General features: G+C 35.6%; 4 protein-coding genes across 7 annotated transcripts; 2 read left to right on the top strand and 2 right to left on the bottom strand.

Annotated features, from left to right (window-relative positions):
* The first annotated feature begins 8,201 nt into the window (after positions 1-8,201).
* LOC129270903 (F-box/WD repeat-containing protein 9-like) lies at positions 8,202-21,166 on the top strand. Of its 4 annotated transcripts, none has more exons than XR_010295162.1 (11): positions 8,202-8,370; positions 10,184-10,285; positions 11,444-12,059; positions 12,695-12,840; positions 13,258-13,386; positions 14,466-14,578; positions 15,516-15,607; positions 15,745-15,896; positions 16,406-16,643; positions 16,914-17,021; positions 20,096-21,166. XR_010295162.1 is itself a non-coding variant. In XM_054908237.2 (9 exons), the coding sequence occupies exons 2-9, from the start codon at positions 10,283-10,285 to the stop codon at positions 16,781-16,783; spliced, it is 1,629 nt and encodes a 542-aa protein (XP_054764212.2). In that variant the 5' UTR covers positions 8,253-8,370; positions 10,184-10,282; the 3' UTR covers positions 16,784-21,166. The 4 variants fall into 4 exon arrangements, 2 of the variants coding, with proteins under 2 accessions (XP_054764212.2, XP_063962955.1); XR_010295163.1 differs by having other exon boundaries at positions 8,367-8,631; XM_054908237.2 differs by having other exon boundaries at positions 8,253-8,370; positions 16,406-21,166.
* A 78-nt stretch (positions 21,167-21,244) lies between these two features.
* On the bottom strand, positions 21,245-49,642 carry LOC135156020 (post-GPI attachment to proteins factor 6-like). Its single transcript, XM_064106884.1, has 13 exons — positions 49,358-49,642; positions 46,481-46,649; positions 42,284-42,491; positions 39,930-40,063; positions 38,512-38,807; positions 35,895-36,385; positions 35,099-35,295; positions 34,680-34,831; positions 32,543-32,715; positions 30,346-30,499; positions 29,426-29,526; positions 28,382-28,589; positions 21,245-25,224 (listed from the first exon to the last, which is right to left on the bottom strand). The coding sequence occupies exons 1-13, from the start codon at positions 49,479-49,481 to the stop codon at positions 25,124-25,126; spliced, it is 2,508 nt and encodes an 835-aa protein (XP_063962954.1). The 5' UTR covers positions 49,482-49,642; the 3' UTR covers positions 21,245-25,123.
* Positions 49,643-58,555: 8,913 nt separating this feature from the next.
* Positions 58,556-65,569, top strand: LOC135156019 (SOSS complex subunit C-like). The gene is made up of 5 exons (XM_064106883.1): positions 58,556-58,733; positions 62,110-62,194; positions 62,752-62,785; positions 63,921-63,980; positions 64,299-65,569. Exons 1-5 carry the CDS (start codon positions 58,703-58,705, stop codon positions 64,398-64,400), a joined length of 312 nt encoding a protein of 103 aa, XP_063962953.1. The 5' UTR covers positions 58,556-58,702; the 3' UTR covers positions 64,401-65,569.
* A 6,466-nt stretch (positions 65,570-72,035) lies between these two features.
* LOC129270898 (serine/threonine-protein kinase stk11-like) lies at positions 72,036-104,232 on the bottom strand. Its single transcript, XM_064106882.1, has 9 exons — positions 104,153-104,232; positions 101,476-101,565; positions 97,259-97,391; positions 93,118-93,254; positions 80,943-81,070; positions 80,242-80,299; positions 79,383-79,579; positions 73,737-78,760; positions 72,036-72,973 (listed from the first exon to the last, which is right to left on the bottom strand). Coding segments are annotated over exons 1-8 (870 nt in total). The 5' UTR covers positions 104,155-104,232; the 3' UTR covers positions 72,036-72,973; positions 73,737-78,635.
* Between the last annotated feature and the right edge of the window lie 2,526 nt (positions 104,233-106,758).

Below are 106,758 nucleotides of genomic sequence, written 5' to 3'. Positions count from 1 at the left end.
GCAAAAACGCCAGTGTTGATTTAATACCAGCCCGGTATCTAAATCGGTCCACACCAATGCGAACGTAAGCACAGACTGGAAATGTTTTATTAAGGCCTTAATAGGGGGCAATCACCTTAAGTATATAGTCATGAAAAAAGCAGATGTCACTTCATAAAACAATAATAACTTGAAGTGCGAGGAGATAATTTGGTGCATAATCTTTATGGACTTAAAATACAACAGGACTATATATCTCATTAGTCAGACAATGCGAGCACCAGGAATGATGCAACCCCAACCTGCCCCCAATCCCACCCATCCCCACCCCAAGCACATTCTGACACCATAAATTAAAAAAAATTCTTCGGCGACATAATTTGTAAATATAACTTAGAACATTTTTGTGTTTTTTGCCAACTGCAAACTTGTAGACAAGTCTACAAGTTGTAGACTTGTCTTCATGAATTTGCCAACTGCAGAGTTACCAGTTTTTTAGTGTTGTGTTCTGTTCTTTTCAGATCTGAAACGGGGCAGTACTTGTACATCACTTTGCTGACTGGTAGAGCGCACTGGCGTAAATCCGTGTTGATGGGTGGGGGGGGGGGATGACTGAAATATTTTGGCATTTTTTTTGCAATCATGTTTTTAGATATGCAAGGAATTGCCATTGATATGTCCACAGTGGCGTACCGTGATCACGGCATGGGGGGGGGGCACCAGCAAAAATTTTGAATCACTGAGTGAGTGCGCTATAGTGAGCGCGCTCAGTTACCAGTTATACTGCCCTAATAGAGACATTTTAAGGACGATGTCATTAAACTGATATGTATCTCACTGATCAAATAATGCGAGCGCGAAGCGCGAGCTGAAATTTTTTTCATATTCTCTCCTAAAAAGGGACATTATAATCAAATTTGTGTAATCATGATAGGTACCTGTCTCGCTAAACAATGCGAGCGCGAAGCGCGAGCTGAAAATTTAGATAATTCAGACCGGAAGTGGGGCATTCTAAGGTTTTTTTTTTAAGAAATAACTAGGACCATACGTATTTCATTAACCAAATGATGCGAGCGCGAAGCGCGAGCTGAAAATTTTTGATATTCAGATCAGAAGGGACATTTTAAGGACTGATTTTAGGAATTTATGAAAAGTAGACATATCTCACCAATCCACTAATGCGAACGTAATCACGGACAGGAAATGTTTCATATATACGAAGACCTTTACATGGGGCAATCACTTTTTTAGTCGTGAAAAAGAAGCATATGTCACTACATAAAACAATGATAACTCAAGTGCTAGGAAATACATTTGGTTTATATTGACTTGAAAACGGGATGTTTTAGTACAACAGGATTATATATCACGTTAAACAGACAATGCGAGCACCAGGAACAATGAAGACTTAGGCCCTGGGCAAATTATGTTTCATAAAGTTATGATAAATATGTTTCTTATGTAATGTAACATAACATAATTATAATATAATATAACATTATAATGAATAATATTTTCTTCTTTCCCAGTACGTTTCTCTTCCTTTCTCCCTCTTTTCTCCTTTCCCCTTTCCCCGTTTTTTTTTTTTGGTCAGCCGATGGGGGGGGGGTGTGCCCCCCATGCCCCCCGTAGTTACGCCACTGTATGTCCATATGGCAAATACCCCTCCAATATTATTATCTTTTTTACCCCATGATGGTTTAATGGTTTTATTAGAGATTACATTCAAAAATTTTTGACATTCCATCTTAATCCCTTCCCAAAGACCCCAACATTGATGAATTGGAAGAAATGGGGGTTTCTCTTCAATGTTATAATAAGGAAATAAGTATTTCGTTTGGAAATGGTGAACTGGCTCTTTATTTGCATTTTATGATTCAATAATATTGTTTTATTTGTTAAGCGGTATTTTAGGAAGAATTTTCACCAATAAAACAATTATCTCTTGTGATTTTTTTTTCATTACTTTCTTAAAAAGTGGGGGGGGGGGATGTTTGTACAGGCCATCCCCCCCTCCTCGAAAAGTGGGGGGATATATCCCCCCATCCCCCCCCCCCCCCGGATTTACGCCAGTGGTAGAGCGTATAGTGTTCTGCCACTTTAACAGGCCCACTTTATAATTTGCCAACTATACTTTGGCTTTGATTATTCAACTTAAACCTTGGAAATTCATCCCAACCCATATTTATTTACCTAGTCTTGCCTCTAATTTTACAAAACTAATGTGTTTGTTAAATCGTCAATAATTGTGGTATAATTTGCAAACTCACAAGCTTGTTTATATTGGGGGAGGACCGGGGGCTTACTTTGTGTGTTATTATAGCTCCAAATAATTTGTCCTTTGTATTTTGCTGACTAGTAGGGCTCTAAGCCTGGCTACATGGACTTGGATTTGCCAACTGGTTGTCTTTACTCTAAAAGTCGTAACCTTCTTCGAAGTTAGTACCCCTATTTTTCTTTCCTTTTTTTCTTTCTTTCTTTCTTTCTTTCTTTCTTTCTTTCTTTCTTGCTTTCTTTCTTTCTTTCTTTCTTTCTTTCTTTCTTGCTTTCTTTCTTTCTTTCTTTCTTTCTTTCTTTCTTTCGTTCTTTCGTTCTTTCTTTCTTTCTTTCTTTCTTTCTTTCTTTCTTTCTTTCTTTCTTTCTTTCTTTCTTTCTTTCTTTCTTTCTTTCTTTCTTTCTTTCTTTCTTTCTTTCTTTCTTTCTTTCTTTCTTTCTTTCTTTCTTTCTTTCTTTCTTTCTTTCTTTCGTTCTTTCGTTCGTTCTTTCTTTCTTTCTTTCTTTCTTTCTTTCTTTCTTTCTTTCTTTCTTTCTTTCTTTCTTTCTTTCTTTCTTTCTTTCTTTCTTTCTTTCTTTCTTTCTTTCTTTCTTTCTTTCTTTCTTTCTTTCTTTCGTTTCTTTCTTTCTTTCTTTCTTTCTTTCTTTCTTTCTTTCTTTCTTTCTTTCTTTCTTTCTTTCTTTCTCTCCCCCTCTCTCCTTCTTTCTTTTTTCTCTTCCTTTCTTTCCCTCTTTCTTTTTCTCCCCTATCCTCCATTTTGCCAACTGGTACATGATTTTGCCGACTGCCATGAATGTTGGGGGGGTGTCACACCCCCCCCCCCCCCATCAGCGGCGTAACAGGGGTCGGTGGCCAGGGGGGGCAAGAGCCAAAAATTTCCCGGTCATATCATGGAACAGGCAATGGCGTCATAAGGCAAAACATTTGAGGGGGCGATATGGCGTATCGCTCAAATATATATATATAAGCGAGCGAAGCGAGCGAGCAAATCTTTTTGACATTTTTATTGCAAAAATCCAATTTTGTGATAGATTTTGACATAATGTTAAAAACATGATATCATATTTCACCCTCCTCTCTTTCCTTTTTTCTCTCTTTTTTTGTACGCCACGGTGAACAGGATTTGTGTTATGATTGTCAGCATCAGGGCGAAGCTCTATATGCTCGAGGGGGCCGAGTATGGCGCTTTTGGCAAGAAGTAGCTTAATATAGGTCCCGAGCGAGCGAAGCGAGCGAGATAAAAAAAAAAAAACCTTTTCATGAGAATCTAACATGAAGATAGATTTTAACGTGATATTCAGAAAAATATAATACACTTTCCTTTCTTTCCTCTTTTTTTTGTTTGGTTGTAAAACTTTTGGGGGCCATGGTCCAACTCATCCATATAACAGTGCTTTATGGGTGGGGTCCAGGGCAGAGCCCCAGAAAAAAAAATGGCCTGTTAAAATGAAATTCTAATTATGTGATAGATTTTTACATCATTATAGCAAATATCATGTCATATATTTTTTTTCATTCATCTCATTTCGCTGCCTCCTTTATTTTCTTTTATTTCCCCTTGGCTGTGGAACCACCCCCTGGTACGCCAGTGCTTCAACGTAAAGCTTAATGCAGGTCCATATAGGGGCCCGTTATAGAACCCATAAAAGGTTACAGATGAAGAGCCTCCACTGCACGGGGTCTTGACTCTAGGACAGAGCCTTTGGAGATTTAGCAAGTTTATGATAGACTTTCGTACATTATGCTATATACCATCCATTTTTCTTCCCGCTCGTTATAGTGTATAGTGTACGTTATTTTTTCCCTATTCTTTATTTTCCAATTTAGATTTGGCTAATTCCATTCTGCCTTTTTTTCCCGCTTTTGTTTGCCTTTTTGTCATCTTTAATTTATTTTCCTGTCTTACTAATCATGCTAATGTATTATATCGGGGCGAATTGTTCTTTCTCACTTGTTCTTTTTCCTTCCTTTTCCCGTTATCTTTCCGTTTTCCCTTTTTTTATGTTTTTCTTATTTTTCTTTTCCCTTTTCCTTTTCCTTTCCCCTTCCCTTTCCTTCCCCTTTCCCTTTTTCTCTTTTCTTTCCTTTCCCTTTCCCTTTCTTCCTCCCTTTTTTTTCTTTTTCCCGTTTTTTTTTTATTTTCCCGGTGAGCTCCGCCAGGGGGGGCAGCTTGCCCCCCCCCCTGCCCCCCCGCCTGTTACGCCACTGCCCCCCATACCCCCCCCCCCCCCTCTAGCTATGGCCCTGCATACAGGGGGCGTTATAGAGCCCTTTGAAGGTTACAGATGAAGCTGAGTGGGGTCTGAGGCAAAGCCCCAAGTAGCTTTGGAGATTTAGCCAATTTAAGTTATGATTGCGACCGTTATTGCATAAAATTTAGCAAGCATAATTACATCACAATTTTGCATACATGCAGTCCACGGTCCACCTTTCTTCATTTTCAATCCTCGGCAGCCCGGTCGTGTTATTAAGTTCCCCTTTAAGTTCTTCTTTCTTTTTATTTCTTGTCCCTTATAGCTTTTGGCTCATTCCATTCTATCTCCTTTTCCCGCTTTTGTTTGCAATTTTGTCATCTTTTAATTCATTTCCCTTTCTTAATCATGCTAAATAGTAGAGCTATTTCGGAATGGTTTAATTCTTTCTCACATATTCTTCTTTCGTTCCTTTTTCCTCTTTCCTTCCGTTTTCAATTTTTAATGTTTTTTCCTCAGTTATCATTTCACTATTTAATTATATTTCCCTTTCCTTTTTCATCCTTTCCTCTTTTCTATCGCTCGCTCTTGTTATTCTGCCTATATTTTCCTCCTTATCCTTCATCTCTTGTGTATTCATATATTTAATCTAATCCTTATTGTACACGATCTGGTACTTTTTTTGCATAATTTGTATGTCTCATCCTTTTTCTCATATTGATTCTTGGACTTTGTATTTTTTTTTTTAGTTCTGTGATTCTTGTAATTGACGTTAATGTCATATTGAACACATTTTGTCTTGTGATAATTTTGTTTATCTTATGTTATGTACCATATTTGTTGCTTTATTGTATCATGGTTTTGTTGTTATATTCCACACTATATGCTTATCCTCGGTATCGATCTTTTTATTATATTGTACAAGCTTTTTGTAATTCGGCTATGTACTGCGATGCAAGTTTTTATCTAAAAAAAACATTTTGAATTATATCCCTTTCCCTTTCTTTCTCCCTCCCATTTTTCTTTTCCCGTTGAAATCGGCCAGGGGGGCAGCCTGCCCCCCCCCCCCCCGCCTGTTACGCCACTGTGCCCCCCTTCCCACCAGATTTTATTTGCTCTTTTCCTCTTTGGGGGAGGCACTGGCGTACAAATGGGGGCTTCTGGGGCCATGGATCCCCCCAACAAGATTAGTTTAAAAATCAAAATTTTGCTCGCTCAATAGAAATGTTGGTCCACTCGCCCGGGTACCCCATGTTCGGCTAATAACGCCGGGGGAGGGGTGGGCACTTTTCAAAATTGGTTCACAATTAGTGGTGCATCACCTTTATGACTTTATCTCTCTATCTACCTGTATCATACTATTTCTATCTTTAGGCCTATCTATCTATCTCTATATCTATCTATATATCTATCTATTTATCTATCTATCTATCTACTTATCATCAATGAAATACTTTAATCATTAATGAAATACTTTAATCATTAATGAAATACTTTAATCATTAATGAAATACTTTAATCATTAATGAAATACTTTAATCATTAATGAAATACTTTAATCATTAATGAAATACTTTTCATTAAGGAGTTTTTATTTCTTTTTGAATTATCTATCTATCTTTCTATCTATCTGCCTGTCTATCTATCTATTTATATATATTTGTTGATTCTTATTTTCGGGGTTAAAATTTATTTATCATTTTTTGAAAGTTCAACCCCTTTGGTAAATCCTGGATCCATGATGAAGATATTAGTGGGGATAGCTCACTCCTTAAATTTCTTACTGGAGGCCTGTTATCACAATCACAATTTGATCCGGAAACCATACACAATCATCCCATATTCCTATTAGTGCCCTTTGTGTAACAAATTAAAGATAACAATAATCCCACCCGCATTGTACCTTATCCAGACGAGTCGCCAGTTTGCATTTTGATGCCGTGGACAAGACAACCTTTAGGGAGCATCTTTTTTTCTTAATCAAATAATATAAGGTTTCATGACAAATTGCTCTATTTGATTAATTTCTTTCCTTCGTTTCTTTTTCCTCTAAGATCAAGTCCACGGGAGGAAAAAAATGTTTCGAACCAATAGAGAAAATAACAGAAACATAACGCTGTATTTCATCAAAATCGGATGTAACATATTCTAGAAACTTATGACATTTTAAAGTTTCGATTAGTTTTCACAAACAGTTGTATAATATCCAACTCAGTAATTTAGAAATGAGACAGTCGATGGTATTTATTTCAGTTTGTTATTTTCAGAATATTTCAATCTTTACAGATTTGATAATAAGCTAGACGGGCTTTTGTCAACCACAAAATGTGAAAACAAGGTTAATTACCGCAGTTCAGTGAAGAATAAAACTTTATTTCACATAAAAATGAGGAGAAAATGAGAATAATTCATATGTCATATAATAATAATGAAATTCAAAGTAGCTAGTGAGTGGTTGATGTCATCTGCCTTTCATTTGCATTTACTGAACAAGAATATAAATGTTTTGTGAAATCAAGCGAAAACTCAAAATGTCATAATTTTTTTTCTTGTCTTAATTATTTACATGATCTCTTTATTGGGGTGGACTTGTTTTTGGTACTTGAGCCAACCCTGGACCCATCATGCACAGTGACTTCAACTCCCCAAACAGGACTATGGACTATAATATATAGGCCCCATAGTTCCTTGAAACAGCTAAACATGATAATCACTTTTAGGAAATCTCACCATATATATATATTAATAAGTCGCGATAGCCTTTGCCAGAATCATATTATTTAGATTATTTTCAAAGGACATATGTCAGCCCCGGGAGTCAGCCGTGTCCCACTCGATCACGCACTATACCTGTTTAATTATACCTTTTGCCAAATATTCTTTGATGGCTCGGAATTTTTGTTTTGTTTTGTTTTGTTTAGTTTGTAGAATAGAAAAGATCCGACTGCCCAATATCTAAATATCAACAGTATTCGAATATATTGAATATATCCATGCATATATGGCCAGCGGCGTGACTACGGAGGGACACCGTGGGGCACGAGCCCCCCCCCCCCCCCCCCTCTGACTGGCGAGGTAAAAGGGAGAGGGGAACCCATATGAAAATATGAGTATTTTATTTTGGCTTCAAATTCGCTAAATTTCATGCCATCTGTATGAATTTTGTATTTCACAAATGAGAAGAAATAAATAAAAACTTAAACTAAAATGAAAACTGAAAACTCTATGTTTTCACGAGCTCTTAATGTACCTACTTACAAATCAATTGCAACTCAGTTTTGGGTCCCCCGAAATCAATCATAATTTAATTGCAAATTTGCACTCAATTTCTGGTCTGTATACTTTATTTGAAACAAGAAGTTAGAAGTGATTTGCTACTGTTAAAATTGATAAATTGATTGTTGGGAGATTCGCAGCTGATTGCAAATATTTTCTTGCAATACCCCATTACTTATATTCATATTTATTTATTTATTCATTCATTCACTCACTCATTTATTTATTTATTTATTTATTATTTATTCATTTATTTATTTAAAAAATATATTCATTAATTCATTTCATTTATTTATCGATTAATCTTTTTTAAAATATTCTTTGCATTCATACATCCATCTATTCATTGATTGATTTATTCATTCATTTTTTTCTCATTATTATTAGTAATTCTTATTCAGTTCATTACTCTTTATTTCTTATCACGGGACCCTGTCGCAGCGCCTTTTATGAGTAGAAAATGTTGACCACGCCCTCATTTCCCAGGGCCTCGATTTTATAAATAGTCGATGAACCAATCTGTGTGTTGCAATGTTTTTTTAAAAGAAATGACTCATCGCGTTCTTTGTTAGCTTATTATTATATCCTATGATTACTGAAACTTCCACGTGGCAGACTAGCCTACTGTGTCATTATGTGGCTACAAAGGTAAGTTTACAGAATAAAGACTTATTCATAATTAAACTGGCATCAAACTTAAGCCTAGGGCAGCGGTTTGCCAATAAAAAAGTGTTTGCACGGACACTCGTCCCTCGAGCCGCCTTCCCTACTGCACCAGCATAATCATGAGTTCCCGCTTACGGCTTAGTTGTGATGTGCGGCTAGGGTAGGTAGGGTACGTAGGCAATGCCAATGGCACTAAGCCACTACTAGATTTGTGCTGTTGACAGGTGGCCAAAAATTCTATAGGTGAGTTGGCCTCAGATTTTCTTTCCATATTTTGAGTGATCAATGTAGTTAAATCGAAATGACCTTATAAGTTATAGTCTTGAGGACTCCATGATGATGTTTTTTTTTTATATTTTGACATAACCGGTATAATTTCTTCATCATGACATGGGAGTCTTGAATCCCTGTCCATTAATATAAGAGACACATGTACACAAAGATGGATTTCCCTGGGATATCCATAGTTAGAGGGTGAAATCGGTTTGTATTGTCGAATTTTATTTATCTATGAACCTTCAGACGCCTAATGCGTATAAAGGGATAAAAATTATTTCACTATAAATGGTAAAAATGAGACGTTTCTTACCAGACCCAATCTCCCGTAGATCCCTCGATCCGTTTGTCAACAAAGCAAAGACAATAGACCTGACCCTTGAACCCCTTTGTGATGACGTACTTCCGACTAGCGATGCCGTTTTGAAGAACAATTTATAGATAAAAATTATTATTTCACAAATACTAAAATTTAATATGTGATTATTATAAATAATCAGTATATAATTATTTATCATCACGTATTAAATTTTATTATTTATAATCACATATTAAATTTTAATATTTGTGAAATAATAATTTTTATCTATAAATTGTTCTACGGGAGATCGGGTCTGGTAAGAAACGTCTCATTTTTACCATTTATAGTGAAATAATTTTTATCCCTTTATACGCATTAGGCGCCTGAATGTTCATAGATAAATAAAATTCGACAATACAAACCGATTTCACCCTCTAACTATGGATTTCCTAGGGAAATCCATCTTTGTGTACATGTGTCTCTTATATTAATGGACGGGGATTCAAGACTCCATGATGAAGAAATACATGTCAAAATATTTTTTAAAAACATCATCATGGAGTCCTCAAGACTAGCCTTATCCTGCAATAAGTCACATCTGTCATCTCTTCTCCTGTGTGTCAGTGACAGTGTGGTCAGTGTGTGTGCGTTCGTATAATGGGAGATGAAAGAAGTCGCCGCCACTGACGAAATGAACGGCAGTGAATGGAGTGGTGACTTAAACCAGGATAATGCCAGTTAAATGTAGTGACATGCCGACATCTTCACATTTTCTGGCAGCCAAGTTGATTATAATCTATCAATGACATTAAGTCATTAGTAAAACGTCTACCCAGTTGTGTGTTTGGACAGGTTGTGCACGTGTGTCCGGACGATCAATTTTAGAAAGATATTTGGAAAAATTTACGAGCGAAGTTTCATTAATTTTTAGTACAAATGTTAGGAAATATAGAGAACAAAATAGAAGATGGTTACAACTATTGAATTCATATTTTTAGTGTAATCCAAAGACAAACAAGAAGGCTTCAAAAATATAAAGCGTCCGGACACCCGACCCCCATCCTACAAATTTGCTTTCAATTGTAATGTCTTTCATAAGATAGCTTACATACCGGTAATTCATTCCCCGAACATCATGAACATGTCATAGCTTGTGATACTAACCAAACTTAAAGTGCTTGTATGTTGTATATGATTAAAATCTCTTCTTTTTTTCAGAGATAACTGTAGCTGAATGAGACGAGTTCTATCTTCCTCAGGTTCTCCTGGTGAGACTTGGTGGTATGACTACAGGGAGGATATAGCAGGATAAAAATCATGGTAATTACAAACTCAAGATCTTTCTGAGACATCTTCTTTCAATACAGGTTTCTCTTAATTCCAGGAGGAATTTGATAGTTTTTTCTTTCACTTGTAGCTCGTTTCTAGCTCGTTTCTATCTCTTGTAGATAGTACAAAAAATAGAACCAACTCAATTGAGATAGATCAGGGTACCATTTCACAAAGACTTGTTAAATAACAAATGCACAATTTCTATAACAAATTCACTATTAGCCAATCAGAGTAAGGATTTCAGTAGCTATAAGTTGTTTTTGCAAATTTGTTATTGTAACAAGTTTTATGAAATGGGTCACAGAAAAGCAGACAGGAAGGGGTGAGTGAAATTTTGAACAAAATCTGAGATTTGAGAAAGTCAATGATTTTTTTAAGTTGTACAAATTGTAAACTTACATTTTTTACAACTAATTTAAAAAATCATTAACTTTCCAAAATCTCAGATTTTACTGTGAAGATTTTCACCCCATAGGTAATGTGCTTCTAAGTGTAGAGAGAACTATTCCATTTGCTCAAATACACAAATATAAAGAATGTCATCTTCTTCAATAGTTTTACTCAGAATATTGGTATTTTTTGTATGAGGGCTTGCGGTATTATAATATTGCTGTTATACTGCTCTGAGGGAAACGATGCCAGGGAAAAATACCTAAATTCATGATGACAAATGGAAGAGTTTCTTTGCCACTTGCTACAGTCTACTCTCATAATTTGAGATAGTCTTTTTTATTTGAATTCAAACAGCATTATTCCTCCTCAGATCTTTCAAATTTTCACCATTCCATTTTTCAGATTTTCTTTTTCCTCTCACACAAATCATTTTACTTGATGGAGGAATGAACTTAAATGCAACAAGAACCACATCCCTAAAAAACCTTTGATACAGTCAGTTATTTCATGACTTATAAATGGGTAAAGGGTCATTGTGATATGTTACCATTTTTGTGTATATTTGCATGGGTATTATGCATTTGAAATGACAGAGCAAATTGGGAAAAGGAAATTTTTTTTTTACAACCTTCATTTGAAAGCCCTTTTTTTAATAGTATTTTCTCAGTCAAATTCTTATGTAAAGTAAATGAAATACATGTATAAAATGATTTGATAATTGTGTTGATTTCTTCTCTTATTTGATCACTGCAGGCTGAGGAAGGGATCCAAGAATCCTTGAGGGATGAGGTAGATGATCTTCAAGTTCACATAGAGACTTTGGCCATACCCGACCAACAATTGGAGGTTGAACAGTCTGCACCAGAAGACTACGCTGCACCTCACATGGGCTTGAGCATCCAGGGAAATGAAAGCACATCTGAAACAACAGAATATGTGAATGATACACGTTCTGAACTTGACACGGTGGAGGAAAGCATTTCAGGAGAACAGGTAGAGGACATTCCAGGACATCATGTAGAGGTCACTCTGCAATGTTCAGATACTGTCCAAGCAACAGATTGTGAAGATACCCTGTCTTTAAGTCATGGTCAAAATGAAACTGAAGGTGAAGATTCCATGGTTGGGACTGACCAGAGCATCAGTTCTGATGGTAGGATATCTTTGGACAGTGAACAAAGAGAACACTGGACTCTTCTCTCTCTCCCCAGGGAGCTACTCCTGAATATCTTTGACTTCCTTGATGCCAGACTTGTCATCAGAGAGGTTGGATTGGTGTGTAAGATGCTTCATGAGATTGTCTCTGATAACCTGGAATGGAAGGTGCGATTCAAGAAGCGCTGGAGAGGCATCTATCCTGTTGTTCCAGGTACACCCATCCCCCCTCCTCTCTCTCTCTCTTTATTTCCCATCATTACTGTCTGATAAACTATGTAAAATGGAATTGACTTGGAATAAACTTTTTCTTCCCTTTGTCAGAGAGTGCAAATGCACACATTGTCAATGAAACTGGGAGATTCTGAATTGTTTATGTCTGCTAAACTCATATTTATTCAATGAGTAATTATCAAGCTTGGATTACCTTTTTTTTGTATTTTGTTCATGAAAGCTATTTTGAACGTAACAGTATTTAGCAATGCATTTTAATAATAAAAAGTGTTTATTTTCATGTCAGTGCTGTTTAATTTGCAAGATGGTCAATCCCTTCAAAGTAAGTCATATTTTCATTATTCATAAAAGGAGGATACAAATTTAAGCAATAGTAAATTTGTCGTAGCTTTTTGTTGTTGAATTTTTTCCCCAAGTATTTTATATCATACTGGCAATTGAAAATGAATAATTCAAACACTTCTTGCCAATTTTAAGAAGAAATAGACTAAATGACTAAACAGACTGAATGTAATCTAATGATGAATTGGAATAATTGAATTGGTATTGGTTGATGAGTTGTGAATTTGTGATTATAATCAGGAACTTTTTATTACCCTTTTCTGTCACTCTCAGTTGAAGACGACGATTTCAACTGGAAGCTTGCTTGCATCGACAGAGAAGAAACCCATCACCGTTGGGCCAAACAAGAAACTAACATGGAACATTTCTCACTCAATATGGCTCATATAGCTGCTATTGACTGTGTACATCTGATGAATGTAAGTAAAATATTAAAGATTCATGATCTATGGGTATGCTATTAGCTAATGCTATACACTTTTTAGGTTAAACAAGACAGTGTGAATATTAAAACTTGATAAAATGTGAATCCTGTTAAAAAGAGGTCATTTGTAAAATACAAGTTCTGCTGTTCATCGACCTGCAAGATATCACTTCTGCGGCAACAAAACCCTTATCTATCACAAAGTAAAAACATGCAGGGTGACAAAGTTGACACAACATGTCATGACGAGGTGATAGCCGTCACAAATTTCATGCAGGGAGGAGGGTCGAATTGACTTCTCACTCACTAGATTGCTCCCACCCCCCCTCCCCGTCGAATTAGGGCTAATTAACTCGAGGAGATAATATTGCAAACTAATACCTCGTGTTAATACTGCTACTTCATTTGCCAGAATGGAGAGTTGTGTGCCACAGGATCTCGAGATCGAACATTTCAGATGTGGGACTTGAGGAAGTTGGATTCCAACGACCCTGAGAAGTCTGTCAAGGATGCCAGGACTAAAGATGTCAAAGCTCACAAGGTAAGAAATCAATTAGAACAGGGGAGTATTTCTTGAAGCAAAATGGTCTGATTTTTACAGACTGAGGCAGTAAGACCCGTGTTTCACATGCCTCCAAAGTTGATTGAGGCTGGCCCGGAGGCGGCTGGGCGTACGTGTAACACCGGCCAGACTGACCATCTCAGTCCACCTCTGGGTATGGTTTAAAGCCAGCGTGAGTGGCTTCAGTCTTCCAATGGGTACCGTATGTGTGAACACCAAGCGGACTTGGGGTGACGTAAATCATTTTCATTCATTTCTAAACTTTCATACCTCAAACTCTAGCAGAAGTTGTACAAAAAATTGTAACTGTCATATGAAACAGGACGTGTCAAATAAATATCTGACAAGTCTTTTCATGAAATGCTCCTCAGAATACTCATCTCATTTGATAATTATTCAAATTTTTGGGCTGTTAATTAAGTTCAGTCTTATCACTGTCATTAGTCTTGGCAGATTTGAAAATCAAGTAACTTTGCCTAAAAAGATGAATCTTTTGAGACCACAGATCTGTTTGACTTTAAGATGTATATTTGGATATTCTGGGGCCGGTCTTACAAAGAGTTGCGATTACTCCAATCATTCGTAACTCTATGGAAATCCATCAGTGTCATAAATTTCTCTACAGGAAATTTGCACAATGTCCTTTGTAAATAAAGAGAAGCACAGTGAATTTTTAAGAAAACAATGAATGCATGAATATACATCATAGCGAGAAAATATTTTGAACAAACATGCATAATAGATGTTGACGTTGCTGGCCGTCCATAGTTGCGATCGATCGGATCAATCGCAACTCTTTGTAAGACAGGGCCCTGGTCGAAATATTCAAATGCCTTGACTGGGCTGCATATTTGACTTATGGAACACCTACTTTGCAAATTTTTGTATCTGTATTATGCAATAGAATTTCATCTTTTCAGTTACAAAAGAATGCATCTTAAATCATTTGATTTACTAAAACCTGTTTGATTGTTTGATAATCAAATGAGATATACTGTAAAAACAAACCATTTTGAATTTAAATTGAATAACCTTTCATGATTTTTGCTTTGCTTTAGGGCTGGGTTTGGGACATCACATCTTTGGATAATCTATTATGCACGGCATCCTGGGATTGCTGGTTGAAATTATGGGATATGAACGATGACATGAAGTGTGTTCATAAATTGAAGTAAGTTCTGATAAAATAATCAATGCACTTATACCCGGTATATTCTTTTGTGTGCAATGGAGGTACGTGTATTCAGTTGTTATATGATAGTAAATGGTACATGGTGTATTTATTTGTGTAAAAATTACTAAAACTATGTTACATTATACTCACATTTGCCATGATAATGCAACATTGCAAAACCCAATCAAATTTATGTATTTTGTATTTACACCAATCATTTCTTTTCATTGCATCAGAGACTTTACAACAAGGCGTGTTTTTATATGAAGTCTTCTGTGTTTGAATTCACATGGTCGTAAAAAGGACATACTTCTTGCTGTTCTTGGTCTCATTTTAATATTTCGTGGGGGGGGGGGGTGTTTCATAAAGCTGTTCGTAAGTTAAGAGCGACTGGTGAACCTTTCTTACACGCTAAACCATCGCCAATGAACATTTTGATGTATACCATTTACCAAAGGAAAGGATCACTAGTCGTTCCTAAAGTCACTCTTAACTTACGAACAGCTTTATGAAACACCCACCTGTGGTCATTGAAATCTCCTGTCTGCAGTTTGTGAACAATTCTTTAAAATCTTAAAGTACATAGAATTTTTACGTACTTTATAAAATAAGTGTGAAAATCACAAAATATTGTTTGAATGAAGTTTTAGATAGTTTCTTACTTTCCTTATTGAAATCCTGTACATTATGGTGGGCCGTTCTTTCTCCCACCATGAAACCCTTTCCAAATAGTTGATCTTATTGTACAATATTACTAATGCTAGTCTAGTGAGCATTTCGATGAAATATCTGAAATATTTGGCATTGTGGTCCATACAGTAAATTGTGTTTAGTGTAAGCACCTGTCACTAATTGATTCATGGTGATATTGATGTGTTGAAGTGGTGATTAAGCCTGCTCTTTTCTTTATTTCAATTTTTTCCATTTATTAAAGGGGGAAATCAGCATTCTTGAGTGTGGTATACGAACATGATATGATCATCGCAGGAGCCTATGACAGAAGCATATATCTTTTTGATCCAAGAGGTAGGTCCAAAATTTCATAATAGAAATTTTAATATTTTAGAGATAGGGAGTCCTGGGAGTGTTTCATAAAGTTAACCTTTAATTACTTGCACTTGCATGTGTATTAAATAGTTTTACTGCTCATCTTTGACTTACAGTGAATGAGAACAGCCTTGTTGACCAGTTGATACATCACAAACGTCCAGTCCTTACCGTCCAAGCTGATGACCATTACATCATCTCTGGCAGTGAAGACAAGTCCATCGCTATCTTTGACCGCCGAGCACACTGTGTTTACAAAAAACTCAATGTGAGTAATAGGCCATTTTGTGTGCTAGAATTATCTGCAAACTCCATTTTAGAAATAAACAAGCACAATCTGACATAGCTTCACACTTGATGGGATATGCATGACAGTTTTCAAGCTACCAGTGAACAAAATTATGATAAAAATAATGCAAATTGTAGAGCTCACATATCCAATCTCCATTGACAGGAGAGTGCTGCTTCTAATGAAATTGATTTCATTTCTCCTTAATATGCTTAATAATTACCAGTGTACCCCTCTTGGTATTTTAAATGCTTTTGAGTAATTTGTAGAGCATCAATTTTCAATAGATTTATATTTGATTCAAATTTGTTTGTTTATTCTATGAACAGATGAATGACGAATGAGAATAATCGGGCATTACAAGAATATGTCACAGATTATTGAGATTTTTAGAAATTGTCACAGATGCTTTATAGCTTATATGCATGTGGAGAATCAGTGAATAAATATATTCTCTAAATAAATTTATTGCTCTATTCTGCAAACAGCTGGAGAGCTTTTGCATGTGCATGTCTTATCAACACGGCCAACTCTGGACCGGTCACCGCGATGGCAACGTCCGCGTCATCGACCCCACCCACGGCAGCTTCGACATCATCCAGACGTACGACGTCGGCCACAAGGGCAAGATCACGGACATCATGTACACCATGGGGGCGCTCTACACCTGCTCGACGGATTCCACCATAAGGATCAGCGACCCTAGCCATAACCCCGAGACCATGTGTAAGTTGACGACGCACACGCGTGATCTGACTGCCATTGATTTACAGTGTGGAGTGTTGGCGAGTGCTGGTAGCGATCTTACAACGGGTATATGGAGGCCGAAGCAGGATTCCGTCGTGGAAGAGTTTGAATCGTATTGAGAGTTCACATCTCTGAGACTGAATTAATTTTTTTTTTTCACAAAGTCAGTCGGCATTAAAATCGTCTTGCAGACTCCCATTAGTATGATACAGTGACATACCTATTGCCAAATCTAATTGATCCCTGTAGGGTAATCTACAGAGAAGTGTCTTTATCTTCTATCTCATGGATACATCATTGGACTGCAGTGTATGGTTAAAGTCATGGCTGCTGTACTACTGCCCTTTTCTATTAAAGGTATTTATAAACTTTTGCCACTTTTTACCCATGTGATAAATGATATCTGTGGAAAGGAATTCAGCAGCAAGGTGTTTCTCAGTGATTACCACCATTGAATTGTGTTTAATGGAGCAAGACCTCCGGATATTGCAGTTAATTCTCCCTAAAAAAAGGCTCAGATTCGCACAAAGTTGAGTTCTGTATGTTCTAGTAAGAGAGCTTGAAGTACAATTTCACTTTTTTTATTCACAATAATTTTGTCACAATGATGTTATCGCTAGTTATGTGCCAGATTGCTTTAAATGTTTTTAGTTAAACTGCAAATACGAGTCTATTGGTTTGGAACTTAGATAATATGCAAATTTAATGTACATGTAATATTTTGAAATTCTGTAATATAATTAGAAAGAGTGAAAAGTAACATTCCTATTTGAAATCCCTGAATGTTATTTAAGAATTTCTTTGAATTCCAATGTAGGTGAAAGGTCAAGCTGGTATTAACCTATCACATACAAAATTTGCACAAAACTGAACCAAATACGTTATTCATTGGTCTGTATTCTGAAATCCAATTTAACTTTGACCATGGACTAACTCTTCTAAATTATGGGAAGCCAAAAGGTCAAATTTTGTTATTGGTATCTTTTACTCTGCTCTTTCAAGATTCTTTGTGGTTGAGATAACTTATTTATTTATCCTTCCCAGACATTCATAAATGATTTGAGGTCGAATGAGCTGATAAATTGAACCACTGCTCTTACAGGCTTATGTCACAAGTGGCTATCCATAGTTAACCACATAGACCAAAGTTTAAATGAAACATGACTTCAGAATGCAGGCCACCATATTCGAAATCCAGCCATTATGTACATTTGTGAATTTCATATTAAAGTAACATGTACATGTATAGATATAATATAAAGTTGTTTTGCATGTACTTTGACATTACTCCGCATCATCCAATACTATATGTCTGATAAATGACATTAAGATGGTTAGATTAAAAATATGCTTTGAAATTAACTAAAAATTTGCTAATGAAGTTAAATACCCAATGGCTGCTCCTGTAACAACCATGTATTTCTTTGTATGTTAGCATTGTGCATGGGTGTCAATCCGCTAGCGCTATTCATGGGGGGGGGGTGGTGCTTTGTATTATTATGTATTATCCCTTATTTAAGATTGTTGTATTGAGAGTGTACACAAGGAGAAAAAGAATAGTTTTACTACGAAAAACGTTTGCCATGAAATAGTTCATTTTCCTTGCTGACGTCACGCAGTCCATTTTTTCCCTAGGGAAAAAGTGAACTACATGTTTTTTTACCCCGCCCCCTACTCGATTCGCGAGCTGTGCAGCGCGATGCGAGCAGAGCGCTGCTCAGCCCAACGGTACTCTCTACTGCATGCCACGGGCAACTTTCGGCGAGCTGCACTAACCAGGTGCGCTCGCTGAACAGACGATCAATACGGCAAGGCTTATTGTTTTCTCAACTTCTCAACGATTGTTCCATCATCGACTCATTAAAAATCGTTTTGCTGTAAAAGTGGGGTATCAACGAAGAATATATATGAGTGGAAGGGATATAAAACAAATATACAATGACCCATTCTCGGAACTGGCTAAAACTATTTGCACTCAGGAACATCACATAGTACTATTCTCCCTCGGGCCGATGGCCCTCGGGAGAATAGTACTATATGATGTTCCTTCGATGCGAATAGTTTTAGCCAGATCCTCGAGTGTCATTGTATATTTGTATAATATTCCCCCCCCCCCCCCCGATGAATAGAACTTTCTGCGGATCGACACCATTGGCATTGTGGTTTTGATAACTGGATTTTTTATTTTAGTTTCAGAGTAATGTGAGCATAAGTATATTAAAGGGTATATGTTATTTAGATTTTCTGTGTATTCATTGGCGTAATATGCAGATTTATTTATTGATGGGAGCTAACAGCGTCCGCCTCATCAATATTCTAAAAAATCGATAGAGCTTGTTGTATGCTTCTGCACACACACATTTACAGGAAAAGTACTTCATGACACAATTAACAGCATATGGAACCATACCAACATTAAAGGAACAACATGCACACGCAAGAGATATGGAACTTTGTGTGCGCTTGACCTTGAAGTACTTTGAAGTGTTTCTGGTGGTCTCAAAATAGCACATTGTTACTCTTTAAGGTTTTTTTTATCGATGATTCACCTGCAAGGTGCATGTTGTCATCCATTCTTTAAGGACAAGTTCACCCCAACAAAAAGTTGATTTGAATAAAAGGAGAAAAATCCAACAAGCATAACACTGAAAATTTCATTAAAATTGGGTGTAAAATAAGAAAGTTATGACATTTTAAAGTTTTGCTTAATTTCACAAAATAGATTGCACATTCTGGTCGGTATGCAAATGAGCAGACTGATGACGTCACCCACTCACTATTTCTTTTGTATTTCATCATATAAAATACTTCAATTTCTTCCTCATTGTCATGTGAAGAAAAGATTTATTCCTCCCTGAACATGTGGATTACCATTGTCTAACATTATTTGGTTCAGTCAAGTTGGTCATTATTGTCAAATTTGTAAAAAATGAAATATTGTATAATTCAAACAATAAAAAACAAAAGAAATAGTGAGTGGAGGGTATCCATATTTGCATTTCACTGAGTTGTACATATAACTGTTTCATGAAAAATAAGCGAAACTGTATTAAATGTCATAACTTTCTTATTTTGCATCTGATTTTGATGAAATTTTCAGTGTTGTGCTTGTTTGATTTTTCTCTATTTATCCAAATAAACATTTTCTGGGGTGGACTTGAAAACTAAATGGTTTATTTTTCAAGTTGCATGTTTGTTTAATGTTTAAAATAAATATTTGTATGGTGTAAGTTGTGAGTAAAATTTGAAAGCATTGAGTTTACTGCAAGCATTAATTTGTCTTTCATAAGTGTAAAATAATGAAAAATGCTATATTGTAGAGAAAGTCTTGCCTTGGTAACTGATGCAATTAAACTTAGGACACATGAAATTGATGTCATATATGATTACAGATTGAATTAGAATGTTCTCATTTCCACTTTCGCCCACAGAAAACAACTGATTTGTACAATTTGTGGTAACTGGCAAAGAAGTTGTGACCTACATCTCCATGAACAACCAATACATATCAGTGTGTACAAAGTATAGTTTTAAACCAGGATTGATGTAATAGTAGATTTTTTTAAATGAAACAGCAGTATTTCATTTTCATTACTTATTGGTTTGAAATGAGTCTGCCATTGTACTGTTTTTATAATTCTGACATATATTCCCCTATGTCCAAAAGTTACAGATCAGTTTGTTGTGTACAGCCTGCTTTGTGCAAATATATTCATGTGTATGTGCTGCATTGATGTGAGTTTATATTAAGAGGCTCTGAGTGACTGTAAAGTTTACATATGTATTATGTATTACATGTACAGTGGTTTGCTGTGCTTTTTGTCGGGGGGCATTTCATCGATATTTTTTGTCTGACAAGTTGTCAGATCTGACAACTTTCCTTGATTTCGATTGGCCGAGAAGCACTTTTACTATGGTCACTGTCAGATAAAAAGGACTTGTTGGATAAAACATGCTTTCATAAAATGCTCATCTATGGTAAAGGAAAACCTTTTAATTTCAGTGTTAATTTAATTAGGTTCATCAATACCATAGAAGAATGAGACACTAGAGAATGTTACGGTATCTATAATTGAAGAATTCAAAATCCTCAGGTTTTTAAACAAAGAAAAAAATAAGTTACCATTTTGTTAAGAAATACATGCATTTTATGAAATCATAGATACTTTTTAGGGGAAGGATGTTTTGAAATTCTAGGCCTTTCCAGAACTTTCCAGGTTTTCAAGGACCTATTAAGACCCAGATAGTGCTAAGTGTTTTGCAATGAGAGAGAAAATCTCTGAAATTAGTTTCCTACATTCGATTTTCCTGCTGCAGTGAAATAATTTGGCCTTTTTTCTTAAAGTTTTACAGAGAACTGATACAGAGATTAAAGGTAATGAATTGTATTTTTGTTTCATGATCCCAGTAACAAGATGATTTTGATTTCAAATTATTTTATTTCAGGGATTTCTGTATTTATCAGTTCATATGAAATAGTAATAAAGTTTTATAAAGTACAATTTGAACTTTGAATGTATCATTTGTTTTAAAATTCTCCCTCAAAAACCCATAAAATGACAATAAAATGACATTTTATTATATGATAAATTGTGTATTCATTTTTATTATTCTTGAGGCAGCTACACATATAATTGCTCATTTAATACCAAGGATCATTTGTAAATAATAATCAAATTCAATACCATATATATAAACAAAAATACTTTTGTTCATTTTACTCTTTGCATTTTATAAAACAATATATACAGACATTACATTTCATGTGATTGTTAGACGACATAACAGTATACAAATAGCGAATAGGTATACATGTGTTATGGTACAGGATTTGGTAAAAGAAAGATACTCTATCTTTCACAAAATGTGAATTGTTGTACCATTGCACGAACAAGAATATTTGCTGTTTGTGTTGTTCTTCTCATCGGAAGTTGGCAAAAATTACAAACACTAATCAATCTTTTTTAAGCTTATCTATGAAACCGAGAACTAATTTACATGATAATTGTCAATTCTCTCTTTTTTTCTCTTCATTGAACTTAGTACTTCACACACAGAGGTTTTACCTCTAAAGGGAAAAGAGAGAGACGTCTTGAGCGGGAAAAGGAGAGGAAGAGAGAACAGATTGGGAACAGAAAGAAAGTGAAGAAAGAAAACCAACGATACTGATGTAACAAATGCCAATAAAGGATATATATAGCAGAATCACTTATTTCATCTTTTTATATACAATAATGATATTAATTATTGAGAAGATCTCTGTGAAATTGAATGAATTGAATATTCAACTCAATCAATGATTTTAATAGTGAGCATCTTGACCAGAATGCAGCCATAGTAATCCTGGGGTGGGGGGTTTCACAAAGATTAAGTGTGACTTAAAGTTGCACTTAAATTCCCAGTTGCGTGCAGTATACAATGCACCACCGCATTAGTCAAATTACGCTAAGAGGACGCACAATACAGAGTACTTATCAATAACATTGCGTGTTACACATCCTGTATGCGTCAACAATTAATCATGACCCTAAGTCACACTTACATCTTTGTGACCCCCCCCCCCCATGAGCGTTTTTAATAGCATATTGGTCCAAATGGTCAAGGCGTTCAAGAGCACCTTATGGTTTACTTTATATCAATAGCATGAAATAAAACAAAAACAGCATTTTACCCTTTTACATTGCATACAAATAATTTCTTTAACAGCTAAATTCTAGACTAGGGAAAGCAACAAAAAGATTTCCTTTCATGATATGGTAATTTTCTGAAAAATAAGATCACCATCAAATAAATTCATTCAAAATATACAATGATCTTGCAAGAAATTGCTATGGAATTTCTATTTAGCAGTTGTATATATCATGACATGATGAAGTATAAAGTAGCAGCATATATAATCTCCATTTTGACAAAAATATATACCAGTTTATAATTATTCTATTGCACAACTACAGTGTATGAGAAAGTCCTATTGAATAAGACTCTTGAAAAATGACTTGGAAAAAGAATCTAACAAACGCACACCTAAATAACTCATCGAATATAATCTTCAATTAAAATTGATTAGAAAAGATCCACTTGCTTGGCCCTGTTGCATAAAAGTAACCATTAATTAACATTAAAAGTTACCATCTAATGGTGACTACCATGGTAACGCTGATCAACAGCCAATCAAAATCAAAGATTCCATGCAAGTTACCACTGGATGGCAAAGTTACCATAATGGTAACTTTTATGCAATGGGCCCTGGTAAACAAAATCTTAAAATTTTGATGTGTAACAATCAAAACATGAACTAAGATGGTGACTTCAAACTGAAATATAGCCCTACACATGATAAATTATGAAAATGTAGTCCTCAAAAATGAAATATTTTCATGAATAGCCTCAAGTTGGATACACGGATATATCGTTACAGCGCTTAATTTGCCATTGTGCCATCTAAAAATGGTTATATATCATTTTCCAATTATAATCTTGTTGGTGTCACTAGAATATTTGTATCATCAGCTATTAAAATGACTGACATACCTCGAGAATATCATTGCCTCCAAAAGCCTACTTTTACTTGTACGAGTAAATTCTCATCAAGTAAACTATTTCTTACTTACATATATTTGAAATAGCTCATGTACGTCTTTTCTCAGTACAACATTTACATTCTGACAAAAATTATCAATTGATTCATTCTCTTGGCAAAATAAAGAAATGGCCATATGGCAGTAAACATTTTTTTTTTACATTGCTATTTCATTTTCCTCCAGAAACATCTCTATCCCCTTCTGTTACAAACTCCATAGCATTTTATATATTAATTCAGTTAAATTCTGAAAATGTGCAGAAGAGAACTACTATATAAAAGATGAAATCATAATGGCCCATTTGCTTTTGATTTTTGGTATAATTTGTAAAAAGCAAATTTAACAGTTCAAAGCACTACAGAACTAATTTGCAATTACACAGTAACACAGATACAGCTGATACATGTAAGTAGGCTACATAAGCACAAGATCAAGGTTTTAAGACAGGCGTGAATATTCTTAACTGAATGATAAATGCCATGTAAGTTAAGACAAAAAGAAACAAATATGTCTGAACATTTAGGAAGGAGAGATTCCAATCCAGGAATGAAATATCCTGTAAAGAATTGAAAAGAAACATACGGGTATTTAAAAGAAAAATCTTTTAATCAAATGGGTCTATTTAAACTCCATGGCCCGTATTCTGAAGTTGGGTATAATTCAAACTCTGGTTTAAAGTTGTGGTTTAACTATGGAGAGCCAATAGTGGCATAAACATCTTACAGTAGAATTTCAATGTATCAGCTCATTTTTCTTTAAAATCATTCTGAACTGTTTCAGAAGGATAATTAAGACAGTTTTCTTCACCATTCACAAATTAAAGAGCAAAGTAAACACAAAAAACATACAATGTATGTAAAATTTTGACATTATTGGCTTTCCATAATTTTAGCACAGAGTTAGACCATGGTCTAAGTTAAACCTGACTTCAGAATACGGGCCCATATCACACTGTACAGAGTAGAATCAACCAAAGAGCAATGTTGATTATATGCCAAGCCAAGCATATAGAAAGACAACAAAATGATCAAAATGCAGGAAACAGAAAAGAGTGAATCTATGAAATGTACTTTTGAATTATAATGGATTAGTAAAACTGTTAACCAAAGCAAATTATACAAGCTAATCATTGAGGGGGGGGGGGATACTAAATATGCTATGTTCTCTTAAAAGTGGATCAAAGCAGTAGAAAATTTCTATATTTTTACTACATGTCACACATTTTAATGAAAAGGGGCCAAGGTACAAGTATACAGCAACTCAAATAGACAATGCAAATATCGTGCAGTTCTGATCGAGGCCTGGGTTTTAGGGAAATGGACTGTTACATTATTGCATATTTCAGCGAAGAGCAACAGGGCCTAACTACAAATTCCATCATGAGTATATAGGGTAGAAGGGGCGTCATGGTCTAGTGGTTATGACTCTCGTCTTTCAATCTGAGGGACGTGGGTTTGAGTTCAAGACATGGCGTGTTTTCCTTCAGCAAGAAGTTACCCACATTGTGCTGCACTCAACCCAGGTGAGGTGAATGGGTACCTGGTGGGAATTTATTCCTTGAAACACAGTGTGCCTAACTGCTACTCTGCTAAAGCCAAGGTAATTATGCTGCATTGCTGCAGAGCGCTTAGAGATTTCTGATAAAGTAAGTGATAAGCACTATTTACATGTAAGCAAGTATAATTATTATTATTTGAGTATAATAGGCAAAGCCAATGCAACTTGAGTCTATGGTACTTTTTGTTTTTAGCGCCTCTAAATATCCATTATTATTATTATTATTAAACAAACAAAAAAACAAGCAACCAAAATAGCATTTATACAAAATGTATACCATGGCTTTGTGCAATGATCCATGCTTAACTTTGCAAACACCATTCAGTACATGTTGACACCAAGGTCATCTTCATCAGGAGTGGTTGTGTTATTGTCTAAGACCATTATCAGTCTCTCACTTTCTGATTCTCTGGGCTTAGAGGCTGAATTATAAACAAAGAAATATAGAAAATGGTGGCAGTCATAGGGCTGTACTCTGAAGTTGGGTTTAAAAATAAATACCAGTTGTGGTAACGATCTCAAAATGAGTTCAAACAGAATCCAGCGAAATTACCACAAAAGTGTTTGTACAGGTATGTATAAATAAAAAATATCTGCCAAATAGCTCTGAAAGAGAATGTGTAATTGCTGAGAAATGAGCAAAATAAGCACAGAATTCCATCAAATGTCCAGTATTTTTTTCGAGGAAATATTAATACACTGTCCCACATATGCTTTTCTGTGTAAGTGATCCTCAGAATTGTCGATTTTGAGCTAAGATTTCACGATTCTACAAAGATAAGTTTACATTAATGAACCAGATTTAGATGATATTTTGACAATCAACCTTGATTTAAAAGACTTTCTCATGAAATGATTGTTTGCTGCAGCTACTGTCTTTTGCCTTTAATTCACATTCTTGTCTAAAGCTGTGGTTTAAGTATGGATAGCCATCAGTGACATACATGTAACTCTTACAATACTGTAGGGGTTCAATGAATCAGCTCATTTGACTCTCAATTGCTCTTAAAGGTCAAGACTACCCCAGAAAAATGTTGATTTGAATCAATAGAGAAAAATCAAACAAGAATGACGTTGACATTTTCATAAAAATCGGATGTAAAATAAGAAAGTTATGACATTTTAAAGTTTCGCTTATTTTCACAAAACAGTTATATGCACAAAACTCCGCAACACGCAAATGAGAGAGTCGGTGATGTCCTCCACTCACTATTTCTTTTGTTTTTTATTATTTGAATTATACAATATTTCCATTTTTACCGATTTGACAATAAGGACCAGTTTTACTGAATCATAAAATGTTAGAACAATTGTAATTCCCCATGTTCATGGAGGAAAAACACTTATTTCACCTTCCAATGAGGAGAAAATTAAGATATTTCATATAATATAATACAAAAGAAATAGTGAGTGAGTGACGTCATCAGTCCCCTCATTTGCATACCGACCAGGATGTGCATATATAACTGTTTTGTGAAATTTAGCAAAACTTTAAAATGTCATAACTTTACTATTTTACATCCGATTTTGATGAAATTTTCAGTGTTATGCTTCTTGGATTTTTCTCTATTTGTTCAAATCAACTTTTTGTTGGGGTGGACTTGTCCTTTAACTGTCTGTGAAGGATAAATAAGATAGTTGTCTTCACCGTTGAAAAATCAGGATAAGAGCAGAGTAAACATAAGAAGCATACGATGTAAACAAAATTTTAATATGTTTGGCTTCCGATAATTTTGGCACAGAGTTAGACCATGGTCTATTCAAGTTAAACCTGACTTCAGAATACGGGCTATAGAGTCTGACAAAACTATTTCTTACTATGTTACGTTTCTATGATTTTAAGTAATAATTCCTGAAGGAATGAATGAAAATCAGACTGATTCAATGAAACAATCTATTAAATATGACATTGTATCACATTAAGTAATAATGAATAAGAGTAGCAATCATAAATTAGAATTTAAACATGACTTGTGACCTGTTCGCCAGTTTTACATCAGATAACCTAAATCTTTGTAGATTAAGATTCTTGATAGCATGCATCTGAATGCAATATTCATAATTTGTCAAAATAACAGTCGAAGAGTGGGACAAGAGTTACATAGAATTCACTCCTCATGCTTCAAAATATGAAAAATGTGGGGTATTTGAATTTGATTGTCGCAAAAATGGGATATCAATTCAATTGTACATATAATTGTCTGAAACATGCAATCAGCTCTATGAAACACCACCTTAAACAATAATAATAATAAAAATAGAGAATAGTTTTCAAGCGGATAATATTACCAGAGTAGTTCTCTAGCACTTTACAGTAAATGTACCAAAAATAAATATATCAAATCAAGCAAATATACATGTACAACAAAATAGGTAATTATAAAGACAGTGAAATAAATCATCCTGACCTACATATTTATGTACTTGATGAATAACCTATAGAAATTACAAAATATAGAGTAGCACATAATTGATCAAATAAAGAATCACACACTAGTCCACATTACTGCTGTAGCAAATAAATCAGTACTTAAGAGCATTATCTAGACTTGAATCAAGAATACATCTTTTATTCATAAGGCAATTATTGTCCCATTATTATTAATATAATCTTATGTACAATGCTTTATATACAGTATAATGACAAAGAAGGGACCATTATTTCCATGGCCCAGTTTCACAGGACTTTGTAATCAATAACAAATGAGAGAAATATGTGTTCAGGAACATACCAATGTTAACAATTTTTTTATGAAAAAGGGCCCATATGTTTTTACTTCAATGGATAAAGTTTCAATCTAAGTTTTCGACAGGATGACTTTTCTACAATGCTACTAGTTGATCAAAGTTGAGGTTAACTTACTAACTGATCCTAAGGATTAATCACATCGATTGTCAATTCCATTATTATAGGAAATGGGCATCAGTTTGAATTCAAAAGGTTTTTTGAAAAGTTCATTACAAGAAAACTAAATATGTTTAACAAATTCATCATATCATTCAAATAGGAGATTCATTTTTTCCAATTCAGAATTTAATCCAAGGTCTCCTCATATCACTGAAATTGTTCAAGGAGCTTAGGATAATGTAATTAAAAGATTATTTGAAACATTTGCCTACCCATAAACTCTTCAAATGAAAAGAAAATCGTATTTCAAAACCAAGAAATGTATCAAATTTCATTCATATCTCAGAATTCATAAACAAACATTTTTTTTTCAGTCTGAGGCTTACAAATAAATGATTTTCTATTAGAGTACATATACTGAATTTGTAATTTTGGCAAGTATACAAAGTCAAGCAGATCTTTGAAGGCTCAAAACGCAATAAGAAGATCATCAGAAAGTCATCACAAGGTCATCAGAAAGTTATCACAAGGTCATCAGAAAGTCATAAGTTCAGCAGAAAGTCATCAGAGATCATGAGGGAGTGAGTCATTTTAAATCAGAAAAAGTGCTTGAAAAATATAGAGAGAGAGAGAGAGAGCACCTTAATAGCCTGGATCATTACTTATAACTAGTTCTGAATTGAGAGCATTGATATCAACAAGTTCTGCCATAGGTTGGTAATCGTTCTTACATGGTTTCTCTCTTGGCGGAAGCAATAGCAGCGACCCCAGTCCCATGCATATATGCCAGGTGCTATGAACAATGTAGTAGTTGCTCTCAGTCTCGAGGGTCGCGTTGATGGTCAGCCCAAGAATGGCTAGCAGGGTCCCAGGGATGATGAAGAAGAGCCACCGTCTCCAGCTGGGGTACAGCTTCCGGCGCTTGTACATTCTTACACCCTGGGGAAAGAACATAAGGAGGTGCATTGTTGGGTGGTGATTATGCACTTAGGTATTGATTAACCAACTTTGTGCAGTTGAATCATACTATATGTCATATCATCAACAATGTGTACACGGTCAAAAGGATACAAATTACAAAATGTAACTCATCAGCAAACTAAAAGATCACAGACAATAAGCAAAATAGCAGAAAGGTTCATATATCTTCAGATATGGATTCCAAGTACATCCCAAGGTCCTCATCCAAAGAACTGCGATTTTTTTGCACAAAGAATTGTGTTTGACGAAACTCATGGGAAGCGATGTAGACTAGTCTTTAGAATGCAAGAGTCTTACATGGGAAGCTTACATGTACTTTTTTATAAATGATTCAATGGAAAACCTCTTAAAGCAGATACGAACCAATAGCGCCATCTCGGCCAGTTTCCTGACCCATAATGCTAGTGTAGTCTAGTAATATAGACCCACTTGAATGATAACATGCTAATTAACTACTTAATACATTTATACCGTAATGATTATGTTTACAGGTAGCAAAACAATTACTTTTCCTCTAAAAAAAATCTAGTTTCTCTATACAAATACAATTATAGGTCAATTTATTCTCTGTAGTATTAGCAGATATCTGAAAACGTATATTTTAAGACTATGTATTTATAACACACAGTCAATGAGAGACCACACACAATTCACTCCCCCTTTAAAAAGGGAACAGACTTTACATGACACACCCCCCCCCCCATCAAATAAATATGAGCACAAAGTAAAAAAGTTAAATTTGACCCCCCCACCCCCCGCCCAGGAGATGACTTGTAGTGAGAGTGAGTACTTACCCAAGATATAGCAAGTATGAGGACACCAGATCCTAATGGTATTGCTATCGACCATAGACTAAACCTATCCCACTGAGCAAAGAATGCTAAAACATATACTCCTATATAAGAAAGATAAAGAAAACAAATCTAAGTGAGTGATATAAATATCAATAACAATTCATTATCATTGGTGCACACCTCCCAATCCATTTAACTGGAAAATAGGAATTATACTATCATTCCTATTTTCCAGTTAAATGGAGTGGGAGGTATGATGAGAGTGCTAAAAAATAAGAACATTTTTCAAAGGCTTGTGCAGTAAAGTTTTCAAGAAACACAGGAAAACGATATCAAAAGAAGTATTCATTGGTGCAGTAAATTTATCATGAAAAATAAAAAAATAGTAGGTCTGAGTCATTGCGTTTATTTTGAAAAAAATGTTTAAACACTATTGATAAACTAGCATTTACGGTTAACCGGCGGGGGTAAAAAAAAAAAAACTTCACTAAAAGTTGCTAAAATTTCATATTTTGCATCTTTAAATCAATGAAATGGCCATCTATTTTCCATATTTCCTTGAAATTGATTTGATTTAGTTGGAAACTATCAAGAAAATAAAGAATATTCACCTCTTTCGCTACTCTGAAAGATCGTTTTATGATGCTACACTCTGTCAATATTGTAGTCCCACATGCAGACTTTTATGGTATTGCAACATAAAAAACGATCAACAGTCGTTTTTTATCCTTTTACACCCGGTCAACACCATGAAAGTCTATATGTGGGGCTACAATATTTTCTCCTTTCTCCTTTTTTTTAATCAGGATATTTCAACAACATAGTGAATATTCTAAATACCCTCTTTTATTATCATTATTTCTAAAAGAGGTTGGAGAGAATATTGTCAAGGAACTGAATAAGACTGAGCAGAAACCTACCTAGAATATGTAGAGTAGCTTTGAATGAATGCGGTGGCCTTGCCATAGCGATCAGTATAAGAAGTATAGACATAAAGGAAGTAAAGAAATCACAGAATTGCAAGGTGTCGTAATCTGTGATGCAAACTGGACTCGAGTCACAGGCATGGTACATCTGAAAAAAATATGAAGAACAAGAAAATTGTAAATAAAGAGGCTTTAATAGGAGGTAATAATAATTTGTGAACAAATTTTTCTACCCGGCAAGCAGTAGATGACAGGTTTGAATCCCACTGGTTCCAATTTTTTCTGACTTATGATTTTCATTAAAGATCGAGCATGCGATCTTAAACACATATAAAATTTGTTCACAAAAGAAAATTTTGTTGAAAAGTGAAAACAAATAGATGCCACTTGTATAAAGCAGGGAAACAAGTAAATCGATATAACTCAAGGAAGACCCAGTTGCTGGAACTGGGGCCCATTTCAGACAAGTTGCGATCATATGCAACTTAATGAAATCAAGCGCAACTTGATTTTCAACAAATAAAACACACATTTTAGTGACTTGCGATTGATTCTCGAGTTGTGTTACACATAACCCTCTCTGCAATGCGCCAGTCAATAAAGACGACTTTACTTTATATAGTACAAGTTACCATGGTAACATGACAAAGTGGCCATTGCTGATGGGGGTGTTGCAAGAAAATGTTTGCAATGAATTGTAAATGTTAGATTAAACTTTACAAATGATAAAGCAATTTTAACCAAAGCAAATAAATTCATATTTGTTGACGCAAAAAGCAGACCATCAATATATCACAAATTTGCAATGAAATGAATGACTTTAAATTGATTTTGGGACCTAAAATTGACTTGCGATCAATTGCAAGTTACATGCAACATGAACTTAGTGGGTTTTCTACTTTATATATAAGTTCTTGTATTACATTCAAGAACTTTAATACAAAACCATCTTTAAAAGATACGCTAGTGGGGTTTTGTTTTGAGATACTGTGGGATAGTGAGTCACATAAGTTCTGGGAAACAATTTTCCTTAACAGACAGGACAATACGTATATTAAAGGAGAATGAAACCCTTGAAACTAGCTGAATCCATATCAAAGAGAAAAATAAAAGAAACATATTGTTGAAAGTTTGAGGAAGATTGAATGAATAATAAGAAAGTTATGAGCATTTGAATATTGAGATCACTAGTGCCATGTAGATCCTCCCATCGGCAATGCGACCAAGATCTGTGATATCACACACGTACAACTCCCTCATTACTTTAGTACTTATTTCACTTATATTCTCACTTTTATAGAGTCTATCACAATGTTAGGTGTTTTCTTTATGAGATGACAAGTACAGAGGTTTCACAACATTATATCATTGATGAATCGTTTGTCATATGATTAGAATGAGCAAAAAGAGATGTTTTGGGGTATATTTTCAGTGTCCGAATGGGAGAGTTGTACGTGTGTGACATCACAGATCTTGGTCGCATTGCCAATGGGAGGATCTCCATAGCATTAGTGATCTCGACATTCAAATGCTCATAACTCTTTTATTGCTAGTCCTATTTTACTCAAAGTTTTGTTGATCTTATTCTTTGATTTTTCTGCTTTCACAAAAGCTAACTTGCTCCAAGAGTTTCATTCTCCTTTAAGTTCAATTCAATTCAATGATATCGTTTTGTAGCTGTTGTTTTCTTTCCCTCTCTCTTTATGGTATTTATGTAGCTCTTTTTTTAAACACAGCTACAACACAGAACATATTGTCCATTTAGATTTCTTTATTGTGTTTAGTACATGAAACAGCTACAAAGCGGCTACAAAACAGCAAATCTTGTTCATTTTGCCCAGCTTTTAATGATAATCTGCCTTTGTATAAAGCGCTTCAGACAAACATTGTATTAGAATTTTATTTTTACACCAGACATTGTAATGAATCAGTCATTCCTGCACCAAACAAATGAACATCCTCCACTCCCTGGGGAGTATTCCAGCCAGTCACAAATAAGGAGCACACAATGCTGGACAGGCTACAATGACTTTCACATCCTACCGGGTACCCATTTAGCACCTTGGTGGAGAGTGACACATGTGGATTGATGCCTTGCCAAAGGGCGCCAGGCTTCGAACACACAGCCCTCTGATTAGAAGCCGAGAGTCGGAACCGCTACACCGAGAAGCTTTCCCCCTGTGATACTTACTGTTGAGAAGAAGCATGTAGCAAGGAATGAAACAGCAACAGGGAAGTGATGCCTGTACAGACAGAGGATGGCATCAAAGAGGAACACTATGTTGCTAAGGGTTACAAAGAGGACTTGGATCAGGAAGTTTGAGGAGGATCCAATATCCTCTGTACAAGCCCATCCTGTATAACCTGTGATTGGACAGAAAAGGCGAGAATATGAAGGAATAATGATAATGAATATTACTTATAATACACAAAATCCTCTGTTTAAGAGTTCAAAGGAGTTCAAGGAATAAAAATTGATAATAATAATAATAATCTTGAAGGTGAAGGAAATAATGATAATGTATGATGGTGGTAATGCGAGGGGAGAGGGGTGGGGGCACTCAACTATATACTATACTCACCCCACATAGATGTGACCAAAATTTTACCTAAATCTTTATTTTTCACTTGTCAAAATTATACCATATTCACATATTTTCACAAGGTATCTGTGAACATTTTACCTCCTAAACAAGTGTAAACTATATTAAACATGCCCATGCCCAGGAATTTTAGGTCAATATTTTAGCCTAATATGCACGGCCGTACTGATAAATTTTTTTAAGGGGGAGGTGGGCAGGATGTCTAAAAATATTTTTTAAAACTCGAAAGCAAGGGAACAAAGGGACCAAGCTTGTCACTGGGGCAATTTTGCACTTTCCAAAGTGAAATTAAAGGAATTTTTTGCACACTTTTCCAGTAAGACAAATATGTAAGTTTTCAAAAATTCTTATTGCCCCCGCCCCCCCCCCCCCTGCTGCATATGGCCATGCTAATACTGAATGTTGTATGTGGAATAATATGCCTGTAAATAGAAGTGAATGCACTCCACACAGTACAATTTTTGTTGATATTTGCCTCTTTTTATCAGAAAAGACACTGTTAGCGTATCAAATGCATATATAGTGCGTCCCAGAAAAAAGGAAACCGGAAATTCCCACATCTTTTTCTTCAAAGACAAACTAATTATGATATTCCATTTATATCATCATACAATACAATTATTCCTCTACATTTTGATACCTAATATGTGACAAACACTTCATGCATTAATGAGCAAGATGAGTTTGACATTTTAATGTCAAAATCAGGTTGCGCAGAAAAATTGGACAAGATTGGTTCGTGATTCGACGACCGTGCTTATTTGACGATTGACTCATTGGCATTTCTTTGTATTCTTTGTGATGTTTCTCTCACTGATCTCTGAAATGGCTGAAAACATGTGAGTTTCTGCGCAAATCGTTTCTGATAGGCCTCAATATTTATTGTTTGCAACCTGCCATGAGTGAATGATTTGCTGAGCTGTAGGTCTCAAATCAAAGATGAGATTCCACTCTTGCCATAAGTATCAAATTTATAGTAAAAACATATTTAATAATTTTGAAATTTATCTCTGAAAACGGGGTTTCCTTTTTTGTGGGACGCACTGTATATTAACAAATCAAAGGTAACCCTTTTACACATTTTAAATATTTAAATCATGAAGCAGTGAAAGAGCTTTGGCAGAAATGAAGATGGTAATGATGATGGTGGTGGTATTGGTTTAAGTAATAATGAATCAAATGCAGATTATTATAACAATGATGAAACATGATAACAACACTGAATGTTTTCATTTGGTTTGTCGTTGTTATGCTGTTGTATAAAGAATCATACTCCTACTTCCACTCCCCCCTCTCTCTCTCTTTCTCCTCCTCCTTGCCCCCCCCCCCATTCACCACCTCCTCCTCTCTATCCTCATACTTCTCTTCTTCTCTTGCCTCCTCCTCTTCTACTTCTCCTCTTTCTCCTCCTCCTCTTCTCCTCTCATTCTACTTCTCTTTCTCCTCCTGCGCCTCTTCTCCTCTCCTTCTCTCTCCTCCATCTCTTCCTCCTCTCCCCTCTCTCCTACTTCTCCTCTTTCTCCTCCTCTTGATCTCTCCTCTTCCTTCTCCTCTTCCTGTTTCCCTCTCTCCTCCCCCTGTGTCTCCTTCCCTTCTTCCTTCACCTCACCATCACTACCACCATCATCACTGTAACATCCCATCTAGTTTAGACAATATTTAATCATGACATCACATGCCTAATTTCTCATTGCATCAAACTATTCATGAAAATGAGGAGCTTACCATCAGAACAATCACAGGCATAGAACTCGATCCCATCTTGGAGATGAAGTTTACAGCGACCATGATGTCCACAGTTAGCAACGCAAGCCGTCATCAAGACCCTCATCTCAATACTCAAGTTGGCATGGCAAGGAACTGGCACTTCTGATAAACTAAAGACAAAACAATTTTACACATTGGCCTGTACTCTGTAGTCCTAAAATAGGGGAAGTTGAAAAGTTCAAAGTTATGTTTACATAAAATGTGTTTATGTTTACAATGTTATTTCCCCATACTTCAAGTGGGAAAAAACTATTTTAGTTATTTATCCCGGACTGCACTAAACAAATTAAGCATCAAACATGCCAAAAAATTAAACACTGAGATTGGTATCACAATTGGCTATCCATACTAGTTAAACCGAAACAAAAGAATGTTACCTTTCCATCTGTGTACATGTTGCATACTGAGCAGCATACCATGTACCAGCCGATGGGAACGGATAGTAGAACGACGCAACGGAATTGGCATCGAGGTCGTCTGACATCGTCATGTGCTCATCACAGCCAAGGGATGTTCCATTCCAGAATGGGGGTGCATCTCTCTTCAAGCATATTGTGGATGTGACATTTTGGGCCTACGTCAATGAGAATTAAGGACAATGTGATTTTACAAATCCAACCAAGTATTTTCATCTAGGTTTGTAAATTAATCAAGATGGCTAAAAGATGCATTGACCTTTTTCCTATTTATTGGCATTGATGCCTTCAGACATTGATGTTTAATCAACGCAAATGGGTGCTCCATTCTAGAATGGGGGTGCATTTTACTTCAAACATAGTGTTGATGTGATATTTTGGACAATATGATTTCAATAATTCATTTTTTTTTAATGACAAGCTTAACTTCACTTTCTTTGAGGGTCCTACAGCTATCATAATTAACAATAAACTACTAAGGCAAACTAATCTATGGTAAAGGTATGAACATTGGCATTTTCCTATTCATCAACTATTTGATAGAGCTCTTCAAATACACACCATTTCACAATATATGATAGGTTTGAGATGTAGCCTCTCTAACTTTATATATTCATATGCTGCTTAAACACACTGGTTGTAAACACTGCAAAATTAAAAATAATTTTATAAACCTTGCTCTACTGACTACATGTTTGAGACAGAGAAAATTATATTTTTAGACAAATTTGATAGAACTTTAAAAAAAGGAACTCACAATAGAAGGCATATCAATGATATGGGAATAAAGCAAGACAGATCCACCGATATCATCAACGTCAAGTTTGAAGGAAGCAACAAAGGGACTCCCAAGACTTGGATAGTAGAGCATGTCGGTAAGATTAGTCTGGGTACTGAAGAACTCCTTAGTTACACTTCCATTGTAGTAATTTACAGACAGAGGATCAACCGCAGGACAAAGGGTGGTGTCACCCGGTACAGGAGTGGTCAAAGGCACAGTGGTTGTCGGTATCGCAGTAGGGGTAGGTGAAGCGGTTGTGGCGTTGCCAAGGATTTCAGTCTGAAGGGTGCTTTGAAGGGCATTGGTTTGAAGAACATTGTCAAGGTCAACGATGGTTGTAGTTTCAAGGATTGAGCTGAAGTTGACAGGATTCGCGAGAAGGGATGAAGAGAATTCTGCACTTGCCTCTGAAGAAGCGGGAGGCGGTGGCTCAACTGCTCTTGACCCTGATAACTGGTCTTGACAAACTATCATTAATGTGTGAGGGAAAAAATACATTAAATTATTGTTGAAATAAAGACATTAACTTCAAGTCCATCATTAAACATCATAACGAATTTAGCGCTTACTGCGGAGAAACAATTGTGGTTATGAAAAGCGCAGATCCTGTTTCTAGACATACCTTCCACGTCCATTTGTCAACGGCAACGACTAAAGAACTGAGTGTTTTCAATGCCTAGTGCATAGGTATGGAGGCATCATAAGCAAACCAATCTGACTGTCCATTGTTTTGTTCCTCTAAGGCAAAATCACAAAAATTCACCAGGGACCAGTTTCATAAAAATTGTTTTAATAACAAATTTGCAATAAGAGTTAAAAGCTACTGAAATCCTTCAATCTCATTGGCTGATGGTAAATTTGTTATAGAAATTGGTCATTTGTTATTATAACAAGTCTTTATAAAACGCAACACAGATTTCATGGAAGGAATGTCAGGCAATTTCACACATATCTTTTATTACCACATGAGAGCAGTTTTGACAGGATTTATTTGCTTGAACCACTACAGGGGCCCATTTCATAGCAAGTTGCTATGATAGCAACTTGCTATGATAGCAGCTTTTGCTTGCTATGCTAGCAACTTTGCATTTCATAAAAGCACATTCGCTGGAAAGTCAGCTTGACTTTCCAGCTATTTATTTGAATAGTCATGTACGAGGCTGATTAGGGGGAAATCCCCTTTCTCTCCAGTTTTTTGTTTTCAATTCAAGTCATAAGTTTAGGTAGAAAGCACTGGCGGATCCAGGGGGGGGGGCACAGCCGGCCCGTGGCCCCCCCCCCCTCCACCTTTGAGAAGCAAAATTAGAAGAAAAAAATTGAAAGAGAATATTATTATTTTTTTTTTGCTTATTAATTTTTTCAGGAGCGAAATTATAATTTAGCAGCATAAGACTAGCAGTTGAAGCTGAGTGATGGCTCTATGGCGATAGTTTGCAATTCTAGAAGAGAGTAAGAAGAAAATATAAATTTGTCACAGGATGGCATAGCATTGTTTCTCCATTGTGTAAGTTTTCAGAGAATTGATTTAATTTAGCCCTATGCCAGGGAAAAAATTATTTAAAAAAGGGGGAAAATTTATTATTATTGCCGGTCGAAATTTCACCTTCAACAAATTTTCTACCGTACAGGTTTAATCCCAGTCCCACACTTGACTATTTGTGTCGGTAATGCAAGGTTGTATCAACAACAAGGCAGGCGGCGGCCCACTGCTGGTACTTGCTTCAGGGTGATCATACAGCACTGCACCAGCAGTGGGCCGCCGCCTGCCTTGTTGTTGATACAACCTTGCATTACCGACACAAATAGTCAAGTGTGGGACTGGGATTAAACTTGTACGGTAGAAAATTTGTTGAAGGTGAAATTTCGACCGGCAATAATAATAAATTTTCCCCCTTTTTAAAATAATTTTTTCCCTGGCATAGGGCTAAATGAAATCAATTCTCTGAAAACTTACACAATGTAGAAACAATGCTATGCCATCCTGTGACAAATATATATTTTCTTCTTACTCTCTTCTAGAATTGCAAACTATCGCCATAGAGCCATCACTCTGCTTCAACTGCTAGTCTTATGCTGCAGACCCTGTTTGCAGCTGCTAAATAATAATTTCGCTCCCGAAAAAATTAATAAGCAAAAAAATAATAATATTCTCTTTCAATTTTTCTTCTTCTAATTTTGCTTCTCAAAGGGGGGGGGGGGCACGGGCCGGCTGTGCCCCCCCCCCCCCTGGATCCGCCAGTGCTTTCTACCAAAACTTATGACTTGAATTGAAAACAAAAAACTGGAGAGAAAGGGGATTTCCCCCTAATCAGCCTCGTACATGACTATTCAAATAAATAGCTGGAAAGTCAAGCTGACTTTCCAGCGAATGTGCTTTTATGAAATGCAAAGTTGCTAGCATAGCAAGTAAAAGATGCTATTCTACCAGAGTTGCTATGATAGCAACTTGCTATGATAGCAACTTGCTATGATAGCAACTCTTTATGAAATGGGCCCCTGATCTATCTCTTTAAAACACTCAAAACAAAATAATAACATTGCCCAAGAATGGAAGGAATTCCACAGAAGTAAAAACAAAGATTTGTTGACCTACTTGTGGCATTGACAGTGATGTCGATAATCACTTTAAGGTGCGTGTCGTCCGAAAATTTGGTGACGTTGAGGTAGTACCATGTATCCCTCAGGGCGGGAGAGACATCGAGAGAACATCCGGTGAACACACCAGGGTCATGCAGGCACAGCGTGGATGGAGACTCATGGTCCGGAAGCCTGTCCGACTGGACAAACATCTCAACCGGACAGTGCTCTTTGAGAGTCTTGTTGGACGACCACGCCGAACATGAGTCGATGTTGAAGGATACGGCTGCCATGTTGGATTCTACAAAGAACCTTGGGGGAAAAATGAATGAAGACATTTGAAATAAATATTTGGGCTGATTTGTTTTTGAATAGCAATCATCAAGAATATCTGACAGACACCACAGAAGTTGCTTAAAGTCTGGTTTCAACCATACATAACTAAGAGATAGGACAGCACTGAGACTGGTCATTGAATGATGGACAGACTGACTTGATACACTGATGAATACAAAAATCAATTTATTTCATTGATCTTTCCTTCAACACTGAAGGTGGGATAGGAACAGAAATATTAAATAAATGCTTGATGTTTCCTTTTCATCCTTTATAGAAGGCGGATAAGTCTGCAGGCACACACCCTTAATTTTTGTTGCATACGGTATTGTATAATATATAACGTGGAGCGTTGTGGCCCAGTGGATTAATCTCCGGACTTTGAAACAGAGGGTCGTGGGTTCAAATCCCAGCCATGGCATAGTTTCCTTCAGCAAGAAATTAATCCACATTGTGCTGCACTCAACCCAGGTGAGGTGAATGGGTACCTGGCAGGAATTTGTTCCTTGAAATGCAGAGTGCGTAAAAGCTGCTTGAGCTACAGCCAGGGTAATAATATCCAAGTCCTTTGGAAGCGCATAGAGACGTTATTCAAAATGTGTTATGCGCGATACAAGAACTGACTATTATTATTATTATTATGTTAAGTGACACAGAGGGATTGCAGCTAGTCTCCACCACAGATATAGGTACCATTTCATAAAGACTTGTTTCAATAACAAATACACAACTTCTATAACAAATGTAATAACAACCAATCAGATTGAAGGATTTCAATAGCTTTAAACTGTTATTGCAGTTTTTTTTTATCATAACCAGCTTGATGAAACTGGCCCCTGATCTAATTTGTTTAAGTGGCAAACTTGAGTCTGTACTTGCAGACTAGTCAACTTCTCTATTTTATGCAGTATTAATGATTGTATATTTTTTCATGCTTTGTGTATTTTTATAATTCTATTTTGATACTGTTATGTTTTATATTGTTTTTTATGTAAAAGTTCTGTACAATTCAGCTCTTGCTGCGAACAGTCTTGAAATAAAATACCATTATTATTATCATGCAATATGTTTCTGGAATAATCTTCAATATAATCTTACTTGTATAAGACATTCTTTGAGCCTTCATCTAGAGTGACTGCCATGCTGCCTGTACTTCCTAGTGTTTCTACGTGGGTCAGCCTCTCATAGATCATCATAGCATTGGCTAGGTAGTGACATGTGTAGGACAAGCCCTGGAGGAAAGGAGATAATGAGAAAAAAGAACTCTGCAAATTAATATCATGGGACGAGACACAGCAGTGTATGGCAAACATCATTATTTATTTGAAATCCATAGAAATTGCTAGGATTCTCAAACAGTTAGGATCACAAAGGCTTATGTTGAAATTTAAAAAAAACAAGAGTGTCGCTAAGGCGAGCACGTAATACGCCCGCCTGTAACGCGAAAAATTGAGTTATTGGTCAAGCAAGAAAAGTGGAAGGTGGCGACTTCACCTTTGACTGACTGACCTCAAAATCAATAGAATTTCCTGGGATCCATGCTAGTATCATTCACACCAAATTATATGAGCCTAGGTTAAGTTAAACTGAAGTTATCGCGTTTACAACAAAAAGTTAACTGACGGATGGACAGACATACGGACGGACACCGAGCGTGATACCATAATACGTCCCGTCTAGACGGGCGTATAACAGGTGGAAATGTGTTACATGTAGGCTTCAAAATACCTGATAATTAATTTCACACATTAGGCGGTGCTGCACCAGCCCAAGTTTGCTCAATCTCGAGATTTTAGCCGGATCGGCCCTCTTCTCCCTCTCTGTCTCCACCAACGCAAGAAAAGAGCGATTCGCACTCGAGAGAGTCATCGATGCATTATGGTGTGATGCCTTGAATAAATAATCTTGAGTGTGTCTGCACCTGCGAATTAGCGGGATAATTTGTAAATAGTGCGCTATTTTGCAAATAATCCTATGTTGACTTGGGATTGCAATCTCAAGATTAATCCAGCGAACTATCCCGATAATTGTGTCTCCATTACAAATAATCTCGAGATTGTTCAGTTCGGGATAAGTCGCCGGATCAGAAATAGCGCCCTAATTTGAAAACCCAGCCTGGTGCAGACGGCCCTATTCCCATCCGCATGAACCGGATAAAGTACTTGTAGTTGTGGGCCGACAACAAAACTCTCGCACTCCATTACACAGTGTGCACATCCTTTTTACCTATCATCAAAAGTTGTCAAAATTTGCTTTCACACTTTAAAATCGGAAATATCTCTTTGATCTTGGACAAATAACTACAAAATTTGTTTAATTTTGAAAAATACCAACTAGAGCTTAGTCTTTTTTCCTTGACTGGCCGATGATTTTTTTTTACAATTAAAGAAATGCATAAGAAATTTAGTGTTACAAAAGAACATGTATGAATATCAACCACTTTTGACCAATATTTAGAGATATATTATATTTTATATACATTATCTAGTAAAAAAAAAAAACTTGACACCTCACAAATCCCCATTTTAAGGAAAAAATATGTCATGAACGCATAATTATTATATATGGCTGGAAAGAGTATCTTCTCCCAATTAATTTGATACCATATTTATGTGGTATATCATCATGCTTGGATAATCAGTAGGTTTTCTTTGCAGTGATGTGAATATTGACTTGCACCAAAGAAAGGCATGACTGCAATGAATGAATCCAGATGCCAACGATGTCATAATCCTACATGAGTTAGAAAACATATTTGCAAATCCTTTTTCAATGAAATTCAATTGAGAAATGATACTAAAGTGTTTATTGAACAATCATAATGTAAATTATTGAAAAGGTGTTTTGCAATGGATGTTAATGAAACCGTTGTAGGATTATGACATGGACATCTGGATTAATTCATTGTCATGCCTAGCATGCATAACACATAACACATACCACATAAATATGGTATCAAATTATTTTGGAGAACGTACTCTTCCAGGCCATATATAATTATGTGCCCATGACATAATTTTCCCTTAAATTGGGGATTTGTGAGGTGTTAAGTTTCTTTTTGACTCACACGGTATATATCAAAACTTTAATACGATATATTTCAAAACCTTTAATCAACCAAGTAGAGCTGTGTAAATAAGAGTACCAAGCAAGGTATCTCAATTTCCTTGCGTTATTTCATCGACCCATAACTTTATAACCCTCCTGCGTGGGCGCATTCATTTTGATTCATCTGTTTGTGACTCCTAGTTACTCAAGTACAGAATTGCAGCTGAGTAACTTAAAGTCATAAACAGATAGAACAGAATGACAGAAATTGCATCGGTGACCAGCAGCATCGGGCAATCACTAGTAGACCGGTCGTTTTTTACTCTAGCTCTAGCCCGATCCCTCCTCCCCTCCCACCGGGCTGTGTCTGATGAGAATGTCACAGTGCCACTGGTAAGACATACCTGTTGTTTTATCCTGTCATCCTCTTTCTTTCTGTAGACTGCTATGAACCAGTCTCCCGGACGAACCCTAGAAGATTCCAGGATGAGAGAGGTACTTTCCTTTGGAATTTTGAAAGCGCGAGATTCACCACTGGGAGGTATGGCTGTGTTCTCAGGGAAGCTGGTGTTGTACGGGTTAATGACTGGAAGACTACCGGCTTCTATCACTCTGTTGTTTAAAGAAAGGAAAAATATGAAAATTCAAGAATTGTGATTCATATTATTAGAACTTACTTAAATTGTCTATTCTATAAATCAAACATAAGAACGGACAATCTAAGATCATGATACATTAATAATAATAATAATAGCTCGAGTTTTAAAGCGCTCTTTGCTTGAGGATACAAAGCGCTGCTATTATTACCCCAGCTTTAACTGCGCTGCTCATGTAGGTGCTCAAGCATTCAAGGAATTTCTACCTATTCACCTCATCTGGGATGAGTGCAGCACAATGTGGGTGAATTTGCTGCTGAAGGAAAACACGCCATGGCTTGGAATCGAACCCACGTCCCTCAGATTGACAGACGAGAGTCATAACCACTGGACCACGACACCCTTACATTGTACTGGAAACCTTTCAAAAGAAAGGTGATTAATAAGTAATTTTGAAAACTAAACAAAGTCAAACAATTTCATATCATGACGGATAAGAACGGGAAGAAATGTGGAGTTTTTGCGGGATCAAAATTTTCCACACCTTCATACTGATAATGAATTCAGGTTGGATTAAATGTAAAAAGCCGTATCCTTGTCTTACTTTGTTTTTAACTAGATCTACATGTATGTCTCTACAAATAAAAATTTAATCAATATTATCAAAGCAGACTGTGTGATGTATGTTCACTATCAGGAATTTGAAGGTTTAATAAAATACTTAATGAAAGATTCTTCATGCACCAGACCTTTCTATAACAAGCATCCGATTCATGCAGCAGTTATAAATTAACTTTCCCCCAATGAATTACTTAAGAAAAAGACCTGTTTAGGATTCAAAGTAAACATGGACTTTGTTACATACTGTGCCAGCCATATTGCAAATGCACATTCCATGACTTATGAATTCACATCAAAATAATTACAAAGGCGACTGGTGCAGTACTTGTACATCATATAAAGCTCATGCTTACAATTATTATAAAGGAATATTGGATGGCCTTGAGTGGGATGCGTAGAAATATTGTTCTTCAGCGAGTAACTATATTTCTACGCATCCCACGGAAATTGGTCATCCAATATTACTATTATCATTTAGATACCCACACAAAGCTAATCATAAATTAATAAAGCAAAAAAAAAAGTTTTTACTCAGCATTTTATGTCAATCCTGCAAATCATGAGCATGGCGACTAAGTATTGTCATTTTTTTAAAACAAATCTCTGTAAAGATGCGCTAGCGTATAGTGCTTGCGCATTTTAATTAAGTAAATTGACGCAATCTCGCTCCTTTGCCACACCTCCTGGCAACTAATGCGCAATGCAATTTCATTGTGATGTAACAATAGCTTCATGCGCACAATCATTTATTAACCAATGATAAACTTGTAGGCAGGGCAAAATATTCATTTCATCCAATATGGAAAACATTGGATGGTTTTCATAGGCATGGAAGTTTTAATATTTGTCTCTTTGAAACAACCTCGCAAGACATCAAAAAATATATGCGCCTCTAAAACATCTACATGTAAATAATAATACCTATTAACCTAAAACCACATATAATCCATGATCATTTGTGAACATTCTTTCATTACGGTTTTTTATTTCATCTTGAGTTTATAAATTCTGTTTGACTGACTCCAAGCAGAACAATATCAACTTTGTCTATGAAACCACACATATATATGCACAGATTTTACAAGACTAGTAGTATCAAAATACATCGCTAGAATTAGATCAGGTTACATCATGTAAGCACTATTTTAATCCATGACAGTGGCAGATCAACTATTATTAAAATCCTGAACATTAACTGATTAGTGTGTATGACTCATGCATACACTGTACTACTCATGTGACATGTGATGGTACATGACTGCGCAATGTGCCTAGTGCCATATTGCTTAAAAGGGATTATGGTCTGAAACATTAGTAATATACATGTAGTCTGTAATCATCTAAATCACTTAAAGGAGTCAAAGCTTTAATAACTATCATCTCTCATTGGGTATAAAAATATAAGCCTACAAAAAATGAAATTATACTTATAGAAAAATCCTGATTGAATTATAATATTCTTCATAATTTATTACACAATAAAAAAATATTTAATACAATAATATACAAAGTCCAGGAAATCAAGCCCAACAACTTTGAATAAAAAACCCAGATCTACATGTATAAAGCGTAAACATAATAATTGCATACCCATTATATCACTTTTTACTAAGAGAGAGATGGCCCATGAAGAAACAACATAAACCCTGATGCTTAATATCTACATTCAGTTTCCAACTTTCACTTTTCTATGCACTAACCTACAGTAATAATAGGTTTGTTTGGCAAAGGTAGCCCTTTAAAGGACAAGTCCACCCAAACAAAAAGTGGATTTGAATAAAAAGAGAAAATCCAATAAGCACAACACAGAAAATTTCATCAAAATCGGATGTAAAAAAAGAAAGTTATTACATATTTAAGTTTCGCTTAATTTCATCAAAATAGTTATAGTATCCTGGTCAGTATGCAAATGAGGGAACTGATGACATCACTCACTCACTATTTCTTTTGTATTTTATTTTATGAAATATTTTAATTTTCTCCTCATTGTCCTGTGAAACAAATTTTTATTTTGCCCTTAACATGTGGAATTACCATTGTTTAACATTTTATGTTTCAATAAAGTTGGTCTTTATTGTCAAATCTGTAAAAATGTACATATTGTATAATTCAAACAATAAAAGACAAAAGAAATAGTGAGTGAGGGACATCATCGATTCTCTCATTTGCATGTGACTAAAAATAGCACATATAACTATTTTGTGACAAATAAGCGAAACTTTAAAATGTCATAACTTTCTTATTTTACATCCGATTTTGAAGAAATTTTGAGCATTATGCTTGTCTGATTTTCTCTATTGATTTAAATCAACATTTTTCTGAGGTGGCTTTTAGGGAGGCAGCGTAGCTCAGTCGGTTAGAGCGCATGTTTCGGATAAGATCGTAGATTTCAACGTGAGGGGTCCGAGTCCCGCTCATGCCGAAACGCGTCTAACAAAAAATCTGATGTTATAGCGTTGTGTGTTAGCGTGCCTCACCACTGTATTCAGTGCAGGTGTGAATGCAGTTGGAAAACACTCCGTCCATCGGAAAGGACGCAAATGTTGGTCCCGTGTATAGGAGAGTCACAACCTATGCACGTTAAAACCAATACACTATTCATCAAAGAGTAGGGTTTTCACCCGGTGTATTGCACCTGCCGGCCCCCGGTACTACAATACTGCAAGAATCTTCAGGATTGAAGGAGGCAGTCAGTGTAGGTTGAAGAAGAAGTTGAAGAAGAAGTTAAGAACTTATTTAAGAGCTAATTCGTTGCAATGAGTGATTTATCAAAAATGAGAAATAAAATTATGTCGATCATCAATAGATGGAAAGTTATTGCAAACTAACAATGCAAGTGTTTTATATCATCACTGCCGAGCAGCTGTCTCATTTGGTTTCCATCAAAGCAAAATGTCAGTAATCATCAGGTAAGTAGTGAAAATGTGTGCATTGTTTTCATTCTAAATCTTCTTTCCACACAGTTGTTTTGTATTCTGATATCAAATTTGTTATCTTTGAAATAAATTCCACTCAATTAAACAAGGTTGGAAATAATAAGGGGCTATTTTTCCAGATTGGGGCAATTGCAGAATTTTTGGGGCTAATTCTTTCATTTTATTTCACTCTTAAGGAAAAACAAGCAATAATGCAGTAAATGAAAATATAATGATTCTGCCATAGTTAGAATATTGATTTTCTAAATAATCTTGAATACATCCTATTGTTTGTGACAAATCTTGGGAAGACATAAGAAAGAATGGTGACATGAGAAAGAATGGCCGCCCCAAAGCAATTTGGGGGTATTTCGAACTGTCATGTAGGCGAAATCACTTGTCACCCTCACTTATTTCCTATATAAAGTTTATAAAGAAAGATATTAAATGAAAGATACATTGTACTTACACATTGACATCTAAATCATCACATTCCGGGTGGCTAATTATTTTATTGACATACCACTTAGCATATGTCACAAGCATGGGTAATCGAAATCTGAAGAGGGCGATATTTCCATAATCTTCATATTCTTTAAGGAGCTTCAGATCGTACAACTGTTCCCCACTTGTTAGTTCTGAAAAAGAAAAAGTAATTGTGCACAAGCTATTCATCTCTATAATAAAAAGACTAAAAAATTCTGACTATGAAATGTACAGATTTATCTCATAATTTGCACGCATTTAGAAAATCATCATGAAGTTGATATTCAATCTAACATTTCATGCAATTCATACAAAATCAACTAAAATCATAAATACCAAACGGAAGGCAAGATCCTAGAATCAAAATCACTTGACAGAATAGGTCAAGGGTTTCGCTGGAAATTCTTGAATTGCAATCTCAAAATTCTATAGCGATCGACTAGTGCATGTTAAGCTGAAAAAGAGTCATAAATAAAAAGCGACTTTAATCTGCGCATGATAGTTATGTAAAGCTTTCAAAAACAAGTCAAGCAGACAACTTAAAATGGGCACATACTGTAAGCCCGGGGGGCACTCAGTATATAATGCATTGTGGGTATATGCCGCGGAGGGGACCCCCATTTTTACACTCAAATTTTCGTTCCAAGGCATAGCATTTTTGTCTTGAGAAAAAGAACAAAGAAAGCTGCTCCAAGGCATAGCATTTTTGTCTTGAGAAAAAGAACAAAGAAAGCCGCTCCAAAGCTTCACATATTTTCCGTTACGCCGCTCCGGCCGCATTGATCTGCTACAATGAGCTGCAATTTTGGTGAAAAGCGACCGCAGAGCGCTGTCCGACCATCACTTCTGCGCTGGCGCACCCGGCGCCCGTGCCGCCGGGCTAGCTGTATGCACGTTCCATAGGGATGCATACGCACTCACACGCAGGCGACCCGTTCCAAGGACCCCCGTTTTCACAAACATTTGTAGTTCCGAGGACCCTCCTTTTTACAATAAGCCCGTTCCAAGGCCCCCGTTTTTTGTCTAGCCCCCGGCACATACCTACTACTTTTTTGGTCGAGTACCCCCCCCCCCCCCCGGGCACATAAGATCGGATGGTATTAAATTTTACATAGTTGTTTTTTCGCAAAATGGCGATCTGGGCAATTCCAAGCAAAAGTTGATATTTTCCAAAAATTTATATTGGCTCTATTTCAAATTTTTCTATCAAAACCCATATGAAATTTCATAAATACAAAAGGGGAACATAATTAGCCACAATTTTTTTTTCTTATGCATCTCCTTATAGGAAAATTCAAAACCATATAACAAATTTTATACATGGGACTACATATATTGTTTTTTTACTTTATTTCAATTTAACAAAAAACTATCATTCAATTGTTTTGTAAAATTTTCTTTTGGATAATTTGGAGGTCATCATTTTACATCTTATCAAACAAAAATTTTAAGATATAAGTCAATTTTTACGTTGCCCGTGTGTGGATATTTCTGATGTCACTCTGTGACCGTCACTCCGTAACCAGGTATGGGTTTACGTTGAAGTCGAAATTAATGAAATAATACACTAATTTTTTAATGTAATGCAGCATATTAAAACTAGATCAACATAGAATCCAATCAATAAATCAAAATTGTGATAGTAATTTAATGTTCACAGAGTTTGAGCAATATATTATCTCCTCAAATATGCAAGTCCATTTTGCATCACTTTGTAACCATGTTTATGAATATTCATATCTCATTAATTCAGAGGATCAAAATACAAATGTTATTATTTTGAATTGGATTTCATCAACGCGTAAGTACTGTCAGGTACCATTTCTTTGCAAATAACTATTCAAATATGGGCGATATCTTTGTTTGAATGCAAAAATTTGTTTCTGAATGTCACTCCGTAACCGTGGAACTGCCCATCTCTTGATGCTTGTCGAGAAGTTTGGATTTTCTCAAAAACGGACACAAGAGGAAACAAAATTGGCATGTGTATTTGATTTTGAGACAATTTAGCCCCGCAAAAAGATTAGGTGCCAAGTCGTCCATCATAAAACCTAAAATTTGGGAGTATTGAAAATAAAATAGACAAAGCAATTGAAATCATAGTAGAAATCATTTCAATTAATTTGTATTCAATACAAAAGTCATGAAAACAGCGATCCGATTATTATACAACACAGCACCTAATTTTTCAGCGGGATCGAGTTGTCTCAAGTGCAGAGTTCAGACTCTGGCATCCAAATAACCCACCAAAATTCAGGTCAAGTCAATCTTGACATTCATATGCCATACAATAAACAATACAATGATTGTGGGTATTAACGCGTAAACGGAACGACAAGACCCATCCCCACCCCCTGATCCAGCAACGTTGGCACAAAGGGCAGTGCTGCTTCAGTAAATATAACCCCCATGTGAACAGAGAACAGACTCAGACCTCAGTCTCATCTCAGAAGAAAAAAAGGATTTTCATTTCTAGAAAACAGGCTGAGAAATAAATCAATTCATTGGACAATATCAATTAGGGTCTACAACTTACAAAGTATGTCATTGATTGGTTTCATCTCTCCAAACACTCATATTTTGATCACTAAACACTCACAATCCACCAACGAGGTGAAAACCACTCACACTTTTCCAAGGTTGGTATACTAACTCGCACAACAGATGTGCTGTAATTATTAATTCAATCAATGTGCTATTCAAAAGTGTGCTATTCAAAGGTAAGTATCATGGAAACATGACAACGCTAATTCACTTGCGTGCAAAAATAATCGCAAGCGCCTATGTGCACATAGCTCTTGGTCCACTCTCCCAATATCGTAACCAATAAAGCCACATCATAAACAATATCGCCACTCACCCGAACAATTTGCCAGACTCGGTCCGCTGATTAAAAATACACATGTCAGTGAATATAGAGAAAGGTTTGCCCATCCAAGATACTTTCTGTCCCTTTTTCTGCATTCTCTATTATACAGTTTCATGGTTTTGATGTGATAAATGTGACAGAGTACAAAACAAAAGAGTCGAGACGAGTCCAATGATTACGCACCCCACCGGTATCATATATATGAGTCAGCTGTGCCGCACAGCACAGGCTTGGTGCTACATATTTACCGCGCATCTCGCTAGCTCTCGATTCTGTACGGCATCATATCCGGGTTCGTCTCGTCCTACGTTCATTTTATCTTTTATCTTCTGCATTGAAATAATGACAAATAAGGTTCATTGTTATAATATCTACATGAGTGGATCCAGGATTTACCAAAGGAGTTGCACTTTCACAAACTTTAATTTTAAAAATAACTAAGAAATAATAAGAAGAATACACAAATAGATAGATAGATAGATAGATATAGATAGATAGATAGATGATAGACAGATGCAGACAGACAGACAAACAGACAGACAGACAAACAGACAGACAGACAGACATATAGATAGATAGATAGATAGATAGATAGATATATAGATAGATAGATAGATAGATAGATAGATAGATAGATAATTAGATAGATAGATAGATAGATAGATAGATAGATAGATAGATAGATAGATAGATAGATGATAGACAAACAGACAGACAGACAGACAGACAGATAGATAGATAGATAGATAGATACAGTACTGGATAGATAGATAAATAGATAGATAGATAGATAGATGAAGATGTGCATGCCGCTGATCTTATTAAAACTATATACAAACAAAAGTATGTTCATAGCAGGGGCCGCGGAACCGGGGGGGGGGGGGGCTGGAGCCCCCCCCCCCCCCACTTTTTTCCAAAACCGTGTACAAAAACTTAAAAATGACCATATGATTGTGATTTTTAGCATGGTCAGCCCCCCACTTTTGGCTCAGCCCCCCCACTTTGAAAACCGTTCCGCGGCCCATGCATAGTACGTCTTCGCATACAATAGCCGGGATCAAAATAATTATACGTAGAAGAGAAAGATGAGGAGGGGATTAGAAATAAAAAAGCTTATAAAAAAAACAGAAGAAAACGAGAGAGAGAGGGGGGGGGGAGAGAGGAAGTTTGACGTAATTTTTACCCCACTAAAAAGTATTATGGACATTATACTGGAAATGAGAACACAATCATGTGATGTCACAAAGCCAATTAAGGCTACGATTGTGACGTCATAAAGGAAGTTACGCGCTTCCGATTAAGATGCGTATGCATGCATGCGCATCGTCTCGTACGCGCACGCATTTCCGACTTTTGTAAACAAACACGCAGTGCATGACGGGAATCCGAACCCGCCCTAATTACTCGTATACATATACACAGACACAATTATTCGCCGGGGCCTAGCCATGCCGGTACCCGGTGGAACTCTTGTGGGAAAAACTTAATTTCGCTACCCGGATCCTCCCTGAATTTTGGTGGAGAAGCGGAGCAGAAGGTTTAATATCTTATCCATGCCCATATATAAGTGGCAAACTTGTCAACAGGATTTCTACAAGCTGATGAGATAGAACTTGAGACAGTGTCGAAAACTGCAATATTGAGCTGTAGTTTCGCCCCCGGGCCCGGGGAAGGGGGGGGGCGGGGTACTCACGAAATATGGCAAATGGGGATGTGCCGCTGGAATGGGTCGCTTTTTTGCCGGGAAGAAATCCCTAAACATGGGGTATGGTTTTATGCTGGAAAATCCCTAAACATCTGGCCCATATTTTTGGATACTCACTTGCCTTAAACATGGGTCCATGGCCCCATTTTTTAGATGGCCTTAAACATGGGTCCATAAATTCTCCTCCAATTTTGGGTAATAACTTCTTTTTTTTTTTTGCTTGTCAAATTTTGATAAATCCTTAATAATGGATACCTTTTTAGCCAAAATGACCCGTAAAAATGGGTATGGGTTTTGAATCTTCAACCCCCGTCCAAACCAAATCTAAGTACCCCCCCCCCCCGGGTACTTTCGCCGATAGGACTTGGTCACGGTGATTTCAGGCGCGGTTCTGGGGGAGCCTGGGGACAAAATCGAAGCCTTCCCAAAAATCGCTCAATACCACCCCCCCCCCCCAAAAAAATCGACCACGTATATACAAAGAAAAAAAGTAGATATTGTAATTATGTAGGCCCTATATGCGTACATTACCCAAATTTTCAAATTGTTGTTGTTATAAGAAATGTCTATGTTATGTTATTTTTATAAATGTGAACTGTACTTTAATGTTAATGTTCTTTATCATCAGCTAATGAGGAGAGTCTTCTAACAGAAATTTGATTTCTTTTTAATGCTCCCCAAAAAGCAGGCATTAGCTGGTGTTATTTCCTTTTTTAGTGTGTGTGTTTTCCTTTCAATCTTTCTGATATTGTATTTTGAATATCGTATGACGATTATTTTCAATGTTCTGAAATTTACAATTGTTATGAGCGTAATAAAATACGATAAATAAATACAAATTAATTAATGCAGGATTCCCTTAATGTCGTAAAGTGCTTTAAAATCAAGTTCTACTATTCAAATTCGATAATGTCCTCGCTCGGTCATTTAATGCTCCCTTGCAAAATAACAACTAAATGCAAAATACATTAAGGAAGTCAATGATCTCCTGCATTAGTATTAATAGACTGCCTTGGACTTTTTTTTTTCAAATTAACCTCCCTGTATAGGGCCTACTTGCCATGATATTGAAGTTTCAACTCTAAACCTGTCCGTATTTTGTCAAAAGCGCTCCGAATTATTTTACTTTACAATTTTTTAATGTCAAATTTGATGGTTTTATAGCGGTTTCAGATGTTTTTTCAAACACATTTTTGCATTGGATTAAGTTTTGCTGCATCCCCAATCACTCCCTGCCCTCCGCCCCGTGATATAAGCAACATGTAGAATGATTTGACTCTATTCTCTTCTACTCTATTGCAGCACTGCTCTATTGTGTAGACTTTCGTGTTATACAGGGCAGTGATCACGTGGGTCGTTTTTTTTTTTTACAGCCAATCATGTTTACTCCCATTCAGTAATTTTAAGTGTTGCAGATGTATTTGGAAGTTCATAGGTTGCTCCAAGTGCTAGGTTTCAGTTCAAAACATTTCTCCCTGGTCACCACATTGCCTCATAATATAGTCAAGGGGTGTCATTGACATTAAACCCCATTCTCTGCCACATGTTCTTTTATACATTTTCACGTTCAAAAGTCTCTAACTTTTGAAAATATCGCTCTTAAAAAACAGCTGGTGTCGACATGCAACACAAACCCACTTCCTGGGAAATGAAAAAAGGGGAAAGAAGTTTCCTTCCTCACAAAGAAGGCTCCAAATCAAAGCAGTGGCAAAAATAGTCATTTTCTGACTGGTTGCCAACTCAACACAAGACAGAAGAAGAAGAAGAACCTGAGAACCAGTCCTCCCCCACCCCATATCGTTAAATGCCCCCGGGGGGGCCACTTACATTGACGAGTGGATACCATGCGCGACCCAAAAAACACGTAAAAAGGATGTCTTTTTCACGATAGGGCACGTTACGTACGTAACGTGATAAGGGTGTCAAAAACACAAAAATAATGAAAAAAGGGTATCTATTTCGCTAGGACAATTACGTGTTTAGGGTCGAATTTGCGGGGATGATAAAACAAAATTAAAATGTTTTATAAAGGATGTCCTTTTTGCCCCAACACTTCGTGTTTAGAGTACGTCCAATTTGCGCGAGGTGTAGAAGGTGGGGTCGTATACTAAACCAAACAAGGTAAAGCCGACGACCGAAGTACCCGTAACAATAAAACATTCCTGTACTTGTTTAGGGGTTCATTTCAGGGAATATTTGCCAACAGTATCGTTTTGTTTCCAATACTTGTTAAGGGTAGGGTTTCACACGCCAATACTTGTTAAGGGGTGCATTTTCAGAATATGGAAATTACGTGTTTAGGGTGCTTTTCGAGACCCCTTGGTCGCGCATGGTATCCACTCGTCAATGGAAGTGGCCCCCCCCCCCCGGGTAAATGCCCTCCGATAACACCCATCAAGCCCTGATGCATGATAAAGATAACACATTCTCAAGCATTTTGAAAATGTGATTATTTTCGCTCGGTCGCTAATCGATCTTCATCGCATATGATCAAAAAGATATTTTTATAGGGGGATATCGAGAGAGGGGACTAGCTACTTGGTTAGTATAAGTCTTCCCACAAAAGGCAAATTTCATTATATTGAATAAACCAATGTCAAAAGCCCCCAAATGTCCCACCCCTCCCCCAGAAAATTTTAGTCGAGAACAGCACCTAGCTGGGTAATTTATTTGATCACGATCAAGATTTTATACATCCATGAAATGCCCATCCATTTTCCATATTTCCCTTATTGCTTTATAGGAATAGGATTCCATCTATGTATGGTAACACTTACTGCCAAATGTTATTGCTAAAGACATTCTTTTTTAAATAAAAAAAGTTTCACCATAAAGCCTTTTAATGTATGACATATATGCCCCAAGATGTTAATGTAAGAGAAAATCAAAACTTAAACGAGTTTAAAGTGAAATGAGACGTGTTTCTTTGATAATTTTTTTTAAATAGGCCTAGCTATTGCCCAGAGTTTTTTTTTAATGAAACTGCACACATGGCTCACGCCAAAACTAAGAATTTTTATTTCGCAAATAGGCCTTGAATTACCTTCTTGCATATAATTTTCGAACATCGCTTGCTCACGACGACGGGATTTTCATATAAAACTCAAATCAAATGGATTATGCAAGAAGGTTTCAGTGGCAGATAGCCAATAAAGCAATTGAATTTTAGTCCAAAAAAGTCCAGCAAAGGTTCGCTCAAATTACGGTACGAATTTTCCGTGTGGAAGGTCCGATGATTCTAAAAATGAATTGTAATCATCATTACAATCAGGGGCGGATCCAGCCTCCGCCAATAGGGGGGAGGGCGGAATTTTTTTCAACCATATTTTCCCCGATCGGCAACTCGAAGCTGATTTTTGGTTTCTTTGAAGGGGTAGTCCTAATAGTCACTTCTTAGCTTTATTCTTATAAATCAACGTCAATACATAATATCATAATCCTTATTTATATAATGCGAGCGCGAAGCGCGAGCTGATTTTTTTGGGGAAATCTTATGTATTTTTCCCTAAAATTTGAACATTCTGGGCAATGTTATCCTGAAAAAGATGTGTATGCAACTAAATAATAACTACGAATGCGAAGCGAAGCAGAAATGGACTGATGGAAAAGGTACCTGTTAAAGACTGCATCCAGTTAGCCATGAAGACGTTACACATTTTAAAAATCAAATAATGCGAGCGCAATGCGCGAGCTGAAATTTTTACCCAAAGAATGGAAATTATAAGCACTTTTTGTAACTTAAACAGAATAGGTATATAATTTAACAATTGATGCGAGCGCGAGCGTAAAATTTTGAGATTTACCTACTGAACGAGTCATTCAGTCTCTTCATGATTTGTAAACCATGAAAATGATGAGTAATTGGGGTCTACCTTACATTAATAATGCGAGCGCAAAGCGCGAGCAGAAAATTTATAAATTTTAAAAAATTATAAAATTTACGTTTTAAACTGATCGAAAAGGTACCTGTTAAGGACTGCTTGCACTTAGCTATGAAGTTGTTACATATTTTAACAATCAATAAATGTGAGCGCGAAGCGCGAGCTGAAAAAATTGACATTTCTACATAAAGAATGGAACATTTTTTTAATTATTTTTTTAAAATTGTGAACAGGATAGCTATATAACTAAACAGTTGATGCGAGCGCGAAGACCTATAAATCTTAAAAAGAATGAGTAATGGAGGATCTTCCTACAGTAATAATGCGAACACAGAGTGCGAGCAGAAAATTTTTGATATTGTGATCTGAAACTGGATAATGATTTAAATAGAGAACAAGTTGAGTATCTGAATAAACATGCGCGCGCGTGTTTCATATTTAGACCTAGAATCCAGCCATTCTAAATAAATCTTTTATCATGAAAATCAAAGCGAGCGAGAAGTGCGAGCTTAAACTATTTGATATTCTTATCTGAAAAAAGAATCAATTTCAGCTCTATATTTCAAGCACTTTCAACTCCTCTTGCTAAGCGCGAGATGAAACAAAAAGGACAATTTAAATTAATATCTCATTCATTAATGCCTAATGATGATATTATACCCTGAAAACTGGACATTTCAAGCACTTTTGTAATTATGAAAATGATGCATCAGTTAATATATTTTTAACCATTGATGCGAGCGCAAATTGCGAGCCAAATTTTTTTATAAATTGTCATGAAAAGGGGATTTTAAGTAGTTTGTATAATCAATATTTGAAGAGCTCACTTGCAAAAGGGGTTAGGTCCATTTTTCGTCAAATTTGATTATTTGGTCTCAATGTATAGCTTTTTAGTAGCTTTATAAGATGATACCAAAGAAAAGTTGAAATTCCTATTTAAAAGTGATCAAAAATGGCAAAGAAAAATCACTCTTTTTTCAAAAGGGTTTAGGTCCATTTCAGTTAAGTTGCAAAAGGGATTAGGTCCACACCGATTTTTTTTGGAAAAGAATATTTTAAAAAATATAAATAAAGGTAGATTTCTTTTACACTCAATTTTATGTTGTCATGGTAGGGAATCTTGAAAATTTAGTTTCGCATAAGAATATGCAATATAGGAGAATTAAAAAAAAAATGATTTTCTTGGAGTGGACCTAACCCCTTTTGCAAACAAACTCTTCTGAAGAGCTCATTTGTCAAAAGGGGTTAGGTCCATTGTTCATAAATTTTATTGTTTTCTGTCTCAAAACCTCTAAATTTTTAGTCGCTTTGATGAAAACAAAGAAAATTTGAAATTTACATGAAAACGTGAAAAAAGTGGCAAAGAAAAATCACTTTTTTTAATCAAAATAGATTGGATTCATTTCAGTTTACTTGCAAAAGGGCTTAGGTCCACAATGATAATTTTTAAAAGAATTTATAGGAAAAAAATTGAAGACAGGTAGATTTCTTTTATACCCAATTTTATGTTCACATGATATGGTAGTACATCATGACAATTTATTTTCTCATAAGAATATTGCAGTAAGTGAGAATAAAAAACATGGTTTTTCTCAGAATGGTCCAAAGTGGACCTAAGCCCTTTTGCAACTAAACTCTTCATTTAGACATAGATAACTCGCCAATCAAAATGCGAGCGTGCAGCGCTAGCAGATACGTTTTGACAATTATACCTGTAAATGGATATTTTGACAACTTTATGGAATACACGCCGAAAATAAAAGGTACCTGATAAATCAAAGTAAAAAAATGTTAATATTCAGACCATAAAACTGATCTTTACAGAGCACTTTTTAAAATTAAATTTGTAAATCACATAAAATAATGCCAAAGTTCGATTTCCGAGGTGGAATATATTTTGTATATTGACTTCCAAACTTGATATTTAAACTCCATATTGAACAAAATATGAAAATCACTATATGCAATGCGAGCGCGAAGCGCGAGCAAAAATTTTGACTCTAAAGATTCTTTTTATTTTCCAATGGTGCGCTAGTGCCCTTTGGTAAGGCATTTATCCTCATTACCAGGTCCCTCGGAAAGGACCTTAAGCCGTCGGTCCCCTGGTTGCTTGCTCACATGCATTCGTGCTTTCTTAGCAGTCAGGTAAAAAAACCTCGGTATAAGTCTTCCCCTCATCTCATTTTATTCACTCGTCTTCTTCCTCTTCGTTTTCTCTTCTCTTTTACCTCCTTTTTTTCTTTCTTTTTCTTTCTTTCTTTTTTTTTCTTCATTTATTTGCTCCGCCAATAGGGGGGGGGGGGGCCCTCGGCCCTCCCCCCCCCTGGATCCGCCTATGATGATTCAAGATTCACGTGTGAAAGCCCCTCTGTACGCTCGTGAAAGCAGCGCATAGACACTAGCTTTGTGGCAACGAACGTAGAGGGCAGCAACACACAAGCGTGTTGCTCTAAGGAAGGTCAACTCCGCTCGAATTTTGTGACCACTTTAAAAAATAAGGTGGGGTTTTGGGAAATTTGTCGAGTTGATTTTTTTTCATTTGTTAATTTCAAATATTTTTTAATAAACAATTATTAGATCGGTTATTCTGGGTATAAATATTAAAAATATTACTTTTATTTAAAAAAAAAATATTTAGCTTAAATAATCATGATTTTGACATTTTTCCTCATTTTGGAATATTAAGCCTGTGACGAGGATACCTCATATCTCTTATTTTCTTCTGCTGAATTTCGCTGCACCACTAATAAATGCATAGACAACCACCGTAATAATCGAGGTCATTTTTCTGGCCTGGGTGCGCCGAGTCTAGCTGGGCCAGTCGCGCAGCTAGCTAGTGACATTGATGATGCGCTGGGGCTTCAGGCGACTCGTCATAGATCTAGCAACTTAGACAATGACGTCTAATTTGCCTGGCCTGATTTGAAGTGTAATGGCTTCAGGGCTGATGTTAATCAACGATGATTGTTCAAGGTTAGATTTCAAATTTTAAATGTCATTTGACTTTTAAGTCTATAAATCTTAAATAAAGGCGCTGTATCCCCGAAATCCGGGTCTAAATTTCAACTCTGAGTCCGAGACCATGGCATGGACGGCGAAAAAACAACCCATGCATCGGATGCATTGCATTGGCTGCGCGCTGCGCTGCAGCTGCACTGTGATGATGGGTTCAGCGAAGAGCTCAGAGAAAATAAGGTGGTTATATTCAATCCCGAAATGCTTTGCGAGTGGTCACAAAATCGTCTCGACGCAAATCACCTAATACAGCCGTCTGGTGAAATCGCTGATAACAACAATCACCGATTTGGTAATGATTTTAGTTTCCTGAAACTTATATTTGTAAAGTTTTAAATATCAAAGTATGTTTTTATATGTATGTATATTCCTCAACATATTTTTAAAGTTATCTTTGATATTGTTGTAGTCATATTCTTTCATATTCGTTTTTTGATCGCTACTAATTTGTTGTTGTATTGGATCGGCATTTGATTTCGTTGGCATGAACAATAAAATACGCGCGCAGCTCAGCTGCATGCGCGTATCGAGTTGACCTTCCTTATAGCAACACGCTTGTGTGTTGCTGCCCTCTACGTTCGTTGCTTTGTGGTTTTCTTTCGCATTTTCAAACGTCGCTTCCAATTTCGGCCTAGCCTCGGCCTCGGACCTTGGTCGATGATTTTCTTTGGATATTTTGCTCTCTTTTCAGCATTGTAGCTTATTTGTTTTCTTCAATTGATAACATTCCTCGAAATGTCAGCCCCAGGATCTAGCACAAATCAAGGTAAAATCAGGTTTTCATAGCAAAACTTGAAGTCTTCATATTCTGTGGGTATTAAAACTTGGTGTGTCCCATATACTTATTTTCATGTTAGTGTACTACAGTACGTCAAATAGGTTGCCTGAACTTGAACTTGAAGTCCGTCTTTTTGGAGGAGTTTTTGAACATTTTTCTTTCGTCTCGCCTGTATTGCAGAGCGAGACTACGCTTTTCCAATAGCGATGGTGGCGTCTTCAACATTGAAATCTGAACCAAGCCAAACCCACTCTAGGCGACACCCCAATACTTACCCGTGCTCACTTGTTCACTGCAACCACCCTGCCTGTGGGGAATCTACAGGTTGGACTATGGCATGCCAATGCTGTACAGAGCACACACTTTAAAAAATGATTAAAATATCACTTTTGTAACCAAAATTACTAATTTACGTACAGTTGCAATTTATTTTTCATTAGTAACTTGAGAATGATTTTTATATTCACTAGAGCGCTCAAAAACTTGAATTTTGGGCATATTTTTGTGTACGCCCTCCATTGGTGGAAAATAATATGGCAAGAAAATTTTCATTTTTTATCTCTATTTTTAATTGAGAAATAAATAATTTAAAGAATCAAATTTACTTAAGGGCCAAGTTGTATGACAAATAGGTGTAATGAAAACTGTCAGTGTAAAAAAATCAAGCATTTGTCCCAAAGAAAAAGAGAAAATAAGCCAAACATTGCCATCCTTATTTTGCCACACATGGAGATATAACTGAGAACAAGGTTATATCATAACCTTGTTCATTGAATGAGTGCCCGTGCTAATAAACTGGGCCTCCACTCACGCGCGTTTGGGCCTCCCTAGCTTAGAACTAAGCACTAATATCACCTTAAAAACTAAATCTACAAGGTATGTATAATCTATTTATAACTTTAATAATGTTTAATCGGTACTCACCGGTTCTTTTGTTGCATTTTCAGACCATTTCTCACAATTCTTCGTAAATATTTGCGGCAAATTTTGTCGCCATAGACAGCTTAGCGTCCATCTTTATTGATAAATGGAGCGCCCTTTACGATAGTTGTTAATGCCGCGGATAAATCGTTCGGCATTTTGGCCTGTGTTCAAGGCGTTCTTTCTGTTTTATTTTTTATATTGAAGATTGTGCATTTGTTGAATAGCGCCGTCTACGTCAGGTATGAGATCGAGTGTATAAATACACTCTTCCAAAATAATTATGATTCCGACCTGGCGCTGTTTAACTTCAATCTCTTTCACCTAAATTAGCGATGAATGCTAGCATTATAAAATATATATTATTAACGTCTGACGAAAAGAATAACCAACCGATCAGCTGACGAGAACGCGAATCACGTGATCTTCATATCAGCTTCGATCGCGAGTCAGAAGAGAAGAGCAGCTGCCCAGAAAATCAGGAAAAAGCCGTGAAAATGTAAGTTCCCCTTCATTTCTTTCATTTTTTGTTGTTGCTAACGATGCATTTACACTATAAAATTATAATTCAAATAAGAGAAAGGAATATAGCTTGTACTTGTGATATAATTGCCTAAATATCCTGTTCTCAGAGATTTCTAACCAAAAATACTACTGATGTCGCCTATGAGGTCCATACATGTAATGTTGGACCTCATTGGTACTAGGAGTGAGCCAAACCCTCTGTAACTTTAAAGGAAAAGTCCACCCCACCAAAAAGTTAATTTGAATAAAACTTAAAAGGAGAAAAATCCAACAAGCAAAACACTGAAAATTTCATCAAAATCGGATGTAAAATAAGAAAGTTATGACATTTTAAAGTTTCGCTTAATTTCACAAGAACAGGTACATACACATCCTGGACGGTATGCAAATTGGCAGACTGATGACGTCACCCACTCACTATTTCTTTTGTATTTTATTATATGAAATATGAAAAATTCTAATTTTCTCCCCATTGGCATTGTCATGTGAAACAAAATTTTATTACTCCCTGAACATGTGGAATTACCATTTATTTTAACAGTTTATGGTTAAGTCAAGTTGGTCTTTATTGTCAAATCTGTAAAAATTGAAATATTATATAGTTCAAACAATAAAAAACAAAAGAAATAGTGAGTGATGGACATCATCGACTCTCATTTGCATATCACTGAGTTGTGCGTTTAACTGTTTTGTGAAAAAAAAGCGAAACTTAAAAATGTCAGAACTTTCTTATTTTACATCCGATTTTGATGAAATTTGCAGCGTTATGTTTGTTTTATTTTTCTCTATCGATTCAAATCAACAATTTTCTGGGGTGGACTTGGCCTTTAAGATCGATAACTTTAAAACTTAGAGTCTTAAAATTACAAAAAATCGTTTGAAATCATAGACATAGCACTTAGCAGAAAACATTGCAATAAAGTTGTCAATAGATTACAAACATTTCTCAACTAAAATTAAAAAGCGATACGATATTGGACGAGTTGGCATCAAATTTTTCAGCAGGGCCAAGATGTCTCCAATGCTGAGGCCGAGTTAGGTGGCACCCGTTCATGAAACTTAGACGTGATGGTAATCAAGTATCACTGATTATCTTGCATTAGTTTCAGGTCACTTGGTTAAGGTTAAAGATAAATTAGAGTTAATGAACTCTGACCATGTTTTGGGTATCAAGATTGAAATCTTAACCAAGGTTAAATTTTTGAAATGTCCTCGAACTTGGACATAATAAGAGTCATCAACTATCACTTATAGTGATTATCTTGTACATGTAAGAGTTTCAGGTCTCATGATCAAGGCCAGGTCATGTAGGGTAAATGAACTTTTATAATCTTTCGTAACTAATGTTAAGTTTTTTAAATGTCTTCATTACTTTGAAAATATAAGGACCTATTCATGAACAGTAAATGTATGGGTAATTTATTCAAGTATGAGTTGCAGGTTAGAAGATCAAGGTCAAAGGTCATTTAGGAATTTTAGGGTCAGTAAATTTTGACCATGTTCTGCTATCAATATCAAAATTTAATAAAGGTTTTAGATTTAGAATTTTAAAGATAATCATGAAATTGCTAATCCCTATTTCATATAGCTGTCATGTAATAGTCAGTTATCAGCAAATGGATGAATGCAATTTCAGGTCACTACTTTACTTCACATGACCCGATGATCTCCAAACCAAGCAGAGGAATGAGAATAGAGAGAAAATGTTAAAGGTCATATAATAAACTTACATAATGTATGTCAACATTGAAAAAAAAAAATAACCAGATGATATGATTTAAAATTTCTCAAGATAATTCATAAATTATTACAGTCAGTGTTATGATATCAAACATGTATATAATGGTTAACCGACCTTGTCAAAGATTAGATGAGTACAGATTATATTCCAGTTAAATGTCTATTTTCTTTGCCACAGTTGCACAGCAGAATCATAGAATGGCAATACTTGAAGACTTGCAGGAGAAGAAGAAACGAATGAGTGCCAGGATGCAATCAGGGGGGTAAGTCTTAGGGGCCAAGTTTAAAAGTCCAGAGGGTTGTTCCATAAAGCCATTGACTTCTCCTATGTTTACTTTTAAAAGTATTTGCCCCTCCAGAAAATGCTGCCTCTCTGGCATGGATTTAGAATAGATTTGAACTGATTTGTACTTGCTATGTGATTGCAAAGTCTGGTAATGAATTCCAGTCGTTACGACTTTGCATGGAGATGATGAATTCTGTAGATTGTAAGGTAATTTTAATTATATTATAATCATATCCCAAAGTGTTTCCTGATTTTATTTTGAATATGACTATGATACCAATTGCATCAAGGAAAATAAGTCATGTGATAGATTTAGAAATGCTTATTAATATTTCGGAAGGATCAGATGACTGGGTAATGATTAATTACAATGTAAAGCACTTAGAAACACAAAGTTATTAAATGCTGTATAAATTGTAACTATTATTGTTGTTATTATTTATCTAGAATGATAGTCTATGTTACTTTCATAATATCTGTTACTCGAAAAGTTTTGTAATGAGTAAATTATTAATATTTTTCCACTTATTTCAGAGCTGGAATGCAGTTAAAAGACAATGGAATGGGGGTAAGTACATAAGACTTTGTGATATTAAAAAACAATATGAAAAGTCAAGGTTGAATTCATTTTCTGGTAACATTTAATAATTAATCACATCCATTATTAGGTATCAGCTGAAAGCTTAACGGAAGTTTGCATCAAAAGACCAGAGTTAATAATTTCTTTTAATGGGTGAACTCCTTATACAAATCCACAGGAATCGTGTTTTCTAGGCAAAGTTACTATGACGCCCACAAAATGTATGAAAGTTTACAAGTGTAATAATTTTAGTACAATGTAAGTATTCTAGATTGCACAGAAAGAATTAAAGCTACTGAGTGCCAAGGAATGTCATGAGTTCAAATGTTATCATTAGACCTTGTTGGAATTTGATAGCGTTTTGGTACTTACCCACTTGGTGCAAAGGGTTATATGACAAACAACATCATATAATGCTCTGTATATTTTACACATATCCTCACACGGTAAAGCCGCTATCTCTCTGCTAAGCCTGAAATATCCAAGGCTGAAGTCAAGAATGTCGCTCGAGTTTAATAGCTGGCTCCTCTTATTAAACTTTATTCACATTGTTGCCAAATATGCCAGTAATGCTCATGATAACATTTCTTTAAAACATCTATAAAATAACAACTATACATGATGCCTGGGCCTATATTCTCAAAGTAAGTTTCAATTGTACCATGGTACAAAACCATGGACTGCAGATTTCTTGAATTATCTTGCTTCAATTAGGTGCCTTTAGCCAAAAGTGTGCATATGTGAATTATCAAGTTTTCAAGTAGAGTAATTTCACATGTTTTTCTTCGATCTCACTACAACAGACTAGCGATTGTTATGTTGAGACAAATTTTTGAATATACTCTTTTTTGTAAAAAAATAATTTTTTTTTCCTTCTAAGAATACTTTTTTGTTGTAGAAGGTTGGCAGGTCTGATCTTAGGAGACATAGAGGTAGATAACATATATACCTGTATTTTGCATAATCTGGTATACAAAAAGTTGTCTTGACTTTGGCAAATATTAATAACTTAACGGTATAGTGGAAGGTCTAATTCTACCTGTATTTAGCATTGGAGTGTAGGCCAACTTGCTCTCCTGCCATATTTCTTTAAATTCATTTTTCATTTAAATCTTTATTTCAGTTGATGCGAGACCCCCAAGAAGCTCAGATGTCAGCTAATAAACAGCAACAAGCTTTGCAGGTATATTGAATTGTTTTTACAGAAAAATAGTGGCCTTGGTCATTTCAAAGCAATTTGAAAGAGCTCGAGCTCCATAGGGTTGATTCTGTACATGATTAAGTGCTGAAAAGTTTAGGCAATAACGTCATTGTCATCTTTGAATCATCATTAATTCAGCAATCCTGGAATCTCTTTTATTGTGTTTATGTCAAATCAATGTAAGTATTCCATTTATTTTCATGACCAGACCCATACTCTATCTACATTTTTCCTTGATGAATTGTTTTTGGTTCGTAAAAAAAATTAATAAGTGATCGTTATTTTGTCCTCCCCATGCAGCATGCCCATACAAATTCTTCAGCATATTTCATCACTCAAGACTCGTCGTATGGGAACCTCATCCTTCCAGTTATACCCAGGATAGCTCAGCCTATAGAATGATGCATGCCTACTATAGCATCAAAAGACTTTAAGACATGGACATTCAGAAATACCCAGCTTTGCCAATGGGATATGTTACACATTTGAAGGATCAAGGGAAATATTTCCTGCTTTGGTGCTACATGTATGCCATACGTTAAGATGCGAGAACAATACATCACTCATTAGGGAGGTATATTTCTTCAGAACACCAATTAAATGTCTATTTAATTTCATGTATAATGTGTTATTCACAATGGTTAATGATTTTGTGCTTGTTTTCCTCAAACTTTTTATATAGTCAATTGCATTGAATTAAAACACCTAATATCTAGATGATTAGAACCAACATTTAATTTCTATTTTAAATGTTTTATGATCGCATAAGATTGATGAATTACAAAATGCAAACAAATATGTCACTACAGTCACTATGTTTGCTTGCTTTGCTAAAATAATGGAGACATGAAATAACTACTCCATGGAATATTTGATGTTAGGAAAGCAAGTGTTATTTATTTCTTTTGATACTTGATTTTGATATACATTTCTTAGTAATCAACTTTAGTGAATTCATATTTAAGATGTTTATTTTTTGTTAATTAATGATTTTAATATTGATAATCACTATAAATTGCCCTTTTCTTGAATATAGTATGATACGATAACTCATCAATTGTATTTATTTTAGGATTAATTCATTCTACAGCAAATTATTTGTTTTCTATTAAAACAAGAGAAGATATTCTCATTTGCGAGTGTGACCCAAAGTGATTCTTGCAATTATGTTTTACACACCTTTATAAACATGATTTCCATTACTATACACACATACAAAGAAAAATTATGTAATAAATTTGCATGTACTTGTACTTTTTTGAAATGTTTATGTACATGTACAAACATCCAGTGAAAATTCATGATGATGCCTCTATTATGTTGTACATAGAATTATTAAATATTGTAAAGATATTTTTGTTTAATTGCCAATATCAAATTGGTTTAGCATCGTAGCAGACGAGCAGTGTCTTGATATATTCAAGTAAATCATATCGCATTTGTGTATTGCACTGCTGGGTACATGTATTATTGCAAACACTGCTGTCATATCATCACATTTTGTAAAGTTTTGGAAGAATTTTAATGTAACATTTGTATATTTGTATATAAATGTCCCAATGAAATGGAAATGACTATTTGTTTGGTGTCTTATGATTTGTGGAGTCGATTAATCTTCCAGGAAATGTTTTCCGTATTTCAAGGTTTTGCCTAGATTCTGGAATCAAAATAAATGGCAGTGAATGAATATTACAGAGCTGCCAACCTCAACCTGAACAAGAATATTTCAGTATTTTAAAAGCTGTAAATCAGTATTTTGGTGATGAAATCAGGATTTTGGTGATGAAATCAGGATTTCCAAAGAAATACCAAAGAAAGCACATAAAACTGAAACTTTGGAAATTAGTATTTTGCATGAAACCATCAGTTTTCCTCTCATTTTTCAGTATACTGAAAATCAATATTGTGAGGAAGAGAAGCCAATACAGCATCAACGAGAGAGGGAAATCGATGTGAGAGGAAAATAAAACGAGGGATACGTAAGAAAGAAAAGTGAAACGGATGTAAGAAATATGGACAGAGATTAGAGATGAAAGGGAGATATAGTAGGGGGCGTTTCAGAAGTTATCAGCACTGAATAAATTGTCGGCTCAAGAACTATTTTGCTGAAATCCTTGGTTTTGATTTGGCTAAGAAGCAGTATTCTAGTTTTGAAACCTTGCATATGAAACACATACTTTGTGAAAACAGCAGCAATAATTTGACCATGAAAGGGTATAGCTGGTAACGGACAGCTGAAATCTGTCTGTTTGGAATTTTAAAACATTTTTTTAACATTTTGAGTTTCTCCTTTAAAGACGGCTAGTCATCTCGCACAGTGTGAGGGACCTATGCCCCATAGGCTCAATGTACTATTCCCCCCTCCCCCAAATCAGTGGTTGGTTTTTTATAACATTGTTATAAAATAGAACCAAGGTGGTGTCATATATTTTTGTTGTATTAAAGGGGGGAAAAACAAGAATTAAGGTTTGGGGGCATGATAGGTTTCCTGTACGGAGTGTAAGAATGACTTCAGTCTATGGAAGAGGTGTACTGAAGCAAGACGTAGTCCAGTGGAACAACTGACAGAACGGAGACTGATGCTTTTGGTGTAAGTTGGGAAGGGCTGTGCCAGAGCAAGGTTACAAATAGTGATTGTCACCAACTATTATTAAAAGCTACCAGAAATCTAGGCCTCTGATTGTCTCGGAACAAATTAGTCAGTGAAAATCACTGGTGCTCCATGAAATAGCCCCTTGATTTAACCATGGAATCGCGGGGTCAAATGTATTTTAGGGTATGTTTTTTTCCAAAGCTTCTTTTTTTTAACACTAGCCAAAGTGTTTAGGGTATGTTTTTTCCACAAGCTTTTTCCTCCTTTCTGAAAAGGGTTGAGGTTCTTCCCGATTGTACGCAACGACCCTGCATGGGAACGGGCCTGTGAAACGGGAAAACGGTTATTGTTAGCAAGTAGACAAAACTTGTTTAGGGGTCATATTCTGGCGACAACTTGTTTAGGGGCCAAAATGTGTCAATTAAGCATGTGAAAAACTTGTTTAGGGGGCGTTTGGAAATAATTTGGTCACGCATGTGTACAGCAATACATTTAACTGACCCCCCCCCCCCCCCCCCCCTGGGTAACAACCCTCTTACACAAAATCCTGTAAATGCTTTGTTTTACAATGATCCTCTCTGTATTGGGGATGTATACATATATATTGTGTCTGAACTAAATGAAAGGGTGAGGTTTCATGCTTGTCTGACACTCAATTTTACACAAAATAAAGAACACAGAGTCCACATGAAATTATCAAATCAGCATTCAAAACTGTTATTTCTTTTTAATCATTCATAGCATTTCTGAACACACTTTTTGTAGTTTTTGTTTACAGTTTACACATTCATCAAAATATTTAGATCACACAAAAATAAAGTACAAATCTTCATCACTTTGAAATGTAACAACACTGCTTTTTAACTAACTTTTTAAACTTTAATCATCTTTATATAAATGTGGCTTTGTACAACAATGAAAGATTTTCCTTGCAAGCTTACCAAAAAAGAAGCTTAATTGAGGGCAACTTGTATCGAACAAAAAATATTCATTATTATAGCAAAAACCTATTTGTATCTTACACTTTATATTGCACTACATACCTACATAAATAAACACATCTGGGACTATATATCTTATGGAGACTAGGAAAGTGAAATAAGTTTCTTGCTTTTTAACATTTAGGCTTTATTTCAATGACAGCAAGGAAAGGGGTAGTGGATGATTAAATCTGAAAGTAGGCTGTCAATAGGTTAACATCGTAAACATTCATCAGGAAATAACCGGCAAGTCACATCTGGAAATACAGAGGCAAATAGGGAAGAATAAATACGTTACTGATTCACTTGAACATATGCATGCCATATAGAGGGGAAGTTCAACCTGACAATACATTTTTTTTAAATAAAAAGCAGAAAATTTTGAGAAAATTTTTGGGGAAAATTTAATTTTAAAAAATTTGTCAAAAAATAAGAGTTTTGAATCGTTAAATTGTTGAATCTCTGACGTCACATGCGAGCAACTCTCCCATTATCATGTACAGTAATATAAATACTTGTACTATAAATTGAATTTTTTTAATGGAATATGATAAATAAAAATATTTCTTTTACAGAAGTGGGTACGAAGTAATGTGTCTGGGATATATCCACCAAACAAATAAAATCACTTATAGAACAGGACATGTTTTAAAATATATATCACATGTGATGACGTATGAAAGAGCTGCTGGTCTGAGATGTCACAAAATCATAACTACAAATATTCATTACTCCATCTTTTAGATTTTCATCAAACCTTCACCAAAATTTTTCTCTATAATTTTTTTCTGCTTATATTCAAACCAACTTATTATCAAGGTAAACTTCGACTTTAACAAATTTCATATAAACACCAGTCAATAATGGTAATGATACTGTTCAGGTTGATTTGGGTGATAGGTTGCCTTTTGGTGTCACTCGGAGGTCTACAATCAGCTATACATCAATTAACATACTAATACATATGAGTATGATAATGGGTGCTACATCCTTTTTTTTACACATAATACATAATGATATCGTTCATATGTCTGCTACATGTAACTATTATGGACAGCTATGCTGAAGTTGATGCATAATTTTTGAGAGCCAGTAGGGCTGTATCTCACAGATATGGGTGATATATAAATATTACTTTACGATTACATGTCTTAAATTATCATTCATTATTTTTTATGTTTGAACAGCATGGGAGGGAAAGACACATATCAGGGCCCCGTTGAACAAAGAGTTACGATTGATCCGATCAGTCGCAACTATGGAAAGCCAGCAAAGTCAACATATGAAATGCATGTTTGTTAAAAAAAATTATAGATATGAATGCATATCCATAAATTCATTGATTTCTTGACAATTTGGGGTGTTCTCCTTTGATTACAAAGGACATTTTGCAAATTTCCTCTAGAAAAAATTATGACACTGATGGATTTCCATAGAGTTACGATTGATGTTGTCATTTGTACTTGGTCCATTTCTTTCTACTGTACTACCTACTGTTCCTAATCTTGGTCCAATGCTTCCATGAACCAATATCTGATCAAACGTTCTTCCTGCAAAACACATCTTGTCTAATAACACAAACACTTTGTTCAAATTCTTACACTGACAAGTTGATGTAGGCTGCCTGACTTGGCGACACCAACCCATCAAATCCAAGGTACATGAACATTCAACCATTGCTTAGTTGTATCAAACTTGCAAAGCCTAAAGAGCATAATAGCACTTTGTTTCATTGAAAAACAAATCCCTTTTAAATAAGTCTTTCATAGAATTTCTATCCGATGGTGTGTTCGTCAAAATACAAAAAAAGAAGTGATAATCGTGCAAGGGTTATAACTGTGAATGTTTGTAAGTCTTTATAAAAATGTTCACTTGTATAATTTTAAAGAAATGCTGTTGACACAGCTCTATTAGTTATTTCAGAAATCGTAAAGTGCACCCAGAAATATTCTCTCCTAACAATACATTCTCCTCAACACAATAATGATAAAAGAGCGGAAACATCGTTTCTGGGGAAATTTCACAAAGATTCAAGTGTCTGAAGTCGCACTTAAATTCCCAACTGCGCGCGGTATAAATCGCATCAACGCATTGGTCGGATCATGCTCATGGGATATAACAATAGCGTACTAATCAACAAGATTGCGTGTTAAATATCATGTGCGGTTTGGCATTTACGCATGACTTTGAAGTCAGACTTAACTCTTTGTGAAACTCGCCCAGATCCCTCTTCCCGGCAGTAACCACCCTACTAATGATGCTTCCACAACATGTACACAATCAATAATCCAATATATACACCTCTTGCCATCAAAATATCCTTCAAATATGTACAAAGAAGTCTCTGACCAATTATTCTATTCTTCCACGGAGAGCGGGATGGGGAGGGGGTACTTCATAGTATTTGAAATAGAAAAAATTAAAATCTTCCTTATTCCAGATAAAAAAAGAATAATCTTGCATTTACTATAGAAAGAAACAGTCATTTGAATTATTGAAAAAAAAACATGCAAAGTTGAAAAGATAAATATTTAAGTACAAAGACATACATTAAATTCACTTCTTGTTTTCTTAGATTTTTGGTTTTATCGGACATGCTCTAGCAACAGAAAAAAAAAATGCTCAGAAATCATACCTATAAAATCACAATTTATGCCATTCTAATTTGGTTCAGGTTTGTTAAATATATTTGCACAACATAATACAAAGCATATCAAACTTTGGGACAATCGCATTAAATAGAGAGTTGCTGCCTGTATGTTCTTTCAAAGTACATTTTTTCCCCTAAGGAGATTCTGTCTGATTGTATTCCTTCATAACTCAGTTTCTGTGAATACCTTAGAAAAAACCTTTTGAAAAATCATTGTCATACCTTTTTGTACATGTACCAGTTCATGCTGAAGAATCATGTCCTCATGATAAATTCAGAAAAAATGCTTGACTTTTTAAACATAGCTTTGCATCGTTCGAACCAGGGTGAATATGTGAAAAGATGATCAAAACTGTAAGCACATATTCTCTTCAAAATGTACCGAAGTAATTTTGGCTTCTTTAGATACCTTGCCCAAGGAATCTGCCATTGCACCATTAAAAATAGACAGTTGGTGCCCTTTGCCTTCATTTATAATCAACATGTGACCAGCCGCCACAAAAAATTATTGTTTTTCAGGTGACAGGTCGCAGAGGTTCCAACTTTTTGAATTTTTACCTACATTTGACTCAATTTTGAAAAACAGTTGACTCTGTCAAACATCACGATATAGATGTATTCTTCAGCATAAATCAAAATTTCAATCTCCCTATGTTTCTCAGTCATATAATTTCATAAATAGGTACATTTTTTCTCTTCTTTTGTGTTGTGTATACAAAAATGAAAATAATTTCACTTCGCTTTTAATACGGATACGTCATACCTACATTACAAAATGAAAGATGAAAGTGTCAATTTGGTATTAGACTAGTAATATAAACAGTGTGGGCTTTTCTATGAAAATGATAACAAGATTAAAAACGATGCAAAGTTTTATAAAAATGCAAAATTTTGACATTTTTTTCACCAATTTTAACTCCAAGATGTGTGGCATGAGTAGAATGTGAACTAATATACATATCTATTTTGATATGGTTGTTTAATATAGTTCTTACTGTAAGGCAACAAAATATATGACAACAAACAGCTAGGCTTTCTTAAACTCAAGATTATTTTTTCTCTACTGCGGGGTGACTTACATGTAGATAAATTGTATCAAATGATAACAAAGAATATCCCCATCTGACTTCCTGAGAAAATAATTCAACATTTCATCAATCAGAAAATGAAAATTGTGTACCTTTTCTCAATAAAATGATTAAATAACTAAGAATTTAAGAAATCCCTCTTTGGTCCGATATGAAAGTACAATTCAGGGTAACTTTTAAAGCATTTATTACATTTTGAATATCATCTTACCACAAGATTCAGGGCAAAGAAAGCTGTTAATATCAATAGAATATGTATTTATAAAAACAAAGCATCTATCTACCCTAGTAGTAGTAATCCAGGTTTTAAATTCAGTTCATAATATTTTTTTCCCATGTAGTAGATATAAATGCATGTTATAGGAAATACCAAACATGATTGAATCTACCAAACATCAACCCCAAACGATCAACAGCATATGGCATATTATCGTCCCCTGATATGTCTATAATGATATGTATGTGATTGATACGCTTGTACAAGTACAAGCATTCCGTCCGAAATGAAAGTGGAAGATTACAAATATTGTGCATGTGTATATTGAAAAGAAAGCAACAATAAATAACCCAATTATTTTATCAATTTCCAACGGAATTAAAAAATTCCCATGGGCTTAATACGTCATCACCCCGCTTCATGTCATCATTGGCTTCACATGCTTTCAGAAAAATTGACTGAAATAAATCACTGTCGAGAATATTAAACGAATATACACCGCAAACATGTAAAGTACCTGATTTTATATTCAAAGTGTAGAAAACAGATAGTGTACAAGAAATATTTCAGCATACATCATATCAAAACAAGTCCAATACAACCTCATTCTTCACCAATAGCAATGCACATGATAGTATTATGTCACTACATGTGCTGTGAATGAATTGAGGGCAGACAATACACTGCAATGAATGAGTTGTGACATGCGAAAGCGGGAAAATCATCTCAATCTGAGCTAGAAAAAAAAATCAATTATCAGTGGGAATAACAATCTTTTGATTAATGAGAATGGATTCTACACATAGAATGTCCATATTCCTTGCTATGAATATAACCCTACTAAACATGGCATTTTTCAAACTTTCATCCACTCCCCTATTCTAACAAAATGAGCAATACACTATCCAAGTCATATAAATCAATACATCTGGGGGGATACAATCGCAAGAAATTAGTTATCCGTAAGACATTAAGAAAAGATATTAAACTCTTTACTCCCTCAATTGAAACAATCACACACTTGGAACCATTGGATGGCGATCAATTAACTTTATACAACACACATAAACTTTATATACAAACACTTCTCACTATCGACATTTATACATTCTGTCCTCTCTGTACATTTTTACAAATATCCTCTTTGCAAGACTCCCTCCAAAAAGTGGGAGGGAAATCCCAAACCTTTTTTTTTCTTAATATTCTCTGTACATTTGCACTATAATAACATGTTCTCTTGTTTCCCACTCTTTTTTTTGTTTATAAAACAAAGATTAACGGAGCATATAGTGTTTGCTACATCATATACATCATCATATCCCCAACAGAATGACTTTGCCAGAGCCGATCCTCAGACATAGCGAGCATTCATGTCTTGTGATGCCACTGTTAAGGCAAAAGCGTGATAATGGGCAAAATTGAAAACGAGTCTCTCTTTAACTTAACCCTAAAAAGACTGGGGGGGGGGGCTGATTCAGCCCCCCCCTCGACATTTTTCGCGATAAATCCGCCGCGCAAAATTTTTTGACCGCGTCACTTGCTGACTTTTTACTTTCAAGTCTCGCGCAACTTTTGAGACCAAAATTGTAACCCCTGGGTACGCGGTTCCGAAATTACACAACATTTCGTAAGTGCATGCAGACCCAAAATTACTCAAAAACGTGAATTTGTGTACAAATCCAATGCAAATGGTGTTTTTAGCCAAAATTCATAAATGTATCATTATTTTTACTTTTACTGCTTAAAATCAAATAATTTTATCTTTTTTATGGTCAAAATAAAGTCCCTGACGATTTCCATTGAAAAAACAATAAAAAACAAAAAGTCGAAAAACAAAGAAATACATGAGAAATTTAGAAAACAATAGAATACATAAGAAAATAAATGTGATGTTGAAAATTTTGAAAAATAAATTTGATCAGATGCCTATCTAGAGCATGTGAAACAAAAATTAGCATTTTAGAGGCATTATTTTATTAATTAGAGCAAACTTATGATTTTACGCATAAATTAGCATAATTAATGAGCAATGAGATTTTTCGCAGAATTTGATATTATAGTTTTGTAGATAATGCCATGGGTAACGCGCGTGCCAATTTTCGTTGCGATCGCGTGATCGACGGCCGAGATCATAAGGGGGGGCTGAATCAGCCCCCCCCCCCCCAGTCTTCTCAGGCGTCGAAATAGCCCAGTCTATTTAGGGTTAAAGCAATTACAGTACCCTTTGAATAAACATTTTCAGTGTAAGCATAATCCAAACATTCTATTTCAATCCAAAATTCTTTTTTTTTGCCAAATTTAGTACACAGTTGCAAAGTTATTCATACTTTTACAAAATTGGAATTAATGTATTTGAGGTATCATGAAAATGATCTTCTAAATACAAGAAACTTTGATCTTCCAACAAAAAGAATTAAGTGTGATTTAAAGTTTGCAGGGCCCTCAGTGATAGCAGTTTGTCAACTGAAGAGGCTGTCCTGTTGAAATCAAACTGGAACTTAAATAAAAGATAAAGTATTGCTAAATGGGCAATACACATATGGCATTCAACACAAAATCCCACTGATGACTTTTCGGTGTCATGTCTGACAAATGCAGTGATGTCTTTTATACCACACGCAAGTGGGACCTGAAGTCTGAATTTAGGTCACACTTAACTCTTCGTGAAGCCATTCCTTATTCTCACTTAATTGTTATCCATAGCCTATTTGGGCATTACAAGAATCAATCGCAAATCTATTTGGGGTACCCAAACCAATCATATGTTGTGCAATTAATTACATATTTGCACTCAACCACTGATATTCTTCTGCAACAAGAGTATAAACTGATTTTCTACATCCAAAATAATCTTATCAATTGTAAAATTGCAACAAAAACTTGCAATTTATGCAAATATTTTCTTGCAGAATGCCTCTAATCACAAAACACTTTCCAATACCATTCTGTTCAGACATGTGAACTAAAAAAAAAAGTGAACTGCCAAAACATTATCCGTCTGTCACCACCAGTTCAATCTACTGGGGATATCATGGTGTATATGATTTCTGATTGATCAAACAATATATCACAACATTTATATACAAATAACATAAAACAGAAAATATATAATAGTTCTCTTTGGATAGCTAGTCAAGTTGTTAAATCAATTATTTGGACATATTCCAAATACACACGAGCAAATAGAGAAGTAACAAAACAGGTTAAACATTGTTAAGAAAAATCATTTAAGAAATTGTACAACTATAGTGACCATTATGTAAGAAATGAAAAACCCTATAGATTTTAAGATAATAAAGCTTCACAAGTAGAAGAAAAGAAAATCCAAGTAACTTTAGCTGCTCATTAATGGCACTTTGAGTCAGATAAAACAAAGAACAGTGACTTAATTAATGCATTAATCTATTCATCTTTCAAGAAACAATGTTTGATTTAAAAAAAAAGATTAACAAATAGATGTAAAAGCAATACATGCATACCTGCACACAAAAAAAAATTAATAAAAAATTTACTTAAGTATCAAACACATCCAAGAAGCACGCAGCCTATTCAATATCTTGACCCCCTATCATGACTTCAACAACCAATTCAACAATGGAATTTATTTCGATTTTGGCACATGATGATATATGTACTGTACATGAAAATTTTTACAAACCAAGAGGAATTTCAACAAATCTAGTCCATGCACAAGTCAAGGAGTATAAAAATGAGAGTGGTATCTCTTAAAGGACAACTATTTTTCCTTTTCTTTCCTTTCCCTCTGTACACTTTATTAAAATATTCTAAGTGATTTTCTTATGAAGTCATTGGTTTAAAAAAGGAAAATTTTTATAAGTAGCAACGTACTGAAACAAAATTTTTAATTTTCAAGTACTTGTAACCTCATAAATAAAATTGTTATGAATTCATATTCTATTTTTTTAAGTTTGGTCTTATTTTGCTAGAATAATCAACATTTTCAAACAATTCACATCTGTAACTCGCACAACCAACTTTGTTAGAAAATCAAAGTATATTTTCATCAAATGCTAGTACTTAAGGAATTACATGAACAACCATGCATTAATGAAATGCTTAACATGCTTCTTCTCTATGGTGATACACAAAGAGAATGTACATGAACATACCCTTTCTTAAAATCAGTGATTTCAAGTTTGGTGTTGGGTGTTAACATTAGTGTTGGGTGTTAGTATTGGCCTTAACAGTGCAAACCACACTACTGAACTGAGTTTTTACACCAACTAGGTTTAGTAAATGATACTTATCCTGTAACTGATAACTTTACACTTAATGATATTAATCCAAACACCAGCCTCACTTCAAGTAGGGTGTTGTGACTGGTGTTTGTTTTCCCTATAATCAGCCCTAACACCGGAGTTAAACTTCAAACTTAGAATCACCCACTGTAAAATGAAACTTGATACCTTACAACTTGCATCGGTGTTAATATATTGCATAACTGTTACACTATCCCACCAACCGTCTTGTTTAGAGGGACAATGTAATAATGTATTTTTTTTTACCAGTAATTCATATATACATATAAACAAATGAAACCTTTTGTAGATGAAATTTACACAATATCTTGCAGATGCTTCTAACTTTAATAGACCAAGCAGTGTCAATAATTGCTCGTAACTTTTAGAGTTCTACAAAACGCTTTGGTCCTATCCAAAGTCCATGTGAATATACAGATGGAAATGTATTAATTATTTCTTAATGAGTATAAGTGATTCAGATATGCTTGGTAATTAATACAATTGTGTTAAGATTCCTGTCCTTGAAATACTTCACAACAAATTGATTTCACTTTCTTATTCCTTTCTATGAATGATATTGAGATACTAATGCGATCTGCCTTGAATTTCACTCTCGAATGAGAGTTAATATGTGATTCATGTGACAACAAATTCACTTTGTGCATTTTAATGAAAATGTAAATTTTCTTTTTTAAACAAACTGAGGAAACTGCAAGTGTCTTTGGTTGACTACAATAGAAACTATGTGTAGTACATTTAAATCAAAATAGTATTTCCAAATCTCCATAGTCTACCATGCATTACAAACTATATCTCGTGCAAATTTTGAATTTCATGACAAAAATCTGTCTCAAATAAAGCGCAATGGTGCAGAGTTTCATATGTGAGAAATGGATGAAGAATGGAAAGGAAGTCTATCTAAAACGTGAATGGATGTATTTGTGCGAAAGTAATGTAGTATACCATCTAAAACAACATTGTAACTTTAATTGCATAAGACAAATAACTATAATTCTGCCTATGTGTATGAATATAAAGTGCGTTGACTTCTCTATAAAATGTTGAGGAAAATGACCAAAATGCACTTTAAAAAAAAGATTGTGCTATAGATTATATAACGTGTGATGGCAATCCACGACAGTTCAACGGTGCCCAGTTATCATATTCAAGCATTAGACAGTGATGCTCACCAAAAATGAGTGTTATATCATAAAGCAAAACACGAAAGCGACAATGACTAGACTGACTTACATGTAGATGGGCCAGGATAAAGAAAACCTGGGGCACGCATACAAGCCAACTCTTGGCAAATATTGCAAATGGAGTACATGTGGATGATGAAAACCATGCTGTGACCGGATTATTCAACACCAAGAAAGCTTTATAGATACTACTAGTAAGAAGCATGTATGATCTTCCTCATAATAGCCATTTGTATTCTGCAATAAACAAAATGGACATGGTAAATGTGCAGTACTAGGTGGCCGAGCGTGCTAAAATTACACCTTTCGACCAATGAGGGCAGCGTTCACACTCATTCTCACAAGGCAAATTACTGAAAGGAAGACAGAGAAAAATTACAATGTTACAGTAGAAAAATAATAATCCACATATTTGCAATCCTCTGTATAATTTAACATGTACTATACGTGAACTGTATGGCTTCATATTAATACAAGTGTCATTTCATTACACTAAAGCTAGGAGTTTATATCTAAAGGGATTGGTGGCAGGGAGAGTACTTGCGAACTGTTTTCCGATCATTCTCAATCAATAAAAAAATGGGTTTCCAGCATGTTCACATGTGTGGGCCTTGTCATATGTCTTTAAATGTGATTAAATAGCAATTTTTGCAATTACAGCAAGAGGTTTGCCATGGCGAAGCCAGTGTCTCACACCAGTGGCCCGCAACAAAAAGATTAGCAATGATTGTAGAACATATTTCTATGACTGATTCCATAGACAATGTACAATCAATCGTAAAAATCAAGCGTACGATTAATCGCTATTGTGTTACGGGACCCAGGAGTCTTGTCGCTTGTAATCATTCGGCATCAGATTTGCTTTTCGTTACAATATGTCATGTCCAATATATTAATATCAATATCAGACATGATTATATTTATTATAGAGAGCAAAACACAAAACAGGCTGGCATATTGGCATATCACTGGTACTCGTATTTATCCTCGATATGAATATGGCACACACATGAAATCATTAGCATGTTATCAAACACACTCATGTTTAAACACACTTTGAAATTCTTTCCTCAAAAATGAGAAAGACCTGATTTCTCTCATTTACAAACCCCAATATTGTAGACACATCTTTCTGATGCTCTTGCGTAAAAGTTGTAGAATAAAGATTAATGTAAACATATTTTAGTAAATTCCATGCACCAACATGAATGGTATACTTTACAATTCATGTTTCTTTTTTTTTCTTGATTATGTACATGGGTGAGATGAATGATGTCACAGGGTGTGTTCCCACTCTCCTCTGCAAGCGATCCTCCACTGCTGCAGGATACATTGGCTAATAGTGCTTTAAACAAGACTTTTCATGTAGCTGTTTAGCATACTTTCCAAGTGAACTAGAAGAATTCCTGGTCAGAGTTCTTGATGCATTAACTGGGGGAAAAAGCAACCTCATCATACTTTGCAAACATTAAAAAAAATCCTTTCTCATCAATTAAGCCCGGCATCAGTTGACATAAGAATCCACACTGCCTTGGTCCAACCGACATCACAGCCAGCAAGACACGCTGCCACCCCCATCGCAAGATGGAGCAATCCAGATGCCTGTGTAGAGACACAGCTTACGGAGGGTCGAGGTGGGAACGTTCTATTGTTGTTTACAGGTGGAACTGAGTTTCCTCACCTTGCTGACTTTCTTCTGCTTCTGAGGTTCCTCTGCATCCGGGCTTGGGTCTGAGCTCTCATCGGGTTCTACAACAATCTCAGGGGCATCTAGCAAAAGAGACAACAAGGAGGAATGAATTACACCTTATACCAATCTCTTGGAATAAGAAAGTCACCACAAAAACACCTTACGGGGCAATAAAAAATACATATACTTTTTTTTGCTAAATTCAAGATTAAAGGCCATGCTCTATGAACTCCCCCCTTCCCCTTACCTACTAATACCCACCTAGACAAGTCCTATATCTTCAAAGTACATACTCATCAGAATAGCCCACCATCCTCTGATGGACAAGGGTTGAACAAATCTTCTATATTACCCTGGGGTAATGCTCCATACCCCCCCCCTGCTCCTTACCCACTAATACCCACCTTGACAAGCTTGGGCACTGTACTGTTCTCTGTCTTCATAGTACTCATCTGAATAGCTACCATCCTCCGACGGACAAGGGTTGAACATGTCTTCTATATACGGGACTACAGTCATGCTCCGAACCCCTCCCCCTCCCCTCCTCCTTACCCACTAATACCCACCGTGACAATTGTACTGTTCTGTCTTCATAGAACTCATCTGAATAGCTACCATCCTTCGACAGAAAAGGATTGGACGTCTTCTATATGACCCTAGGGTCATACTCCATACCCCTCCCCCTTACCAACTAATACCCACCTTGACAAGCTTGGGCACTGTACTGTTCTCTGTCTTCATAGTACTCATCTGAATAGCTACCGTCCTCCGACGGACAAGGGTTGAACATGTCTTCTATATACGGGACTACAGTCATGCTCCGTACCTCATCACAGCTATCGGGGAGGAGAGGAAGTTGCGCTGGGTCTCCGATTATATCGTGTTTTTTCCTCACCCATCTGAATAATCACAAACAAAAAATATGATAAAGTCATTAATAGACCTATTAATTTTGGCATCGAAAGAAATACAAAGAAACTGATACAAATACATCCAACACAATGACATACGAAACAGAATATAGAATGTGCACCTACTGGACTGCCAAGGTGAAAAAAGTTAACTGAATAACTGCAGTTAATATTAAAGGAGCATTTGACCAATCGTATTCAACTCTACCCAATGTACTGAATAAACTCCATTGCAAAAGTGACCATAACTACTTCTGAGTAGTTTTGATTAATCTATTATTACAATTCTTTAAAAAATAACTTTCACCAAAGAATCAAATTTTGATAGCAGCTAAGGCTTGGCTTTGTTAACACCCTAACTTTATTCTTCATGTAGTTGAGATTTTTACTTTCAAATTTTACTTTCTGAAGCCCATATTTTTTTTTTACAGAGAACCTTTCCTGGGGCCCGTTGCAGAAAGAGTTGCAATCAATCGCAACTCTAAAAATCATGTGCAACTTGATTTCCAACCAATCAACAGCGCACATATTGGACTTGCGATTGATTTTTTGACTTGCGTTTAAACGCAACTCTTTCTGAAACGGACCCCTGGTGACTTGTTGGTGGTATTGGGATGACTGTTCACAAACTTTAAGAGACAACAACTTACACATGTTCCTTGATTCGATGTACATTCAGCCTGTTGTCTGGATCGATACAAAGCATACCTGCAATTAATCAAGGATATCAGAAATTAGATATTACATGATCTGGCATAGATTCAAATCAGTGTCGCATGCCACATTCCTACCCACGGCGATTCAATTCAATTTCTTTATTTGTTCAATGACAAGAAAATTACCCCCACACACACACACCCTCACAAAAAACAGAGTAAACAAACTTTCTATTAAAGAGCTCTTTTTAAGTTTTAACATAAGTTTATTAATTGCAAAAATAGAAAAAGTTTCTAGACAGGGAGCTACTTTGAAAACAAAATATCGCCAGCTGCAACACTTTAGTAAGAATGGAACGTTTATGATAATTGACCTTTTACTATAAAAGCTTTGGACGGGCTTTGAACCATGGGGTTTATAGCACAATCTGTGAATTACAATATATATATGGATGATGTAGATCAACTGGCGTTAGAGTTCAGGAGTGTATTAACCAAATATTTCTCTAATTAGAATTTCTTCTTTTTTACTCACCTGAGATGTTGTTATATTTAAATCTGACTCTGTTCATAACTCTTTTCATTATATTTGAAAAGATTTCATACCGTATCGAAAATAAATTGTTTGATTTGATATAGAAAAAAGAAATTTATCATTATTTGAAATATTGAAAAGATTGTATCGTCTTTCTTACCTTCTAATAAATTTGTGAGTTGCGGTGGTACATCTTCTGGGATGGTGTATTCCCCCTTCCCGATGTTTTCAAATAATCTATAGATGTTGTCCCCTTCAAAGGGGAATTTACCCGTTACAATGTTATATCTGCAAAGAGGCAAAAGAGAAGATATAAAAACACAGGTTTATTGAAATTTGTTTTAGTGATATTTCATTCTGAGAAGCATGTCTCAAATTAATGCTATAGAAATAAATTAATCAATAATAACACAATCAAATATAAATTAAATTCCACCAAAAAATTACAACAAAAATCCCTAAATAAAATTTGATAAAAACATGCAATTACAGTTGCAGCCAGAAAGCACAACATTACAGACGTTATAGCTGTACAGATGAAATAAATCTATCCCCATTATCTGATATATACATGTAGAAAAAGAAAAAAATTAATATACACCCCTGTAGCCAAATAACAGGTTCCAACTGCATACTTAAAATGAATTATTTATTCAGGATGCAACATCATTTTCTGTTACAAATAATCAACAAGATGGACATGTATAAGGCTTGCATACATGTTATGTATATCCTCATATGTAACATTAATACATGTATCAGGGTTATTCCAATTGGTCTAATGCCAATTCGTCCAATTACCAATTCGTCTACTATCATTTAGTCTACCATCAGTTCGTCCACTATCCACATGGTCTAATTTCCATTCGTCCACTCGCCATTTCGTCTAATAACCAGTTGGTCCAATAGCCATTTAGTTAAAATTCCACTTGGTCTAATTGGACTAAGTGTTGATTAGGCAAAATGAATGAAAATAAAATGGATATTAGACCAAAGGGTTATGAGACAAAATGGCCATAGACGAACTGGTGATTAGACGAAGTGATGATTGGACCAAATTATTGGACCAAGTGGTTGTTAGACGAAATGTTGATAGACGTAATTGCATTAGACTGTAAAATGAAGGTAGACTATGTGATGAGTGGACGAGTTGGCAGTAGACGAATTGGCAATTTACCTAATACCAGAACAACCCTAACACCCTGCAACTCTGGGTACCATAACACAAAGGTAAGCAATTAATCAAACGCTTGATTTTCACAATCAATTGTACATTGTAGTCAATGCAATCAACCGTAGAAACAGGTTGCACGATGATTGCTAAGGTTTGTGTTACCAGGTCTTTAAATGAAGCCAATTCGGCATTCCAATAGAATCACATTAATAGTGCAGGGATGAGTCATACATCATTATGACAGAATGACAGATATTATACTGAAAATCAGAGGGTAGTATACACTGTACTGGGATTCAGATTCTTTCACGTATCTACAGTGTATATGTATGATTCACATTCGAGTGCAAACATAAAATTCAGACTCCACAGTTTGTTGCATCTGGAATTATTTTTACATGTACTGTATGTATGAGAATTTAAAAAAATCTATCGACCGGGTATAGTAATAAAGTGCTCAGAGATGTCATTCCAATGGGGTGTGCACTCTATGAATTTACGATTAATGATGAAGATTATCAGAGAAATAAATTTTTCAGAAAGGTGTTTTAATTTAGAAATTGTACACAGACATGGATCCCGGCTCTGACTTTTACGGGGTGCGAATATGCCCGAAAATTTTGACAAGCCCCAAAAAGTCATCAACCCAAAATGAAGGACATTTCATCTCCCAAGAGCTTTGACAACTACCAAAAAGAAAGGGTCATCGATCATACAGAGGCGCATTGAAGGCATTCTACATGTATGCGGTGCAAAATTAAATTTTCAAATTTAACCCCCCCCCCCCCCGATCCGCACCCTAATATAAAACAAGTGGAATGCCTCTGGCCGTCTCACCTGCATCACGCGATTCAATATAGCAGCAGTGCTGATTTTGAAAACTACTATAACTCGCACAAGATGTTCAGTGATACTTGGTTACTCTTATTTCCACGTTTTATGAACTAGACCAATAAACTTATAGAGATATGATGGCAATTCAACAAATACCCCCAACGTGGCCAAAGTTCTTTGACCTTACATGACCTCTGACCTTGATCATGTGACCTGTAACTCGCACAGGATGTTCAGTGATACTTGATTACTATTATGTCCAAGTTTTATGAACTAGACCAACACACTTTCAAATTTATGGCTGTAATTCAACAAATACCCCAATTTGGCCAAAGTTCATTGACCCTAAATGACCTTTGACCTTGATCATGTGACCTGAAACTTGCACAGGATGTTCAGTAATACTTGATTACTATTATGTCCAAGTTTCATGAATCAGATCCATAAACTTTCAAAGTTATGATGGTAATTCAACAGATACCCCCAATTCGGCCAAAGTTCATTGACCCTAAATGACCTTTGACCTTGGTCATGTGACGTGAAACTCATGCAGGATGTTCAGTGATACTTGATTAACCTTATGTATAAGTTTCATGAACTAGGTCCATATATTTTCTAAGTTATGATGACATTTCAAAAACTTAACCTTAGGTTAAGATTTTGATGTTGATTCCCCCAACATGGTCTAAGTTCATTGACCCTAAATGACCTTTGACCTTGGTCATGTGACATGAAACTCAGGCAGGATGTTCAGTAATACTTGATTAACCTTATGGCCAAGTTTCATGAACTAGGTCCATATACTTTCTAAGTTATGCTGTCATTTCAAAAACTTAACCTCAGGTTAAGATTTGGTGTTGACGCCGCCGCCGCCGTCGGAAAAGCGGCGCCTATAGTCTCACTCTGCTATGCAGGTGAGACAAAAACTAACAAGAAGATTCCCCTAAAAATATGTCTCTAGAAATATATACATGTACAAAGTAGTTAAGATTTCTTAAAGGTCAAGCCCACCCCAGAAAAATGTTGATTTAAATCATAGAGAAAATTCAAACAAGCATATTAAAGGCTGAAAAGTTCATCAAAATCGGAAGCAAAATAAGAAAGTCCTGACATTTTCAAGTTTCGCTTATTTTTCACAAAATAGTTAAATGCACAACTTAGTGACATGCAAATGAGAGAGTCAATGATGTCCATCACTCACTTTTTTTTTCGTTTTTTATTGTTTGAATCATACAATATATCTACTAAACCACAATGATAAGACCACATGTTCAGGGAGGAATAATACTTTTTTGTTTTTTCAGGACAATGAGGTGAAAATAAGAATATTTCATATTTCATATAATAAAATAAAAAAGAAATAGTGAGTGGGTGATGTCATCAGTCCCCTCATTTGCATACCGACCAGGATGTGAATACAACTGTTTTTAAAAATTAAGCGAAACTTACAAATGTCATAACTTTCTTATTTTACATTCGATTTTGATGAAATTTTCAGAGTTATGCTCGTTGGATTTTTTTCTTTTTATTCGAATAAACTTTTTGTTGGTGTGGGCTCGTCCTTTAACATATAATGTAAGTAGTCTTTGATTTTTTTTGTACACTATAGTACCTTCTATTTCACTCGTGTCTCACGGAGCCTTCCCATCATGAATCTGACATTTTTGCCAACAGCTTTTATGACTCTTCAGCGATAACATGCTCAATATGAATAATAGAAAAGTGACCTTTCTAGTTTCTCAGAATGTGCATATTTACATCCAGACAATTATGGCATTCCTTTCATACATGTATTAAGAAAGGAAATGCCAAAAGTTATTACAAATTTATGTATGATCATAATCACATGATAAATGACTGTAACATTTTGTTCCCTTCAGTATCTATTTGCCTTACTTTACATTTCATTGGGTTGATTTGTGCAGTTACATGTAGTTTATCAAAATACTAAATATTTCAATAGTTTACCATACCATACGTTATACTTGATAGAAATAAAAGGCAAGAAAACAATGGATTCCCATATAATATATAAAAAAATTCGAGGAGATAAAGAGAGGCCATAATAAGTTTGAAACCATCAACCAACATTGCATTTGGTCTTTTATTATTCTTTAATTTTTTCAAGGTTCACATTTGAAGAGGTCTGTTCCATTTAACTACCAGTACTCTTTTCTTCTCTACGTATTAAACATACTTTGTATCTGTTAAAGAAAAGGCGCTATAGAAATAATAATGATAATAATAACAGCAGTAGTATTAGTATTATTTTTACTATGTTGTTGCTGTTATAATTATTAGCAGTATTATTACCATTATCAAAGACTGTTGAACAGTGCACGAACTGGTCCCCATTCTTTTTTTATTATTTCATTCAATATTAATCATTAAGAAGTCTTAAAGGAGAACGAAACCCTAGTACTACACGTAAGCTTGTATGAAAACATACAATAAAATAGATCAAAGTATGGAAAGTTTGAGAAAAATTTATCAAATAATAAGAAAGTTGTGAGCATTAGAATGTTGAGGTCACTAGTGATGGTCACGAACGTCCTCCCATTAGCAATGTGACCAACATATGTGATATCATACTTGAACAACTCGCTGATTACTTAATACTCAAAATGTTACTTTTTTTCAAAACTATCCATACATCAGTTGGGGATTTTTTAAAAGGAGGATATAGAGGTTTCATAAAATATATCATGGACTTGGAGTTTGTACTATTATCAAAATGAACAAAAATAGATGTTTTGGGGTTTAATTTCAGTGTAATACCTATGAGGGGGCTCCATAGCATTTAGAGAGATCTCAACATTCAAATGCTACTGCTCGATAAAGTTTACTCAAACTTTCATTGATCTTTTTCTTTGATTTCTCTGCTTTCACACAAGCTGTACTTGCTCCTGAGGTTTCATTCTTCTTTAAAATCAAATTATGCATGCAGGAGGTATGTATACCTGGGCACATTTCTTGGTATTCAACGCTATAACAACAATGATGTGGGACACGCTTTAATGTCATGTGAACATAATAAATGCGCATGCATGATAAAGATGATACATGTAGGCACCTGGGCATAATTCCTTGTATTCAATTTCAACATTATCACCACAACAGCACGGAGATTGATATTGTTGCATCAGGTACATGTAACTTGGGGAGGGGGGAGGTGGGGGTCTTCCAGTAGCTTGATAAAATAGTTTCCAAGGCAACAGTCACCAAATTGATGATGGAAGATGAAGAAGAATAAGAGTGATAGTTGAGGGAGACAGCCTAATCAGATGATAGCTGTGATATCTCCTTGAAATTGAAGCACTGATTTGTACTGAGAAGCAAGGAGTGTGATATTGCCACCTACATTCTCTCTTCCACTACCCTGCATGTGATGAATTTTTGTGAAAAGTATAAGGTGCAGTATGTCCATTTGCGTCATCACCTTTCTGCCTTCATTTCAGACATTCTCAATATAATGTAAATGTACCTTTGATCACTGCAGAGCTAGATGCGATTCCTTGATCAACAATTAACAATTGTTCAACAGTAAAGGAGTTCTTTTTAAGGACCCTTTTTTTAAATTGATAGTAAAAATCAAAGAGAAATTGTGGCTAGCAACTACATGCATTGCATGCACTGAACCCCCTCCATGAAGAGTGTTTCATATAATTTCCCCCACAATGCCTTCCCATCATGCATCAGACCGTCTCATTTTCTCAACAGACAAAAAAAGCTCCTGTACACCTCCTGTTCTAATTGTTCTGCCAGACCGACTAGAAAATTAATTACATCTGATCTTGCTCCACAATAGGTGTATTCAGACCACCTCTATTAACAGAATACTTGTTAAAATACAGGACCTTGTTTGCCAAGAAAAATACTCAATAATTATTTTCCACATTCACACCGACCCAAAGGGGACCCTTTAAGGGTGAGTTCTCCAAGTTACAAGCATGGGCCGTATGGTCTGATTAGCAGGTGAGGTGCGCAATTCAAAATCACTACGGCACTTGCACCCAACTTCTCGCTGGGGTGAGAAAGTTCCCGTAACTTTCTTTCATACTGCCAAAATACCCACCACCTTAGAAAACCCCTGTGAAAGTTCTTGTAATTTTGACAAGTACCTACATGTACTATTTAGGGGCATTTTCTTTTGGGAATATACAAAAGTTTACAAGTATTTTGCTTTCACATTTGCAAAAATACCTGGTGTGTTCTGATCGGGGTAGACATGTAGATTAGGGCAAATTTCCCGATCAGATAATACCTGGTATTTTCGAACTTCTAGGCGGTCTTAACACGCCTAACGAGATGATATTAATCCAGTGTGCACCCGTCCAGAACACCCAATCTTCAACAGTATCAATTTTCACCCTTGTAATAATGCCATTCTCAAGTTTACGTGTTAACATAATTAGATGAGGGGATACACAATGACCTGTAGACTGGAGCATTAAAACAGGTATATGTGCGGGTAGTGAGAAGCACAGATGGTGCCTGGAAAAGGATCTTGTCACTTAATTTCTAGAATCAACCCTGATTGAAGTCATCTACATATATGGCTAAAACAGGACAGACATCTTCATTTCATCAATGGAGAAACCCCCTCGAGTTATGACTCACTCGGAAAATATTCTGGTATTAAGGTTGTCTTCACCAGACAAGCAATCAAGCTGTCATCAAAATATTGCTTTGAAATGTGATATACTGAAATATGATATATTGGAAATTAGATAGAGATCTCCATGTGATATTCATATCAATTTGTGAATGGATAGAGATGACAGAGATGTGAAAGATTATAGAGAAAATATTGAGTTGGTCTGCTGCCCTCAGGGGTGAAGATGTGAACATACCCATTCCATAGAATTACTCATGAATATACAAATTTTTTCTCTCTTTTTTTTAATTTATGGGTGCAAATATTGTAAATATGTTTGTGATTGTATAACTAATAAACTCATGAATATACATGAAGTATAGAGCAAGGAGAAGCCATAGACCTAAAATTGGTTATAGTGTCAATACTTTTTGCATTATGATAACGATCTTGATATTTGTTTTCATGCACTTCTGTGAATGTATGCAGCAATTTCCGTTAAAGATCATGTGCAGTATTTTTTGCATCATGAAATTTAAGCTTTAACAGATCTGACAAGTGGAGAGAGTCTATGAACTGTGTGAAGAATCTGGTCCGGGGGGGGGGGGGGAGGGGCGCTCAATTATTTTTGATGGGGGGTGTGCCTCACGAAACTCTGAAATGGGGGTCTAAGGAACTGACTATTAAGTACGGGGTCTTGGGAACTAAATATATACCGCGGTGTGTGAAAAACAGGGTCTACGGAACGGGATCGCGGCACTGAAGCTATATCGCTGTGCATACGCTAGCCATGCATAAAGCGGCTACTAGTTATATGTAGGGAGTTGCGAAGCCGTATGGGCATCCTCTCGCATGCAGTGCTTGCGCTTGACAAGTTTGGCAGGGCTGGGGAACTGAGATGTCTCGTAACGTTTTTAAGCCACTGAATACAAATTTGAGCAAATTTTCTCTGCTCAAATCTGATATTTTCTAACAAAAACATTGCATTTGTATATTTTGGGTCTGCCCCCCCCCCAAAAAAAAAAAAAAAAATTGCGATCCTGTTTTTCTGCATTCTACAGTCCGTCTTATGAGGGTAACATCAAAATATTTATTTTTAGGCCTAACATCAGGAATTGAAACAAGCAAACTCAGAAAAGCATCAGGATGCCCTACAAGTGTAGTTAGCTTAGCCCCACCAATAGCAATTTGTGGGAGACGTGATTACTCAACTGCACAAAAACAATTTACAGCAGAGGACATCATCGCCTGGACACTCTCCTCTAAGTGTTTTCCTACTAGAGTGTTTTCCTACTAGACACCGTTTCATGGCAGTGGAATTGTTACAGCAGTGCCAGGTATTCTCAAGTCAAATTCAAGTGCACTCGATGTCACATAAACCGTTCACCGGGAATCTGTAAATGAGAACTGAGTTCTAGCAGCACAAGAGATGAAGAAGGCTGCTTTAGCAAGCTGTCATGGACAGCATCCAATCTCTTGATGATAGGCACTGGCATAAGGATGGGGGGGGGGTGGGGCATGGGCCCCAACAATTTTCCAGACTAAGGGGGGGATAAAAAAAGAAAGATTTTTTTTTTAGCTCACTTGCGTGCAACTTTTTAGAAATTTTGACCCATATTTCATGTCTGGCCCCCCATCACAATTTTTGACTCATAATGCTAACTGCCACTAGTCCTCTATCTTTTTTGTACATTAATTAATTAATTAATCATTAAACACTATAAAGGCCAGAAGAATTACAAAAGTTCAAGGGATTCAACCAAGCAATATCCCAACATACATTCATGATGACCAAGGAGAAACAGATATTAAAAGAAATTCAACAGGCTGAAACCACCAACTCCTACTCCTATTAAACCTATCCCAGTCATCAAAAAATGGTACTTGAAAACAAACCTCTCTTTGCGAAATGACAAGCTAGATATTTCTTTTTAGAAATTCTTTATTCTATATCTTTGTTGTTCTCTAATAAGACTTGAAACAGATAAAGGGATCATGTTCTAGACTTAACAGACAAGGTCAGGATAATCCATTTTGACACCGTTCTCATAATGCTTTCTAACATGAGTTTAATACTGGAAACCAGTTCAGGAAGCCAGTTTGGAAGATCACTTTGCTAGCGTTCCCACTTGATCACACCAAAGTGGTTTTCAAAACCACTTCACGTAAAGTGGCCTTGTTGCTGTGGGAATGCTCTCAACGGGGGTGACATGTTTCATGCGAAATTTGAAACCGCAGCGTAGACATTTTACACACAGCGTTCAAAATGTACGAAGATCGCTTCCCAAAGAACGATTGTGTCCTCACTTACGCCAAAACCAGTTTAACAAGGAAAAGCTGTCTTCAAAACTACATCGCGAGGTGGTTTTCCGAACTGGTTTGGAAGATCGCTTCCACGAACGCTTCAACCATTCTCATTACTCTTTCTACTACTAGTAGTTTTCAGTAAAAAAATAGTTTTAGGATGGTAGTGAGAACGGTGTCTTTGTTTTCTTAAGAAGGGCACCATATGCCTATAAACCAAGCTGCCCTCAAAGTGGGACAGTCCCATCCAAAGCTGCTAGCCAGACCGATGCTGATGGCTCTGTCAATTTGTAAACACACATCAAGATCAGTAGCAGATTGGTTCCAAATATAGGCATCATCCAGGGGTGAGCTGGGAAAACACTTGAAGTGTTGGATCAGTGCCAAGTATCTCAATTTACTCACCCAGTCGCCATGGGGAAGCAGTAGTATGTTCAGATCAGGGAAGTGTTCAGATTAAGTCTTTATACATACATAGTATCTTTGAAAGGCTTTATATTATCATCATCCAAAATAGAATATTGCATTCACACTAGCTAATACATGTAGTTCCACATGAAAATGGTATTAAAAGATTTTTAAATGCACTGAAAATGGGTGATTTCAAGTATGGTGTTGACCTTTTGGTGTTGGTGTTAGGTCAAATTTTACACTATTATAACACCAAACGTAAAATGAAGATGTTCCCGAAAAGTCACTCACTAGTTGTTGAGATGTCAATAATGTGAACTGGATCAGTTTAACAAACTCTGAATAAGTTTTGGGGCTAGGGGAAGCAATCCAAATTTCAACACCAACACCAAGTCCAACACCGGACTTGATATCACCCAATATCTCTGCAAAAGCAAATAATATTTATCACGATCCGGGTCAATAGACTTGGACCTTTTTACACAATCCTTACACATTTTCCACTCCCTGGGTAGTATTCAGGTAAAGAGACCATCAAGACATTCACAATTCTGAGCAAGGTATTAATAACATTATCAACATTTGACTCCAGATACTCAGATAGACACATGACTGTGACACCTGGGTAGAGTGGCAAATGTAAAGAGCCGTAGTTGGTTTTGAACCTTGTGTATCATGACTCACAGTATGATTCTTGACCGAAAGTGGAGGGTTTTATAAAGAGTTTGATTTTCATTGACTACATGCATGTGATCTGCTAATAGCCAATCAAATGTGATTATTTTCAATTGCTTATAACAGTTGTTGCTGAAAATTGCTGACAAACCTCTTCATAAAATGATCACCTCTTTTCTGTCTCTACAGCAATATAACAGTCATATAGTTATGTGCAATGAAAACTGATGGTATGAACACAGAATCTGATGTTAGCTCTGACCTGACCATGTGGTGCGGTGTTTATTTCAGCTTCCACAAACACTGGGGTGCTTTCCAATTGATCACGCTCATAATTGCTATTTCTCTCTCCTGCTTTCGTATTTCTTGGTTTGTCCAGTCTGTAAGACCCCGTTCACAATCACTTTCCAAAGCCGGTTCTTACTGAGAAACCTCAGATACACATTTCAGAAGATTGCTCTGTTAGTGTGCATAGTCACACAGATCAACTATTTCAAGCGGGCCCTGCATAACATATGTTATGATTACATGTTGTCCATACATGTACTTCTTCAAAGTCAAGCACCTGACAAGAAGGTCCCATTTTTCAAGTCCTTGGTATGACTAGGCTGAGGATCGAACCCACGTCCTCCCATACATGAGGCAGGCGCTCTACCACTGAGCCACCATGCCCGGTCAAACAGCTGATCTTGTTGCCACAGGTGCAATCAGCACCGCGCCAAGGGTCAGGAGTCACAAAATATGAGTGAGGAATACATGTATTCCTCAAAGCCTCCCTAGATACACTATTGTTACGTATTTCCCGTTGAAATCACTACCTAGGTATTATTAAGTAGGCCTACTATCCACAATCACCCGTGAATTGATTCAAAGTGATCTTGAAAACCACATTGCAAGGTGATTTGCAAATTTGTTCACAAGATCAGTTGTCGAGCTGTTCACAGTCAACCTGACCCAATTCCCACCGAATCAGTTTAGTGGGAATCGGTTCAGGAAAACTGGTGTGAACAGGGTCTATCATTCCAGTCATAGCTCCAGATAAAACATGTCATAATAGGGAGTTATCATCTTCAGTTTAAAGCAGTGAGACCATAGATATAAACATATACCGCATGGGTAGATAAAATGTTATCTGTATCCAAATTGTAATGTCTAGCCCCAGGATACAAGCATGCTACATGGGCTCAGCTATATGTTCACAAAGGTAATAATACGATACCAAGAACAGTAGAGTATAGCAACTACATGTACGTTACACTACACATGTATAAATGGACCCACACTATCATTCTCAGGAGCCCGCTCACATGTAATCTAAAGATAGAATTCTTACTTGGTGTTGCCTCATAGTTATTTCCCTAGAGAATCTCTCAGGTATTAACCAAAACAAAGGTCAAAAGGTAACAACCCAATTAATTTGTTATTAAGTTTTACCTGGTGCCTCCAGATTACCTTGTGATGTACACTGATGACAGGTTGCACCTATATGAATTTCACAACCGATTGACGACCTTGCCTCAGGGATGACAATTTAACTTGAAAGCTTTGCATCTTTCAGTCATCAATTTGACAAATTTGGTCGTGAACATTTATCTTCTTCCTAATTAGTTTGACAAGGTAAATCTCGACTATTAAAGTCACAGATTCTGTAACCAAAGCCCACAACTTGATAGTAAATTTGTCAAATTAGCAATCAAACATCGTAACTTAATGGCAATATGACTCATCATCACAAACACTTCAGGGCAAGCGTACATGGCCATGCATTTTGAACTTGCTCCATATGTGGTTTTGTTACACTTTTTCAAATTTCACTAGGTTTAACACACGATATCTCTGCTGAACTGAGAGATATCGTGATGAAATTGGTGTCATTTTGAAACTGAATTTATAATCTATATATATCTAATTACTATATGATTTATCTATTGCTTGCAACAACTTCTTGTGGTACCGGGCAAAGATGACCACTGTGACTACATGTACATAGACCAGGGTCCTGTAACACAAAGGTTAGCGATTGATTTTACGCTTGATTTTTAAGACTGATCGTACATTGTAGTCAATGCAATCAATCGTAGAAAAATGTTCTATGATCATTGCTATTAAGCTTTGTGTACGGGGCCCAGGTGGGTGTTTCATAAAGCTGTTTCTAAGTTACGAATGAGTATACACACAACTGGTGACCCTTTCTTGTGCTAAATGATACACCCCTATAACATGTACATTGTAGCTTTAAATAGTTAGCACCTGAGAATATGTTCCAGTCGTGCGTAAAGTCTTTCGTAACTTTACGTACATGTACAGCTTTATGAAAAACCCACAAGGCTATTTACTTACAGTGTGACTCCAGATGACCATATGTCCACCTTGAACCCTGAGAACACGTCTTGTCCATTGGCTATCTCAGGTGGTTGGAAGGCCGGTGACCCCTGGCTTGTCCGACACGCGTCGTCTTCTGTGAACTGGTCAAGAAGCTTTAATAGTGGAGAAGGAGGGAGAGAAAGGAAAGAAATGTTCATCATCAGAGAAGAGCACTGCGAAATACAAAACACATATAAATCTGGGTCCCGTTTCATATAAAAAGGACTTGCAACTGTTGTAACTTTGACATTATGGCAACTGCCATGGTAACCTTGATTATGATTGGCTGTTGAGCCCTGTTACCATGGTAGTTGCCATTATGGCAGTTACAACAGTTGCAAGTCCTTTATGAAACGGGCCCCTGATGTGTATACATGACACTTGTATTCACACATACATGTACGTATTGCTTTTCATGTTTTGCTTTATTCCCCACCCCAACCTCCACCACAAAAAAAGAGAAAAATTACAATTGATGTAGACTGGAAAAAACTTCCAAAACATTTAATATCTTTTGCCAAAATTTTGAAAGCATTGAAGTGAAACTCAGAAAGCATTTGATAAAGTTTCATACAAAGGTCTTTTTACTTTTCCAAAGATCTTCATGTATTGGTGCTACATGTACAAACATACACATTACATGCACTCAACTACATGTGCGTGTACATCCATGAAGAAATTAATGTCTGACATCTATCGGAGATTGATGTTAGAAAGCTTTTACAAAATCCATAATTGTAGATGGAACAGAACAAGATGGGGAGTGGCTTTAAGGTGTAATAAACAAGATTGAGCTGGATGATGTATGATTCAATATTTCTCTTCGTCTTCAAAGCAAATACTGTCTCGCTTCAAACATGTACTCCTTGCACCGCGCATCTCATCCATCATAATACAAGTGAAGTGTACACTCGCATTGTACAAACATCAAGCTTCATCTATCATTGATATCATCATACTGACAGATAATATTCATGAACATACTTTATATGCTTCCTGTATCTGGGTAAGGCGCCATGCAAAAAATGCTAGATGGCAGATACACATGTGATTAATGATGCAGTTTTTAAAACGATACCTCTTCATTGTGTTAAAGAGTGAACGCAATAAATGTACATTCGACTCTGGCAAAGCCGAAAAGCCTTGATTTGATTTTGAAACAATGTTATCCTTCTCATTATACATGTATGTGTGTGTGTGTGGGGGTGGGGTGTGCAACACTGATGCACCCCTACATGAACATGAATGAAGCTAAACCCATGTTAAAATAAGATAATTTTAATAGTAACCAAAGATACATATTTGCAGCAGAAAATATCTTTAATATCAAAAGAAAATCTACATGTATTTCAAATACAAATCAGAGATTAATCCATTCTAAAACTAAAAGTACAAGGTTGGTTCGATTTGGAAAAATTAGCTTTAAAATAGAAACGATCCAACAGAAAAGGCAATCCTACAAAGACTCAGAAGTTGTAGAAATAAATTTTTGAATCATAGGTCTCTCTCTCTCCCTTTCTCTTTCTCTGTTGAAAAAAAATCTAGAACTCTTGAAAATCAAGAAATAACATGGAACAGAATCATGAGAAAATAATTCCTATTTTAAAGGCCACTGCACACCTTACGACTGTTTGCGATCCGATTTTGGAACAAATCGCATTTTGCTCATTTTCTGAAAATGTGAATGGAACATATCATTTTATTTGAGGTTAAAATTAATTGAAAGAATACTAATATAACCATTTTGAAAGATTGCAAGCCTTTATTTTAGTTACTTTAGTTTCAAATCATAGCCAATTGTACGACTGCTATGACGTCATTACGACTAGATATTAAATTCGCTTTTATTCTAAGAATGATGATAGCATAGTCACAGATTTGAACATAGGTATTTGTACGATGATTTAACATTACACAGTACGATATTCCAAGTCTCAATATTAGCATCAAATTCTACTACATTTTATTCTGAAATCGGGTCGCAGACCAATTGTATGGTGTGCGGTCGCCTTAAGTCATCTCATTTCTATGGAGTTAAGAGGCAGCTATTAACAATCACTTTTCTCCCTCATCATGTCAAGCATCTCCATTTTACTCCTTAGCAACCAGCGGAGGTCATCCGCCATAATTGCTGAAAATGTCAGCAATTTGAAGAAGAGAGGATCTCAACAAAGGCAGCTGTACAATCACAAGGCTAGAAAGAAGGCTCAAGGAAGATATATAGAGATCCGTAGAATAGCAATCACTCCTCATTTAAGATGAACAAAAAGCCTACTGAATGTTCATAAAAAAACAAATCAGGCAAGATTGAAATTCAGAAGGTGTACTTTGAAGAGACATGGTGTACATGTATCTAAAAAGGTGAGATGGCAAAAAGAAAAGTGGGTGTCGGTCAGACAGAAATCCAAGGGAAATTGCAGAGTAAAAATATTCTACAACCAGACAGACCAAAAGGAATTTATCAAAGACATTACAAGCATATTAAAAGAAAACAACACTTATTTTTCTGAAAAAAAGAAAAAGAATTCAAATAGTGAAATCGATTTCTTACTTGATGCATGAATAGATTATAGAGTCAATTTGAAACAATCATCAACTGGTATTTATTAAGCATGAAATAATGTACATAGTATTTTTCTTGTAATAAAAATGAATGTTTAGGGAAACTACACAAACTTACTTTATATGTGAAAGAAATTAATCAAAATATAGATTTTATACCAAACAGATTTTGTTTCTATAGTATCCTGCATTCTAGACACACAACAAGTTCATGTTCAAGCTCATACATGTAAAACATGTGTGATTCTCATCAATGGGACATTTCCTCTAACCGCTGTAATCTAAACAACGGTTGTTTGCTTAAATTTGCTGTTTTACCCACTTTTCAAGGTCAGTCACCCTTTGAGTTTAATAACAAGAGAAGCTCAGGATAATGAGTACATCCTGTTTGGATAGCAGTCATCCATACAATCATTTTTTTTTTGCAATTCATATTTACCTACATGTACATTCTCATGCCCACTGCATACACTGGAGATTTTACATACTGTTTTTAATAGCTGCATTTTGAAGGCCATGGGTGAATTAATTACAAAATGAGAAATCCACAGGAAAAAAATGATATATTTTAAAGTCACTTTCCCTCACTTCCTGCATCCTCTAACCTATCTTTTTTCCCTTCCTGTTTTTGAAATTTCATTTCTCCTCCCCCATGTCCTTCTTTTCACTAATTGTTTTATGACCTCAACTCCCCATTCTCCTTCCTATTCTCCCCCTCAATCTTCTTCTTCTTCCTGTGACATTTCTCCTTTGTTTACTTCTCTCAAAAGAGTACACTAAAGAGATACTACTGAAATTAATTTTACACAAGAAATCTTGTTCAAAATATCAACTCCAGTGTCTACTTTTTATTATTTAAATACATTTCAGGCAATGTTGATTAGACAGGAGGAAAATACATACCCTTCATTTTAATAGCAGAAATATTCTTATTTTCAATTTTCAACAAATTCTATGCTTTCCTTTAACCCTATTAATGTCCATTTCATTGTGCTGTACATGCTCCTCCCAACGGACGAAGTATACAAGTTTCAGGACTAAGAGGGCATTAAATAGATGTTAAGCAAAGCCTCCGTCTTTGTTGCCGTCAAGTGGCAGTGGTCTGGAGGGAGGTAACCCCCTCCCTCCCCCCTCCCCCCACACCTTTGCTTTTCTTTGATGCTTTAATTGTACAACTTATTGTATTTTACAATGTGGCAGTTGTGTGACAGGACCATGGTCAGCAAAAAAAGGGGTCTCTCTTGCCATAAATCAGTATGGATAAAACTTGTCTCCTTATACCTTGGTCCCATTTGCTCTACGGCGGCCGTACGGCGAGTCGAAAACAGTCGTTTTAACATTTTATGTACGAGCTACATATACATGTAGGTGATTTTTTTATAAAAATGAATAAAACGGCTGTTTTTGACTCACCGTACGGCCGCCGTAGAGCAAATGTGACCGAGGTATTAGTGAACAATGCACATGATGTATGCCAAAATGTATATAAATATACATTTTTCTATAAAAAAACACAAAAAACTCCATGATGAATGAGACGGAGTGAGTCACTCACCTCTGCCACACCAAAGTCTGATATCTTGAGAACGCCGGCGGTGGTAAGAAGAAGATTGCTCGGCTTGATGTCTTTGTGGACCACATGCTGGCTATGCAGGTACTCCAACCCATCAACTAGCTGACTGAAATAACTGGAATGAATGAGATTTATCAAGACAATATTAAATATTCATATGAGAATATACATTGTACATGTAGGCAAGTCCAAGAAAATGTACATTGTTATGAATGGGACATTCAAAGACTCTTTTACCCTCCTTACAGGACAAGTCCACCCCAACAAAAAAGTTGATTTGAATAAAAAAAGAAAAATCCAACAAGCATAACACTGAAAATTTCATCAAAGTCGAATGTAAAATAAGAAAGTTATGACATTTTAAAGTTTCGCTTAATTTCACGTAACAGTTATATGCACATCCTGGCTGGTATGCAAATGAGGAGACTATGACATCATCCACTCACTATTTCTTTTGTATTTTAAGTATATATGAAATACGAAATATTCTAATTTTCTCCTCATTGTCAAGTGATACAACGATTAATTCCTCCCTGAACAAGTGGAATTAGCATTGTTTAATACTATATGGTTCAGTCAAGTTGGTCATTATTGTCAAATCTATAAAAAAGAAATATTGTATAATTCAATCAATAAAAAACAAAAGAAATAGTGAGTGATGGACATCATCGACTGACTCACCTAGTTGTGCTTATCACTGTTTTGTGAAAAATGAGCAAACTTTAAATTGTCAAAACTTTCTTGTTTTACATCCAATTTTGATGAAATTTTCAGCGTTATGCTAGTTTGATGTTTCTCTATTTATTCAAATCAACATTTTTCTGGGATGGAATTTGACCTTTAAAGATTTAACATTGCAATGAATGGGGATTTCAAGGGCTCTATTGAGCATTTCTGGGGTTAAGTCACCCTCAGCCCATGTGTACTTTTCCTGATATAATGACGTGGGACCTTTGATGGGGCCACAATATTTTTATTGTCCAAAGAAAAATATTTCAAGTATTAACATTTTGAAAATGATTTAAAAAAACTCAATTAATTTCAAATTGGAAATAAGGAAATAGTTTCTGTTTCTTTCTTTTTTTAAATGTTCAATTGGAACATATTTGATAGGACTATTAAAAAAAAAGAAATTATCCAGTTTAGCTCTTTGTTCTTATGTATTTCATGGTTTTATGAATTTCAGAAATTACTTGAATAATGTGTGTGATGGTGTCAGTAAGGCATGAATGCCTGTGATGACTGGTGCTATATCATGGAAAAGATATATATTTTCAGGTGTCTCATATGACCCCCCCCCCCTCCAAATGAGGAATAGGCAACATTAAAGGTCAAGTCCACCTCAGAAAAATGTTGATTTGAATCAATAGAGAAAAATCAGACAAGCAAAATGCTTAAAACTTCATCAAAATCGGATGTAGAATAAGAAAGTTATGACTTAGTTTCGCTTATTTTTCACAAAATAGTACTATGCACAATTCAGTCACATGCAAAAGAGAGAATCAATGAGGTCCCTCACTATTTCTTGTTTTCCTTTGTTTGAATTATACAATATTCCAATTTTTACAGATTTGAAAATAGGGACTAACTAAACAATGGTAATTCCACATGTTCAGGAAGAAATAAAACTGTTTCACAGCACAATGGGGAGAAATTTTAATATTTCATATTTCATATAATAAAATACAAAAGAAATAGTGAGTGATGTCATCAGTTCTCTCATTTGCATACCGACCAGTATGTGCATATAACTGTTTTGTAAAATTAAGCGAAACTATAAAATGTCATACATGTAACTTTCCTATTTTACATCAGACTGTGATAAAATTTTCAGCATTATGCTTGTTGGATTATTCTCTTTTATTAATATCAACTTTCTGTTGGGGTGGACTTGTCCTTTTATACATAGAACATAATTTAAATAGCAGTGATTGAATGAAATATATATACTGAAATTAATCATGAGTGACTGTTAACATTTAACGACAGTAATTCTGAAGGTACTAACTCTAAGAAAACACATAACATGTTACTCATATTTTCTGATGCAATATCAAATGATGGCCAAGCTTTTCTTCCATATCATAATTAAAGTATTAAAGTCATTGGCTCGTATTCTGAAGTCAGGTGTAACTTAGACCATGGCCTAACTCTGTGCTAAAATTATGGGAAGCCAAAAGTGTCATAAATTGTATTAAGTTGTTATGTTTCTTATGTTTACTGTGCTTTCTCCTGATTCATCGATGGTGAAGACAATCATCTATATATACTTCCTAGACAATTATGAATGATTTGAGTGCCAAATGAGCTGAAATATGATATCTCTACTGTTAGTGATTTATGTAACAATACTTGAACCACAACTTTAAACCTGGGTTTAAGTTAAACCTGCTATCAGAATACGGGCCATTGTTTTTCTATCTCCCCCCATCGTGCAGCCTGAAACCTATTTCATTATTTCAACCTTTTATTCGCCAGCGCTCGGCAAACCATACTGATATCAGATCACATGTTTTAATCAGGAAAATCCCACAGAGTGCTGGAAACAAACTGGCCTAGATAGCACTGCCATAATTTTCAAAAGGGAGCAAATGATAAGGAAAATTTCAGTAATGATTTTAATTTCATTAATAAGTACACTTCTCCTGGACCAAATGTGATAAATCAGCACTCATCTTGCTTGGAAATACAATGTATATCAGGCAAGGCATTGTATTCTATTGATGCCAGTGTAAATGGCAGATAGAAATTATTGATTTTTTTCAGTAAATCTACTTATTATTTTTTTTTTTGCTTCCATTTAAAACACTATTCAGTGAACACGGAAATAGAGGGAAGAAATAGCATCTTAACTCTGGGAAGGAGGCTATCGCTTCCCCATTACTACTGATTGATTTCCCTCGAATCCCTGGAGTAAGGCTAGAGTAATATATCACGGGGGAACCAATGCACGAACCCAGTCTGTGAGCCAAGCCTAATCAAATTAATGAGCGGATCACTCTAGCTTTAGAGACCACATTAGTACTTGTTGCATGAAAAATACTGCTTTCGTGCGCTCTGCTGAGTTTCGTTCTAATGATACAATTTGAATGAGTGAATTTAAACACAAGAGCAATGCCCAATAAACAGAAACAACCAAATAGTGAAAGATATATAAAAGAGATGATGCAATAGGTTTTTGTATCAGTATCTTTTCATTTTTGTCTCAATAAAACCATGGAGATAATATAATCAGTAATCTTGGTTGGTGGACATGTCACATCAGGTCATTCACGCATGTCATACATGAATACATGTATATTGTATAAGGCTCTCGACTCCAAATAAAAAATTTGAAAATAATTTGACATGCACATCTTCGTTTGATTTGTAAGAATCACAACCAGTAGGTTGACAGGTCGCATCATGATGTCATAGCTCTCGTCCCAAAATTCAGACAAGAAAATATGAAATAGACATTTACAATTCACATCTTTAATTAGATTCTCCAATGTAATTTAATTTGAATTGAAAGACCACCGGAAACATCACATAACATTATCGTACAAGCAATGGTATTTTCATCCTTATCGTCCTACAAGCAAATTCTCTCCTGAAAAAAATTGATGCCGAGAAGATTCGCATGAAAGAGCTCATGCCAGATACAGAATATGTGTTTCACGCAGTAATGAGGAGAGGGATTACTGAACAATGGAATGATGGTTGCCAAGTATTAAATGAATAATTGGTCAATATACTCTGATGAGAATAATAATTTTCCACATTTCCACTTTGGGCAGACTGCCTAGAAAATGTGCAAAGAATCTGCCTTCAGTACATTTATTGAAATTTCTGTTTTAACAACAAAATTCTTTACGGACTGAATGAAATACTGTTATCATAAAGGAGACAAATTGCAATTACACCTGAAACCCATTAATATTTTTCAATCATTTTTTTATCAAAAATAAATAATTTCATTTTCATCATTTTATTAAAATACAGTTCAAGTAGAACTTGAACAGGCAAACCATGTCTATACAGTACGTTTTGATTTCATCAAACTTTAATACTTGAATGAAAAAAAAATTCTACTACAAAATCTGAAATACAAAACATAAATACATTAAAAATACACGATAAAGAGCAATAGAATACATACATAAAAAAACATATTTATTATTCTAGAAAGAAGAAATGATATTGAAAAATGATCTTACTTATGAGCCTGCCAGATGGGGAACTTCTTGCACTCTGCAGCATCCAACATATCCTGTAGTCCACTTACACAATACTCCATGAAGAGATACGTGTGAAAAGTCAAGGAAAACATTCCAAAAAGTTATAACCTTAAAGGGGAATCCAACCCAAAGAAAAACTTGTTTTTATAAGGAAAAGAAAAATCAGACAAGTTGATAGGTGAAAGTTTGAACAATACTTGACAAACAACAAGAAAGTTATGAATTTTTAAAAGTTGTAAATATTGGTAATCACTATACCCATGGAGACTTCAAATTGGCCGCATATGGGGTGTCATAGTGATGTAAGGCAAGGACTAAGTACTCTTCCATGTACTCCAATACATATTATGGTTAAAATGTCATTTTTTCCCAAAAGTTTTATTTCAAATTATATTTTTCTTTCATGAGGACTTAAAACAATATACTACCTGGGTTATATTTAGATTACTGCCCCAGGGGAATGGGTACTTAAGAGAAAACCACTAATCCCTGATAATAAAGTACATGGCCTATGGTAATGTTGTCCTTGCCCCTTGTCATAATTTACTTACCCAGTTGCCAATTTGAAATCTACATAGTATTAGTGATCTCAATTTTAAAGCAGCTGTAACTTTCTTATTGCTTGTCCGATTTCTTTCAAACTTTCACCATTCTGTTTCATCTATTTTTCTCCTTCCCAACACAACATTTTATGACCAAGGCTGGATTCCCCTTTAATTCAACAAAAGATACCATGCATTTTTCCCCATATATGATTCATTCTTCCATTTATTCTTCCAAAAATTAAAAAAAAATCATTGCAATCAATTAAAAGGGGCTCTAAGAGCCTCCTTAACCCTGCCACACTCATCTGTACACCCTCGTTGTGAAGACAGTGAGATGTGGCCATCAAGATGACTTCAAGGCTAGTACCTTTTTGTAAAGATAAGATACTGCTATAAAAAAGATAGTGATGTTATATATCCATAGGTAATCATATCTTGTAACTGTTTACTTTGTAAATGCAGATTTTATTGTTGTTGTATAAACTAACATGTTTTTTACAATTTTCTGCAATTTGTTTTTTTATCTAGTTTTCCCACAATAACATGCATGTTTACAAACAAGACAAATTTCCATTATATGGGCATATCAATACAGTACTTATAATTATGAGACAGAGTTTGATTAAACCCTGAAAATGTGGAATTGTCATTGTGATTTATTTTTATATGAAGAGTCTCCTACCCTACCTCAGACAAAATATTGTATAATTCATGCAATGAAATACATGTACAAAACATATCTTGTTTGCACTGTTTTTTTAATATCTCTTTTGTGAACAATAAACCATTTTAAAATGGCTTCAAGTTCTTATTTCATTATCAAATTTGATGAAATTTTTAGCATTATGCTTGTAAAGATTTTCTCTTTTTTTCAAAAGTTTTTCATTATCAATTTCATGAAATAATGATATGAACAGGGTAGACAAACACACTGAACCTGTTCAAATTGAGCCAATTATTTTTTTACACTAAATATTTTCTTTTATGAATTTTAATAAATAAATTATCAATTCTGTTCCATTGCAGCAATGCCCTTTAATTGCTATAACCCACTTTGAGATTAATAAAATCACCATGGAACATGAATTCCGATTGCTTGAAGGTAATGAACATCGGAACAACACACATGAAAAGTACCAGCTTCTAGATTATAATTTTGAATGTATTGAAAGATACATGAAATTAAAACCAAACTTGTAGTAGACAAATATATATTTCCCATTGAAACCTGACAGGGGAAATTGATTATGACATTTTCACTTTCATTCTGCCAACACTTAAAACAAAAGTATAGAAATGTGTATGACCCTTGTCTATGTTTCAGTAATTGTATTTGACAACAAACTTCCAAAACTAGCCATCAGACATGCTGCGGAAGATTCTCAATCAAGTGACAGTTAATAATGATAAATGATACTTTTATATACCCTATCTTAATGACATACATTAACCAATGTATTAAAGGAGCATGTCTCCTTGTGTACAGACCAAGGCAGAGAAATGGGGTTTCAAGGCAGAAAGACATTTCTTAAAATCATATGCAGGGAAAATTTGATTTTTTTTTTTGGGGGGGGGGGTATGATTTGGTTGAATTTCCTACAGACATGCATGGTTCCTTAACCCCAAACCTGTATCCCAAATTTGTTGTCATCAAGGTAAAAATGTAAAGACATACACTTTTGTTCGTACACAACATACTGAACATCTATTATACGTCGGTGCCAAGTGGCAATGGCGATTTCCCGCCAGTTATGATGAGCTGAAGAAGAGTCCCGCATCGTCCAAATGAATTTTCTCTTTGTAATTTGTCTCTCTTCCTGGATGAATCAAAATATACATCAATATTAACTCTCACTTTTAGAATGGTCATCTATGATCACTTCTACAAACTATTATTCAAAGCTTTCTAATATTCATTTTCCTTTATTTTCCCATGTGACCCAACACCACAAGCATAGCGCTTTTGATATGGGCATCCACTTTTCATTTTAACAAAAACAATGACTTTTTAAACGCTTTGTACGTACATATACAAGTACACGAAATGCCTTCCATGATTTGTTTAAATATACTTTGAATGGATTTATAAATGAATTCAATAAAAAGGATATATTTTTTGCTTCTCATCATTCTGGAGGACGTCGACGAGTTGTATGATGTTAGGATGGTGTAGCCTCTTTAGAAGCTGGATCTCTCTGAAATGCAGAAGTAAAAAAGAATGGAAAGGGAAAATGAATGCCAATTTCAATTATGAAAAAAACATCAAACATAAACAGGACATCTACATTTAAATGTACATTCAACAGTGGTAAAAACAAAGTACAAGCAGCCAAGAACATAAATTTGTAAAGAATTGCTTGGTGAAACTCTTGAAACCAGGTAGAAAACGCCAATTAATCAAACTTGAAATTAAATGAAGGTTTGTACATGTATGTACATGTAGGTATTCAAATTATTAATCATATATTCGGAATTTAAACACAACAAAGGGAAGAGAGTGTGGAAAACAGGGTGGAAAGGGCCAAGGAGTGATAGCCCTTCAAACATTTTTTTAAATGCGGTCACTCCTCTGCCTTTAATTATATACATGTTCTTTTTTTCTTTTTTTTTTAGTGTTAGATTAACATATGTTGCTTTAACTTTTTTGTATCATGCTGAAAAGGGCTTTCGCTAGAAAAAGAAGAGAAAGAAAGTTTGTTCTCATGGTAATATCACTCTCCAAATCAAATTAGTGTTGCTCTGGAAATGATCATCAACATTTAAAATTTTAAATCCCTACTTTTATTAAAAATATAATACATGTAGGACCCTTTATTGTGATGTACTTTCTATCAAAATATTTCTTGCTACCAACCTACATGTACAAGCTGTACATAACATTGTACATTCAAACATACAAATAAAGACACATACATGTACATGTACAGGTAAATACATGTACATGTAAATGTGCTTGCTTTTCAATGTACACTTAGGCCCATGTGTTCTTCTTTCGGAATGATCAACATGTAGAAGCCATGAATGAAAGATCAACATTATCATAATTATCATTAAATGATTTACGAGGTTGACATGTGTGACTTTACAGTGCATGCCATGCCAGGTGGCAAAGCAATGGTGATCATGTGACTTCATGGGGTGGTGGAACAAACCATGTGACCGTGACTGGGTTTTCTTCTCCATCAAAACCGTGCATGTTTTCTCCAAGACACCACGACAACCGCATGAATTATAATGCATGACCATGTTCATGCACACACTCAGAAGGATTGCAGTGTGCTCTCGTTTCAAACAGAGTGTGATCAGAAAATATGAAGATACTTTCAAATGAAATATTCTGATTTAAACTGGGGCTGAAGGTACATGTAGTAAATGATACAATTGTATTGGACCTACAATACTCCTGTACATTGATAACCATACCTACACAAAGAAGGTTTGCAAGAATGCACCATCAAACTTCCAAGCCAATACGATGCATCAATATGCCCTACTGTGTGTAGAACGGTACATGTACATGTACATGCATGCATGGCTCGAATTAAGAATTGAAAGGGGCAAGGTCTTTTTTTAAAGGGCGCCTGAAAGGAAAGGGAAGTTGGTGCTCACTTTAGGGGGCATCCAAGACCAAATACTATATGTAGGCATCAAATATGCATGAACATGTACCGGGTGGGTGTTTCATAAAGCTGTTCGTATAAAGTTAAGAGCGACTTTAAGAATGACTGGTGATCCTTTCTTGTGGTATTATGGTATTGAATTGGCGATTGTTTAGCGCGTAAAAGGGTTCACCAGTCGTTCTTAAACTCGCTCTTAACTTAAGAACAGCTTTATGAAACGGCCCCCGGTACATGTACTTTTCAATGGAACACAAGGACTTGATTACCACAAGGCACTATAAAGGCCACAGGCAACAGGGGAATCTTATTTGGGCCTTTATTGGTCAACAAATATTTAAAAGGGCATGAAGGCCATTTCTGAGGGCATGGCCGGCCACGGCCTTGGATTAATTTCAGCAATGTGCATGATATTCATGCCTACATGTCCATAAAAGTACCGTATACAGCTCGCCAATTCACTTTTAATAAAAGAATACAAAAAATTATAATTAACTTTCAGGGCGATTGATACATCCCACACGTAATCACACAAAAGCTACCAGTTCATCCATTCATATTACTTTGTCAATAAATCAGCTCAACAATGGATTAAAAATAGCTCAAAAAACAGATCACCTTGATACCAGGCAAAAACACTTGTCTTTGCATCTGAAATTTCATTAATTATGGAAATGAATGGGCAGTGTGTAGCTGTACTGTACAGGTACTGTATGTGTTACATGTAGCCTATTTGAGAGATACAGTACATGCTGTGAAATTCAGGAGGTGGGACAGGGTTATTTTTACTGATAATAATACTCTTTTATAATTCAAAATTTCCATTTATAAATTTGTACAGAAAAATAAAAGCATTAGGCCTTTAATAACAAGTGCAGGGCCTGTAGACCCTACATTAAAATACATACATGTAGTTTGATACATAAACACATTACATGTAGCCTATTTGAGAGATACAGTACATGCTGTGAAATTCAGGAGGTGGGACAGGGTTGTTTTTACTGATAATAATACTCTTTTATAATTCAAAATTTCCATTTATAAATTTGTACAGAAAAATAAAAGCATTAGGCCTTTAATAACAAGTGCAGGGCCTGTAG

Source organism: Lytechinus pictus, chromosome 11 (genome assembly GCF_037042905.1).
Source record: "Lytechinus pictus isolate F3 Inbred chromosome 11, Lp3.0, whole genome shotgun sequence".
NCBI lineage: Eukaryota > Metazoa > Echinodermata > Echinoidea > Temnopleuroida > Toxopneustidae > Lytechinus > Lytechinus pictus.
Note: the sequence above shows the minus strand (reverse complement) of the source record. Positions and strands in the feature narration are given on the sequence as shown.

Excerpts from the sequence above, each read along its gene's own strand:
- LOC129270903 (XM_054908237.2), top strand. Across the intron at positions 12,841-13,257 it reads ACTGTGTACATCTGATGAAT|AATGGAGAGTTGTGTGCCAC; the intron begins GTAAGTAAAATA and ends TTCATTTGCCAG. Across the intron at positions 14,579-15,515 it reads AAGTGTGTTCATAAATTGAA|GGGGAAATCAGCATTCTTGA; the intron begins GTAAGTTCTGAT and ends CATTTATTAAAG.
- LOC135156020 (XM_064106884.1), bottom strand. The coding sequence starts at position 49,481 with ATGAAACTGTATAATAGAGAATGCAGAAAAAGGGACAGAAAGTATCTT. Across the intron at positions 32,716-34,679 it reads TGCCTGTGATTGTTCTGATG|GTTATACAGGATGGGCTTGT; the intron begins GTAAGCTCCTCA and ends GTCCAATCACAG. Across the intron at positions 25,225-28,381 it reads TCCGCCAAGAGAGAAACCAT|CCTCTAAGCCCAGAGAATCA; the intron begins GTAAGAACGATT and ends TTTATAATTCAG.
- LOC135156019 (XM_064106883.1), top strand. The coding sequence starts at position 58,703 with ATGTCAGCCCCAGGATCTAGCACAAATCAAG. Across the intron at positions 58,734-62,109 it reads AGGATCTAGCACAAATCAAG|TTGCACAGCAGAATCATAGA; the intron begins GTAAAATCAGGT and ends TCTTTGCCACAG. Across the intron at positions 62,786-63,920 it reads TAAAAGACAATGGAATGGGG|TTGATGCGAGACCCCCAAGA; the intron begins GTAAGTACATAA and ends TCTTTATTTCAG.
- LOC129270898 (XM_064106882.1), bottom strand. Across the intron at positions 97,392-101,475 it reads CCCATCTGGCAGGCTCATAA|TTATTTCAGTCAGCTAGTTG; the intron begins GTAAGATCATTT and ends CATTCATTCCAG. Across the intron at positions 81,071-93,117 it reads TGGTCATCTGGAGTCACACT|ATATAACATTGTAACGGGTA; the intron begins GTAAGTAAATAG and ends GCCTCTTTGCAG.